Source organism: Corapipo altera, unplaced genomic scaffold (assembly GCF_003945725.1).
Source record: "Corapipo altera isolate COAL_440 unplaced genomic scaffold, ASM394572v1 1, whole genome shotgun sequence".
Taxonomy (NCBI): Eukaryota; Metazoa; Chordata; class Aves; order Passeriformes; family Pipridae; genus Corapipo; species Corapipo altera.
The window spans coordinates 18,198,161-18,337,804 of record NW_020884873.1 but is presented as its reverse complement, the minus strand read 5'-3'; the positions used below and the strand labels follow the sequence as shown (position 1 = coordinate 18,337,804).

General features: G+C 45.5%; 6 protein-coding genes, 1 non-coding gene and 1 pseudogene across 18 annotated transcripts in view; 4 read left to right on the top strand and 4 right to left on the bottom strand.

The window, feature by feature from the left end:
- Positions 1-9,905, top strand: part of LOC113957374 (putative RNA-binding protein Luc7-like 2) — a 32,634-nt gene extending 22,729 nt beyond the window's left edge. For 2 of the 3 annotated variants that reach the window (XM_027664811.1, XM_027664829.1), the window contains 5 exons: positions 534-710; positions 2,805-2,896; positions 3,790-3,819; positions 4,728-4,922; positions 8,985-9,905. In XM_027664811.1, coding sequence (XP_027520612.1) covers positions 534-710; positions 2,805-2,896; positions 3,790-3,819; positions 4,728-4,922; positions 8,985-9,177 — 687 coding nt within the window. In that variant the 3' untranslated portion in view covers positions 9,178-9,905. Of the gene's footprint in view, positions 1-533; positions 711-2,804; positions 2,897-3,789; positions 3,820-4,727; positions 4,927-8,984 lie in introns of those variants that run through there. The other variant, XM_027664821.1, reaches the window with a different exon arrangement.
- Positions 9,906-18,731: 8,826 nt separating this feature from the next.
- LOC113957266 (cytoglobin-1-like) lies at positions 18,732-50,494 on the bottom strand. 4 transcript variants are annotated; one of them, XM_027664583.1, is made up of 7 exons: positions 50,274-50,453; positions 48,347-48,401; positions 47,106-47,208; positions 23,691-23,895; positions 20,570-20,801; positions 19,912-19,983; positions 18,732-19,189 (listed from the first exon to the last, which is right to left on the bottom strand). In XM_027664583.1, the coding sequence occupies exons 4-7, from the start codon at positions 23,783-23,785 to the stop codon at positions 19,184-19,186; spliced, it is 405 nt and encodes a 134-aa protein (XP_027520384.1). In that variant the 5' UTR covers positions 23,786-23,895; positions 47,106-47,208; positions 48,347-48,401; positions 50,274-50,453; the 3' UTR covers positions 18,732-19,183. The 4 variants fall into 4 exon arrangements, with proteins under 4 accessions (XP_027520384.1, XP_027520375.1, XP_027520366.1 ...); XM_027664574.1 differs by lacking the exon at positions 18,732-19,189 and having other exon boundaries at positions 19,773-19,983; positions 50,403-50,494; XM_027664565.1 differs by lacking the exon at positions 18,732-19,189 and having other exon boundaries at positions 19,773-19,983.
- On the bottom strand, positions 28,816-34,369 carry LOC113957223 (annotated as a pseudogene).
- LOC113959870 lies at positions 50,142-50,290 on the bottom strand. Its single transcript, XR_003531936.1, has one exon. It is a non-coding gene; the product is annotated as a U12 minor spliceosomal RNA (small nuclear RNA).
- A 47-nt stretch (positions 50,495-50,541) lies between the features above and the next one.
- Positions 50,542-65,869, top strand: POLDIP3 (DNA polymerase delta interacting protein 3). 2 transcript variants are annotated; one of them, XM_027664500.1, is made up of 9 exons: positions 50,542-50,712; positions 53,998-54,385; positions 56,695-56,769; positions 58,560-58,655; positions 60,461-60,643; positions 61,578-61,655; positions 62,238-62,367; positions 63,229-63,295; positions 63,618-65,869. In XM_027664500.1, exons 1-9 carry the CDS (start codon positions 50,654-50,656, stop codon positions 63,790-63,792), a joined length of 1,251 nt encoding a protein of 416 aa, XP_027520301.1. In that variant the 5' UTR covers positions 50,542-50,653; the 3' UTR covers positions 63,793-65,869. The 2 variants fall into 2 exon arrangements, with proteins under 2 accessions (XP_027520301.1, XP_027520293.1); XM_027664492.1 differs by having other exon boundaries at positions 50,544-50,712; positions 56,692-56,769.
- A 1,331-nt stretch (positions 65,870-67,200) lies between these two features.
- On the top strand, positions 67,201-70,769 carry RRP7A (ribosomal RNA processing 7 homolog A). The gene is made up of 7 exons (XM_027664539.1): positions 67,201-67,297; positions 67,466-67,608; positions 67,839-67,964; positions 68,235-68,358; positions 68,979-69,076; positions 69,494-69,692; positions 70,203-70,769. The coding sequence occupies exons 1-7, from the start codon at positions 67,246-67,248 to the stop codon at positions 70,286-70,288; spliced, it is 828 nt and encodes a 275-aa protein (XP_027520340.1). The 5' UTR covers positions 67,201-67,245; the 3' UTR covers positions 70,289-70,769.
- Positions 70,770-71,321: 552 nt separating this feature from the next.
- Positions 71,322-80,713, bottom strand: SERHL2 (serine hydrolase like 2). Of its 3 annotated transcripts, none has more exons than XM_027664511.1 (12): positions 80,647-80,713; positions 79,017-79,237; positions 78,832-78,945; positions 77,705-77,746; positions 76,935-76,954; positions 76,659-76,733; positions 75,812-75,921; positions 75,460-75,539; positions 75,087-75,121; positions 74,255-74,331; positions 72,712-72,805; positions 71,323-72,399 (listed from the first exon to the last, which is right to left on the bottom strand). In XM_027664511.1, exons 2-12 carry the CDS (start codon positions 79,162-79,164, stop codon positions 72,283-72,285), a joined length of 912 nt encoding a protein of 303 aa, XP_027520312.1. In that variant the 5' UTR covers positions 79,165-79,237; positions 80,647-80,713; the 3' UTR covers positions 71,323-72,282. The 3 variants fall into 3 exon arrangements, with proteins under 3 accessions (XP_027520329.1, XP_027520312.1, XP_027520321.1); XM_027664520.1 differs by lacking the exon at positions 80,647-80,713 and adding an exon at positions 79,614-80,383 and having other exon boundaries at positions 72,283-72,399; XM_027664528.1 differs by lacking the exon at positions 77,705-77,746 and having other exon boundaries at positions 71,322-72,399.
- Positions 80,714-80,735: 22 nt separating this feature from the next.
- NFAM1 (NFAT activating protein with ITAM motif 1) lies at positions 80,736-135,246 on the top strand. Of its 4 annotated transcripts, none has more exons than XM_027664429.1 (7): positions 80,736-83,275; positions 100,931-101,055; positions 104,311-104,914; positions 123,334-123,443; positions 125,985-126,083; positions 130,660-130,746; positions 133,307-135,246. In XM_027664429.1, the coding sequence occupies exons 3-7, from the start codon at positions 104,377-104,379 to the stop codon at positions 133,364-133,366; spliced, it is 894 nt and encodes a 297-aa protein (XP_027520230.1). In that variant the 5' UTR covers positions 80,736-83,275; positions 100,931-101,055; positions 104,311-104,376; the 3' UTR covers positions 133,367-135,246. The 4 variants fall into 4 exon arrangements, with proteins under 4 accessions (XP_027520230.1, XP_027520247.1, XP_027520256.1 ...); XM_027664446.1 differs by lacking the exons at positions 80,736-83,275; positions 100,931-101,055; positions 104,311-104,914 and adding exons at positions 112,061-112,069; positions 118,032-119,855; positions 121,951-122,289; XM_027664438.1 differs by lacking the exons at positions 80,736-83,275; positions 100,931-101,055; positions 104,311-104,914 and adding exons at positions 116,274-116,324; positions 117,887-119,855; positions 121,951-122,289.
- Positions 135,247-139,644: the final 4,398 nt, after the last annotated feature.

Genomic DNA, 139,644 nt, shown 5'->3' with positions numbered 1-139,644 from the left:
TGGTTTTAATAGTACCAGAAGGGTTGCTGGCAGTCTTGCTGGTCTGTCATCTGAGTGTCTGTAGATAAATTTTGTTCAGATAGTGTGTTTAATTAGTGTCTAAAATGCAGATGGGTTTCTCAGGAAACTAACACTGTTTTAAATTGCGCTCAGAATTAAAACTGGTGTAATATTTTCATAATATGTCAACATAGTAATTGTAGTGTTAATGTGTATTCATTGTTGGATATGAAAATATTGTCCAGCTTTCTGTGCAATATAGTCTTACATAAAGGTAATAATTACCCCACTTTTTTTAATTCACAAATCCACAAAACCATTTGCTAATGTCCTGCTTTTAAATATGTTCAATTTTCAAAATAAGGAAATATGGCTTGTATCTTAATGAAACAGTTGATTTATGAATAGTGTGAATTAACTGAAGGGTGTGCTGGTGTACACTGAATTTGGTTATTAAGTTGTAACATATGCTTGGTAAAGTGTTATCCTTGTATTTATGTGCACTGAGAAGTAACAGCAAATTTTTTTTCTAGGAAGTGTACAGGAATTCTATGCCTGCCTCCAGCTTTCAGCAGCAGAAGCTACGGGTTTGTGAAGTGTGCTCAGCTTACCTTGGTCTTCATGACAATGACCGACGACTTGCTGATCATTTTGGAGGAAAACTACATTTGGGATTTATTGAAATAAGAGAGAAGCTTGAGGAACTCAGGGTAAATCATTCCTATATTTTGTGTGTGTGGTCCTACTTAATTATTTGACAGGCAGCCTTAATTGGATATTTCCTTCTGGATGTGTGGGATTTTTTCATGTCACTTTAAAATTTGAGATTTCATTAGCCTAAAAACCACTAAAGATTTTAATTTAACATCTCAATTACCCAGATAGTTTACTACGATGACCTCTTTTGTACTGAGGTATATTAAAACACACATGCAGAGTAATGCATCTTGGGAACAAAGAGTGTGATTCTACTTGTAAATTGATTAACTGTATTTTGAACGAACAGCAGCAATGTTAAAATATATTTAGCAGTCATAGGAGATAGCCAGATGAACTTTGCTTTTAGCCAGATGATTGACTAAAAATAGTAATGAGACTTAAAAATACAAGAGCATGGATTAAGGAGGATGATAACACTTGGAAAAGTTTTCAGAAAAATGTAAAGAAATGCTTGGAGCTCAGACAGCCTGCTGTATGGTGAATGACTAAAACTCACTTTGTTTATTTTATCTGGACAAAGATTAGGAGGTGACTTTAAATTTTCTTCTAAGTAATTTTTCAAGGCTTTTAAGCTTAAGTGACAATAGATGAAATAAACAGCTTCCAACAACTCAAGGCTGTAGCTATGCAAAGTGGAAATACAGAATGATGGATATCCTGCAGTCAGGCTAGCTGTTAAAATAATTGTTATGGGGAGGTTGCCTGTTCTTTATAGCTTGAAAATTTGAAATCCAGTTGGAATATTATCCTAAACAACCCTATCTTGACCAGAAATCATGTGCTGGAAGAAAGACTTACTGGAATTGTATTCTGGTCTTCTGGTATTCTAGAGAATGGATTTGGACACTGATGCCATTTATGACCTTAATATAGAAATTATGGAGTTCCCAGCTTAATTAAGCATTTTAGCTGTAGAAATCACTGAAGACAATAGCTAAAGGACTTGAAGCCCTAACAGCAGAAAATGCTGCTAGTGGGTTTGAGTAAATTGACTTGTATTATGTTTCATAATATTCCAGCTGTCTTGCATGGATAATGACTTACTCTTTGGAGAGCCCAACTCTTTCTGTTGACTGTATAGGCAATTTAGGCTCCTAATATAGCTGGTGTAACTTAGATGCCTAGAATAGATCACGTGTGCTTCCTCTCATCCCTCCATGAAATTATGCACAGAGTCACTTGAATGAGAAGCCTAGCTTGTAGATAAATTAGTGATGTTGTACAAGGAAGTATAGATATAATTTGATACAGGGGTTGAATTGACTGATTATTTACACCATTCGGAAAAAAACTATGCATGGATAACTTATTTCACATTCCCAAAGCATCAAAAAATAATCTTTTGAAGTGCTTCGTTAACAAAAGAAGAAAACAATAACTATCCCCTCCTTCCTCAGAGCTCTCCTCAGAGATCTAATCAAGATGCTGCTGGGGCAATTCCACCTCTCAGAAGAAGGTCTTTACAAAGAGTTGAATTTCTTGCATCATGTCCAGAAGGTGGCAAGACTTGGGTTTGGCCAGATCTCCAGTTGTGAGTTCCACATCTGAGGGCCCTCTACTGAGCGTGCCTTGTCCCCAGTAGTAGTGAGTTCAACCTGGGGGCTAACAGCTGAAGCATCTGCTCTAATTATGTCTCATGGTCACAATACAGAAACAAGTAGCCTCAAAACCTAGGTATCAGCCCAACCAAGTCCTTTAAGAAACAATTAACTCTCCCGGTTCTGTATTCTTTCTACCTTTTCCCAGTGGCCAAAATATGATAGGATTGGCATGGAAACTCTCACATTAAAGGCATGACTTGCTGCTCTGAATTCCCCTTTATTAAAAACTTAATGTTTAACTCTGCATATTTCAGGTCTTCGTGTAACACCCATCTATTTGCTGCAGCTCTTCTGCAATAACTTCTGTTTCTTGAAGAAAAAAAATACATATATACTGAGGAAGAGAGAGGGAATAATATACACAAGAGAAAGGGAATATACCTGAGAAAAAGAACTGAATGTTAATGTCTAGATCATTTTTATAGCACTTTCATCTGAGAAATTCTGAAGTATAACTTAATGAATATGTTCATTTGCTTTTAGAGGATTGTGGCTGATAAACAGGAGAAACGAAATCAGGAACGTCTGAAACGTAGAGAGGAGAGAGAAAGAGAAGAAAGGGAGAAACTAAGGAGGTAGGGAGCTATTTTAATTGCATGTACATAATGACCTATTTAAGTTTAATGAGAAACCTATGATGTAGTTCATAAACATTTCTAAATCTGCAGAATTACAATACTTTGCATTCTTTGAAAACTTACAAGGATTGAGATGGAATTTCATGTCTAACTGTTAAAACTTGGAATTGTTTCCATAAAAAGCCTTTTTAAAAACTACTGATAGTAGTACATCTACATATTGGAACAAATGGCCTTTAAATGAGATAATTTTCAGGTGTGTACCTTGTTTTGAGACCTGATAAATGTGAGCTTATACACATGTGATTTTCTAACATCTGATAGCTATTTTCTTCATATATGTTAGAAAATTTCCTTATTGGAAGTATTTGAATGTATGACTAAGGAAAGTAATTCCCTGTTCTTCTGTGAAATAGTAGCTCCCAGGCCTTGTGGGGCTAGAGAGGAATGGAATCTGAACTGCAGTTCTCTCAACATGTTAGCTTCAGAGGCTAACAGTGTAAACTTTTGAAATCTGTTGCAGTCTGATAATACTTGCCTGTCAGGAAATAAGGGAATACTGGCTTGAACTGTAAGCTTTTTCTATAGGAGGGATGGGAGTTAAAAAGCAAAGTTGACATTCTTTTGGGTTTCTAGTATGGTAATCTCAAAACTGAATTAAGGGGGGGGGGGGAAAAAAAACCAAAACCCACAAGCACAAACCAGGGATATGTTTCCTGGTAAACATGTAGCAGTAAAGATGTTAATATTAAATAAAAGGCCTTTAAACAATTGCTACTAAAACAAGAAATACAATTACAGGTCAACTAGTCTAGTTTATTATTACTAAATTGCACCTTATATAATAATAAGATTCTATAAGAAAAATTACTGTTTTCCTTTTATTTCAGGTCCAGATCCCACAGCAAGCATGCCAAAAGGTATATAAATCTGCAGACAAGGAATACTAGCGGTGAAGCCAGCCTTTCACAAGCTGGAACATTATACGTTTGTGTAGCACTATTAGTTTAAGATGTCCATTTTTATGAACAAAGCTTTCTGTTACATAGTCATCTCTCTGTGATTTTATACCATGCTACTGAGTTTATACAGGTACATTTATTTTATGGGTCCTGCAATGCAGCCTTGTGTCCCAAATAACACTTAAAACACAGATAACTGCTTTTTCTTTACAAAAGTTTGTGGTCAATACCTTTTTGTGAACCCCCATGTTTTTAAAATCCTAAGCACCAGGTTAACACTTAATAGATCATCCATCAATAGTATGAGTGTTCTTCCAAACCTACACTGTTTGGAAGTGAGGTATGACTGCAAAGTGATTTAAAAAAAAAAAAAAAAAGAAGGAAAGAATAGACTGAATTTTTATGGTGTTTAGAACCTTGCAGGCTAGTTTTGTTATTGTAGCTATGGGGAACAGTATAGTCCAGTTTCTTCAGAACATCATAATACAAAGATTCTGGCAGATAACCCGTATCACTGCATCAGGGAGTTCTACAACTTTACCTAATAAAGACAAGATTTTAAAATTTTAAAAAGTAGATTTTTTTTCCATATTTTTAATTGCTTTCAGAGGCTTGAACTGGCTATGCTGTAGCCAAACAGTCATGAGTTGATTTTAAAACTGTCTGCATTGGTCACAAAGCAGTTTGTAGCCTTTCTATTGTTGCTTTCCCCTGTTTGCCTGTGATCAGACAATGCAGTAGCTCTGAACGCTGCAGACCATTCTGTGTGCAGATTTGCTTATGCACAGAGTGCATGATATTCACAGTACACTGGTAAGAGTACCTGGGTGAATGCAGTGTCTGGTTTAAGTGCTTTCTGTTCCTAGATCTAGGTCCCGAGATCGCCGCAGACACCGCTCTCGCTCAGCCTCACGGGAACGAAAGAGAAGAACTCGATCCAAATCCCGTGAGAAACGCCATCGTCACAGGTCTCGCTCCACCAGCCGCAGCCGGAGTCGCAGCCATCATAGAAGCAGGCATAGTTCCAGGGACAGAAGCCGAGAACGCAGCTCCAAAAAGAGGTAAGTGTTGCCCTAGAAATAAATGGCTTTTCCTAGAGGCGTGATGAGAATTCTCACACTAAATTAAGTTTACAGCTACCGCTTGGCAATTTAAACACGTTTTGACTCTGTCTCAGGTTTCAGTTACAACTTTAGCGTAATTATGGTTTGACATACCAGAGTGACTTTTTTCTATTTATTTTTTATAAAAATAATAGCGTTACATTATTTCAGTTTTGGATGAGTGCTACAGAGTACTGGCGTCAAGTTGATAATACAGGCTTCCTGCAGCGTAGAAAAACAGCTCATTTTCATTTGACCCCAGGGATATCAGCAGTCATCTTACTGTCATACATTTGTTTTTTCCCTCGGGCTCTTGTTCTCAGCACCAGAGCCCATCTGTTGTGTACTGCACCATATACAAACAAGTTTAGGTATGCCTGAAAATAAACTTGTTGCACTACATCTGAACGTGTTGCTCTGCAAGGAAAGTCACTGAACCCCTCATTAAAGGGTAACTGCAGAGGGCAAGATGGGGCTATTGCTTTTGAATGATTCGATTGCTGTCTGCCCCCGAGGATTTGCTGGCTTCTTTTAGATGAGTTAAGCATAACTTAGAATGGGATTGCACAACGAGGCATTTGACAGGGAGGCCTGCTCATAAAAAGGATTCTTTTCTTTTATAGGTCAACCACCATGGTGTACATTTGAGTGCAGTACAGTGTCAGGGTGCTCAGTCTTAAAGCCCTGACAGACTGTTGACTTGTAAGAAGGTAAAAGGTCTGGTTTTGAAGTGGCCACACGTGCAGGGTTTATCATTCAATTATTTTAGGAGTTAAATCACCGAGGATGGAGAAATACATTGAACATGTTCTAGGATCTCATGGGCTCTTTGCTCAAAAAGTGAGCTTTTTTCTTCATAGAGTAGGTAGGTGACTGTAATCCCATTGTGCTCTGTAAGAGAGCATAGAAGACAGGGTTAGTCCAAGTCTTTTCTTTCTTTTTGTTGCAGATGGATAAAAGTTATAAGTGCAGCACTCTACTTGATATCAGCAGTAGTGTCTGGTATTTAAAATACTTCAGTTTTCTAAAGTCATTGTTTCAGACAGCAGTTTCCATCTCCGAAGAGCGTGCCCCTTCATGGCATTCACAGCAGCAGATTAGCAAATCTTCAAACCTGTAGTTTTTAGCTTTATAACAGGCTTTTCCTTTGGATCGATGTATTTGTTAATTTGGATAAACCAATTTGTAGAGTATGTGCTCAGACTGCCTTTACTACTTCAACTTCTCCATCTTTGCAAGACTTGATTTCCATCCTTCAAAGAAAACTGTTCTGGCTGATCGTACTTGTTCAGACTCTCCAGTATGATTAGCACAGTGCTAATGATGCAGAGAGATATGTAAGAACAGGGAAATGGTATAGACCCCTGGTACTATCCATGTAACAGTAAGCATGTTAAAAGTAAAAAAATGTAATGTACCTCAGGGAGCAAATTTCAACCTTATGATATTCAGTACTGGAGATATTTCTCCTGATGTCAGTTTCTGCCCTGAAGGAATATTAATAGTGCCAGCCAAGAACTGTGCACCTGACTACAGATAGTACAAACATTTAGTGCAGAGTATTCCTGCTTTCAGCGAACCACACAGTTCCTTCTGGTTTATCCTGTCCACCCTTTATAAGAAAGTATTTTCTGAAGAGCCTCTCACATTTAAATGAAAAAGTGTCACCTCTCAGGTACTTCTTAATTCTGAAAGCAAAGGGATGTTTTATTGTGTGCTATAGCTGAGGAAATGCTACAAACACATACATTTGTCTGACAGATACATTTTTTTTATTCCGTATCACTACCATTCACCTATGAAACTGGTGGATAGATTTAAATCTATTAATGTCTGGGATCTCATTTCAGATTTATCAGTATAAGGACCAGATCTCCACACTCTATGTATGTTCAACTGAACATACACAAAGTGTCAGGCAATAGTAGCAGTGTGTCTTAGATAATGAGAACCTATCTGGTAATAGTAGCAACCTGCCTAAGGTAATAGGAATTCTAGGTCTACTCAGGCTTGGATTACTGGCTTACTAAGAACAGATCTAAATGAAGTCCTACTTTTTCTTGCTGTTAGTCATAAGTTTCAAATAAATAAAATTGTCTTTCGTTTAATTAGAAACAAACTATGTAGTTGGTGCATTTTGCTTTCCAACGAGAAAGTGAGTGTTTGCAGTTAGATGTTAAGATGCATACTCAGTAAGGTCAATCATGACACAGACCTAAACATGGGTACACTGAGAGAAGGTTTTGTTAGTGTGCTTGAGCCCACTTACAAGAATTCATGTGACAAGGGATGATTGCTCCCATACAGACATTGTATGGATGAATACCTGAAGTCATAAGATGGGGCTTCATTTCACCTGGCTTTAGATGACTAGGTGAGATGTAAGTCTCATGAGTCTCATTACAGACTCATGTGACATAATTTTTTGTCTATTTTGAGATGAGACAAATTGTGCCTTAAAGTATCTCTTTCTTCTGACTGTTAAGGATCAGTTAGGTAGTAATGCTTTCTAGCATTCTAGATAAGGTAAGTCAAGGGCAGTACCTTGCCCTTGAGAAAGACAGTAGTGATATTTCTAAGTCTTTTGGTAGTGATACTGCTTGCTAAGGCAGTTGTATAAATTTTCACATCGCTGTGCTGTGATTCATTAAACCCAGTCCTTCTTGTCTGCTGATTAGAGACTCACTTGTAGAGAGAGGGGACAGCTGAATGAATGCATCTTAATATTCCTCCAAAAATGCATTGATTAAAAAGCCAAAGCTGTGAATGGCATCATATCCTATCTGTCTGTCTGTTTTAGGATTAATTGCTAGAGTTAGCCTGAGTCAACCAGTTTGGAAGCATTGTTACTTCTGCAGGGGACTTGCAGCACAAGATACTTGCTCAACAGCTGTACTAACTCTGGGATTAACCTCTTACTTGGCATGTAGCTTCTCTTCTGTGACATGTGATTTGTGGAATAGGAATAATACCTCTGGATCTTAGCATTTGCAAATGCTAAGTCTTGCAAAATTGTAGGGAAAGTAATCTTTTCAGCTGAGGAACTAAGATGAAAGGTCACTTCTTTGTAAGCTTGTAAAAGGAAATTAGTTCCAGGAGCATTTTGCAGACCTTAGTTTTGAAGCTTTGAGGTGAAGTGACAGTAACTTTCTGTAAGGGGAGAGAGTACAGTCTCTGGCCAGTACACCAAATTTTTTGACAAGGAAACGAGTGGCTAGCTTTGTAGCGTGCTGTTTTTTCTGTAAAAGTTTGTATTAAGCTGTTTTATGATTGCAGTACCTGGTAAAATGAAAATGCAATGTTTTTCAACAACAGACTTAAATGCATGTATAAGGGAATATAGAGAAGGATATCTAATCCGTTTTTTTCCCCGTTTTTTTCATTCAATTTAAAACAATATGTATTGTTTAACAGAACATCCCTTTTCTGGCTCTATCATTTAAAAAATGCGTATTATCTGAGTAAAATATCTAAAAATAATACCACCCCAACCTTGCAAAATCACACAAGGGCTAATTCTTATAACAAAATATAATTGTAGCACAGTTTGGTTTAGTTTGTATTTGTCATGTAATAGTCTTGCTCCAGAATAACACGAGTTAATTTCCCCCTGCTTTTAATCAAACTCCCATTTTTAAACATTTATGTTTGTAATTTATATGTCTGAGAAAGGCTAGACATTCTTAAGCTAGAAACTGCAGATGAAAAATTTCCATTAAACTTCAGTTAATACAAACTTGAGGGTGGAGGTTGAAAATAAGAGATTTAGTGAAGCACATTGCCCTTAATCTGGGCTCTGTAGTAGATGTAGATTAAATCCTGCCTCAAAGTATTTGTCTTTTGAAATCGGAAGTAGGAAAGGGAGAAGAGTAGAATGATTTCTGATGTCTTCTCATACACTTCTATTTATATAAGTCTGAATTTGGGTTGGAAAAAGAAGAAAAATACAAAATCCAAGTGCTGTTTGATAGCTAAAAGTTTGTGACTGACTCAAATTCTCAAATGTACTGCACTTTTCAGATCCTCTAAAGAAAGATCTTCCAGAGACAAAGAACGTTCAAGAGACCGCGATAGAACATCCCGTGATAAAGATAGAAGCTCAAGAGAGAGGTCACCACGAGATTTCAAAGACAAGAAATGTTCTTATGAAAGTGCTAATGGCAGATCAGAAGACCCAAGGAGCTCAGAGGAGCGTGAAGCAGGGGAGATATAACTGGCTGTATATTCACCTGATCTCTAGCTTCCTATGGAGTTGCATACTTTGGTTTAGTTTACAGTTGTTCAAAGGGACACCAGTGAGCAGTTTGAGACACTGATCCAACTAGGGTAGATGTACAGTATATAAAAGTGGTTATAACAAAGTCAGAATTAAACCCCATCAATTAATGATGCCTAAAGCTGGGTCCTGGACTTCCACTAAGTTGTAAAACTTTTCTGAAAGATTTCTCTTTATTCAGGACAACAGTTTTATGTACCAAGATGCAGATCTCAATGTTTTTAATCTCCTTTCCAATACAAGTTAGTGAACAAATTATATTGTACTACTTGCCTTGGGTGCTTTTGAACCTTTATAAATTCTCCAATTCTGCTCCAGTCAAAACAGCAGCATTGAAAGGTTGTATTTGGGGGGATTTTTTTTTTGTTTGCTTTTTTGTAACAAGGGGGGTGGATGGATATTAACTTTTACTCTAAAGTTATGTTCCCAGTGTTGGGTTTTATTTTTGTTTGGGATCCTAGGAGTTGATTACAGTGGGAGCATTTAGACAGGAATGTGTGCTGGAGAAAGCAAAATGTCTTTTTACAGTGCCTATTTAGACTTGGAAATTGAACAGCTGTTGCATTACATCTTTTTTATTTCTACTTAAATTTTGAAATCAAAGCCAGTCCCATATCTGTACCATTTGATTGGTATGTGTTCAATATATTTGTTTTTTTCCATAAGGACTCTTTCTGCTTTTTCTTGTGGGATGCATCCTTAATTGTATTAAAACAAACAAAAAAAACCAGCAACAACAAGCGAAAATTAAGAACAAAAGAAATAAAAAATAAAAAAGAAACCATATTGTCCAATAACTTAACAAGGATATACTGGTCTCTTTAAGGTGTTAATTAGCAGTTCAGTCTTTTAAAAACTAACATCTGGGTTTTAACATACAGATGTGCTCTAGGAGAAGCAATCATTCTGATCACAGTCCTGATTGAAGCCCTAAAATCTTCAAAAGCAGAAACCTGTGGAGTCAGAACTATAGAATGGTTTGGGTTGGAAGGGACCTTAAAGATCATTTAGTTCCAACCCCGCTGCTGTGGACAGGGACACCTTCCACTAGACCAGGTTGTTTAAGGCCCTGTTCAGCTTGGCCTTGAACACCTCCTTGGATGGGGGATCCAGAACTTCTCTGAGCATCCTGTTCCAACACCTCACCACCCTCACAGTAAAGAATTTCTACCTAATATCCATTTTAAAGCCATTTCCCTGTGTCCTGTCATTACATGTCCTTGTAAAAAGTCCCCCTCCAGCTCTCTTGTAGCCCCTTTAAGTACTGGAAGGTGCTGTAAGGTCTCTCTGGACCCTTCTCTTCTTCAGGCTGAACAACCTGACCTCTCTCAGCCTGTCCTTACAGGAGAGGTGCTCCATCCCTCTGATCAACTTGGTGACCCTCTGCTGGGCCCACTCGAACAGGCTCATGTCCTTCCTCTGCTGGGGATGCCTGAGCTGGATGCAGCACTGCAGGTGGGTTCTCACCCAAGTGGAGTAGAGGGGTGGAATCCCCTCCCTCGACCTGCTGCCCAGGCTGCTTGTGATGCAGCCAGGATACACTTGGCTTTCTGGCCTGCCAAATGCACATTGCCGGGTCAGGTTTAGTCACTCATCCACCAGCATCCCCAAGTCCTTTCCTGCAGGGTTGCTCTCCATTTGTTCATCCCCCAGCCTGGATTTGTGCTTGGCATTGCACTGACCCAGGTGCAGCACCTTGCACTTGGCCTTGTTGAACTTCTTGAGGTTCACATGGACCCACCTCTCAAGCCTGTCAGCGTCCCTCTGGATGGCATCCCTTCCCTCCAGCATGTTGACTGCACCACACAGCTCAGTGTCATCAGCCAACTTGCTGAGGGTGCACTCGATCCCAGTCCCTGTCACCGACAAAACATAAAGGGGGTGCTGTCCATTCTGTTGGATTGAAAGTGCTTTGGGATATTTATTCAGATGTGCTCTGCTCCCACACAGAAGAATTTAAACATAGGTAAATTTTTTTGTCCTTGAGTTCTCGCCACTGAGTTACCTAACATTGAAGCTTAAGAGCAGTATTTGTCATGATTTACTGGCATTTTCAGTGGGTTGTGCAGTGTCTCTGTAGGCCTGCTAATCATCAGTGTGTAATACCATTCCCTGTGCATTTTCTCTCAGTGTCTTTTCTGTAGCATCTTCAGTATGGTCAGAACACTTGGGTGATAATTCTAATGCGTAAGATAACTTAGCAGTATTTTGGCTGGCAGTGAAAGCTGGAACAGGACCTTTACACCTCTGCAAGGACTTGGATTCACCATTGTACATTCTACTTTGAATTGATTCCATTTTAATGATGACTACTTAACACTTTTTATTATTTACCCATTTGAATTGAGTATGAGTTTCCTTCCTGGGAATGTTTTATGACTTCCTGAGTGGCCCAAGTGCTTGATGAATGAAAGTTACCACTGTTTGTCCCTCTAGTACTGACCATACTGTCAGTGGTTGATAACATCCATTGTCACAGTTTTAAGTGAAATTCTAGTGGTGTGACAAAAGGTGAACAGTCATTTCTAGATACATCTTGCATAGCACAAGTGCCAGTGATTCCTCTGGAATTCCGGTCTGGAATAACAATGTTCCGGAAATACTGAGGGCCTGTCTCCCCCTGCAGCCAGCAACTAGAAATTTTGTGTTGTAAAAGGGGGGACTGGTGGTGAAATTTGCAGACTGTGACATAACACTGCTTAGACTCCTTACTAGCAGATTTTGCATAATACGTCATTTATTTTACAAATAACTTTTAATTACAAAACAGTGATTGGGTTTGGGCCTTCCCTTATTTAGAGGTTTTCACAGGGTGGTGAGCCTCATAGTATCCAAGTACCACAGAAGGAAGGTGAGGCTTACCTTTGATTTCCTGATAAAATAATCTGAATTATATGTGGAAGTACAGGACTGAAGTGCAGTTAGGAAGAAAACTGAATTAAAGTGACTGATGAAACACACTTAGGATGCAAGAGGTCTGGAACATCTGCCAGAAAGGGAGACAGTTTTATTAGTTGTGCCTAAGTATGGATCTTCTACCCTCTCATCAGAACCCAACTACCTTAATTTCCAGGAATGCAAAACGGAGATATTCATCACTTCTAAATTTCCTGCTGGACAACTGAAGAGTGGTATTGACTGACGTTAGTCTTCATGGTCAAAAAGATTATGAAGTGGAGCTTCTGAAGGAACCTAGGGGTGTTTCAGCTAAGCATCAGCTCTTGAGATCTTTGAAATTTTGCTGATGCAGTTGTAGCTCCATAGCCACTTTTACCAGGCTGCAAGAGTGCAAACTGAGCAAAAAGAGTAATTATTTCACTGTATTTAAAGTGTTGAAAATGCAGTGAACCTGCAAGCATTATTACCAGAATCACTCTGGGTTAGTCAGGGGAGCATAAAACAGAAGAAGGTTGAAGATGGTAAGCAGCTAGAGGATGGCACATTACCAGAAATGAGATCCCCTCCTGAATATAGTATAGAATTGGTTACCTTGAAGAAGGCCCTCAAGATCATCAAGTCTAACTGCAAACCCAGCATTGCCCAGTCCACCACTAAACGGTGTCCTTAAGTGCCACATCTACACACCTCTTAAATACCTCCAGGGATGGCGACTCAGCAGCTTCCATCCACAGTCTGATCCAGTGCTGGATGACATATGTGAGTTGCTTTTCCCAGTGGAACAGGAAAAACCACACAGTAGAACAGTGACATTTCCAAGCAAAGGGGTGCTTGGCCTAGTGCCACCATATTCCGTTACCCGCCCTCAGACTTGCCAATGAAGCTGGCAGAGGAGTCTGTTCATCTCTGTCCTCTTGCCTTCCATCAGGTATTGAAGCTGGGAGTCACCATCCTGTTGCTACAATGCAAACCCTGCCCTGGAGCTCATTTGTCTGTCCAGCCTAGTTGCACCATCCATCCTGCCCCAGGGGCAGTGGGAGAAAATAGGTGAACCAACTCCCTAAACTGATGGAAGTGGATGATTGTGCAAATGTTAAATAGCCTCCGAGCAGGGATTGTCTATTTAGCTGAAGAGAGAATGGTATCAATTCATCTTGAGACCCCTGGGGCCAGTGCAGGATTGCTAAGGACATGGGTGAGTACATCTGAATGGGTGGGTTTAGCTGTAGGAACACAGTATCTCAACAAGACACTCCTGTGGTGCAGAAAACGATTCAGTGAGACGTGTGCTGTCCCCGCCAGGACTGTTACAGATTCAAGCAGTTTGGGATTGCAGTCATCATTAAATTAGGTATAAATGCACCAGAGGTGATGTCAATGTGCAGTGTGAGGGCCTGCAGCACTCGGTTACCCCCCCACTTTACTGTTCTCCATCCTGTATTTCACATGCCACCTTCATCACTATAGTTGTCCTTTGTTCAACAGACAGTAAAGGTTAGTTTCTCCTGATGCAGTGGCTTATAAAAAATGTTTAATGCACTCTTCATTCAGTCCTGCACGATGGTTTTTTTGTTGTTTGTTTTGGAGAGGCGGAGGGTTGGGGAGGTTTTTTGACTTTTTGCTTTGATCATTTTCTTCCACTTGATTCTTAATAAATTCTTGCACTGTTACTATTGATGTAATTCTTTAATTCTTCTTTTCAGTAAGACCTGAAATCCAGCTTTCACTGCAGCCTGCAAAACTGGGAAGCAGCAGACTGCTGGGCAGTTGTATCAGCAGCTGGAAATACAAGGAAAGAAGAAGAAATGTTTGTTTCTAGCCCTGGCTCTCCTCTTTATCCCTGCTTTCCCATCTGTGGGCATATAATGGAGTCAGAAGGCAATTAGAAAATTCTCTCATGACTTCTCTCTCCTGGCTCTGGCTTTTCACCTCTTGTTGCTGGGGAAACCGCAGTCCCAGATCCCCTTCCCAGGCTCAGTGGTGCTGCCAGGGCACTGCAGGCAAGCAGAGTCCTAGAGGTGCACCATCGGGGAGGCAGGATTAGCTACCAACAGAGCAGAGCTGGACACAGGCAAGGTCAGAAAGGGCACGATAGACAGCAGAAGCTGCTGTGGCTGTACAGCCCTTTCCCAGGCTGAAATGATCTGACAAATGCTGACTGTAGTAAAGTATTGATGGTGATGCTCAGTTAAGAGCACAAGGGTTAGAAATCGTTCCAGGTGCTGGCTCAGAGAGGCTGCCAAGGAGGCAAGTTCACAGCACTGGGTGTCAGGCACCATCAGGCCGGCTCAGGGCTCTCTGTCTCCATCACTGGAAGGTGGTAAGTGGGTGGGGACTTTGCATGGAACTACTGTAACTTTTCAAGTTGCTGCCCTCTTCCTAAACTTATACTGGTTTGCAGCAGAACAATGGGAGTAAAGAACTGCCACCAGGCTGGGGCAGCCACTGCCCTGATGAAAGGTGAGACCATATTGCAGATGTCAGCTCCAATGTTCTTCCTTGTCCTAAAATTTTATTTCTGCTTGTAAGCCCATGCAAATCTCTGCTGATGGTCTGTGCTAATGGGACACTTAAGCATGATGTTGGGATCTCCACCTACTCTGCTTGGTGGCTGTGGTCAGTGGCTGCCAGGTGTCCTTGCTGGACAGCCTGTGGAGGCTGTATGGAGATCAGCAGCACCACCATAACCAGCAGCAGGTCCCTAATTTGTCCACTTTTGTGGTTGTGCAGAGGGGAGGTGAAGCATCGTGTTGCTGCCAGCAAGAGACACACCACAGTGCATCCTCCTGAGCAAGCACATCTGAGAACTTCAGAGGCAGAATCCTGGGCTCTCCAAGGCAAGCAGACGAAATATTCTGACAGTACAGCAGGACTGACATTTCTTTTGCCCACTGAGTAAGCAAATGATTCAGTCTGGGATGCTGTTGGCTCACACCAGGAAAAAGTCAGTCCTCTGTGTCTTAGGCTTGTTTAATGCTGCCCATGTGCAATCTGACCAGTATAATTGTGCCTTGAATTGGCTCAAACCCACCTCACTGCATAAGACGGAAGTGCTCTGGTATGACCCAAAAGGTTAACTGAGACTCAGTGCTATTCTAATTGCACATGTCCATTATCTCAATATTAGCTTTAGCAAAGGTAAAGAAAAAAGGAATCTGCTTTCTCATCCCCTTTTCCCTAAACCCAGATGTTGTCACAAAAGAAAAAAAATATATATTTTGCAATATTGAAAACTGAGAAGGTTAAAATAAGTTGGGGGGCTTTTTTGGTTTGGTTTGCAGCATGTCATACCTCTGCTTTTATGAGACATCTGAGTGCCACACTGGATGTACAGACATTTGAATTCAGTGGCTGTTCTGTTCTTCCAGGGACCATTGGCTCCTAGTGCTGATTCAGACATCACAATTCACTTCTCATATCTCAGTATGATCTTTTGTAGGCAGCAATCCTTCCTTGTCACACGTTGTGCCATCTCAAGCCTTGTGGTGCCTTTTATTTAGCCAGGAAAGTGAACTGAAGGTCTAACAGGGCTCCCTTGCCCCTCTCCAGTTCTAACAGAAGCGATGACCCTGGTACCAAGCATGGGGTAGAAACATTGCTGCTCCCAGCATGTTCCTGTCTGGGCTATACCCTCACTGCCTTCTACCCATCATTGGGTGTTTGTAATGCTGGGGCCTGAAGAACAGGCCCTGAGCCAAGGTTGACCTATAGACTGATTTTCCAACCTAATATTATATTCAGCCTAGTATTGTATTTAGCCATATATCTTCTTATTAACCAAGATGCTGCATAATCCTTAGTAATGCTTTAAAAGTACATATTTATGCTTGTTAGCACAGCATATTATTAATAATTAGTAAGGCTTGTATGTGTTATAAATGTGCCTTTCTTTTCAGCCAAGGCTGGGAGAGCAGTAGCCTCACATGGTCGCAGCTGGTTCATATTTGAGATATAAATGTAGCCGTAGCTCTGTATTTAGAGACTAGTCGAGGCCATGGGGGTATCTGACAGTAGTTAGTCTGAACTGACTCCCTGATTTTGCACTGAGCCCTGGCCAGGCTGCAGGGGAAAACCAAGAAGAGAAGAAAGCCAGATTGTTTTCCACACCGTTTGAGTGATGTAAGCTGGTTTGTTTAATACTATATAAGCTGGACCCTCTAGACCCTCTCACAGCAAAGATGGAGGCTTCACCCATCTAGTGGACGGACTGCATAGGATTTCCCAATTACCGGGAAGAGGTTCTCCAGTCCTTCACCGTGATCGGGGCCTCCCCAGCTGCAGTGTGGTCTGGGTGATGGTAAAGTGTTATAGGGTAACTGGTGATGTATTTCTCTCTCCTAATCACTGTAGACACTTTTGTAGTAAAGGTTAGATGCATTGCTAAGTGTATCCTTTCATAAGCCACTGTTTCTTTTGTAATTCTTTACTGTTTTGCACTATAGTAAACTTAAACACTTATTCTTTAAAGTTGGTGCCTGTGTTCCTTAATCCTCATTCCTGGGGAAAAACAGATTGCAAAACAGTGTTTTAAATGGTATCTTGAAGAAGCCCCTACTTTCAGTGTAAAGCAACACCTCTGAGGGACATATCTGTACCTACAGCCACAGCTCTATGGCAAAAGAGCTCAAACAGCCCTTCACTTCAATCACCAACAATACCAATGGCCTTCATGCAAGAAGGGTGGACACATTGGAGGGTTTCCCTCTGGATCCAGCTAGGAGGATTTCCTAGAAGCTTCTCCAGATTCTCCAGGGTCTCCAGTCCCCCATCTGGGCAGCCACAGGGTTATCTGAGATGACCTCCCCACCTTGCTCACCTCACTGAGCCTCTCTGCTGCCTGTCATAAAGGCAGGGACAGGAAGGCAGCTTGGCTCAGACTCTAGCAAGAAAATTATTGGACTCAAATGCCTTGACAGCTAGGTTAGCTTCTTCTTTGCTGTCTTCCCTGTCACAAATTGCCATAGTATGTTCGTAGCCCTTGTCTCAGAGTGATTTGGTGATGCTGCCACTCTTGGATTTTATTCCAGCACTGATTTGTATTTGCACAGGATTATGCCTTGCAATACACCTTCCTCTGGGTAAGTTTTTGCTCTGTCACCAGGGTGACTGTAGTTTTTCAAGTTAAATTCAAGTACATATGTATTTTAACAGTGTTTAAATAATATTTTGAATCAGGAAAGTGAGTCTCTACAAGGTCAAGGTTTTTTTGTGGGAATGCTTTTTTTTTCTCCAGCAACATGACCAGCAAAGCACTTTGATTTAATTAGCTGAGTGGATAAACTTCCTGCATGAGCTTCTGCTCACTCCTCTTCCCCTTTCTCAGTATTTTCCATGTGTTTTCACTGTTCTAGTTTAGGTCAGACACAAAGATAACTCCAGGCATTTAGCTGATTTAACATGTCACAGCCACTTGTCACACTACCCATGCTACATCACAGACTGGTTATCTCACAGACCTTTCTGATGTCCCACAGGTTGTAAGAAACCCGTGAAGCTTGGTGTGAGGGCTTTGGTCCCACTCAGCAGTGGTGCTCCACAGGAAATCTTTTCCTACTACCCTTAGGTATGACATTTCCCTTCTGTTTCTCTTCACAGAATCAGTTTTCCGGAAGAATGCATACAGTATGCACAGCACTGCATAGTTACCAGTTCAATAAGTAAGGAGTATGTTTGTTTTGCCTCCCAAGTACATGAATGTTGCTGTTTTGCAGAGGCACAGTGAGGTGCAAGGAAAGCTGGACAGGACTGAAGAGTGAGACTACTGGAAAACCAGAAACTCAGCTCAGTTATTCTCCATCTCAAGATGTTGTCTAATCTATGCTCTTTTGGAAAAGCTTTCTGCCATCCTTTGAAATCTCAGATAAAAAAAAGGGGGGCCATGTACTCCTAAACCACACACATCACACAAACTTTTAAAATGTAACGTATACCCCTTTTCTAAATGGATTTACAAAATAACCCGCTTTTTACTGCAGCCAGAATTAGGTTTGTTTCACATGCTTTGCTTTTGCAACACCTTTCTGCATCACAGGAGCAGGGAACACAAGAGCCTTAAATCATCGGCCAGTGTTGCAGGCCCCTGTCAGCCCAGGGTGCCTGTGACAATGAAGAGCAGGTCATTACAGCCAACCACCCTTATGGTAAATGGTGCTCTTAACATGCATTAAGGCAAGTCAATAAAAAGGGGAAATTATTTTGAGCTTTTCAGAGCTTTAACTACTTGTACTTCCTCACAGGGATTTGAGTCTATAAATATTTTTTACACGTCTTGTTCTTTTTTTACAATCTCTGACAATGCTGTGCAATATGCTTTCCCTTCTCCCTGAGCCAAATAGAATAGCGAAGCAAATAAAGCAGCCTGCCCCATCCTCCCTCTCTGGCAAGAGTTCATCTTCTGGACTTTGGGATTTAGCATCCTTTGCCAAACAAATGGAGTGGGTGAGGAAAACTACACGTTGAGTGAAGGAGAACTTTGCATTTTTAGCTGTTTACAAAACTGTTGCTTCATGGTCAAGTGAAAGGCTTCCCTTCACATCACCTGAGAAGCCTGACTGCTGTGAGCGTGATGGGTGCCCAGGTGGGAATCTGAGCTGGTTTTGGTAAAACCTGCAGTACTACCAGTAACTGTGCACTGTAACCAGCTACCACTTGCACATCGCCTTCTCTGTGCTACAAACAAGAGGACGCATCTGCTTTCTCTGTGTTTATTGTGTTACACTGAAGCAAACCAGCATGTGATTATTTGCAGCATGTGGTTATTTGCTGATTGTTTCACCACGTCTAAGGAATATGAAGAAAAGCAATTAAATAGTTCAGGACTCAGTTACGACTGAAGGGAGGCCAAGGCTGTGCAACTGGACAGGATGAGTCCCATGCTGGGCTGAGCCCACCATGCCACCCATTCAGCGAGGCAGCAGCTTCCCTCAGCTGGGTGCACTCTTGAGTAGCACAAGAGCCAGTGAGCTCGGTGCTATTGCCTTTGCCAGGGAACACAGCAGAGTAATTTGCTGGGAGTTACACTGTGAAATGCACGCCCTGGAGATGTTCATGCCTGCCCAGAGAGACCCAGTGGTGATCACACTCATTGCTGTAACCCTTGTGCTGAAAACTGCCCTGAGAAACCAAGACTAGAAAACTCTGCTGGCTCATGCAAGAAGGGACTTTCCCCATGTCTTTCCCAGTTGTTAGTCTTTCCCATACACCACTTCCCCTTTGTTTAACGTCAAACACAAAACAACACTCATGCCTCTTAAACAATGACCTCTACCAAGTTCCTAGAGATGCTTCAAAATGGCCTCCTTGTCATTCATGAGGATGGAGAGGTGGTAGATGAGTTAAAGAGCTGCTGGTGCTGCTGGAAGGAGCAAGTCTTTCTTTTAGGAATAGCAAGCTTAAAGTCAGCAAGCTTAAAGTCATCATCTTAACATGTAATCTTAAAGGACAGTGGCCAGAGGAACCCACCTGGAGCATTGAAACTGTGAAGCACATCAGGATTTGTTGGTTGACTTTGATGTATCTGTGGGTTTTGTTTAGCTGTAGAAACTCATTTTGCTAAGGAAATTATTGACATTGATATCTATATTGTATAAGCCTTTTTTCTTGCCTTTTTTTTTTAATTTTATTTTTATGTTTTCATTCTTCCAGCTGGGGCTGGGGGCCCAAAAGCAGCAAATCAGTGCCATCAAGATGTTTGAAGAGCATGGAGGGTGCACATCCTCACCAACCCTCCTCTTTGTAGACATTATTCAGGTGAGTGCAGATTTCATTGGTTACCTTCTCAAAGGAAGCTTTGCAGTCTCCACCAAATTTCTCCTCCATCAGTTGTAAGATAATGTCACAGATAATCTAAACAAGGACAAGGGAAGAAACAACCAGTGTGAACTTTCCTCCACATTAGATGCATAAGAGTAAAGCATGTATCTTTAGTTGAGATTCTTGGAAGGCAGAAAGGGGTACAGGAGCTATTTGCAGCATATTGCATGCAGAGCTTGTAACAGGGCATGGAAAATATGGTGCATTATAGAATTCACAAAAAAATGCGGTCACTGCTGCTGGTTTTTTTAACTGTCCTATGTATCTAGTTATTGTTGACTGCACATATCACTTAAAGATGGCTTTACAGGACTGATTCACTTGGTCCATCCATTGCAATCTTTCTCCTATCAGTGGACGGTCCCAAATGTTTAGAGGCCATGAGGAGCCCCATGTTGGACACTTATGGAATACATGGCTTGAGGGGCTAAGTTTCTTCCTGATCTTTCCTGCTCATTAACTATCTAGCCCTCTTTAGCAATGAAGGTTCATTTGTCCTTACAGTCACTAGGTAGGCGGTACACTTTGAAATGCCTGTTTTTCCTCAGTTCTACTCCTCAAAGGGGAAAACATCCTCCCCTCACAATTACACCCCTTGGGAAGAAGGCTACTGGCTCACCCTAAAGTTTTTGGGGTCAATCTTCAGCTGAGTGGCATGTTTCTTGCCGAGTGGGTTCACTATCCCAAGAAAAGCCTCAGAATTGTCCAGGTGTTGCACCATGTCGTTGATGGCAGTGAAAACCTTCTTGCCATGGCCCCTGACTTGGTCTGACTGTTTCATCTCTTCAGCAGAGTCCATGCCTTTGAAATGTGTGAAGTAGGACTTGGTGTCTGGGTGCTCAGTAAACATCCTGTTGAGAAATGAGAGACATCCTAACTCGTGAACCCAGGCATCAATGCAGATATGGCTAAACATTCCAGGCCTCATCTTATGCATTTATTGCCCTTTTTCCTTCTCTTTATGAGAAGAGACACCTCTGTCCCCTGCATTTCTTGTTTCTGCTTTGCCTTTTGCCTCTGTCCACAGTGCCCCATGCCCATGGCAGCCTGTCCCCTCCCTCACCTTTTCTTCAGTGTTAACTCTGTGTTAGGTTACTTCCACAGGGAAGTGGGAGCATGTTCACATGAGGTAAGTGTGACAGCATAATATTCTCAAAGATGTTCTGGACAGCAGATATGACCACTGTGATTCTGATGGGTGTTTTCATGGAGAAAATATATTATTGGTTTTGTTAATTAACCCCTTCCTAGAGTCCATCCCAAAGCTTTCTTCCTACCTGTGATGGATTGCTGTCTGACTATGGGTTTGACTATAGTTTGAGTACTGCTCATTTCATTTATTCAAAAGTAACACAATTCAATATGTTTAGAATTGCCTTTAATCAATTACAGTCATCTTCATCAAGCTCTTAAAAAAGCAGTTTACTCTGTTAGGTAAACCATTTATCCCCCTGAAGTATCAATAGCAAATTCCAGATTGCATTTCATGGAATGGTTGGGCTTGAAGGAACATCTGGAGGTCATCTGGTTCAACCCCACTGGTCAAGCCGGTTGCCCAGGACCATGTCCAGATAGCTTTTGAGTATATCCATGGATGGAGACTCTACAACCTCTCTGGGGAACCTGCACCAGTGCTCAGCAGTCCTCACAGTAAAAAAGTGTTTCCTGATATTCAGAGAGAACCTCCTGTGTTACAGTTTGTGCCCATTGACTCTGGTCCTGTTTCTTGGCACCACTGAGAAGAGACAGATTCTGCCTTTGTTGTACTCTTCCTTCAGATTTTTATATACTCATTGATAATCTCCTCCTGAGCCTTCTCTTCTCCAGGCTGAACAGTCACAACTCTCTCAGCCTTTCCTCATAGGAGAGATACTCCAATGCCCTAATTATCTTCCTGGCCCTTCACTTGACTCTTTCTGGTCTCCCCATGTCTCTCTTGTACTGGGAGCCTTGAATATCTCTATAGACAGGTCTGAGGCTATAGGACTCTAAAGCAAAATCTTCTAGAGTAAATAACCCCAGGGAGCCAAGCTACTGGATGCTATTAGCCTTTTATGGCTGCATTCCTGACCCTAACTGGCCTTCAGGTTGTGTAGTCTGCAGAAGGAAAGAGCAGTGTGTAACACTTTTTGAGAGTAATGCAGGCATAAGATGTGATATGCAAGAAAGCCAGAGGGAGGGGTAGAGGTCTGATAACCTGAAATAGTATGTAGACTGATCAATGCTTATGGAGGTGATACAAGTCCCAGATGAGTGAGGGGTATGTGAAAGGTGAACAGAAGAGAAGAGAGGAAAACAGGATGAAAACAGAGGGGGAAGCCCATAGGAAAGTGTGGGGTGATGGATAGATTTAAACCTAGAGGGTATTCGGAATTTTAGGGTAAAAAGCAGCTGCAGCTCCCTGGATGGACTGAGGTCGACTCAGTACAACTCCTCAGTACACTGCTCAGAGAAACAAAACGGAGTGTGGAACGAAGTGGAGCCTACATGGTCCCCCTCCATTCTAATCCCAGCAGTATGGAAGAACACTGTGGTACTGAGACCGTACAGTCCCTGTCTGATAAGGGAGAATCAGGATGTTCTGCTGCTGAAGCCAAGAACCATGTTGAACCCCCTCCTCAGGTGCCAAACCATGACCACTGCCCTCCTCCCATTAAATGCACCAATCAGAAATAAAAAGTATTTATGACTAGAGCCACTCAAACTCCACCCAAACATAAAGAAAATAGTACAAAAGTAAGTTGAGGATAGGGAGAAAGTGGGAGAAAACCTGCACCGAAACTGCTGGGATCAGTCGACAGGCTGAGTCCATATTCTCCCACCCCAGAGGGATGCCTTGGGTGAGAAATATACTCCATGTGCATTAAATGCTGCTCTTAGGACTAGAGCTTTTGCTTATACTAATATGCTTATCTAATAGCATATTAGATTGCTTCGTATGAAAACTTGTGCTTGCTTAATATATGTATCAGTAGATTGCTTTAAAACATTTTTGCAGTAGACACTATCACCGACAATCTTCGAACCTTATTAATCTGTCACAAATTGTATTAATAAAAAGTGTTATTTGTAAACTGTTAAAGTGAGTCCTTGCAGTCGCCAGCAGCGGATAACACTTTGGCAGGACCTGCTGAGGGGTCTTGGCTCTGGTGAGTTCCCCCTAACAAGGGAGGTCGAGGTACCCTCCAATCTTGTGAATCTGTTGGTGAAGGGTCTCATTACAAGATGCTGACTGACTGTTGGGCGCCAGGGTCTCGACTCTCCTGGGGATACCAACAGAAAAAAATCTAAACTCCCATTTTTAATGTGACAGAAGGGGGCAATAAAATGGAACAGATGGACTGGAAAGGCCAAAGGAGAATCAGAAGTGAAATACTGAGAAGTTAACAAAAATCATTAAAGGAGTTTAGAGGTAAAGAGAAGAGGGAAATAAGGCCCATGTTTTGTTCCCATTCTCTTTCATACCACACTTTCTTTTCTTTACCTTAAATGGGTAAAGAAATTGTTCTTATCTCTTCTTCTTTTCCCACCCCTTCCTCATTTCCTTTTATTTTTCCTTGTGTGGATTGCTCCTCTTCCCTTTTTCCTCCCTGAGATGGGATAAATCACAGCAGATCAAAATATTACCAACACGGGCTGCATGAACAACATCAAGACGTGCTCCTAGGCCTTAACTCCATCCTTCTTGCTGTTCCTCCTTCAACCCTCTGGCATAGCAATTGGATGGGCTCTTTCCTTACCTGACCAGCACAGCTGTCCCGTTGTCCTCAGCATCCACATACATCTTCTCCCAGGCACCTCGGGCACTTTGCACTTCTGCTTCAGAGAACGACATGGTGGAGGAGATGCTGGCAACGAAGGATGCAGCAGGAGGAAGAAGGACAGGGAGGTCCTGGCAGGGTCTTTCTGCTCCAGTTCTCTCCTCAGGGCTCTCTAAATACTGTCCTGGGGATTTAAGATATCTTGAAGGGACTCTTTGTCTCCGTTCCCCTCGGTCACATTTCTACAGGCTTTAGGGCTACCTAATCACTTTTAATCAGGAAAGAAACTAACCACATGAGGAGGGGGGACAAGCCCTCTCACTGTGGGTCAGGTGCCACAGCAAAGGTCTCACTGTCTGAGAAGAAAAAGGGAAAAAAGGGCAGTTCTCAGAGGCGAAGAAAAAAATCAATTCTCCTCCCCTCTCACCCTTGCCAAAGCCAGTGCTTGGCTCCTGTTTCCTGAGGGATATCCTTGCCCAAGCACTAATTTTCCTGGTTTTCTCCCAAGAGTGCTGCTATGCTGTGGGCACTGTGGTGCCCTAATGTCCCCTCTTCCCAGCACCCTTTAGTCCTTCAGTCCAAAGATCCTGTTTCCAGCTCCAGCAGCTATCTCCAGTCCTGCTTTCCTGCAGTCGTCACTGCTTTCCCCATAGCCCTCTGGTGTAGCAGGGGCTCACTCCGCAGCTGCTCTTGGCTTTGGTCTCATGTGGGTGGGAGGCTTTGCCAGCTCAAAATGACAGCATTGCAAGGACAGTGATGGCAGCATGGCACAGCATCCACGCCCACAGTGCCCTAGAAAGCCGCCTCATTGTAACACAGGAGATAAATGGTTCAGCACAGCCAAGCCAGGAACACAGGCATTTCACTGCCCTAATCCTCTTGGCTTGCAGCTGGGATCTCTGTCCCATCTCTAAGGCCTGCCTGCCTCGGAGAGAGATAAGAAGCAGGAGAAGGGCCAGTGTGGAGCTGAAAATAGTATCTATGAGCCTGTTATCATCATGGTCACTTGGATCTGGAGGCAAAAAAATTTCTTGGATTATCCATGCCTGGGCTTAACCTATGGCAGGAATGTTCTGGTTAAGTCCAGCACACGCACACAAAATAAGGGCTAAGGGGCTTGAGAAACTGCTTCTGGGTGCCGAGAGCAGACAAAACCTCATATTGTTTGGGTTGGGTTAGAGGAGGGAAGAAACAGATGTGAGGGGGAAATATGCAGCATGGCAAGCAAAACCAGCCTGATACCCCAGGGCAGAAGGAGACTGCTGGCTCCAAACTCACAGGGATTAATTGGACTTGCTAGGGTTGTATCCCACCATTGCTGAGGGATGCCTCAAATGACTTCACCGAAGCTTGCCCCTGCACCTTCCCTCACAGCAAACAAAGTGTAGTCTAAAAAAAGCTGCACAACCATCTCCTTTCTCATCCCCAAATCCTCAGAAAAATTCCCAAGATCTCAGGAGATCCCAGGGTGGGGGGGATATGTTTATGGTGCTGCTTGGATCTCTACCTCTTTGAAGGCAGACATAGCCAGTGTAGCACTGGTTGCCCAAGCCCAGTCACCAGCACACAAACGCAGGGGAAGGAGCAAGGACAGTACCACAGCAGTTGGCAGTTCTCAGGTCTTGGGAGCCAAAACTGCTTGGCAGAAGCTCAGTGGGGAAAGCACCAAGTTTTTGGCTGAGAGCAGGAAGTTCATCAGGTGCTTTTCATAGGTGGCCTGGGAGAGAGTGAACTCCTGAAGAAAGAGCAGCACCAACTGTAGCCAAAGGTAAAAGGGCTCAAGCAGACCTGAAACATGGAGGTAGAGCTGTTTTCCCTTTGGAATGTTATGTAAAATTACTTGCTTGCAAATTTTCTTCTTCTCTGTAGTTGTCATGTTCTCCTTGCAGGCCTGGTGCACCCTGATTTGCTATGAACATCTCAGTAGGAGAAGTTGGAGCATGGCTGTGAGCCCAGCCCTCTGGCCTGAGCTGTGGTAGCAATGCACATTGTTTAAGGATGTCTTCCCTCTTAGCTTTCTTAGTCTTTCCCTTTTCACCTCCCTTGTTCACCCTTCATTTCCCTCCTTTCTGTTTTTGTTTGTGGAAGTTCACAAGCCGAGGTGATCTTATAGAATCTTCCAGTACCTAAAGAGGCTACAAGAGAGCTGGAGGTGGACTGTTTCACTGGAGATGGTATATAGTGATAAGACAAAGGGTAATGGCTTTAAACTAAAAAGGTGGGTTTAGATTAGATATTAGGAAGAAATTCTTTACTACAAGGGTGGTGAGGCACAGGAACAGGTTACCCAGAGCAGTTGTGGATGCTCCATCCCTGGAAGAGTTCAAGGCCAGGTTAGATGGAACTTTGAGCAACCTGGTCTAGTGGGAAGTATATCTACCCATGGTGGAGGAGTTGGAACAAGATGATCTTTAAGGTCCCTTCCAATCCAAAACATTCTCTGATTCCCTAGGGGATTTGGAAAATTATCTTCTATTTTCCCCTTGCATGATTTGCTGAGTCCTTGTAAGATGAACACAATAATACCTCATAAAGTTTTGACATTTCTAACAGGGCTATACACATTTATGCTACACCTCAGCAGTCTCTAGAGATTGAAACAAAAAAGCTCCAGAAACCTTTTTTTTTTTGGCCTGGAAATGGCCTAGCTCTGAAAAATGGGCTGTTTAATCATAAAGTCATCACATTATTGCTGACACATCCCCACCCTGGGGCAAGAGGATGCATGCTTGGTTTATTTCTTTTTCCTCTCCCAAGGTTTGTTTTGTTTATTACTGCAAGGGAGATGAATGCTCTTAAGTGTATTTTTGTTGCATGAGGAGACATATTTTCTAACAGGGGTGATGCTCCTCAGCACGTTATCCCTAAGGCAGGGCCCTTTCACCCAGTGTGCAAGAGCCAATTAGCACACTGAATTGAGATATATGATTTCATTACAAATCTGCAGAACAGGGTGCCAGGCATCTAGCACAGCTGGTACACTTTTTGGGAAACAAGCAGAGTCCTTTTTACAAAAAGGTAACAAATAAGAATCATGCAGAAACAGGAGATTGGTTGCTCATGCTTGTATAACAAAATTTTTAATGTACATGTGCTGATCTTGGTCCAGTTCATTATACTATGATTTCCACATACAAATTCCCCTGAGAGTGTGTTTTTTAACATTATAATGATCTAAGGTAACTTGAGGTTGTATTTTCATCCTATCAGCTGTTGCTAAGCTATTGTTTAACCTCTGTTGCAGTTTCTGCTTGAATCCATTTGAACAGTTAGTTGCCAATGACATAAGGATTTACAGCATTCTGTTCTTGGGGACTCTTCACAGCTCCAGTGCTCCGGCACCCTGCTGCCACAGATTCAAGACTAATTTATAGTTACTGTGAACTTTTTGTGAATTTTTAAATTCAGCTGACATAAAGCAGTCAGGGTAAGGCCAGGGAGGCAGACAGCACTGGGAAATCCAGAGCAGGGAGTACACCCACTGTGTTTGGGCCTTGGCCAAACTTTTCCTAGCTCTGTCCCCAGCCAGGGAAGCAGAGGATGGGTGTGTCACTAGTGCAAAGTAGTGTTTGCTTCCTCTCTGTTTCCAACAAATCACGTGCTTTAGGCAGAAGGCAACTGCCACAGAAACCGATGGCACCTTCTACCCACCCAGCCATTTAGGATCCAGCAGCGATGACACCTGAAGAGCTCTGTCAGTGTCCCAGTTACAGGCACTGCAAACCTCCCTATCTTTTCTTATCCTTGAAAGTTTGTTATTTTTAATGTAAAACCACCCTATTTTTTATGTAACTGGGGTTAATTCCCATATTGCCCATGTCACCATATTGCCAGGTTTCAGAGATGCTTAGCTCCAGATGCTGACACTCAGTGCTGCTTTTAGAGAAATGACAAACACTTCTGCTCCATGCTCAGTATCTGAGGCTATCAACATAATCAGCTCATCAAAAAAAGCAAAATTAGGAGCTGCAGTCATGACTGTTGGTGTCAGTGTCTGTATCCCAAAGGCCACATGTGGGAAAGACCTGGGGCAGGTGCACGCAGCTTTCCCAGCTGCCACCTTCCCAGATCGCACTTCTCTTTCTCATTCCAGAGCATTAGTGGGCTCAGGTGGAGTTGTGTTGCACTTTGGACTGGTGAAAGTACCAAATGCAATGTGCAGGAAAAAAGGAGGAGTGCTCAGCTTCTTGGGGCCTGGCCACCCAGAATGGCCCTTACAAAGCATGCAGAGCAGTACCACCTGACATGGTAGAAATGCACACAGGTTTCTGTTGTGAATACTTTTATTGTGTGCTTAAAATTTTAAATGTGAAAACAAAGGTAAAGATTTCAAAATAGCCCCACTTTTATACATCATAGGGCATAGCATATATGCAAATTAGTCCTCTTAATGCTGCTCTCACAACTGATGACATTAAGTACATGGCTAGCAGTGACTCTAACATGACCATTAAGCTAATAAAGATGCCAATGCTGAGTTTTCCTGCACTGTATCCAGGTAACCAAAAATTTGCATTGGGACAGGCTGATGTTCAGCAGGGAAACTTTACATCTTTAGTGAAGGGGGAAAAAAAAGCTCAAAAACCTCACCCTGCCTCTCCCCAGATCATCAGTGTGCTAACACGACCATTTTTGGTCACAAATCACACACCAGCATAAGGGGTCACTATGAAGGAAGTTAACTCCACCCCTGCCCGACCCAGCACACTGCAGGATTGCATCCTTTTCTTAGACAAATTTAGGCTCATGCAGGCCACGCTGCGCTGAACCTCTGCATAGGTGCTGTAGGTAGGAGGCAAAGAAATTAGATTTTATGGATATGGAAAATACGAAGCCCAAGTCAGAGATGCAGAGAGTACCTAGATCCAGACAGAGGGGCTCAGGCAGCAGCATAAGTACTATTCATACCTGTAAGGTTACAATCTGGTGTTCATATCTGCCCAATTAATGAGATCAAACCACCCAATAATTTAACAGAAACAATACTGCCACAGGTTTTGGACTCAAGCCCCCAGACTGCTTCACAGAGTGCTCCTGTTCAGGATACAAACACTTTAATTACAAACAATTTATATAAGTGGTGTCCTGAAGAAAACAGAAATCCATCAAATGTCACCCTCAGCAGAGTTAAATCTAGACTCCAGGTAAAGAGAACTGGCATCAGAGGAAAAGAGGATGCGGCTAAAAGAACCTGCCAGGCTAAAATAAACAGCTGTGGGATGGTTTATGTGGAAGTTAGACACTATCCAGAGTCTTTGCATCAAATACAGGTAGAATACAGATGATTATATTAGTGGTATGGACTACTGTGTTCAGAGATGCAAGCTAAAACAGCATGAGATAAAGCAGCAGATAAACCTGCTGTCAGATACAATGGAAAGTGCTGTATTGGATTGAAAGGGTGGTTGGTGAGCAACGGAAGGAACCAGGGAATCAGACTAGCAGTTTACCTCTGTAAACAGAAAGGTATATGATGGACTTATTGGTACAGATGCCTCCTCTATTGTAGGATTCATTGAATCATTAGAATCATTAAGGCTGGAGAAGGCCTCCAAAGTTATCAAGTCCAACCTTTGACCATACTGCCTCCCTCTAAAGCCATTTTCTCCCTAAACTTATTGTCTCTTCTGCTCAATATACTGAGTATTTATACAGTTAAAAAATCTATTATAACTGTCCGACTTTCTTTGGAAGTAAGATCACTACATGTAGCTTTAAATTCAGTGAGCCCAAACTTGATCTCCATCTTCAGCTGGTGTTGTGTCCCCAGATACGTGTCTGGCATTGGCACTGTACAGAACCCAAGCTGTTCAATCCCTTCCTCATCTACATACTGAGCATCCTGTTTTTCTGTGCAATAGAAAACAAAGTATGCATTTTTTTGATCTGGTTCTGTTGGAGAGAAATCATAGTGGGCAACTTCATTTATGTTCACTGACTCCCCAAATCCCACCATTTTCTGGAAGAGATCTGTGCAATAAACATAGCCACCAGCTTTTGAGACCTTCTGTTTACAGGCATCATGGATGGCATCATCGAATATCTGACTTACTTTTAAACCATATGTCTTGGCACTGATTCTTGAGGTAACAAGGTATGGATTGACTCCAAATAAAACAGCCCCTTTTGCAATGGCTGCTTGGGCCTCCACTGGACAAAGGATATGATACTTCTTGCTAAAGGCCTGACTGATCACATCTCTCAAGATGATACTAGACGCAAAGCCCCCCACAAGCAAAATGTATTGGACCTTGGCCATCCCAGGTTTGTCAAGAATTTCCCTCAAAGTACAAATTATATTTTTGCTACTGTAGTCAAACAGGCTCTTCATTTTCTCCTATGTAATCATGATCATCCCATCACACCACAAAGCTCCTTCTGCTTTTTCGAAGAACTGGGAGATGTTCTTCTTGCACTCTGCCACTCTGGTCAGGTTGTAGTAGCAATGTATGTAGACTGCCTCTCTGCTAGCAGAGCATTTCTGTAGACTGAAGTTGTACATCATATGTTGTAATTCAGTAGGGTGGCTCTTTACATATTCATCCCATACACCATCACTGAATATTTCCCTGAGGAAATTAGTGAAGTTTTCATCCACTCTGTTGCCTCCCCATCCACCTCCAGTTGCCTTGTGTAATTCCTTCAGGTAATGGTTTTCTTGGATCTCATCTACTGTGATGTCTATTGTGCCACCTACACACACACACAAACAGAAATGAATTTAGCTGTTTTCTTTAAGTACATGAGGTCTGTAGCTTCCACTGAATATAATCTTACCTTCCTAACTCCTGGTTTGCAAATGTGATTTTCTGCTGCTTTCTTTTCTCATTCTCACTCCTCTGCTATTTCTTATACTTCTCTAAATTTCTTAAATTTATGCACCTTTGTTTACAAGCCTGGTCTCTCAAGGCTCCTACAGTCATTTCCAATAAGAGCTGGATGCTCTGACTTGCTCCCTGAACAAGCCAGTCTCTTTCCTGGTCACAGAAGGACACTGGCCTCCTCACACAGATAGTTGACTCCTGCCTTTTAATATGCAAGCTCTGAGTAAAGATGAACAGTGGTGATAAGACTCTCAGGAACTTGTGGTCCTCTTGATGCCTTTTCAGTATTTGTTCATGATCACCAGACTGCTCTTAGCAGAAAAATCACATCACACCAAAAAATCTCACTCAGGAAACTAGAGAAATTACTAAGTGCTTCATCAAATAGTTTAAATTGTTTACTTCACAGTGCCTGCTAGCTAATCTCTTTGGTCAGTTCACTGGGCACTAACTACACTTGCTGCTATGGAGGAGGCTGTGAGCTCAGGCTATAGAACAGCACGTGGGTGTGTGCCAGCAGCTGGTGCTGGGATGTGGTGCAGGCTGATCTGGAGTGATGGCAGGAGCTCTTCTTATAACTGTCTGACCTGAAGTGCACTATAGTGTGAAACACAATCCTGTTATTTCCTCCTATTTTTCTGCCTGCCCATGGGATCTCATTAAGTGAGAAATAAAAATAAAAACCCCATGACAAGCAAAAGCAGTGGAGCCCAAGCTCTGGGACTGCACTGCAGACCTTTGGGGACACTGTGAAAGAGCCATGCTCCATGCCCAGAAAAGATGGTACTGGTTAATCAGGGAAAATTTTACCTCCACAGTCAACAACAATATACTGGATCCCAGGGGAGTCTTCAAACTTCTTCTTGTCACTGCTGTCTGCCATAAACCCTTCCTGTGGAAGCTGTTTGCACCACAGAGATGCAGCCTCTGGCTCTAAGGCAATGATCAGATTTTTAGAGAGCATGTCAGAGATCATTCCTGCCTAAAATCACAGAAGAGAGGAGTCAGTTCAAGGAAAGGTGCTGAGATTACTGCTGCATGAACACCACCTGCTAGAGAGACTGTTCTCACATGGAGCCCATGCAGGGGTGGTGGTTCTTGCACCGCTGATCTCTGTAGGGCTCATTTCTACATGGCAGTGGGGGAAAAGACCAGAGCTGTTGTTAATGCCAATTTGGGACATCCTCTCTCCTACCACCCTCAGTGTGGACTGAAATTTGAAATACAGGTTGTTTACCTGTTGAGGAGTTCCTTTTCCTCAATGAGCAAAGAAACCTCCAAAGATAATTTGAGGCAGCGAGATAACCCCTGCTTTTACCTCTTTTGCTGCCAAACGCATGAACTGCTTGGCAGCAGATCTCCATATGGCTGGGACAGTAATGACCCAGGTGATCTCCTCCTGGTCATAGATGATTTGGAAGGAGGCCTCTTCAATGGTGTTCAGGGCATGTTGCTTCAGGTAGCGCAGGCTTTCAGAAAAGACTGTCAGGGCAGGAAGCATCTTTCCATTGGTGGCTTTCAGCTCCATGCCAGTTGTGACATTCAACAGAAAAAGTCTCAGGGTCACACACTGCAATCTCTGTACAAGACCTGTCCCCTTCACACTGAGCACTGCACAGCATTTGGCACAGAAGGAGGTCATACCCAAACCTGAGTAAACTCCAAGCACTGGCTTCAGTACTGTGGCTAACTGCAGCTTAATTGACGCAGATCAGCTACCAAACACACCAGTGATTCAGTAGGCAAAATATCAATTTTGGTGATAATTTAGCTGTTTCTCCTAGGCTCAAGTTTGTAAAGATACTGTAGATCCCTCTGAAGAGCCAGTGGGGAGTGATTCTGTAATGAAATTTCCCTTAACCATTTGCTCCTCGGATGCAGAGAAATGGTTTTGAACTAAAACCTCTCTTCAGCCCCCCTCTGGAAGTGAGTGAGAACCTACCACTCCAGAGGTGACATTGTGACAACCACATCATTCCTAGCTTCCTGGGGAGGAAAGTCTTCAAGGAGTCCTCACACCCACCGTGGCATCCAGTTCAGCACTCATTGCTTAGCACTGGTGAATGTCAAAGATAGGACATAAGACTTTATCGGGGACTGGCCCTGTGCTCTGGTTTATTCTACACTTTGAGAGGCCCTGTGGGACTCTGGAGCACAGACAGGGAGGCCTGAGGTAGCCTGATGTTTGGCTGAACAAGCAAACTCAGATAAAGCTGTGAAATATTCCGAACTAGCACAGAGCCTTCAGAGAAAAATGACAGCCACTACATGCTTGAAAGACAGCTGTCCATCCTTAAACTGGTTTCAACATAACATTTCAGGGGAGGGAGAGACAAGCTAGTGGGAGGTATACAACATGGGATGAGCTCTTAAGGCTGTCCACCTCCTTTGAATTACAGGAAACTTCACTTGTTCCATATTTCTCCCTGAGGACTGAGGCAGGGAGCCCCAGAGGGAGGATAGTTTCTCTGTCAAGCTCTGGAACAGGGCAGCTTTTTGTTAGGAATATGTTCCCTCTTGGTGGAACCTCCAGGATTGCAGGTGGATGTCTGAAGGAGGGTGTTACCCTGTGAGATGACTGTGATGGAGCAGGTTTGCTGGCAGGACTTGTGGCCTCACAGGAGACCCACGCTGGAGCAGTTCATGAAGAACGCAACCTGTGGGAAGGCCCATGCTGGGTGCCAAAAAGGACTCTTATGGTTTCACCCCAGGTGGCAACCAAGCCTCACACAGCCACTTGTTCATTCTCCCACCAGCAGGACTGGGGAGAGAATTGGAAGGAGAAAAGCCAGAAAACCCATGGGTTGAGATAAAGACAGTTTAACAGGGGAAGAAAAAGCCACATACGCAAGCAAAGGAAAACAAAGAATTTATTCACTTCTTCCCACAAGCAGGCAGATGTTCAGCCATCTCCAGGAGAGTAAGGCCCCATCACACATAACAGTGACTTGGGAAGACAAACACCATCACTCCCAACATCCCCCCTTTCCTCCTTCTTCCCCCCACTTTATATACTGAGCATGATGTCATATGGTCTGGAATATCCGTTCGGTCAGTTTGGGTCACCTGTCCTGGCTGTATCTCCCCCCAGCCTCCCATGCACCCCCGACTTCCTCACCAAGGTGGCAGTACAAAAAGCAGAAAAGGCCTTGGCTCTGTATAAGCCCTGCTCAGCAATAACCAAAACATCTCTATATTATCAACCCTGTGTTCAGCACAAATCCAAAACACAGACCCATGCTAGCCACTGTGAAGAAAGTTAACTCTACTCCAGCCAAAATCAGCACACTTGTATTTGGCTTCACCCAGATACACAGTCAGGTTTGATTGTCTTTAAACAATTAAAAACCATCATAAAGGAAGGGTCCATGAAGCTTTTGGCTAATTACAAAAATAAATAATTTCTTCTTCAGTTCATAAAAATACTCCTTGATTTATGTTCATTCATTCTCATCAGCCAGATTTACTCAGCCGTCTTCATCAGTTCTCTAACCCCCACGCCACAAATAAATGAATAGCTCTGACTCCTATAGCAGTAACCGTTTCACCTACTGTGTTGTACAGCTTCATCTTGAAGTTCTGGAAGAAGTACCAGCTCTCAGCTTTGCTGGAGGGCAGGCTCTTTTACTTCATCACAGCATTATAGCCAAAACTCTTGAACTCCTGCTGCTGGTTGAACAAGATGCACGTGGATGTCTTTGGGCTCTTGAACCCATGCTCTGTTCCCCATTACACCTGGCAGATTTGGTCTGTACCTGAAGCAAGAGAAAAACAGTATCTGCTGTAGGATGTGCCAAAGTCCATAGCAACAACAAAGACTGACTTGCTGGCCATGGCCAACTGCAGTGCAGAGGTGTGCAGCTCTGGGAGCTAGAGAGGAGTGAACAGGTGGTAGTGGGATGAAACTGTAATGACTGATGCTCCAGGGTGAAGATCCACCTCCACTGATTTTATTGGCTGGAGAGAGGTGTGGCACTCGACCTATGCCTTTTCCTGTAAAGAGGGCTTCTGTTTTTTACAGCAGCAAAGACCCTTTGTCAGGTCTCAGTAGCTTCCTGCACTCCTGACAACACAGAGCATCCCTGGTGCTGCCCACTCCTTTCAACAAACATCTGCTGCTGCTATAAAGGCATGGCTACACATGACTCTTCTGTCTACAGCAGAACAGAGGTGTTGGAAGGACAGCGTGAGGATGCTGATCCCAGAATGATGACTAAACAAGGCAGTGGGTATGTTACACAGGAGATGTCTCTGGATAAACTTACCAAGTTTAACCTTAGTAGGCCTGAATATTTCTACAAAATTCCTTGGGGGGTTGCAATGCAAGACTGCAAACATTTCCTGACTGTGAAATATTTCAGTAAAAGCTCTGTTTTCTTCTTCCTGATCTTCCCATCCATCACAGGGATGGTTACTTTCCTCAAGTTCAGTTTAAGTTCAGCTCCAGAAGGTGAGGCAGATCTTAAATCAGTGTAAGAGGTAGACAAATTGGAAAGATCAGTATAAACAGCATAACGAGATCCAGGACTTTGGGACTCAGACTCTGAGCTCATCAATTTTGCAGGGAAAGGCTGACTAAAATGCAAATTTTGTACTGGATTGTTGAGCTTAAAGAACAAAAAAAGTGTCTTTACTGAAAGACTGGAAATAAAGTGATTTAACTGGAAAGGAATCCATTCAAGTACACAAACCCAAAATGTGCTTCAATAGCAGAGGGGGAGATGCTGAGAAAGAGGGGCAGGACAGTCCCTTGCATCAACTGTGCAGACTCATGTTGGCATAAACCAATGGTAGAGCCTTATGCTTAGGCTTTCTCTGACATCTGGTTGCAGGGAGGAGCTTGCTCTCTTCTCCATCTGCCTCCAAGCTACAGGAGCACTTTAATCTGGGACTGTCTCTGCAATAATAGTTGATATTTGGGATCCTCATTAGGAAACAAGACACAGAGCAGTTGTTGGGAAAAAAATTACCTTGAGAACACAGAGCTTTGTACTCCTCTATTAAAAAAAACCCCACACTCGTGCATTGCGAATTTGGGGTTAGTCACCTGAGTTTGCTGTTCCCCACACACTGCAGTTTTGGGTTGAGTTCATTTTTCAGGAGCTCTCCCTGTATCTTGCCCACTTCATCCAGACCTAATGATTACTCAAACCCTCCTATTTTTGGCAAACCCTGGTCTGTGGATTCCTCTGAGCTGTATCAGCCATTATCTGCAAGAGTGCTAGCTCACTTGTGCCAAATCTGCATCAGTGTGCCCTGGAGCCTTTGTCCAGTCTCTGATCCGTTTGATAGCTTGGATGTAGTCATGAAACCTCTGCTCACAGGACTGTCTATTATAAGGTACTTGTTTCACTTATGTGTCCTTTTCCCCCTTCATTTTAGAATTCCCTTTTCTTTTTTTCCTCAGACATATATTTGACAACTCATGGCAGCCACCAGCCCACGGAGAGCAGACTGCAACCCTGGAGGCCTTCTATTATAGTCTGGAAAAAAGGATAACAAATGTGGAAAATGTTATGGAGTGAGTCCAGTGACCAGAAATGACTGTATTTAGCATGGCCCCTCATGGTCAACTGCAGCTGGTGCACACTAGGGCAGGTTGGACAGAAGATTACAAATAAGCCAGACACAAGGGTTCTGAGTTAGCAACAAATTTCATCCAGTCTATACTGGAAACGCAGAGCCAATTTACAGAAGCTGTTTGATCTGCACTATATTATATGCAGATCTTACACTTTGGGAATATTTTATTTGTACTATTGCTGTTGACTCACAGAATCACAAACCACCCATCTGTCAAAGAATAGTCTTGAGAAGTTTTCATCTCTGGATTTTTTTTCCCTATGGGCTGATCAGAAATTGGAAGGAGGAAGTTTAGCTTGTGCATTTTGTAAGACTTTAATACATACTTGCCTACTGACTGCAAGGTGGTTTATTATTTCTTTCTTCCCCTGATAGATGGATGGACAAGGAGAACAGAGTTTGGTCTCATTCTGTTAATACTCAACTACGACATCTGGAGAGTTGCAACAGGTAATGCTATTCTTTATATTAAAAATTTATATACAAGGGGAGAATCATAATGATCCTCACAACCACACCTCCATTTCTTCTGATGTAAATAGCTTCCCCCTTGATTTGAGCATAAATCCTGTGTGGAGGCTTTCAGGGGAGGTTGTTGAGCTACCCTGGAGTTTTTCCTGGATGCTCTGTGCTTTCCCACTCCCCAGCTTTCTTTCTGGAACTCAGACTATTCAGTAGGGGTGAGTCCTCTGTTGTGCCAGTGTCCAAGTACAAATAAAATATTTCACAATAGAAATCTGTTTCAGAGCATTTCCTGGAAAGGCTGTCAGAAAAGACCTTCAAGAGAAAGAGGAAAATGAGAACTGAAAGGGCAGATCAAAAAGCTAGAGGCGAGGTAAGGTATTTATTCATATTTTGAAAGTACTGTGTGTTTCTACACTGAAAACCCACATACTTCGTGCTTCCTCCGGTCCTTAGGGATTCTGTTTCTGACCAGACAGCCCAGACAGCTTCTCCTCAGACTTTCAATCTGCCAGCATCTCTTTGTAACTGACTTCTGGAAGATGGAAGGAAGGAGACATCCCCAGTTTGAACATATTAATTAAATAAACCAGTCTACAATGACATAGTCAAGATGGCATCCTGATCAGATTCCACTGTGATCATGCAAAACTCAGCTGAGGAAGCACTATCTCCCATATGAAAGCTGTTTGCCAGCTACAAAATGTAGTTGAGAAGCACATGGGATTCATGAAATAAACTCATAATGCAAAATAGTTACACCTATTCGTTGTTTCATCCTGTCTTAGCTAAGTGTTTTTAATATCCTTTTTGCTCTAGAAATGCAGAGCTCTTGTCTAAAGCAATGGCCATGCACAAGCACTCTGAGGACATGAATGACCCTTCACGTTTGTCTGCTGTGCTGCAGAGGTACGAGATGCTCCGGCTACGTGAGTGGGAAAGAATCAGGATCTCCACATCCCACCGTTGGACGTATGAACAAGGCAGTCACATAATTAAGGTTTGTTCTTGTCCATTTTTTCAATCTGATTCTAATCAAATCAATATGGTGTAGCCAGTATAACAGCCTTTGAGTATTAGTATTTCTGTATCAGACAGGGTTGGGGCCCTAGTTTGGATCTCTGATTTTCCAGCCCAGCAGGGCCTATGGAACGCTGTGGAGAGCAAATTGACAGTGATCTGCTTCCTCCTGCTTTTCAGAAGGGCACATTCAAACCACACCCATGTTAAGCCCAAGTGGGAAAACAGTCCAGTTTTCTTATGGTTAATGCTTGAACTACTAGCTGAAAGACTTCACTTTGATGTCTGACTCACTGCTCTGATGCTGGGAGGAATCTGATGGAAAATACCAAAAGGATACACCTTAAAGGACAAGACTGAGATTAGGCCATCATTAGCATTGATGGTGATGATAAGGCCCCACAAGTGCTGAAGAATGGGCTTCAGTACGCAAGTAGCTCAATGAAACAGTTTGTTTTACAGGTATTGAAGACACATTTCAATGAATTAGTGGCCCTACAATTTACTCTAACGCAGATGCATTTTCAGCACATGCTTTCCACACTACGCCTCTTGTTTCACTGTGATTGCCACTGTAATCAGCTGTTGGTTTTGCACTGCAGAGGCTGTTTGATGCTTGTGAAGAAGATTTACAGCAGAGAACAGCTGACATATTTAAAGTTCTTGGCATTCCACCTTCAAATGACACTATGACCAACATCAAACAGGTATTTCATGTTTCTTTGTAACTGGACCTAGGCAGTGGGGTAGAAGGGCCATCTGCAGCTGCCCTTCATTTAGAACTTTGCTTCTGCTAAAGACACTGCTCAAAATCTATTGGCAATGGCACTGGGGATAACTTAGGACTTGAGAGGGATGGGGATGTAAAAAGCTACGCTCCAGCAACCCTAAGTATGAGAGCAGCAGTGAATAAAACAGGTCTTTCTCTCTAAGAGGTGAGTTATTCCTATTACAAGCAGGGAGTTGGACTTGATGATCCTTGTGGGACCATTCCAGCTTGCGATATTATACGATTCTGTGTCCCATGATACACAGCTGGCTGAGGCACTGAGTGCCCTATGTTGCTTGTATGGGACCTTCCTCCAAAGCTTGAAATGAGTGACTTCTCCACTGCTGACTGACACAACCTGAGAAACAAAAATTCCCAGTTTTTGTCATAATACATGAAAACAGGCTGCTTTGTGCTGTGCTTGTTTTGTAGGGGATCATGCGAGAAATAAGGAATCTCTTTGGGCAATCATGTTACCAAAACCACTCAGAGGTTTACAGTGAAATTGTTAAGGTGAGTAAAGATACAGCCCAGGAACAGAGGCAGTGGTTCAATTTTCTGGGCAGCTTGTTATTTAAAAAAAAAAAAGGAGGTCTCCCTTCTGCTTGAGGTTGTTTTCCACTTATGGCAAGGCCCTTCCAGCCCATATACTCCCAAAATATTCTACAGGTATGGATAAATGTACATGTAACCTTGTAAGGAAGGTCCTTACCAACAAAGGCACAGTCCTACTGGACCCCGCAAGGTGCAAAGAGCAGGGCCGGTGGTGGTGATCAGGGATACAGACCAGTGATCACCAGTGATCAGGCAGGTCAAGACTGAACTGTGGAATTGGTCTGTGGGTCAGGCAGGGTCAGCAAGGTTGGGCACAGGTATCCCAACATCACAGCTCAGGCAAGCACCTAGCCACCACTGAGCTCTTGGGCTAAGTGGTGATAGGTCTGTGGGTGAAGATGAGGCTTCTCATAACTCCTCACACCACCCTTTCTGCCACTTTGCCTGTTTGTGCAGGAGTTGAATCCAAGATTATATGGCCATGCTATAGCAGAGCTGACCCTGAACACAAGCAGTCAAAGCCCTGGGGAAGCAGGAGAAAGCTTGCAGCCACTGCTGATGTGCACAAAGCCCTGATACTTACTATCCAAATGGACTATTGTCTTAGCAGGTTTTTTTTTATGGAAGATATATGACATATATATCACATATATATGAAACTTCCAAAGACGAGCTTCGTCCTTTTGCAGCTTGCTGGGCCTTTCAAAAAGCTTGGCCTCATCAAGTTCCTTGCAGATCTTTCTATGAGGAAACAGAGACAGTTGCAGGATGCTGGAATAATCCAGAAGCCAGGACTTAGTAAATAAAAGAACCTTTAGAGTACCCTGGGCCCCCTGAATGTCCCACTCAAATAGTACCGTCAGCTTTGATAAGTGAAGTTCTTGACTGCTTAGCTCATGTGGAGCAGCTGCACAGAAGGAGAGTAGGGAGGCAATGTAACATTTTAACATCATAACATTACAAAGCTTTGAAAACTCTCCTCATTTCGTTTTCAGAAAGCTGGTGTTGACGCAGAAACTGTCATCCAAAGCCAGTTCATGCTGCAGTGCTGCAGGATTTATTGTTTGCTGCTTCTTCAGGACCCTCCAGTTAAAGCTGAGTGGAATGCAGAGGGAAAATTGACAGAGGATTTAGAGCACGTGGACAAGAAAGATGTGATGTACTGGAAAAAAAACCAGTATTTCTGTGGCCTATAATGAAATGTGGGGAACAAACCATTGTGAAAGGTGTAGTCTGGGATGAAAAGTAGCATGACTTCAGAGTCAGGCTACTCATGTATATGGCTATAAGAAGATGAAACAGCTGCTGTGCAATATGATACTTTTCTTTCTCCAATACACTACCTGCTTTTCAGAGCTAGTAAGTTAGACAACCCCAGCCTGGGACCCCTGGGATAAATAATTATTAGCAAACGTGTTAAAAATTGAAGATATTTCCCTCAATGGCATGCATACATTTTATGTAACATTTGTTCCTTGCTGTTTTCAAACAGTATTTGTGTGGAAAGAGTATTGTTTTTCCAGCCTACCTTACCTGCTCTTCACTAATGTTTATGACATTAGTGGCACTTTCAACCACCCTATGGAGGCACTTGCACGTAGTAGGACCAACACTTTGCATGACCCACAACAGCAGTGCTATCCCTGACCTCCCATGTGGCTACAGCAGGTGCAAAAACTGCAGGCTCACGTTTCCTGCTAGCAAATAAGCAGCGAGGATGAAGATGGCCTGTTGGGAAACAGGCATCCTTCTTGGGTAAAAGTATACTTAGCTGAGAAAGAGATAAGATGCTAAAAGACAAGGGTCACAAAGGCTACAATGGACTTTCAGAAGACAGCAGTGCATTGGCCTGTGTATCCAGACACAGAGGCTCACTCTTATATGCTAAAAGGTCACTTTTCTCCTCACAAATGCCACCTGCCTGTTAGTTCTCAGCTGCTTTCCCACATCTGTACAATTTACCACTCCCACAGCCGTTCAGCCACAAACCTGCCACAACTCTTGACCAAAGAGTTCTAAAGATTGTATTTCATGGCATAAGGGTGATGTTACGAGGCAAATGCACATTTATTTGATTTTGTGTGAGAGAATATTCTGTGAGCAACTTGAGAATTACCAAATAAAAAAGACTTAAAATCCCGCTGTGTGCCTGCCGAGTCCTTTTCTCCAGTTCTTCTTTCAAGTCCAGCAGTTTCCTTCGCTGCACTCCCTGGGATTTTCTCAACAGGCCCCCAGAAAGAAAGACAAATTTCTGTGCAGCTCCCAGCAAGCAAATTGCTCTGTTTCTCTCAGGAATTCAATATTAGTAAGCATGTTGCAGTTTACTGACAACATGAGCTGGGATGCAGGTGTATGCAAGAAAACTGGCTTTTAGAAAACCACAGTATGCTGAGAAACTGACTGTAAAAGACCTTTATTGGAAATATTTATTATGGAATAGAGCAGGTGAATTAAAATTAGATATGCACCATACTTCCTACAACTTTCACAAAAAAAAAGAACCACCATAGTTATTTTTTCATACCTTACAAGGTGTTGCAGACTCAGATGAGCAGTGCATTAGTATTTCATCTTTTCCAGGCTTTAGAAGGTAAATGACAGGGAAATTGCCCAGTACCAGCAAGCAGAAGTTTCAACATGACCCTGAGCCAAATGCCATGTGATTATACAGGTATAATACTGCACATATGGCAAGCTGCCATGCTCTATTTGTTATGTGCATAGAAATTTTTTGGTCTAATTTTTAAGACCCTGTGGTTCTCCCAGTCTGGTCCTATGCTCTACATCAGTTTTATCTCATCGCTTCTGCATCTCCTTATGTATGGTCCTTTCCTTTGATTTTTCTCTCCTTAACAGCATTTTTGATAGGCTAAAATATTCAAGTTGCAAAGCTTTATATTTCAAAGATTGATTTAAAAGTCTTCAGAAAGCTACAAGCATTGCTGCAACCTTTCTAACAGGCTTTACATACACTTCCCAGTATCTCCTAACATCAGAAGCAGACTTTTTGCTCTCTCTCTGTCACTGAGAACATTGGGAAAAATAAAACTCTTTAACACTGTAATGTACAAGACAGCAGCCTTACATAAGGTAATTCCTATTGCTTTCCTGCTTTGAAAAACTTCAGCAAGTGTAAAACTCAAAAACCACTACACATAAGTAAGTCTGTCTCAGTTATGACACTGGGAGCAAGATAGGGAGTTTTTCCTGGAATGCTGACCTGTTATTAGGTACCTCAATAAAAACTCTTAAAAAAAAAATATTTGAACTGGTATATTTTAAATTTGCAAAATAAGGACAAGAGGTATACAAGACAGAATAAATAAATGTAAATAAACACAGCAATTGTCCACCAAAGGGATTATTTATTTTTACAATAAATGTGAGGGCCTTTATATGCTACACTGCATAAGCCTAAAGAGTTTGAGCTGTTCCCTAGAAGGACTAAACAGATAAAAGAACATGAGATAGGTGGAAAAACAGAGGCACAAAGCCATATCTAAGCAGAGGAGGTGGCAGAACTGAAAAAAAAACCTCCACATCCTTCTACTTCCAAACTATCTCCTCACCTTTAAGACCTTGTTTTCTGCAGATAGCACCAGCTCTAACCAAAGAAAAATGCTAAAAAAAATAGAAAATAGCTTAAATCAACCTTGTATTACGTAAAGAACCTGCCAGCTGAAAGAGTAGACAGCAAAGAGATGAAAAATGGAAGATGTAGCAGAGATGCAGATGTAAATTCTTCTGAGTGCTGAAATATGTTATTAAATTACTGCTGAAGAATATATTTTGAAAGTAACAACATTTGAACTGTGTTGTGCCCACATACAGTCTCTCTTTTAATGCTGAAGTATTAGAAAGCCTCTGGATGTACAATTGTTCTGACTCTTGTAGTAATTCCCAAAAGAGAATAATTATCACAGCTGAATGAAAAATTCAGTTTATTTTGTATCTGTTAAAAAAGGCAATAGGAACTCTTTGTACTCCAGAGATGTTATTAATTACTCTTACTGTAAGGTTCCAGTGATTTGGCCATTAGGTGGATAGCATGTTCTTTGTGTGTGACATATTTTAGCAATGTATTAAACATGGTCAGTGACCACAGGATATTTTCCAAAAGCACAGTGGAATAAAGTACATTAGACAAGATGTTGAAGTGCAGAACAAAAGAATCTTTATAATAAAGGCAAAGTAAGTTGCAAACATCACAGTACAGAGACTGTGCAGTTTCCATACCGTAATGTCTAATAATGCTGAGTAAAATTTTGATTTGTCACAGCCTCTGGGTTAAGTTTTTCTGCAGCGGAGGTTCTGTATTAGTGTTTTTAAGTTGCTCTGAGGTTTTGCAGGTGGCACTTACCCGTGTCCCTCCACAGAGCAGCCTGGACGATTGTTTCCTTGACAAAACAAGTCTCGTTTTCTGCAAAGTCACAAAAATTCTCCAGTTCTTGTGTTTCTTGTATATTCACCTTGCCTTTCTGACACGTGCATGGGGGATGGCTCCTCCTAACGTGCACTCCCAGCTATCCAACATAATAGTTTACATCTATGTAACTCATACTTATTAAATACATTTCCCCAAACTCATAAATATATGTTAAAAATTCCTGTAAACTCTTTTACATATTTAAATAACTTCTCAGAACTTATTTACATTACAGTAGGGCTCTCTTGAGGGTCTCTGGTGGTTTTTGGGGAACATCCCATTCCTCAAATTATCCTTTTATAGTCATGAGCCTCCTAAAACCAGTTTCTTCTCCTTGAATGCATTCCAGCTTTGTGGTCTGGCCAAGCTATACCTTTTTATCATCATTGCTCAGGCCCAGTCTTTATTCTCAAGGCTAAGATATCCACTTGCACACACTAATCAGGTGAATACAGGACGACACACTGTCTGTTAAAGGAATTCACAAGACTGAGTACTATTTGTTACAGTTAAAGATTTTCTCAACAAATGTACAACACCCAGCAGAATCCAGCAGACCTGGGCTCTTAGGCTAAAACACCTTCTCCCTGTCACATATGCTCAGCTGATCTCAAAGGAGCAACAATTTCCCCCTCCCTGTAAAAAGTGTCATTTGGCCTAGAGTGCAGTAGCCCCAAAACAGCCAACAGTTAGAGGATTTTTAACCTCTCAGAGTAGACCAGGTACTACATCCATTAGCAACAAAAGTCCACTGATTGCCACAAAGTATCTCTGTGTGTGAAATTTCTCTATTGCCAGACTATCCCATTTTCTGGCACAAAGGACATCTAGCCCGTGATCCAACACAATGTTTCTTCCCCAGTTTTTGGTGTTTGACTGTGAGATTTCACCCAGGACAAACATCCAGTGCACCTGTGCAGTGAGTTAAGCCAGGCGTTTGGTGTGGGTTGTACTTCTTAAACCACTCCTACCAGTAAAACAAGATGCAGGATTTGAGTATCAAAGGTCACAGCTAAGTCTAAGCACTTTGGAGTAATCAATATAACACCATTGTTCTAGAAAGGTCACTGGGAGCAGGGATAATGGTTGTGGCTGCTGCTCTGTCCTGAGATAGCCTGAAGCCTCTGACAAGAATGTCCCTGAAGAACAGGTGAATCACAGAATATGTCACAGAGAATCACAGAGATATGTCCTGCCTTTCCTCATGTTGTACCAGATGCAATCATGAAATAACCCAGAATTGTCTTCCCTTCCTTCTTTGGCCCTATATCCTACCCAGATTTGTCTTCTGTTCTCCCCACAGTGCAGAGAGGGAGAAAGAGGCTGTTCCTAGCGGAATTTAAAATTATCACTTCTATCCTGGTAGCAACACTGACTGAAAGATCAGCAGCACACTCAATGCTCCACCTGTGTCACCCAACATCACATTTGTCTAGGAAAACAGTTTTTCTGGTGTCCTCACTGAAGTGAGAGAGGTTAAGGTTAGACCACATCACTGAGACACAGTACTGAAGAATAGCAGAAAGAGTGCAGCAGGCTGTGGCCTCCCCCAGCTTTTGGGGTGCTCCTGAGAGCTCTCTCTCCAGGCCACAATATGGAATGCTAGTAAACTGCAAGGCCAGTTGGGATGGGTAAACGGGAAGTACCCTGTGTTTGGCTTCTCCTGCCTTTCCTGCACAGGTCTGTCACAATTCTGAGTAGCAGAATCTCTGATCCTGCTCCTTGCCTCCTATGCTCTGCAGCAGCAACATCCCATAATTTAACTGATTCTCTGCTTCTGGTGAACTAATCCTACACTGCGTTAGCTAAGTATTTTAGAAAACACACAGACAATATCTCAGGTCTCAACCTGGTGCATAGCTGGCCTCTATTGCTCCATAACTCAAAGAGCCCCAATTTCTGGAGGATAGGATATCTTCCATCAGAGGATAAGTATGCCAGCAGTCATAATCCAAGATATCTCCTTAGCTGCTAGCTATGCTTTGACCTTTTCTCTCTCTGTGATGTACTTTCATTTATTTCACACAAGCAGGAAGCTTTGGTTACAGAATGGATAGGCCAGTGAGCCAGTGCATTTGTCTCTCATTATTCAGTCTCTTTCTAACAGCTGCAAAGGGTTCAAGGGTTCAGATACCTAGAGAGAGAAAATGTAAACAGATGCTTTGGCTCAGAGCAAGTCTCCTGCCCATTGCAAGAAAGCCATGGGACCAGCATGCAGGAGGCTCAGCTCTTAGAAAAAGGAGCAAGACAGCCTTGTGATTATCCAGTGGACCCCCTTTAGATCACTAGAAGTACCTGGTCAGTACTGTTAATAGTGCCCTTAGAGTTTCAGATGTGCATGTGTGTGTGTAAAAAGGCAATTTGATGATAATGAAACCTTCAGGTCCTGCAAGACAAATGACCTCCCTTAGTTATCCCAGAGCAAATATTTCACAGACACAGCAAAAGCTCTGATCCCACCACTGTGCCTTCCTCTAGGAGGGACAAAGCCTGACCCCAGACACAGCATCCCTGTATTTTCCCAGATCTTGCAACAACACATAACTCATACTTGCATTATAACACTAACTTCTCTTTTGAAAGTTTTTCACTTTTTAAAGTGCCTGGACTCTGGTTAAATGCATGGAGATATATCTCATGCTCATTTTCCAGAAGGGCACCTGGGAAGGTAAATAGCAGCTATTTTACAAAAAAAAGTTTCCTTAGAAATTCGTTATTCCTCACAATAGACTCCTATGAGAATTAAGATCACTCAAATACCCACGTGGGTAATTTTGAAGGAAGAACTGGGCAATTGACCTAAGGAGCAATGCTGAGTTCTTTCATGGTTGAAGCCGGCATGTTTCAAGCAGTTTCATTTTCTACACATGCTTGTCTTGGGTTACTGAAACCAAATTCTCATGAAACAGGATAACAGACTGGGAGACTGTTCACTCATGAGCAAGAGAAGTTAATAGATTCACATTTCTTCTCTTCTCCCCTTTGCCTTCCCCACCCAAATGCACGTAAATCACAAGATAAAAATTTTTCACCCACAAATTGGGTGGAAAAAAATGTATAGTTCATCAGCTCTCACTCTCTTCTCTTTTGAAGGACTAAGAAAGCAAAAACATCAACAACATCATGTTGATGAACATATGCTATTTTATATTAGGGTTAACTGTGCTTCAGAGCAAATATCTGGTATGAATTATTTGACAAATTTAACTGGCATTTGATAATGCACGTTTACCAATTTATCTAGCTAGAATTCGACAGTGCAGGAAATACACTAAATATGTATACAAAACAGTGGTGCAATTCAAATTCCACAAGCATGGAAACCACTACACCAGAAGCTTTTATTCCTGAGGCATTCTTTGATTTAGGATGCCCCTGGCACACACAGGCAAAGCAGAGGCAACGGTAGTTTAGGAACTGAAGAGGACTAAAACTACTCTTTTCAGACTGGTTTGGATTACATTCTTGACCATATACTCTGAGGACAGCTATGTGGGGCAGGGACCAATTTTTCTTAACATTTCTAACACCCTAAACAACTTATTGTTTAATTCTTACTGTTTGCTTTCACTTCAGTTGTGAATCAAGGCTGGGCTTTCAAGTCTGGAATATAAGCCCATGATGGTCATGGAGTCTAACATTAATAAAAAATAGACTCCAAGTGTTCAAATATCAACCAAAAGAATAGAAAGGTTTCTGGTTGGCAAGAGAACTCATACTCATCTAGAGGCAGGCAGTGTGTATGGTTAGTGTACCTGAGCACGTCTCTGTTCAGGGAATCCATAGTGAAATACTTCCCGCTTGGTGAGCAGCTGCTGCTGCAGGCATTGCTTGGCAGGTCCTGGTACCTGGAGACAACTAAGAGGGCACAAAAACTGTTTAGTGAAAGAGCCACATGATTATGGCCAGGGAACTACTAGATTGTAGAATAAATATTCACAAAAAAAAATTTATAATGAACTGCCATAGCTTAAATGACACACAGGCAATAAGCACCATGTTACAAAGAACAAATATGGTCTTTTCCCAGCTTCTGAAAAATTATGCAGCTGGTAGGTATCTGTGTGATGGGAGGTATCTCCATGCAGAAATTACTCTTCTCGGACAAACCAGTACAATGGAGATTCAGAATATAGCCTTTTACAACTGTACTAACTGAGGAGCACTTTAACTTCTCACATGGTTCTTCAATTTGCCAAGCTTGTTTGGGAACCAGTTTCCTAACATGTCTGCAGCCCAACCACAAAGGATTCAAAATCTGGGCTAAAAGGAAAATTGTATTCAGCTCAAGAAGAGCAAAGTCTGAACATTACTAAAGAAATCAAAAGGGTTGCTTGTTACAGAAATGTCAAATGAAACAAAGTAAAATAACAGCACTAAAAAGCAAAACAAACTTTCCTTTGAATGGGTATGTCGAGTAACTCACCACATCATTTTGAACAATATAAGTAGTAAGAAACTTTAAAACACTTACTGAGAGGCTCATGCTGGCAGTGCCAGTGTTTGATGCCAGCACAAAAGCATTACCTCAACTGGCTGCCAGACGTGGGCGAGCTTAGGAGGAAGCGAGCACTTGTCTCCTCTGCCTAGGCAGGACAAAGCCCCCGCAGCCAGGCTGTGAGAATCGGCCTTTCCTGCTGCAGCACCCACATCTAACCTGGACAAAAAGCAGCAACAACAACCCAACAAACAGGTCCTGTTCTGTTCTGGGTTACGCAAATAAGCGAAAAAACTCCGGCAAAGGAAATAGAAAAAAAGAGGCCGGTCCTGTGTATTTTGCTAATAGTTTAAAGTTTTACCATAATAGGAATATCCCATTATATCTGAAAATGTTTTATTCCAATCTAAATCCCAGTTGTGGTACTTTTTTGTCTTCTATTCTTTTTAAAAATTATTTATTTCCTATAAAGAAGGATGTTTCAATAAATAATTAGCAGAGTAAGCCAAAACTCACTTTATTAACATAAACAAGAACTACAACTCAAACAGAACTCACATTAACTGACATTCCTGGTATAACCTTCAAAAATGTTCAGGTCTCTGTGTCTTCCCTACGGAAAAAAAAAGTCAAGAGATTGTTATTGTAATTATTAATATTCTACTTCATTGTACAAAACCTGACAGAGAAATTACCCTTACAGCAGCTTATTCCCCCTTGGGTTCAATAACATAATTGTTTAATAATTTTCATATAAAATATTTCTGTGTCAAGGTAATGATTATGGTGATGGTATTAATGCAGCCCAAGAGGAGTGTGCTGCCTACATACTAAAGTTTTGACAGCTTTGTAATAATTAATAGAGAAGAATTAAGTTTTCAGTAACAGCTTAGATGGTTAGGATCTCTTCTAATTGATATCAGCTAGAAAAGTTATTTGGCTTCTGACACACCAAGCACACAGATTTCTGTCCTTTGAAGAGCAAGGACACACATTTAAACCTGTAGTCAGTCATTGGGACCAAAGGACTTTATCTGGACTGAGTAATGATGTGATCTTGCTCCATGGCAACTTATCTGACATTCTCTCTGGCCACATCATTCTGCTTTTAGCTGCTTCATGTGCCTCTATACAATGCAACAAACGTAATATTTAAAATCAGACGCTGTGCGATATACTATCCCAGGGTTAATATGAAGTCCTTTGCATAATTCCCTAATTAATATTTTAAAAAAGATATTGGTTAGAGATGGGGAAATGGTCTCCTCTGTTCTGACTTCCACGTTGTGGGGTGGGGTCTCAGCTGACAAGGGACGTGCTCAAGGAACCCATCTCTGGAAAAGCAAAGGGCAGGCCTGAAAGTTTCTCATCACGTTTGTGCAAGAAGCCCTTTGTAGGGATCCCTGCACTCAGGGAGATCTCTTTGCTGCTGCTTGCACCTTCCTCCCTCTCCCAGCCTCCGGGAGGGAAGCAGAGGTCTAGGCCTGTTCCTGAGCAAATATTTGACTTCTCATTCACAGCTCTGGAGGAACCTGTGAAACATGAGCTGCAGCTTGTTGTGTCTCACAGTGAGAGTAAAATAGTCAGAAATCCAGGCAGTGGGAGATCCTGAGGTTTAAAGTCTTCCTTCCCACAACGGCAAGGCTCATGCCCCCTAACCAGCCTCCCACAGAGACTTTAGCATGGAAAGGGGGTGCTGAAGAGGGAAAGAAGCTTCACTGAAGGAATGTCTGAGCAGGCCTGGATTCTTCATCTGGACAGAAGATGACTTCAGGGATCACAGGTGGAAGAGAGAGTGTACTCTCCACCTTCAGTTGAAAGGACCAGGCAGATGGAAGCAAAATGAATAGGAGGATGTGGTTCATCATGCAGCAGAGTGGAGGTATTGCCAAAGGGCATTGTGGCTGCACAAAGAGCACTGAGGTTGAAAGGGTGTCTGGTGGTCCTTGCAGGTTGGAAACAGGATACTGGCTAGATGGAGCTCTGTAGCACTAAACCTGCATTATATGGGAAAACTGTGGTTTAAACAGGTTTTAAAATGGCTTTTACGTTTTTGCAGAGTCATTGCCCCTTCTTCCCAATACCCCCCACAGTAATGTTATCTCAGGAATGTCCTGGGAAGGTGTCCTGAGGTGTTTCCCATTGGCAGCAGGAGGAGGGAGACACTGGTTAAGCTATTTTTGAACTGTTAAGTAATTCGAATTCCCGGTAGCCACGTGCTAGAGCACTGAGGAGGCGGTGTCCGGCCGCGTCGCAGTGGGCGGATGACGCTACGAGCGGGCCAGCTCTGCCCCAAGCACTGCAGCTGAACACAGAGAAGGGCTCTGTCGTTGGCACGCGCGGCACAGAGGGTCGGGCAGATCACGGCACCCGGGCATCCCGCGAAGTAGGCGGGGCACCCGGGGGCGACCTGTACCCGCGCAAAAATTCCTCTCACATTGGCAGTGAGGACCCGGGCGTCACCCCGGGTCGTTATTTTCCTTACTCATAAGTTTAAGGCATAACTACATTTTGTCAGCTCCGCCGGAACACCTCTGCGCGCTAGCTCTATAGGTCAGGGCGAGCGGCTCCCCAGTTATCTCATCACGGATAAGTTCAATGACAGTTCCCTTACGTTTCTGTCCGGTCCCTGTCCCTTCTGCGCCACGGAGCCGCTGCCGCGAGCAGAACCGCACCGGGACGTTCGGAATCGTATGCAAATGAGCGGCCCGGGAGCCGCGGGGGGTTGTGGGCGCTCCCCGCCGCACGGGGCGGGGCCGAGGGCGGGGCCCGTCGAGCTTCTGGGGGTGGGGCGATGGCCGGAAGTCCTACGGCGTCACCTCCGGGGCTTCCTTGCTGCGTCTCGTCGTTGGGCCCCGCCACAAGATGGCGGACCTGTCTCTGGATGAGCTCATACGGAAACGCGGCGTGACGGTGAAGGGGAGGTGAGCGGTCGGAGGGCGGCGCAGCGCCCCGGGCCCGGCGGCCCCCGGCCGTTCTTCGCGTCTCCTTTCCGGCGGCCCCGGTCCGTGTCCTGCGGGCCGCAGTTGCCTCGGCGCGGCCCGGCCGTGCTCCCGCCCTCGAGCTCCCGTTGGTCCGGCTGTTGGGCTGCGGGGCCGCGCCGCGATGTGATTGGTGGCGGCGGCCGTCGGTCAGGGCCGGGCGGGGGCGGCCCCCCCACCTCGCCCCCAGCCCGGCGCTGCCCCAGCGGGGCAGGGGCACCCACTGCCATATCCCTTCTCCTTTCCCTCGGGAGTCTCGGCACCAACCCTACGCTGACCCTGCCCCCTCCTGCTCCTCCCCGCCGACTAACCCAGCGCTGCTCCCCGTACTGGGGTCGGCACCCCTCGGCCCCCTCGGTATCCGGGCCGCAGGTGTTGTCCGGGCACTGCCTGGAGGTGCCCGGTCCCCCCGCCTTCCTTCCCCGGAGCGGCTCGGTGCCTTGTGGGAGAGCCGCGGGAGGGTGGAGGTGCTCAGGGAGCCGTAACCGAGCGGGGCCGACGGGCGAGACTGCCGGGGCTTCGCCTGCATCGCTGCCCGACCCTCGGAGGCTGTAGTCCCTGTAGCGTAGCTAATGGTGCTCCGACAGATTGTTTGAAATGCTTGTGTGGATGTGGAGCATGTTGCAGATCAGCTCCAGGATCAGCTTGATTCTTTGTACAGCAGCTGTCGCCGGTGTAGGCTGGGCCGTTTACTCCAGTGCAGCAGCTGGCAGTTCTTACCTGGCATCTCCTTTGGTAGCTTTTCGTTTTCCCTTTTGCCGTACTCTCTTGATGATTCTGAAGACTTTGTCCATGGATTTTCCCCCACCTGTGTTAGCTCAGCATGCTTTTGCTTTGTTGGTTTTTTTTGTTGTTGCTCTTTTTATTTATTACTCTTAGATTTTTAACTCTGAATGTATATACACTTACATGTCTCGAGTAATATTTTGAAATTTATCTACTAACATACTAGCAAAACATATTCAAACATATTTAAATCCTAGTCTAGACAAGGCCTTGGCTTTGCACTTTCATTCGTGTTATCCTGCATATTTGGAACAGTCCTAGGTTGCTTACTATGCCCCAAGTACCTACTTTATCCTTTTTCAAATCCCTCCTTAACTCTCATTTCTTCCAGGAGTTCTTCCTGCTTTTATTTGCTGAACAATAATCCCACTGTAAGAATTTTTGTGCCTTACACTTCTCTTGTTTGTCATGTTTAGCTCACTGTATAGATTCCTGAGGTAGCAAAACTTGACTTTGTGAAGGCTGGATAAACTGAGTAAACTGAAATCCTTATATCCATGCTGTTCAGTGCTCTAGATGAAATAGTAGAAAAATCTTAACCAATGAAATGTACTAACCCACAAAATATTCAAGTGAGAACTTGGAATTCTGGAAAGTGAATTAGATGTTTGAGATCCCTTTTTATTTCAAGTGCTGTGGCACAAAGTACCTAAGTAGTTAATGCTGTTGTAGGGTAAGCAGTTATCTCCAGAGGGGAATTGTTTACTAGGATAAACACAAGTCTTCAGAAAATAGTGTAATCCTCAGTACAGAGTTTCCTAACCAATTTCATTGGTGTCATTAACAGTTTTAACTAATGCTGGCTTAAATGCTGATACATATATTTCTTGATTTATTTTGACCTCTTTCATGCTCAATTAGAAAGAACCACTCATCAAGCCCTGTGTGGCACTCTAAAGAAATGCTTTCAACATAGCTAAATCAATGCTTTTAAAAATTGTGAGGGAAGTCTTGCTCTGTGGCTGTTACTTTATGGGTATTTTTAGTCTTCTGTGTTATTCTGTATATATTTTAATAAATGGTCTTAATAGTACTCCTGTTTCTTCTACCTGTTGTGCTTTGGATGTATGAGAGAGCAGCTATAGGATTCTTAGCTAGGTAACAAAATGGGACCCCAGTCCCACCTCTCCAGATGTTGGGACACAAGAATGAAAGATACAGAGGCAGAGGTTCAGTCTTTCCTCTCCTTGTTTTATTTTAGGAATCTCTCCACCGAATAGACGACTGTAAATGTATATATATATATATGATGTTAAGATTGTGGGGTTGGATCAGGAAGTACTGATATAAAGCTGTATGAAGAGTTGAAATAACATCATCATTTGATTTTGTGATGTTAACCTTTTGAGTGTGACAACAAATTCTAGATACCTACTTTTAGACTTTATAGTACTGGACGACACATTTCAGGAAGCAGATGAACACTGTAGCCCTCTAGCTTATTTTGAGTTTTAAAAAGTCAACAATAATAATATTTTTTTAGTAGCTTAACTTTAAAATTTCTCTTAGTACTTTGTCATCCTTTTTTTTAAAAAAAAGAAACCCAATGGAGAAGAAGGAAACCTTAAAAATACTTACAAGAGGAAGTGGATTAAAAAAATCAGATAAGCTATTTTGGTTTTTAGGGCAGATTTTGAAAAAAGTGTATCAGACCTGTAACAAGAAGCTAGTTTTACCTTTCACTCCATATTGTGCTGCTTCTTTGGAATACTTGTGTGCAAGTGCAAATGTGGTCCTTTCTGTGGGCTGTTATCTTTCTGTGCTCAGTATTGTGATAATGATGTGTTTAAAAAATAAAGGCCATCGAGTGCAGTAGTTCTGTTAGTAAATTAAAGAAGAGGCAGTCGTGTTAAAAAGTAATTTGACTGGTAACTATTCTTGCTGGAAGCTAATCAACCTTGAAACTGGTGGCTTTGAACTGAGGCTGTTGCTGGTGCTTGTCCATCCTAAAATCCAAGTTGCTATACTCCCCCAAATCTGAACTTGCAACCCAGAATTCTTGAAATTGTGTAGTTCCATGTTTCCTTTGTACTGGGCTATATTACTGTATTACAAAAGATGCTTTAGCAGACCTGTTCAGTCCTAGGGCTAGAAAGTCTGCTTCTGTTCCTCTTTGTCTTTAAAGGTTTCTCCAAAGTACCTGAGTTGTTGAATTTTGGTTAAATGTAGTATGTACTTAGCCCAGCTGAAGTCAGACCCTGTCGTTTGTAAATGTGATCTTAAGGATGGATTTTGGAAATCAGTTCGTTAGCTGTTTATGTAGAAAGTAAAATCCAGCATAAAACAGCTTAGGAACTCTGCTTTTGTATTTAGACATCCAATCTGAGTGGATTTCTGTGCGGTCATAATAAGCTTTTATTTGCAGCAACACAAATACTTTTACTGACACTGTATCACATAATGTCTGAAACTCTCTTTTTTTTTTTTTTTCCCCCTCCCCAGACTTAACACAAGGCCAGTGTTTGGAGGTGTAAGATCTCGCCCTGGGATCCAGCAGAATCTTCTAAATAGATCATCGTCAGCTGTCAGCTTCCAGCGGACATTTGATGCCCGACAGAAGATTGGACTCACCGATGCCCGACACAAACTGGGGGTTAAAGATGCCCGTGAAAAACTGGTTCAAAAGGACGCTCGGTTCAAAATCAAAGGGAAGGTGCAGGATGCTCGAGAGATGTTGAATTCCCGTAAGCAGCAAAGTGTTGCTGCCGAAAAGGTGACCAAAGTGGTGGATGCCAGAGAGAAGATCAGCTTAAAAAGGAGCGTTCCAGCTGCTATAAGCCCAGCTATGGGGACAGTAAATCTAGCCATGAAAATCACCAAAACAATCCAAGTAGGTGAAGCAAGTCACCTCTGAGCCCCTCAGTTATTCTATGGCAGTGCAGTAGACATGATAATACATTAATATGTTCGTATGTTTACAGTAGAACTGATGATGATACAGTTTGTTCCAGCCTGTGGGGCAGGAGTCTGATCTTTTTCTGTGTCCTTGCAGCTGCTTGGAGCTTTTCATATAATCACACCTTTCATTTACACTTTCATTTTAATTTTGGGCCCAAAAAGACTAAAGCAGTGCTCCTGTCAGCTTTAAAGCAGATGCCTTGAATGGTTAAGTAGTCTCTTTCCCACCTAAATGCAAAGAAAATGATGCAGGCTTTTTCATCATTCTTATACCTTTCATCTTTGCAAGTCTGATGTGGTCCTGTCTAGGTAACTGGTTTATCCTAGTGGTGAGATAACAGTTTAGAATATACAGCTGTGTTTGTATCTGAGAAGATCTAAAATTCAATGAGCTCTTCGACAATTTTCTCTTTTTATGGTTTTCAGGAAAGCCCTGATTTCCAGGGATTTGCCTGATTATGTGATGCATTCCTTCTGAGGCTCAAGATTTATTTCATTTCTGTTATACTCAGTTGGTCAGCCTGACCTGCTGATTTCCTTGGCCAATTTTCTAATTGCACTTTGCTGTGTGTGCAGCAACTTGATTCTTAGCCAGCTTCCTGGAGAAACAATTGGTGTTGAACTCTGTTAGGTACTGTGGGCAGACTCAGAAGTTTCCAGACTGTCAGGGTTGTTGTTTGAGGAGTGGTTTTACTCCTCACTTCTACAAGCATGGAACTGAAGTTCCTAGCCTCTCTCTTTCATTTCTGTCCTCCTCAAAATCAGCAGTGTGCTTACACATAGTCAGAAAACTTCATCAGTTTGAAAGCCTTGATGAGTCTGCTTTCTTTTCAGCTGTGAGTTTTGCTCAGGAGTATCAAACATGTTTCTTCTGTAAATTAGCCTAGGAAGTTTCGCAGTGCTCTGCATGAGAAAGGGCTCTTGTGGCTGTAAGAAGGGCTAATCGCAGAGCAATAGAGCAGTCTGTTCAGTAGTCATTAATTAGTATGGTAATTAGTACTCTTGCTGTCCTAAGCCAAATCACCACCATCAATCCTTAGGAGTTGAACATTTTCTATAAAGTTCCTAGGAGTTAAAGTAGTTTCCAGAGACTTGGTGCAGTGGCTGCTGCTTCTGACCGTTGGGGTTTTTTTTTTTTGTGACTTGGTTTGACCAATGGTATTTTCTGTTTGTTAGACAACACAGTGCAAGGAAAAATACTATAATCGTGATTGAGACTGTAGACAGAACCTTGCACATGAGCAATTATCTAATGATTTTTAAAAATACTTACACTAAAATTCTAAATTGCCCATGACCCTCTTATCTTCCCAATATTGAGCAGTCAAACTAGAGTATCTTGGTCCAAGGTGTAGCACACAGCTCTAGATGTCTTGTCCTGGGGTCTTGTTTCTCATAAAGCAAGGAGAAGTCTTTGAAACCCAAAGAATTTCTGTAGATCTGCTGCTGTTTCTGTAGGGTGGGTATCCTTGTTTCTGAATTGTTTAGCAAATTGAAACATGAGGGTGTTATGGTGTAAGTTACAGTCTAGAGAAAATGCAAATCTGAAGATTTTAGTGCCTGTGTGGAGTATTTTTGTAAGAAAATCCATTTTTTTTCTGTAATGGAGAGCTTCCAGCTTTTCCAAAAAACAAAATGGTGTTTTTGAGGGCACTGTTGCATGATTTCAGTTATTGAACAGCTATATTCCCTGACTGCTTCTGTTTTGGCATCCCTGTTTCACATTGTAACAGGTTCAGAAGGAGCAGCTACACTATCCTGTGTATGATTTTATTCCACTACAGTTTATTTCAGCTGTACTGTTACGGGGCAGTATATGCTTCTCCTTTAAAATGGAACTGAATATGTCGTGTCCCAGCTTGTTGAGTTTGATAGAGATATTCATGTTTCGATGCTTATAGCATGAAAGAAGAGATGCTTACTTTCTGATTTAGCCCATTCATGGGTTTGTATTGGCAGAAATGTAGCCTGGCAGGACTATCCCTTCCCAATTATCTTGGACTAAAACCTCAGTAATTTGAATCAGTTTCTTTGTGTGGCCTTAGGTTTTAATTTCTTCAATTTAAGTGAGTCTCTCTCATACTGAACATATTACAGGAAGCACAGATGTAATCTAAGAGCATAGTGTTGTAATATACTTTAAAGCAAGAGGGTATCAACTAACAGCTCTGATCTTCTGAAATGGGGACTTGATGGACTGTAATATTTAATGTTTTGATTATTTTTCTCTAACTGTAGCAGAAGGCACCAGTTCCTGGACACTCTCATCCAGCAGGAATGAGGATCAATGTGGTGAACAACCATACACACAAACAGGTGTGTACCTGCTCTGTGCTCTGTTTGTTACCTTTGGCAGGGAAGGAAATCTGTCCATAAACATTGGCAGGTGCAAAGAAAACTTGAAGTAGGAAAGGAAAGTGTTTGGAAATTCTCCATCAGCTTGGTTTCCTATTCTTGTGTGATTAATACACTTTCATGGTAATTGAGATTCCTTGTGTGTTGTGTGAATGAGAAGTAGATATGCCTGTATGTGCTGATGTGTTTTGTTCTCTAGAGACCGTGACCTTTAGCTCTGTCTTTCTGAGAATTTCTCAGTGACACCACATCAGATCAGGTTGTTGGTTGTATTGATTCACCATGCTGCCAGCACTTCAAAGAGTCAATATGACTGTACATGGTCAAATGTGCTTCAGTGAGGTGGGAGAAGTTATAACCTTACTGTGAAAAAATCCCAGCTCTGGGTACCTGCTGAAAACTCGATAGTGAATGATGTTAACTAGTATTCTGATGTACTTTCAAAGTTGCCTTATCCCTTATCAAGCAGATTTTGAGAAAGACCCTAGAATTTGTGCCATCTCTTCTGGTACTTTGCCACAGCCCCCAGCCATTCAACCACCTTACTACCTTGGGTGTTTTCAGAGAGGAATCACATGTTTCTGTTACTTGTGTTATTTTGTGTGTATACACATAAAGTATTACATGAAGTATTGGAAAACTGACATTCACAATATCGTGTCCTTTTTTGATTGGATTTTTTTTTTGACCTTGATTATGATAACTTTAGCTATTTGTGTATGTTACCTTTATGCTGGCCTGCTACCCTCACCTGTCCCAGATGCTGTCACTTAAGGAAGTGTCTTCATTATTCTGACCTTATCTCTGTACGCCTAGAATCCATTTTATTTGTCTCAAACTCAAGTCCATTATCCTGATGGCTAGTGTTTTTCCCAGCTCTTTTATTTTCTGCACAATTCTCCTCTGTTATCTCATCCCTTTTGGTTTTTTTCCTTCATAGCATTTCTGTGACTGGAACAACTTCCCTGTTTGTAAATCAGAATCTTGCTGACTATGACAACCCACTGATTTTGCAAGCTCTCATTGCTAATCCCACTGTTTTTCTCTACCTTTCTGCTGAGTTAATGGAAAGCTGCTTGGAATTGTGACTTCTTATGTTCTGGGCAGTGCCATTTGTGTCTAGACTTTTTCTTAACATTATTTAGAGTCTATGAAAAAAAATACTTGTGTAGGAGTTCGCCTCAGTATTTTAAGGCAGGGCTATGAGCATTAAGTTAAATTGGGAAATTAATTATTCAGTAAACCTTCTAGTGCGGTGTTTTGTAGTGCCAGATGGATATGTGCAGTGCTGAGGAAAGCAGGCTATTCCAAAGGAATGTTCAATTTAGGTGTGTTTAGCAGGCGTCTGCTTAATTAAAAAAAACAAAACCCAATTTAAAAATCACATGCACAGGCTTCAACTTTAAAGGTAGCAGGGTGCTAAAAATTAAGACGCTGAGGCTTTATTCCAGTAATTTGGTTTCAGCAGTCCTAATGAGGTCTAGCGATTAGAGGAATCTGTATGTGATTTCAGTACACTTAGGGAAACAGCTTTACTGTGGAATTTCAGGAGAAGACTGATAGATTTTACACTGATGCTTTGAAATGGACTTTTGTACCTTCTGTGTCCACCAGCTGCAATGACAGGAGTAAAGTCCAATGCAGTCATGTTCATTACCTGAACATGGTTGAAGACAAGGGAAAACTACTTATTTTGGAAATGTCTAGATTAAATCTGTCTGCTTGTAAACTATAACCTTGCTTCTCTGCAGGGTCTGTATGACATGGAAGATGATGATGAGAGTGTCTCTCCCCTTCCTAGCAAACAGATGAAAATCACCACCACAAACAGTTTCCTGAACAATTCGGTAAGGAATTATCTGAGCAGTCCCACCATGCCATGCTCACATTACATGGACACGCAAGCTTTGGCTTTACAGGGCTTATGTTCTTCTAAAGTATGTAGGTGATGCTTTCTCCTCAAATATTTGCTCTTCACCCCACCCTTCGTTTGTACCAATGCTTCTGCTGTTATTTTTGGAACAGAGTTCTTTTAGGCTAGCTGGTTTTATGGGCTCTTTGCAGCTAAAATGTGTGCTTTCTGCCTTGTTGGCAGATTGCTACATCTTGGCTCTTTACGTCCTTCTTGTTGAGGAAGTGTATTTAACTTATCTCGTTATTGTTTGAGCAAACCAGCAAGGGAAGCTTTCTGCTACTTCTAGAGACTGGGCATCGAAGCAGGAAATCCCTTGCCAGATGAAATCTTAGTTGGCATCTTGTTGGGGAGGACTCTTGCTCTGGAAAAGGTGGAATTTCAGTAGGGACAAATGTGAGGTCCTGCTTTTGGCAGGGGATAACCCTCTGCAACTTAAGCTGAGAACTGACGGGCTAGAAAGCAGCTTTGTAGGAAAGAGCCTGGGGGTCCTACTGTGTGATCTACTAAGAATGAGTTAGTAGTGCATCCTTCCAGCAACAAAGGCCAACTGTAGATGTAGTAAGATCGTAGCCAGGAAGTCAAGGAGGGTACTGGTTCCTGTTTGGCATTTTGAGAATGCACCTGGAATTCTGTGCCTATTCTGGGGCACTGCGCTACAAGGACACTGACTGGAACCATTACAACAGGGTGGTCAGAGAGCTGCAGCGTATTATGTGTGAGGAGAGGGTGAGAGAGCAGTGTCTCAAGGCTGAGAAGGCTGTAGTGAAATCTGTCCACTCTCACTGTTTGCTGTGTGGTCATGGAAAAGGCAAAACCTCGGGTTATTTTCAGGAGTGACCCTGTAGAAAATGAACCAACAAATGTGCTACAGCAAAAAAATTCTAGTTGGCGAAATTCTCACGGTATTGGTCAGCAGCTGGCGCAGCCATTCTTGGATATTCAGCAGTTAACAGATAAGGCCCTGAGCCAATCTGATGTGTCTTTGAAGTTAGCCCTGGTTTGGACATGGGGATTAGACATAGGTTTGTCCTGAGTTATTCTGTGGTCCTGAAGAAGCAAATTCATGTGGTTTTACCATCATACAGGCAGTGTAGTGCAGTGATTATCCCCTAGGTTTATTTCTTGGGTATTCAGAATAAAGCTTCTGACCATTTGTGTTTTTTAAATAATCTTACAAGTTATTTTGGGTTTTTTTCCAGGAGTAAATTTGTTCTCTCCGGTGTTCACAGCAGCTACCAAGCAGAGTTTTTAGTCTAGCTTTAAACTCAGGTAGTTCCAACTGCAGAGGTTATGCTCCATGCCGTTGTGTGCCCCAGCTTGGTGTTTCTGAAGAATTATTGCTGTTTGTACCAGGGCCGCTCAATCTTATTGTTAATGAGCAATCTTTGTGAACACTTTGTAAAGTACTTGAAAATCTTTGGGTGAAAGGAGCTTTTCAAATTCAGATCACATTGTTAAAGTTCATTTAAGAAGAATATGAAAACAAAAAGGGCTTATGAAGGAAGTACTCTTTTGGGATAAACATATCTTTTTATGTTTACACCCAGAAGCGTTTGCCGGTTGGTTTTTTTTTTTCTCCAGAGCTGAAACTCTCCATCACTGTAGTGCTTTTGACACTGGGAAGGACATGCAGTTCTTAGTGCATGCTGGTAATACTCTGCTGGTGGTGCTTGAAAAAGAGTGATGACTTTTGTAGGCTGCAGCTCTCAGAGGTACTTTATTTTTTTCTTCCTGTAGACTGGTGTGAGCGGCAATAAATTCTCTCTGTCCAAGACTGTTCCCCTGACTAAAGTGGTCCAAAATGATACATACACCGCTCCACCTGCACCTCCCTCTCCTATGCGGACGAAGGCCTTGACAAACATGTCTCGGACCTTAGTGACAAAGGAAGAGCCTCCAAAAGAGCCGGCACCTGTTGAGGTGAGCTCCGGGAAGGGGAAGATGCTCTTTACAGGAGTCTCTAAAACATCTGAAACTTGCTATTCATCGGTCATGTGAGCAGCTCATTTCTGCCTGCCTTTCACCATTATTTCTGGGACACCATCAAGGTTATTCTGATAACTGCAATCCATGTCCCAAGAATTTGAAACTAGTCTAAACATCCTTTTCCTCAGAGTTTGAGAGACTGAGAGTTCTCAGATAGTGCATCTTGATTCTCTCAGCCTTTCTCTCTGACATAAGAGCACATGGTCCTGGAGGAATCCATATTACAGGGAGGTGGCAGTTACTGTTTTGAAACTCTTTGGTGGCTTTCATGTCCCTAAGAGTAGTGTTTCAACACTCTTTCATATGTTGTCTTCTGTCCACTTCAGTTAGCAAGGAGAAAAAAGGATTCTTCTAAATACAGCTTCTTGCTGTACACATGAGACCTCTCAGGCAATTTGTAGACAACCTGCCTGGAATTGGTTTGCCAAATTGGCCTGATGGTGGGTACAGGTAACCCACCAGGTATTCCCTGGCATGTTGAGTTCAGCAACCTCTTGAAGGGCTAGAGCTGTATTTTGGGGTTTGCTGGCTGGTGTAGAGTGCAACAGAGAAATGCTATTAGAAGTGTGGGCATGACGAGACTACTGCGTATGTATGCAGATTAAATTACTGTTATACTTGTCAACAGGAGCAAAAAGTTAACTTCAAAGAGAAATTAGCATGGAAAAGGAGCTGGTTTTTGCCATTGGATGAGCTGGGTTTTTGTAAGCATGGATACTTCCCATTACGAGCTGTAGCTCTCTCCTGTGCGTGTGTAGAGACATTGCCGGACATCCCCTTACCTATTTCTTAATGCTTTCTCTGCTGTGCTGTCTTGTGCGCTGTATTTCTGACCTTTTTTATGTGATGCATTTGTTTGTGTTGGCAGCTGGCGTTCAGTCCTTTGGAAGGCACAAAGATGACCGTAAATAATCTGCATCCTCGAGTCACAGAGGAAGACATTGTTGTGAGTGTTGCTTACTACCAGACTGTGGATGAATGACACTTCCTTTCCTTATCCTACCTTTTTTGATAAATCAGTTGATCTGTGGTGAATGCAATGAAGAGGGGTATGATGTGGTTTAATTTCCTTGCAAAAAACTTTGGGGGTTCCTGATTGTTTTATGTTTTGTTCACGTTTTTTAAAAAAGTGCGTGCTTAAGAAGATAGGAGAAAATCGCATTTCTAGGGTGTACTGAGATACCTGACATCAATTAAAAGAAGAGTTCATGCCAAACGATGTTCAGGGTGTTCTCCCTGAACTTGTACCTCCATCCAGATTATCTAGGGGCTTCCATTCTCATGAGGCTGAGAATGAATCTGCTCTTCCTATGTGGAAAACATTACAGAGTACTGGCCTTGAACTTTTCTGCCTGTGTAAGCTCTATTACTAGTGCCAAGTAATCATACCATAACAAGCACAATAAGACAAGTGTCCAGGTTCTGTCGGGTCATTCTGAGTAGGATGGGTAGTGCGATTAAGAAACTAAGCCATTCTCACTTGGTGCCTTTGATGTGACCATGGTCACAACTAACTCTCTGCCCTCAGGAGTTATTCTGCGTGTGTGGCGCTCTGAAGAGAGCCCGGCTGGTGCACCCTGGAGTGGCTGAGGTAGTATTTGTGAAGAAAGAAGATGCTATCGCAGCATATAAGAAGTACAACAACAGGTGCTTAGATGGTAAGTTTGATGCCAGAGTTGCAGTTAGGGTAAATAAATCAATAATTACTTTTCCACCTCAGTGGAAGGTTTAAAAGCATCTCAGATGCTCCTGTGCTACTAAGACAGGAGGAATGCTAGAAAATCAGTTCAAGAGCTAGATAATATAATACATTCCTGTGTAACTAGCTGAATATATGCACAGTTTATTTAGGTGAAATAAAAAAACCCCACCTGCATTTTTGTAGAAAAAGAATACTCAGAGCTGGAGGCAGGGTCCTGGCTAGTCTGCTGATCTAACTTCCAGATGAAATTTATTTTGTTTCTAATCTGGTACTAAGAGCTAGATAGTCCTTAGCAAGGCTTTACTTGCTTACAGAAAAGCTGTTTGCAAAGTACAAGTAAAACTAATTGCAATAGTCTCAGGGTGTCGTCAGAGACATTTTGAATTGGAGTTTTAAAACAGTATTGGCTTCTGCATAAACATTTAACAATGTGATTTTTAACCTGGATCTACCTGCAATGTTGTGTTAGATGGAAATTAGCTGTTAATTTTTAGCTGGAAATAGATGCTTTTTCATTGACTAGATGAGTGACATGTTATGAGTGTCAGATGAGGAGCAGACAGCTAAGAACAGGAAATCCTCTTGTGTCTCTGTTAAGGGCTTTGTACCTCTGTGTAATTTCTTAATTAGTGTGATCCTTCATATTGTACTGAGCGTTTTGGTGGCTTTTCTGTTGCTCTGATTTTGCAACAAAAGATTTATCAGCTGTTCTTTCTCATATTTCCCCTGTATGTGGAATTCTATTGCCTGCACTGTTGTGTGGTATTTCAAGGATCTGGCCTTACCCCAATTCTGATAGAATGACTTTTTTATTTAGGTCAACCAATGAAATGCAATCTTCATATGAATGGGAATGTTATCACCTCAGACCAGTCTATATTGCTGTAAGTGTCCTTCGGGTGGGGAAAAGAACCAAACACTTCTGCAAATTCTGTTTTGAGAATTGTTGTCCCATGAATATTTTCCTTCTCTTCCTTTCTGTGGCACAGTATCTTGAGCTGAGTGCAATATAGGTTGACCACATACTGCTCTCAGCTCTGAAGTTCAAAAATAGTCTGAGATGATGCTTTCTTGTGAGGAAAGCGTATTTAAAACCTTTATCTCTAGTATTGGTAAGGGTCAACACTGATAACAGTAAATGCAGACACAGTGTTAAATTTTATTCCATAATGAGAGGTTAAATACTGCTTGTTTCTTATCCTCCAGCCGATTGAGCGATACCCCTTCAGTGAAGAAGGAAGGGGAACCACGCCGGTCAAGTGCAAGCACCTCCTCAAATCCCCCAGCTGAAGTGGACCCTGACACTATCTTGAAGGCACTCTTCAAATCCTCAGGGGTCTCTGCCTCTGTGCAGCCCACAGAATTTAAAATTAAACTCTGAGAAGCAGGAGCAAGCAGTGGACTGGAAAACTCATATAAGTTGGGGGGTGGGGAAAGTGCAGGAGTGCAGATGTTATTTGCATTTGCCTGCCTTGAGATTTTTTGTTTTCTATGATCGCTACTTTACTGTACGATAGTGTTTCCTCTTGTGTGTGTACTTTCTGTTTTCATAGTTGGAGTTTTCTTCCATATTTTTTTTTCCCAAAAGAATAACCTCCCCCTTCTGCCAGTAATGTATTACCAAGCATATACCATGTAACTCCATCCTTTACTCCAAAGCCCCCAGTGGCCATTAAAAGTGCACATAGACTTTGAGGGAAGGAGTGGTGATCTCCTCCTCTTTTCTTCTGACTGACTTTTAACTAAAAGGTGCATCCCCTTGATTGTCCACAGGCAAGAACACCACGTTGTTTCTGAAGTTGCTGCGCTGGGTACAAAGTCAGGTTGGGCTCCCTACAGGAAGCACTATCTTGCATCTTTGACTTGTATGCATTTGATGGCATACCACTTCATTCTGGCTGTTGGACATGCTCCTGCTCAGCAGCTGAGACATTGAGAAGAAGTGTGAAAAACTGAGCTTCCTGTTGTGTATGCCAGCCAACAGAGGCCTCAGGCAGAAAGGACATATGCACAAGTGCACCAGCCATTGTGCTGTGGGAAGGGAGGTTTCAACTCTGGTAATGCTGTGGGGTTGTTCTGGCATTTTTTCAATGAATATATTTGCTCTGTAAGGTCAGGCTATGTTACTCTCCTCTTTCTGGACTGAAAAATTAAGAACCAGTTGTGTTCAGAGCTAGAAGAAATGCAGATATTTCTCTCCCATTAGACTGTATTCCAGCCTCCTGCTGATGCAGGGACATTAATTTTGTTTTTACCTTCTAACTCACCCAGTCTCCTATAAAAAGGGAGGACATGGGACCCTTTGCCCCTGAAGCAGTCTTATTTTGTGTCTGAGAACTCACTTCTTTGAGAGATGCCACTTGGGCAGTGTTTGGCTGCTGTGTGGGCGTGCTGTTGACATACCTGGATTTGAAGGATGATTGCTGCAGTTACAGCTTCAGAGAGAGGTTTTGGAGCAGAGAGCAGTTAGCACTCTTAAGGAACGCAGGAGAGGAGTGTCAAGTCGTGTGCAGAACCATGAGGATGTGCTATGGGCCAGTAAGTGTCTGTGACAGGCCACCAGGTGGCACTTCCAGTGCTTCTCATTCTTTGTACGGCATTGTCGCCTTGGATGTTGAAAGTACCAATAGCTCCATTCATTTATGTTTGTTCAGATTGTATTAAAAGAGAGGAAAGCTGAGAGCAATTTCCAGAATCTGGTTGGCATTTGAACTTGATCCTGCTAGCTAGGAGACTAACCTAATCCATTCTGTTCAGCTCTGCTGAGTACCTCTCGTAGGTCCTGGTTCCTTTTCTTGGTCAACCCTATGTTTCTTTTGCTTTCTTGTTCTGTATGAACTCTTGCTCTGTCTGGTTCGTGCAAACCATTCCTCTGTCTCACCCTTTTAGCCATGGAAATAACTGAGGATTTGGCAGGACTTGTTTTTATGGAATATTCTCTTTGTTTAGAAAGCCAATGACACCATTACTGGTAGGGTGCTCCATGTGAACAGCAGATGTTTGTAGGGGAGGAGACCCAAGACAGCTATTGTTCTCCTTTTTTGATTGCCCACCAAATATGTGTTTTAATAAAAAAAAGGGGGGGGGAAGGGGAGAAAACATTAGGGGTTGGGGAAGATAATGTATTACCTGTTTCTGAATAAACGTTTGTTATAAAGAGGGTGAATTCTAAGCCTTTTTAGATACTGTGAAGCAACTAAAGATAAGTGGAGTTGTTCCAACAGTGAGCTAAGGATGTTTTTCAGATGAACAGAAATTTTAAAGCTGATAATGCGATGAAGAGCAAGAGGAGCATATGGGTGAGAGAACTGATACTCATCCGCCTTTTAATCTGGATCATAGAAATTAGCAGTTGACTCTTACTACTAAGTGGGGGCTGTTTGTGTCCATCTAATTCCAATTCTCTTGTCACAATAAAAAAGAGCATTTGTTATTGACAGTAATTTAAAAAGTAATTTTGTAAAATAACAGCTGTGAAACAGGGTACCTGTTCTAGATAAGGTAGGGTGCTTTCACTATCAACCAGACAGAAAGCTGTGGAAATGTGAAGACGTGTATTGTGAGTGCATCTCTTGTCCCTTCTGAGAGAATGGGGAGATTCAAGCATTTCTTAAAATTAAGAGATTCATGTCCATTTAAAAAGCCAAACAGCAAGATGCACTTGAACTTCCTGTTAAATTGTGCGTTGTGTTTAGGTTACCTGTGAGAGTTTATGATGACATTAAGATACTTCCTTGGAAGAACCAGTGCTCCTTTCTCTAGCTCTGTGATATATGACAGTATATTTTTATTTTTTTATAAATTGGTGATGTCAGTGATTCTCTAAACACCACTCCATGATTTGTCTTACAGCAATGTCTTGGTATAGATTGCTCTTCTGTTCTTGGTCAGCTCTTTAAAGTTAATCTTAGTCTTCTAGTACACCACAGTATGGCTTCTTTGGTTGGGCACTGAAAGAAGAGTAATCAGTTCTCCCTACTCCTTTTCAGGTAGTTCATCTTGCAGCTCTCCAATTTCTTCTGGTTGTCCTACAATTGTCATGCTAATCTTATTTGCTTACATAGCACTGACCTCACATCCTCCACATTTGCGCTCATGCATCATGGTTATATTTTTGGTTGTTTTTTTCTTTTTGTTTTGGTTTGTTTTGGTTTTCATTGTTTTTTCTTCCCCTGGGCTGATAGAGATTATAAACTTGCATATGAAATACTGACTGCCTGCACTAAATTAATGTGCATTAATTTAGTAATTAAATTAAACAACTGGCCAGGACAGGTGGGTCGGTAACTTGTAATGGTGTTTCTTTTCCTTTTTCAAAAATGTGATGACTTCTGAAGTGATACCACAATGTACAAGTTTGGTATCTTTTCATGGCTTCTGCATGTACCGTTCCTTCTGATAATGTTCATTAACTTGGATATTTGGTTGGGTCAGCTCTCCGCATCATCTTCATGTTTTGTCACTGCGTGCATTGGTCTTGCTTCAGTATCTTATTTTTGGAGTAGTCCTCTCTTCCATTCAGTCATAAATACAAGTTCCTCAGTAAACAGTGATTTTTTTAAAATTTTCCTGAGTAACAAGAGTCTTTAAAAAACAATTGTCTTTGAATGTTTTTACATATCTTTAAGATCTATTTGCCTCTCTAGGCTTAAGTGCCTGCGTTTTACACTGTTTTTACGGAAAGGTGAACTCGACCCTCGGGAATGCGGCGAGTCCCTGCGCTCGGCAGGTGTTGCCCGGCCCGAGGGTCACGCAGCCGCCATTAGCAGTGCGGCGCCGCGGCTGAAGACTACATGTCCCGGCGGCCCCCGCGCCCGCCGCTCGCGGAGAGAAGATGGCGGCCGCCACGGAGCGCGTGGCGGGAGCGGCGCCGGCGGGTTACACGGGTGAGGGGCACAGGCGGGCACCGGGAGTGGGGCCGGCGGGACACACGCGTGAGAGAGCTCGGGGCAGCGGCGGGCACCGGGAGCGGGGCCGGTGGGGTACACGGATGAGGGGCCACCGGAGCGGGGCCGCGGCGACAGCGGCGTCTGTAACCGGTGCGTCCCTCGCAGCTCTGGCGGTGAAGTTCGGGGCGCGGCAGCGCTCGCCCCATTGCTTGTTGGTGAAGGAGCACCAGGTGCGGGAAGGGGCCGACACGGCGCACCCGCCTCGCCGCACGCTCTTCGTCCTCAACGTGCCCCCGTACTGCGGCGCGGTGAGTGGGGCTGGGGGTCGCACCGAGCGAGGGGGCGGCTGGAGGCCGAGGACCTCGCCGCGGGAGCCGGCGCGTCTCGAGGGTAGCTGCGGGCACAGGAGGCGGCGTGAGGCGGGGTATCTGCGGTCAGAGCCGCCCGAAGTGTGCTGCAGTCTGTGCGTGAGAGGGCGGGGAGGGGCGTCGCTCCTGCTTTGCTGTACCGCGTGTTCTCTCTTTCTCTCCGTGTCAAGGATTCTCTGTCTAGGCTGTTCTCCCGCTGCGGGCCTGTGCAGTCTGTGGACATCTGTGACAAGCCAGGGCCGGGAGAGAAAAAAGAAAAGCCGACGTCCAAATTCTTCAACCGCAAAACTATAACGGTAAAGCTCGGGGGGCAGAGGAATACTGGTGCTTTAGGGGGAAAAGATGGCAAGCACTGAGTGGTTCTGTTTGGAACATGAGATAAAGGCAGCCATTTCAGGGCATCGGGTGACATGATTACATATTTAAGTTTATGTTATCTTTTTTTCCTATCCCACTGCAATTTGTGGTTTGATTTTTATTTTGCTTTTTAATGTTATTTATACTGCAGCTCCATGCTGCATCACCAGTTTCCCCAATGTATCTGACTGGATGTCTTTTTCTTTTAGGGATTTCAAGTAGCATATGTGGTGTTCAGGAAACCATCAGGTGTCCAGGCAGCCAAGGCTCTGTCACAGGAAGGTCCCTTGCTAATATCAACAGAGACTCACCCTGTGAAAACCGGCATTAGCAGTACGTCAGCCCTAGCTATCTTTCTACTAGCTAACATTAGGAAAAAACTATGCTCATTACTTGCTGAATCCTACCCTGCATGTCCCATTTTGTACTAAGCTGGGAGATGTTCAGTGTTTTGTTGTCCTGCTTCTGTTATTGTACACAGGGTACAAATATGATTGTACTGGGTGTTGTAGTCTAGTCCAGTGACTGTATGGTAGAATGGGGTCACTTGGAAGAGGGCGTTTTCCTGACGTCTTTTCAGTATCATATAGATTCAGAGATACTGTCTGCATCTTGCCCTCAAAATGAAATCCAGACTTACTAACAGGTACCAGGTGTTTGTCAAGATGACAGCACTTCAGATACAACCCCTTGACAGGAACCCAGCCCTGAGTGTTGTACTCCTTGGGGTAGGGCTAGTTCACTTCTGCCAGGGAAAGTTGCAAACCTTGCCCATTGCTTATTGGCTGTGCCCTTGGCCACAAGTCGGTTGATCTGTGGCAGTGGGGAAGCTGAACAGAAATGGGAACAGAGTCCTTACCCTGTAGCAGTTCACTCTAGAGCTGCCCAAAGGCATCTCACTGGGGCCTGCTTCTAACGGCGGCTACTGCTGACCTGTGCCCTCTCTGTCCCAGAGTGGATCGCCAGCTATGAGGCTTCTGTCGTGGATCCGAAGGAGCTTAAGGCTGAGGTGGATGCCTACATGCAAGACTATGACAAAAAGATGGCAGAGGTGAGGCCAGGCTGGGGAGGGAACCCAGCTAAGTGGTGTCTTTGGGGGAGAGGAAAGGAAGAGAGATTTCTCAGTGCCCCAGTCACAGTGGAAAAGGCAGAGGGTCCCAGTGTTTGGCAGAGGTCTTTTACTCTCAGTACCTGGTGGGCAGTCAGGCCCTGGTTTGGTTTGCAACACCTGACTCTTCCACCCAGGCCTTACAACTGGTATCCACAAATAAAGTCCTGGCTGGCATGCAGTGTTATGACTGCAAGTTGAATACCTACACCCCTGGTGCCACACCTTCCTTTAAATCTTGTGTGGAAGCAGGAGCTCTAGCTTTGCATGTGTTTAAGCTAGGGCTGAGGGACCTGTGCATCAGGCTGGCTGGCAGCCCATCTGCATACACTGAGCTGTCTTACCCTCCTGTGTTTACAGGAAGAAGCCAAAGCAGCCAAGGAGGAGGGTGTTCCAGATGAGGAGGGCTGGGTGAAGGTAACGCGAAAGGGTCGGAAGCCTGGCCTGCCCCGGACAGAGGCTGCCAATCTGCGGGTGCTGGAGAAGGAGAAACAGAAAAGGGCCCGCAAAGAGCTGCTCAACTTCTATGCCTGGCAGCATCGCGAGACCAAGAGAGAGCGTGAGTGTCCAAGTCTCCTACCCCTGCCCATGTCTCTTGTCTCACACTGTGGCTCAAAGAACATCCTTCTTCCTTCCGCTGAAGGAAGCCTTCTGCTGAAGGGGAGGCTACATCCAGCTGCTGCTGAACAGCTGGCTGGATGGGTGCGATTGGCCTCACTAGCTCTTGAGAGGCCTCTTACCACCACCTGTCCTAGAAAGGGCTGCTGGAATATTTTGTGGGAGAGCGTGCAGGTCGTGATATTCCAAGATGTTTATTTAGTCTGCACGAAGGCAGTGACTGAAGGGAGAAAATATCCAGTTTCCTCCCCAAGAGGGAGCTGCAGCACTGCCGGAGGTGAAGGGCCAGAGCCCCGGCTTGGCACTCAGCCCAAGTGTAAAAGGACCTGCTCTGGGAAGTGTGTGTTTGCAGCTGTTGGAACTGAGCCCCTCCTGGTTTGTGGAAGTGAAGCTCCCAGGAGAGGGAGATCTGCTGCTCTCGTGTGACCTGTTCTCTTTTTCCATGTTTTAGACATTGCCCAGTTGAGGAAGAAATTCGAGGAGGACAAGCAGAGGATTGCATTGATGCGAGCCCAGCGCAAGTTTCGACCGTACTAAGTTATGCTGAGCTGTTCCTCAGGTGCCTGTGCTGGAGAGGATGGGAGAGATGCCTACTGACTCCATTTGCCAAAGGATTTCAAGGACTTGAGGCAGCTTTGGGTTGTCTCTGCCCTTGGATCTGAAACGGAGATCCCAGCAACTGCTTCTGGAGAGGAGTTCTTTTTACTTGCACCAGTATCCTCCTGCTCTCCTGGCTGTTATTTGGCCCTGTGGCACCACTTCCCAGGGTGCCCAGGTCAGGGGGGCTGAGGCACATTCTGTGACAACCTGTATCTCCCTGCCACCTCAGGCTCTCCTAAAGCTTGGTGAGAACTGGGATTGACCTAGCACAGCCTAGGGGGCAGAGAATGGCTGAAGAACTGTAAATAAACTGCTGCTATGTTCTCAAAACATGGGAATGCTTCTCTCTCCCACCCCAGTCTGCTGTGGGGAACAGCTTCTTGTGTGCTGGGCTGGCAGTAAAACTCATGGCTTGTAAGCTGGTGCTCCTTTGCACATTTTATCTGGGGATAAGGAGAGGAGGGAAGTGACTTCGGGAAAAGCCCAGCTGGAGAGATCCTTGTGACCTGTTGTCACAAGGAAAGATCAGTGGTTTGGTAAGTGCCCTACCACTTCCCTCAGTGATTCACTCCCTGGCAGTTCCCTCTCAGCCAGGTGTTGAGTTGCCCAGTCATCCACCTGTGCGTGGAGCTCTGCAGCCATATCTGGGCCATGGGAAATATCTGTTGTCCGGCACTGTTGCAAGAACAAGTGCCACTTCAAGCAGCCTGGCCTTGGAATGAGAAACCAGACTCTCCAAGGCCTGTATCCACTTAACTTGTCACTAGCCCACAGAAGGCAGGGAAAGGTGGCAGCAGGCACATCTAGGTGTGGATCGGTGCTTTTGTACTGCACATATAACATCTGTGCAGCTTTGGACTTGGTGACAGGTCACCCCAGCACACTCTATGATCGAAGTAACCTGCCCAGCCCCAGGCTTTAACATATTTATTTTACTGCCTGCAGCCTCAATGCAGGTGTGACTGTGAATGTAAGGTGGAAGTGCTGGTAAATTCCACAGAGCTGATTTAAAATGGATTTACCTTTTCCTGGAAAGCCCACTGCAAATACAGTTTGCAGTGCTTGTGTTGCTGCTTCAGTTGGCTTTTTGCATTAATTTAGCTGGGAGGCAGATTCTTAATATGCCCTATCTAAGGTGGACTGTATGTAAAAAGTGCTGCCTCCTAAGATATGTTTTAGCTGCTTGGGTGAGCATCCCAAAAGAGAAGGGAGGTTCGCTCTCCTATTGAATCAAGAAGATGGACTTAACATTAGGAGATTAATCTTTATTTAGGACAGAAATCATCTCTGCCAATTTTTCCATAATTAGTAGCTCTAGCTGCTTCGGCTAGAGGATTAGTGACATTCATTAAAATGGGCTTCTGTGCCCAGGTGAGCTCTTATTTAAGCTGACTTCTAAAAAAACACCAGCTCTCACAGTAGAACAAAGACACTGAGGCCCTCTGAGCTCAGGCCCCTATGGAAGTAAGTGGAGAAGCAGAAAACTTCACTTGTTTTTCATCAGGTTTAATCCTGGGAGCAGCCTGGCCACACCATCCTCAGGGAGGAGGCAAGATGAGTCACCTCTCTTGCAGTGTCAAAGCTGGTGCTGCTGCTGTCACAGAGGATGCCTCTGCCTGTATTCCTGCACTGTTTCAGGGTGCAAGTTTGGAACAAGCCAAACAAGCAAGGGGAAGGCCACTTTGGGCCGCCATCCCTGTACTCACAGAGCTGGGAGTAGGGATTCCTCTTCCCTTTGACAACTGAGATATTTTGCTCAGCTCTCCTTCAGAGGACCCCTGGCAGACATGCTTCCACTCTGCAGTGAGCTAAGCGCAGGAAAGAGTATCATGATGTGAGGAGTTGGATGTGAGGTAGGAATGGTGACAATTCTGCTGGAGCCTGCTTTTTAGCTCCCAGTTCTCCTGGACTGCTGCAGCCACTGGGGTTTCTTAGAGTCTAGCTCTAGTGTTCTGCGCTGTCAGGAAGTTGCTGATGATCCCAGACACCACCTCAGGCTCGTTCAGGTGCACAAAATGACTCCCAGGCACCTCGACTAGCTGGATGTGCTGGACAGAAGGGACACAAGAAGATGTAGACTGGGAAAGTGTTCCCTCAGGCAAACACTGCTTGCTGTGACACTCATGGGAAGGGGCAGGGGCAAGGGAGGCAGAACAGGGATGGGAGGACCAGGGAAGATCTAGGTCCAGAGGGCAGTACTAACTTGGGACTTCGGCAGGAGGGGCAAGAAGCGTGAGAGCTGTGCCCTTCAGGACAAGTCACCTACTGGGGGGTGTCCACCAAGGTGAGCTACTTCCCAGCTGCTGCTCCCAGGTCAGTGGCACACAGAGTAGAGATGCAAGGATGGTGTTTGCTCTCACCTCTTTGAGGGTAGACTCAAATGCCTCCCACAGGGCTTTCACAAAGTGATTTCTGCAGTGTAACTTGTGTGGTACCAAAAGTCCATCTTGTGATCTGAAAAGCAACAGCAAGGCTCAGTACAGCAGTGTGCCCCCATTTGACTTTGCTGAAACCCTGGGCAGAAGCAGTGTCCCCAAGACAGTGGCGGGGGGGAGGGTGGGTGTGACAGACCCAACTGTTCTTTCCAGGCTGCTTGTAAGCAGCCAGGTGACAGTGTCATACGTGGTAGTCAGAGCACAGCTTGGCTAAGCAGTTATTTTTTATCACACTATGTGTGTAAAACCTTGGGTGACTGCCTAGTCGTATCAGAGTGGAGACTGGTTAAATATTGTCCTCCCAGGGCTGTCTCCGTAACTGCTCTGAGAACATCATTCCCTGCCCCTGTTCTGTCTTCCTCCCTTAACTCTTTCCTTCCTTACAGTTTCCACATCTCTCCACTGTCCTTTTTGCCCCTCCATACTGCTGATTTAAACAGGGTGTGCCCTGCTTGGAGGGGGAGGTATGAAGACAGTTTCCCAGGAGAAGCCAGCAATAGACCTCCTGCAGAGCAAAGATCATGCTGTCTCCTACTGTGCTGCAGATGATGGGACAAGGTGACATCCCAGGTTCAAAGGCATGTACTCTCTGTGGCTTTGAGGACTTGGCCTTACCATGATGTTACATTTCTGGACAAGAAGGAATATCCTTAAGCTCTTATGATACTATAACAGGTCAGGGAAGCCAAAACTGCACCTCATTTCTTAACTGCTACCACTTCCTCTTGTTTTCTAGACAATCTTTTAATAGCACCACACAGGCCAAGGTAGCCAGAGCCTGCACACCTTGCCCTCCAAGGAGATGGGGAAAATGCAGAGGAGGACTCGCAGAACAAGCTCTGCCCAGGGACAGTTTAACAGCTTGTAGGGCTCTGCGCAAGCCACTGGCCATGTCCCCAGGGCTTCTTGCCCTGGGTACCACAGGGGAGAGCCCGAAGGAGCTCGGTCAGTCCAGGGGCTCCAGGACCAGCTGGAGGAGGTGGAGGCTACTGTAGTTTCACCTGTTTGCTCAGGCGAGAGGTTCTGGGGTCCGGAGAAGGGGGCAGGCTGGGTTGCTGTCCCTGAGGTAGAGTCAGCTCAGGAGGACAGTACGTTGGAGTGATGCTGTGGAGGGTCACATATTTGCCAGGATGGCCCCTTGCTGTAGGGTCAATGGGATCATGAAGCCAGGAGTGTGGGGAAGATGGGACAGGACTAGCATTTCCTCCCAGCTTTGCACCAGGGAGACCCAGTGCCAGGCTGGAAGGATGTTCCAGTTTCTCCTGCCTGTTCCAGGAGCCTGCCTAACACAGGGCAGTGGTGGGAAACTGGAAAATACTTCTCATATGTGAGGTTGTACTGTTGTGCTAACTGGCCAAAGATCTGGGTGACTGCTGTAGAGGAACGGGTAGTGGAGGACTCCTTCCTAGCCTTCATTTCTTCCACCAAGGGAGGCAGCAAGAGCTGGTTTGGCTTATGCCTCACTCACACAATGATGAGAACACGGTCCTGGATCTTCTGCAGGAGCTTCACGCACTGATCCACTGTGAGGGACTCTCGACTCTGCTGCAGGTGCAAAGAGAGGGACAGTGGCAGAGGTCAGGGACAGCAGCTGAGGGCAGAGGGTATCCCTAAGCCCTCCTGCTCTAGAGGCTCTGAAGGTAGAAGTAGCAGTGGCCCCAAAGCTTCCATGCTGGGACATGATAAGTGTCCAGAGCTGTGCACAGAAGTAGTTGGCTCTGCAAAGGCTCCTTCTGTCCAGCTGCATTCCAGGGCTGCCAACAACACTGCCTGCTGGGATGCAGCACATATGGGAATGATCTCATAGCAGAGAAAAGCTTTAAAAATCCTTTTACTAAAAAGGAGACAGTACACTACCCTGGCTTCCATATCTGGCAGTAGCACAGGTAGAAGAGGCCCTGTTTGCTCAAAAGTAGCACAAAACTATCAAAATATCAAATGTAAAGACTTTGCTCAACTCTCTTCCCCTTCTTATACGGGTCACCTGACAAAGAAGCTGACAGAAAGCATCCATCCATCTGCTGCCTGAAGAGTCATAATAGCAGGAAAATGTGGCCAGAGGCCCTGGGGCAGAGGAACTTCTAAAAAAAAAAATCAGTAACATTTTCCAGTGACTCTAAGTTGAGTCAATGATCAAGTGCAGGCTCTTTTAACAGCAGCATTTAAAGGAGACGTGGGAATTAGGGAAGCAGAAAGTAAATGGCTGGGTGAAGGCAGAGCCTGGGCTCACTGAGCAGGCCTCCACTATCTCTGAGTTTTCTGTAAGCTCAGGGCTCAGAAGTTAGAAGAGCAATGCTCACCATACGGGCTCTCATGTCTCTGTTATATACCAGCCCTGGAAAGAAAAACAACAGAAGGTTTTCATGTCTCACAGGAGCAAGAGTTGTTCTGGTTTTCCTCGCTTGTGGGGTCTGTCCAAGACTTTTTGAGATAGGGAAACAGTGTTAATTCAGATTTCTCCTTTTTTTTTGATTTATTTTCTTTAGCTGTTCCAGGACTCGAGCACCAATCCCAGTTGCTAGGAATGGAGAGGTCTGCCTCCAGACTTAATTGATCCCATTCAGGCTGTGTAAACTTGTAGCTAGGGCATCCTGTACTCTGCAGAAGACAATGGCTACTGGCACTAGTCCCTTCCCACACCCAACGCTGGCCCAGCACCACGCAGCCCCTCACCAGCGGGTGTCTCAGTTGCTCCTCGCTGCAGCAGGATTGCTCCACCCTCTGCTGTCAGATGGCTGTTCGCTTCTAAGAGCCTGGGGGAGACACGGCAGAGAGATAGTGCTGCCGGAAAAGGGAGGAAGCAAAACAAAAATGACATGACAAGGTGACAGCAAGCTCTCAGGCTGCTTCAGAAAGGAGCGGGATGAAGCGGCAGCTTCTGGCAGCAGAAGCAAAAGGTCTTCCTGAGATTCCACAGGAGGACTTGAAAGAGGAAGTGCAGGGACAGTTTCCCTTTCTCATTCTTGGAGCTTTAACTGTCAAGGTGAGGGCAGGCAGCAAATGAAGAGGAAAGATGGGGACCCACCTCTGCAATGCTGCTTCAGGGCTCCGTGCTTTGGGAGTTTGCTCCTTTGCCTCTAGACTCAGTAATCTGTCAATCACCCTCCGTTTAGATTTCAGCCATGCCTCAGTGTCCTGAAACACAGAGAGGGAGAGGAGTAACCCCTCTCTTCTGAATCATTTTACCCCCTATCAGCTGGTAGAAGAGGGAATTTCACCCTTCAACATCCCCCAGAACTGGTACCAGTTATGGATATCCTATTAAAAAATGCCCATTTCTGGAAAAAAGGGAACATCAGTACTGCTGTAATGAACTTACTTACTTTTTACCCTTACAACCTTTTCTAACTCTTCCTACCTCACTTCTGAGTTGAGGACAACTGTCCAAAATTTGGTATCTCTGACCCAGGGCTTCTGTCCCACTTCTGCCAACCAAAGCTCCAGCATCTGGTAGCAATGATGGCAAGTTGGGAATGTAGCTTTATGTCCTGCCAGGAACAGAAAAAGAAATCCACCAGTCTTGCACCTAGGTCACCCAACAAGCCACTGGCAAAAAGAAAACCTCAGCTGGCGGCTGCCTGGACAGAGGTTCCACTTCCCTTTGTACACGGGCACGGCACAGACAATTTTGGTGCTAAGGGACTGCATGATATGGAGCACTGCCAAGGGTCCTTCAAGGGCCACCCTAAGTAGGGACCTCAGTCCGTGCAACAAGGAGCAGATCAGTGCCTGCCAAAAGGAAGAGCCTGGGACTTGTGTGACCTGCCAGGAACTGGTCACATCAGTGCTTTCTCTGAACAAATGAAGCAAAGAAAAAAAACATCTATTTTTGTATTTAAAAAAAGTGAAGGGAAGGACACATGAAATCTAACCTCTGGAGCTAGCAGAAAGCCAAGACTTTCCAGCAGGATCAGCTTGTCCACCATCTCAGGATAAAGGAAGCAGAACTGAAGAGAGATGAAACAATAGGAGAAAGAAAAGCTGAGCACTGAGTGATGTCTTTATCCTGCTAAATGGAAGAGGGGGTCTGGGAAGGGTCTCTCCTCCCAAGATCCAGGTCCCACACTGTCTGTCTCTTCATTCCTCTCCCATTTGTTGTTGCAGCTGCAGAAATCACAAACCCCATGAAGAAATGATGCTTTACTCACCATTCCTGCCACAGCTCCTCCTGCGAAGGAGAGAAGGGTGCTCAGTTATGCCCAGAACAGCCCCCAGTAACAGAAATTTCCCTTCCCCACAGCAGGAGCAGCCTGAGAAGTAAAAATGCACATTGTACCACAGGACAAAGCCAAAGTACAGGGTAGAGCTCTCCCAGCAGGCAGGCTGCAGGCACAGAACAGGGCTGTTGGCTTGCTGTATTCCCCATCCTGTGCCATCCCCACCTCCCTCTCAGGCAGCAAAGGCCAAGGAGGAGTTACTAGTTAAAAGGGTATGGTGGGCAGGTCCTGTGAGCTGTGGCCAGAGCAGCCTTGGGGAGCAAACCCCATATCGTGGCAAAACCAAATCATGTTCCAAGCACAAAGGGGTGGAGCCTGGAGTCCAGTTCCCCTCAGCAAGCTTTATAGCCCACCAAGATGGGAATTCTGTTCCCAGGCTTTGTGGGGACCAGGGAGGAAGGCTGTGAATTCTCCTTCATAGACCACCCCTCTTTGCCCATCACTGTTCCTTCCCGAGGGTGGGGAAACGCCCACAGCAAGAGTTACCACTGTTTGTACCACAGGGTCTTGAAAGCAGAGGCATTTCAGACAAGGGCACGGATTTTTGAATCTTTTGAATTTTTTCCTTTTCAAGCAGGAACCTGGTACTTGACACAATATAATAAATATTCTAACCCAGCTCCTAGCAGCATGTCTTGTAAGTTAATTATCTACTCCTATTTCCATGAATCTCACAGCTTACAAGGACAAGAGCCACTTACCCATACTGTGACCCATCAGGGTGAACCGTCTCCACTGCAAGGCTAAGTGGCAACAGACAAAAACAGATAGTGCTGCATTAGAAACCAGAGCAGCAGCATCTTGCTGCTTCTCCACCAACATGGGCCCCTTCTCCCAGGAGGGCTTTTGCACTGGTTAATTGCTTCTTAATCCATAAACTAGGTGGCTAAGTAGCCCAATTTTAAAGAAAAAATGCATTCACCACTTCATTTTGTTGGTAGTTAAGCCGTGCAGCTCTCAAGCTCTCTGTATGTCAAACAAACTCCAGCAAATTCCTGTTCACTGCCAGACATGGGACTGGCAAGAAGCAGAGGAGCCTAACCAGGCAGCATCTGCTGGGAGACCTTGACAGAGCATCCTGCTGCAGGGCGTTCTGCAAGACAACTGAGGACACAGAACCAGGTCTGCTGCTTTGAGGAAAGTACAATTATTCCATGTGAAAATTCTCTACACCATTTAGCACATCAGGCTCTTCAGTCCATTTTTAGGGCACTCTGAGAGGCTTATAGGAAAATACAGCTTTTTCAGTTCTCCCCATCTGAAATATACCTCACTGAAAGATGAGTTTTACTCTCTGGAACATCAGAGAACTTCTAGAGGCTCTTTGTGTACAGAATAAGGGATGCAAAACTGCACGTGCCACAACCTCCTGTGAGATCAGCATACAGACAGTTACATCAGGAGTTATTAGGAGCACAAGACACTCTGGCTTTCAGATTTCTTTGTATGATACTAAAGCAAGCAGCAAGCTGCCATCAGAGAGAACCAGAAGAGTCTCCAGCTTACACCTAACACTGGTTAGAGGTCACTGGCTGCTTACAAAAAGTAAGTCTGGCAACACTATTTAGTTGCATCCACCACTTCACCACTACTGCTCTTTTTAATATAGAAACACTTGCTCCTCAGGGCTTACTGCCTCTTCCTCTAGCAAAACAGTGAGAAAGCAGGACGCTTATTCAGTCACAAAGCACTGGCTAACATCAAACAGGATAAGTAGGGGGAATTGATTCCTTCCTAGCAGTAAATGCTGCCTGCTTGTTGTAAGGAGCAGGAGCAATATAGCTCCCTCTGCACGAGCATCCCCTGAAGGGTCCCTTCAAATACCCACCGTCTGCCACACGGCGCACATCAGTCACATAATCCAGGAAATGGTAGGGGCAGCCAGCAGGTCGGTGGGATGAAAAACCATGGCCAGAAAAATCCATTGCCACATAATAGCAGCCTGAAAGGGAGAGAGTATAAGATGTGCAGCCCTGACACACAATAAGAGCCATCCTGATGAGCCAGACCTACCTCTGGGAAGCAATGGAATGAGCTTGTCAAAGGTGTTGGCATTGTCTAGCCAGCCATGCAAACACAGCACAGGATGTCCCTCCAAGGGTCCCCAGGCCTTGGCTGCCACGTGGCCCCAGGGTACAGGGAACTTCAGCTCTGAGAACATGCCCAAAATAGGGTCACCGGAGAGCCACGTGCTTAGGAGTAGGTCCCAGGGGTCTTGTTAATGGTCCAAAGCTCTGAGAAGAATAAAACAAGTCTTTAGTAACTCACCAGCCTCCTGTGGTCTTAATTAGCAGCTTGCTGATTTATAGCTCCCCATTCAACATCCCAAGCTGCCATTCCTGACTGCCTGTTTGGGGAATCCTCCTCCCAGCACGTACTAGCAATGTTCCTAGGAAGAAATAAGCTTTCCCTATGCAGGAGAAGAAAGCCTCCTCTCTGTCTCTGCAGCAGCTGCAACCCGACCAGAAGGCACAGGAGATCTGGCAAGAGGGAATCATGCAGAATTCCCCGAGTTAGCTGCAGTCAGCCAGGCACCTGTCCTGGACCAGAAAGACGGTTTGGGCAATGCTGCCTCCAATAGTAGACTGTTATCACCTTGTTCACTTTTACCTTGGTGTTTCTCATTCGCACCACCAGTCGGCACCTTCGAGAGAGCAGATGGCTCCGTGCCCCACAGCTGCTACCTGCCCGTGCACCCCTCAGGGCCAGGGACTGTGCATGGAACACAGGTCCACAACCGGCCAGGTGAACCTGCTCAACCTCAGACTTGTCTCATTACTGCTGATCTGCCAGGTAATCATGGAGATACAACTGACCTTTGCTCAACCCCCGGCTGTTGAGTGAACCCCCCAGCACTACCCAGCCTCTGGAGACCCTCCAATAGTGGTTTGAACACTTCTCCTTTACCCACAAGCCCTGGGGCCCCTTACAGACAACCTGACTATTCCCATCCCCAAGTGTCTCATGCCATATCCCCTATCTTGTGTCTCTACTCCCTTAAATAGCCCCCTGAGACTGCACTGCAATTAAATCACTCTACAGCAAGTCCTTCCTGAGCCCATATCTCTCTAACGCATGAGGACAGAGGGGTTAGGCTGAGAGGGGAGGCTGCTGTCAGGGCCCCGATGGTCCCAATCAGCCAAACCTGGGGCTCTCCATGACCCTGTTTAAGCTCAGCCCAGGACCAGCCCCAGCAGTGCTGCAGGAGTGCCAGTCTCCACCAACAGCACCCTCCCTCAGGAACCGTGGCCCTGCCTGCTGATCACGGGGCTGTATCTGATTCCAGCTGCCCTCGCCGGGCCAGATCCTGACAACCAACCGCGGGCTGACTTCCCGGTGTGACCGCGGACCTGCCCCTTCCTGATGATCTGGGCTCCCGGCAGAGCCTGATCGCCCTCCTCGGGCAGCCCTGCCAGGGCCCGCGGGGCTCCGGCCCTGGGGTCCCCCCGGGCCCGGGCTGGGGCCTCCCCAGGAGGGCAGGAGGCGCCGCTACACCCGGACTTTCGCCTCAGGGCGCCCTGGAGGGCGCGGTCCCGACCCCGGGGAAGGGCTGCCCGGGGACCGACACCTGCCCGGCGCCCAGACCGACCCCGCAACGCTGCGGCCGCCCCTGCCCCGCTCCCGGCCCCCGGCCCCCTCCTACCGCTCCGTGAGGCTGAGCTGAGGCGGCGGCAGGAGGGCTCGGCCCGGCGGCAGGGCAGGGCGGGCCGGCCCGGCTGCACCGCCCCGCTCCCCTCCCCGCGGCAACCCGGCCTCTGCCCCCGCCTGTGTTTGGATCAGGCTCAGTGAGAGTAACCAGAAGTTAACGAAGTCTGTGGGGTCTGAAGCTGAAAACAACCTCCTGGGCATGATAGGGACGAATCAAAATCAGGGAGGTACGGCTGCATCCCTGACTACCTTCAGAAGACACATTACTGACAATAGAAACTGCCTGTACTGTGGTGACACAGTGTGAGATGTTTTAACTCACCCAGGACTTCATAATGACATCAAACAGGCTCAGTGCTTGACACCGACACTGAACTTCTGTCGCTCTCTGATAGAGAGACTCTTCTGAACTCCTAACACTTGCTGGAATCATGTTGCTCCAGGGACAAGAGTCACCTTCCCATACTGTGACCCATTGCAGTGAACTGACTCTACTGCAGGGCCAAGCTGCCACAGATACACAGTGGACAGCACTGCCTTAGCCGCTCTGTTCCTCTTCTGCAAAAACAGACCCCTCTCAGATGGAGAGGTTTCTATATAGTTTTCCTCCTTGGTTGCCCAGAAAGGTGATGGCTGCACGGACCGAGTTTCAAGAAAGTCAACACCCAAGTATGGCTGTTTGCATTCCCTCCAACAGTCAGTCTGCTAGGCCTAATGCAGACCACAACCATTTCTCTTCAGTCAAGGTCTCTGAAGTCAAAGGAAGCAAAGTCAAATTGCGTTGTGAGCAGTGGCACACCTTGCTGAAACAGTTGGAGAGAGCATAATGAATGTCTGTTCGTAGGGACTCATTTTTATACTGATAATTGAAAGCCCTCTGCTCAGTTCAGCAAATCAGTCTCCTAAATTACACAATACATTTTCAGAACAGCCTAAAAAGCTTGAAAGAAACCAGTGTAGAAGCTTACAGCCCTGTTTCTCCTGCCTAGCTCAAACTCATCCTGGCAAAATAGGCTCTGCACCACAGCAGTTGAAAGGTAACCTTGGGGACCCATTACTGAGAAGAAATAAGAGTGCTATGCAGCTCACAGCCTCCCCTCCAGGTGAGCCATTAGAAAGGAAATCAGAACATGACTTTTTACAGGTTTGGAAAGTCCAGCGTATTGCTTTTTCTTAAGCCTCTATAGTGGAGGAGTGGGAAAGCAGACTACAGGTGCTGGGGAGACTACAAGAGGGAGAGAGGCCACAGTACCTTCTATAGTTTCTTTCCTGCAACTGTCAGACGTGGGTGGCTGATTACAAAAGGTGAAAAGTGAGAAACAGTTTGGCAGAACAGATTTGTGGAATGAATTCAAGAATCAATCACTGTGGCTGTTAGCAGAGGGCATGGCCCTCCTGTGCATTGTAGGAATTTCTTCGAAAGAAGCCATCAGAAGGCAGCATAATTGTTAGGCAGTGGCTGCTGCTAGGCTTGTGTTTCTTCAGTCTGTGGCATGACTCTTGAGGAACAGGACCCTGTGTCATGAGCAGGAGTTATGCAGACTCTTTGCACAAACCTCAGAGGTTGATGGAAAAACAGGCCATGGCCAGGAAAATCCATTGCCACTCATGAGCCAGATCTGCTTCTGGGGAGCAGTGAAATGAGCCTGTTGAAGGTGGTGGCATTGTCCAGCCAGCCATGCAAGCACAACGCAGGTTATCCCCAGGCCTCAGCTGCCACCTGTGTTTGGGGCATTGGGAACTTCACCTCTGAGAACTTGTATCCACAAGCAACATCCTCTGAGTGTTAAATGCTGGAGCTGGTCCCAGGGAGCTTGTTAACAGCCAAGAGTTCTGGACAGAACTTGTAGGTAGGTGGTAGTTACCTGTCAGTCCTGACCTCTACCTAATACCAGTTTTTGGACACAAGCCTTGTTTGGGATAATCCTGGTGTAAATGTTTGACCTGGTGGTATATGCATCACCACCCATAGGTCTTGGACTCTCTCCTCCACCACGCTGGGCTCTCTCTCCGACTCCAGCAGCCAGTAGGATCTGGTCTCTCATTGCTTTGGGTCACAGAGATGACTCTGGGGCTCAGGTGGGAATAATGCATTCTCTAGTGAATGCATTCTCTAAGACTCCTGTGACCTGCATCCTAAATCACTTCCGGTAGGAGGCTCCATCATCAGTCACCTCAGGGAAAAGGAAAAATTCCTCACAGAAATTATCAGGAATAAGTGATTTCTGAGAGAGCTCCAAGTGGAGGAAGTTGCACTGGGATGTTCCCTGGACCTTCCCCTCAGTGGCAGGACTGTCATCCTATTAGCCAAAGCCAGATTGTGGAGTTGTCCTCCAGGTCCCTCATGCCTTCTCTAGCAATGTTACTCACCCCTCTGACAGAGCAGCTCAGCATCTCACAAGAGTGTGCATCTGCCCCTGCACAGCCTGGAAAACCAAGCCCCAAGGGAAGGGCCCTATGCAGGATGCACGGCAGAATTTGGATGGCTCACAGAATTCATTCTGCTGCATCTACTTCTATGAAGTGCTGCAGGCTACTGCAGTGGAACTGTTGCCTGTGGAGGACCAAATTAGACTCCATCTGGAAAGGTGCTGAGGCGTTGGCTGGGCTGCACTGGGCTGGTGGTAAGAAAGGCTGGTTTTGCATAAAGAACTGGGAGTTAGTTTGAGATATCCCATGTGCTTAGCAAAGGATAATTTAACCTCTATATCCTTGCAAAGGAGCAGGAGACCTGCAAGGATGAACTCTGGGGCACGCAAAGCTGTTATGCTCCACTGACTTGCAATAGCATTGATCAGTTTGTGCTTGCTGCAGATCTGGTGAGGAAACTTTAAGTACAGCAGATTGATTGCTACCAGGGGACAAATTCCCCATAGCTGGTTGGATTTAAACACTGAAGTACTGACATATTGATCTATTTATGTTGATTTATTAGTAATAGTCCTGTACCCCAAATCCTCTTGTGCAAGTAAAAAAACCCCACACTATTGGTAGCTTAACTGATTTCTTTCAGAGGATATATATGGGACACACCTCTATATAAAGCCCCACGTTGTGAGCATATGCTGCAATCTATAGTGGGCAGGATAATCAAAGTGATCACAGGGCAGCATGTTATCATGCAACCAGCTCCAACATGCTGGCTCACATCCACAAATCTTGCTTGCCTTGGAGATGGTCCCAAGAAATCTTAAGGGTTTAAATGGGCTGCCCATGTGGGAAGAGCCGAGGTAGGATATGAACATTCCGCCACCCCTGGGCTCTGTTGGACAGCAGCAGATCCATCCAGGTACTTCGCGTGGTGTATTTTTTTCTTCGGTTTTCCCTAATTTCTTGTTGAATTTCATTTATGTGAATTTCTGATGACTGAAAAAGCCACTGACATATTAAGAGCAAAAAAAGTTGTGATGGTTTCAGCTGGTTTCTCTTCCCTTGCTCCAGTCCTGTTGCGCTCCTTGTTCCAGAGCTCTCCAGCTGTGCAGAAAGTGGGAGAGACATATAGATGCTGGCTCCCACCCACCACAGTCTGAGGCCAATATGATAGTTTAAATGGAAATCTTTGTTTTAAGCCAAGCTATGAGTGGTTGAAAAAGTGGAGTACCTCTACTCCAGGGATTAACCTGCAGCATAATTTGGATAGTGGGGCTGCTGGAGTGTTAAATCATCCACACATGAACCACCACCATTCAGCTGGAAGCAGCCCTAGGCACACACCATGCATCAGGTCCAAGTGGTGTACATTTGCATCACTTCATTTGCAACTAATGAAATAGCTAGAAACATTTATTGCATATAAATTATATATGAGCTTTTATCATACAAATAAACTCTTTCCAGTTTCAGCTTTCCATTTCCTCATTAATCACAAAGTCTATTACATTTGGGACAGATTCAGGAGTGTCTGCTGGTTCCCATCCCCTGGGCCTGTTTTGGTTAACTCAAGAGGTGAGCTACTCTCCAGATCTCTACAAAGCCCATACACACCTTTAGAGTATGCACCTATTCTAATGTATGAAGTGGTAGGGGAAGCAGAGAAGTTTCTCTCCAGCTCTTGTCTAGAATTAAACTTCTTTCACTTGGAAAATCTGACAGATTCTCCATAGGCTGAGATGAAATAACAGCAAAAACCATAAGTAATCTGACACTTGTAATTACAGGCCTACCAGCTCCTTATTGACCTCAGAATAAGGAAATAGCACATACTAGGAACATTTAAAAACAAGGGAAGAGTTCTAGTTAACAGTAAGTCTCATGTGTTTATGGAAAAGAATTCATAAAACTGCTTGGGAACTTTTTGAGATGTAAGTTATAGGTTTGGGTTATGGATTTGACTGACAAATGTAAAAGCTGTTGAAGTAACAGGGCTCCAGCAAGGAAAGTGACACAGTCTTACACCGTATTTTGATTTTTAGAAAACGGGAATGATACAAAATCAACACATTTTGTAGTAATAATTGATTAGATAGTGAGTGTCAAAATGCTAAAGTTGATACAAGCGTGTAACAGGTGTTTTTGAAACAGCCCAATGGTGAGTTGCTCCACCCAGCCCACACTTTTGGTCTGGCAGCTCTGTTTGTGGAAGTGACTCTGGCAAAGGATTGACTCACGATGTAGGAGCAGCTGAGTGTGAGCTCCCAGTGCAGTCAGAAAGGCTAATTCCATTCCAGATGTATAAGCAGGGAATGCAGAACAGGTGTAATGAGATTATATTGCAGGAGATTATATTGTGTCTGCTAATTCCATGGATGTGATTAGTGGTGTGAAAGAATTCCCAGTTTTGACATCTATGATTCAATGAGGAAGGTAACAAGTTGGAGAGGCTTCCTGCAAGAACTCTAAGCCCTGTTAAGGAGTTGGAAGACATCTTATGGGGGATAAACATTTAGGACCGTTATGATCAAAGCATAAGTATACCTATGTAGTGTTACATTTTTGCTCCTCCAATTGCCACACTGCCTAACAATGGTACAAGAAAAAAACAGTCTAGAGATGAGGCATGCGTTTTATAATGGAGAAAAGAGTTAAATACTTGAGCAGTTTACTTAGGGTGCTGGCAGCTTCCCAAACACTGGCAGTTTTTTAATGAAGATGGGATGTTTAACAAAACAACAATGATTAATGTGACAGAGTCCTTTGTCCTGTGATCATCTGGAAAGCAGAATGGTTTGGAAATTCGTCTGGTGCAACAGACACTGCTATCAGATGGTACTAGCCTGCAGTGCTTCTACTACAACCGCTCCCAAAATTATAGCCCTTACATTTTATGTAGTTTTATTTTATTTAGGGGCTCAATTTCCTCAGCTGAGGAAGCCCCTGCTTCTAGGTCCAGCAATGACTTAGGAACCTTCTGCTGTGGGGTCTGTATCTTGGATTGCTCTCTGTGCTCCTCTGGGGTGGCCTCTCATGGCTGTTTTTGTCTGCTCTGGAGAAATGCCTGAAGTGAGTGAACTCAGTGCCTGTGTCCTGTGAGTGGGGTTCAGCATCACCACTCATCTCAGTCTGAGGGGACAAATCTGGGGAAGCATGGGCAGGACTGAGGCTACGTGATCCAAGTGAAGGATTCCGAATGGAAGGATTTGGGCAAGGTCCACCAATTTTGGACAACTCTCCACGAACACATCCTGAAAATGTGGGATAACAAGGAGAGGCAATAGGCCTCAATGACACAGTGAAATCCTTAACTGAACTTCTACCTCCATGTCTGGTGGGCAGCAGTGTTAGGAGGAGTTAACCTTAGTCCGTCATGGATTTATGGGGCCACAAAGCCTCAGGGAGCTCACACCTGAGTCCCTTGGTGCAGCGAGCTGGTTCCTCATTTCCTCTGTCCTGGCTCATCCTATTACTGCTCTAGTGTATTTGACATACAGGGCAGATTCAGAGATGAGGGAGCAGTTTGCCATGCAGTTATAAAAGACTGTTTTCTCTGCAGCTGCTTAAATCTGACCTAAATACCTTCCAGATTATGCAGCCTGGTGCTTTGTTTCAAAACCTAGAAGGTCACTGTCTGCTGGGTCTTCCTCCCTCAAGTGAACCGGGGGCATGTACTGGCAACGAGTGAGAACTCGTGTTCTGCCGCGGCTATGGGGGAAAGCCAGAACAGCAGAGGGTGTTGCGGTCTGGAACGAAGGCGCATCGGCAGTGGTGTGCGGGGTGCCCACCCTCCAGCCCTCTGCGACGCAGCGTCGCTGGGCAGGGGAGCGCTGCAGCCCCGAGCCGGAGCTGGCAGCCTGCAAGCAGCGGCACACGGCTCCCCGCAGCCGCGCTGGGTCACTTCGCTCTGGGCAGCCCCTGCATCTTCGCTTTCCTGGAAAGCAGCTTCTCTTCGTTACTGAGAAGAGCCCTGCTCTGGCAGGGGAAGGAGGGGCCTGGCCACCGCTTCACGCAAAGGGGCCACTACTTGTGCTAATTTTTCTCATAACAGTGGAACTAATACAGCATCTGTTCGCTGGAAACCACAGAAAGCTGTTTTTGTTTGTTGGGGGGGTTTTGTGTGAGTTTGTTTGGTTTTTTTTTCCTGGAGGGAGCAGAGGGAGGGGGTTGGGGGATTTTCCTGTGTTGGTTTTGTCCTCCTGGCTTTCTCTTTTTCTGTTGTTGCCTGGTTGGTTCTTTTTTTTCTTCTTAGTGCTTTGCTGTTATCACCTCCTAAAAGGAGGCTTTTAGCAAGTTAAGAGAGGGACCACCTAGAAAGGGAAGGAAGGGTCAAAAGGGAAAACCAAACAAAGAATGAATGCTTTTACATTTTGTACTGTTTGCAGGATGGATTTGCAGCACATCAGGAGATGATGGCAGTCATTTCCTACCCACTCCCCAAGCATCTTTCCATCCTCCTCTCTGTACAAAATCTCATGCATTGCCTGCATCACCTCTCATGCCAGGGTACCTAGGCCTGCACTGTGCTTTCTTCTCTCTCTTTCCTTTCCTACTTGGCGGGAACCCCCCAGGTTATGTCTGAGCCACTTGGTCAGCTCCATCCTCACGGCAGCTTCACTTCCCACTCACATCCCAGCCAGAAAGCCAATGTCCACACCAGCGCACAACACCACGTTTGGGTCTGGCTGGAGGCCCAGTAAGGCACCGAGATCCTAAGTAATTGGTCACCTGTCATCTGGAAATGATGCTCCAGCCCCAGCTGAGCTTCCATTCACAGGTTTGCTGGCTGAAGGGCAAGGCAGTACTGACATATGTAACACATTACCCATCTCTCCTCTCCTGTGCCCTCCATGTTCTCCTTTTTTTTTTTTCTATATCGCTTTTCCTTTCTTCTGCAGATTTTCAGTGCTTCATTATTTCCACCCTAGTTCTTTCACCTCTCCCCTCCTCTGGGCCAATGTTTGACTTTCGCTTTCCCAGAAAACCATCTCTGTTCAGTAGTTTGCAGTGACCTGCTCCAAAATACCTTTCTTCTTCCCACACACCCCAAACTGACAGGAGTAAATAGGCAGATTGTGGCTCTTTCTACCTTATGCAGGCTGTAAGGAATCTGCACGCTGAGAAGGAGCAAAGCTGTCAGGGTGTTACTGGCTCTTGGGCTGTTGGATATCAACATCTTAAAACTTACCGAAGACTTGGGGCTCACTGAAGAACAAGCAGAGAAATGTTACAAAGTAGAACTATGATCCAAAGGAAGAATGAACTCAGACCTACTGCCCTCGGCAGTGGGACTTCAAACATAACTCTGGAAATGGTTCATTTTGTCAGCAACTGTACCAATTAATGCTTTCATGTTTCTCAAAGTTTTAGTATTGGGGACAGGAAAAAAAGAGGGGTAGGATAAAACTTGTAAATCCCAAGAACAAATCCTGGTGCCTTCTTGGGAGCTATTCCTCATCATGCTGTCATCAGCATCCTGGGCACATCAGAAACCCTGTCTTTAGGATGGATCCAGCTTTCTCCAGCCAGGTACTATAGGGCAGTGTTCAAAGTGAGTTGCTCATGGCAGGACCATTAGCCTGCCTGTATCCTCATGGTCATTACACAAAGCCTTTCAGGCTAGTATCCATGCCCTGAAAGCAGTTGGGGAAAAAATAATCAATCTAGTGGTGTGACCATGGGTAGTCTCTTGGTTATAAGGAATTTACTTGTATTACTTTAGCTCACTAAAAGACAGGATTTGTTTTTCCCCTTAAACACATCCAAGCTTGGTTTCAGGCTTGCAGGAAGAAATGCAGCGCTAGAAAGTCTGTACTTGTGCATGATTTTGTTGCCATCTCCTCTGCTGTGTCACAGGACAAAAAGATACTTTAGCACCCTTGTGTTTTCCAGCTGTAATGAAGCCGCTTCAGAGGTACGTTGATCCTGAACACATTTGGAACCCTGTGAGCCAAGTCTGAGTTTTGGAAAATTGTGGTCAATGGTGCCATCGTGACACGTCTCACCAGCTTTTATTGCTGAAGAGGATTGCTGCAATACGCTTCCGCTGTAACTGCTGCAAGGTCACGGTTTCAAGTGGATGAGAGAAATATGAGCGAGACCCACAGACAGTCTCAGAGCAGTGAGGCTGGATGTTAACTTTTCATAGAAAAGATGATGAGGAAGAATAAAAGGCAGAATTAGACCGGTTTAGGCAAGGTGGCTGGTAGAGTCTATGAAGTCACCCAATAAATGCTATAAATATCCACAGAGGGAAATGGACTCCCTGCTAGGCAACCGTAAAGCAAACCACAGGATATTTTTGAAGCTGCCATCCAAAAATACAAAGAAAAGTGTGACAAGTCTATTTAAAAACCAAAAATGGAACAGATGAGCACTTCATCCCTGCCGTGATTTAGAGCTCCAGTGGCAGGTCCTCCCACTGAAGCCTCTGTGAAAAAGAATGAAGTGCTTTGCCCAGATTCTTATGGAAGTTCAGAAATTCTTCTGTGGTCAGCAACATCTTCATGCTTGGTTGAAAGAAAAAACAAGGACTGATGTCTCAACGCTCAGTGGAACTTCTGGCAAGGCTGAGGATGAGATTCAGTGGTGTGTTTCTGACTGCTTTGTGCTCCCTATCAATGCCAAGCAGTTGTAAAGCTTTGTCTGCTGCTCAAGCTGGAGTTACAGCTGCTTTGCATCACTAAGCTGGTACAGAGCAGCCAGAGCATGTCTGGTTTGGGGTTTGCATAGAGCCTTTTCAACAGGGCAATTCACCTGGCGTGTACACACCAGGGAATGCGTGCAGCAGGCTCGGCGGCATCTAGAGCAAGTATTTTGGTGAGTGAGAGCTCCTGTGGTGCAATCAAGTCTCAGCCTCATTGCAGGCTAGGCCTTTAACTGTGGGGTTTATACTGAATTCCAAAGGTTTATCTTTTCTCCTATTACATCTACTCTCTCTGAGCAGCAATATGCTTATGGTATGCAGCATGTGGTGCACTATTTATGTTTTACATCGTAATATTTTGGTGTAGTTGCCCATTTTTCCGTAATTTCCAGTATTTTCATTTGACCCACCAAAGCAATAGCGGCTGTTGTAGGCATGCTCCTCAAGCGTGTGCTCCACCGCTACACAGGCTGTGCTGCCAGGGTGCTCGGTGCTCTTCTGGAAGCTCCTGCATGCCGGAGAGGAGCTGAGAGAACGCTGGCAGGGAGGGCCGGGACAGGCTCCCCGTTTTCCGCTGGTGTAAAGAGCCTTAGTTTGATGGCTCTGCCCGCCCCGGGCCTGTGCGTCACCCCTCGGCCCTGGAAACAGCCCCTTCCCCGGAGCTTTTGAGCTCCGATGCCCCAGCCCCGTGCTGGAGGGCAGCTGATGGTGACTGGGAGGAGGGGCAGAGCCGCGGTCCCCGCCGCCGCCTCCCCGGGCGACACGTGGCTCCAGCGGGTCCCGGGGCTGGTGGATGCTGCGGTGCTGTCCCGGTGGGGCTCCTCTCAGTCTGCAGCTGGGAGGCTTTCACAGAATCTTTCTTTTTCTTTTCTCTCTCTCCCCTCAACGCTCCAACTTTTCTTTTAAAAAAAAGCCAAACAAACCCCAACTTTTTTCTTCTTTACTTTTTTTTTTTTTTTTCGCCTTGCAAGAGCCACGCCGTGGAAACACGGGGTGGTGGAGGAGGGAGAAACCCCTCCCCTTCCCCTCCCCCGTGGCTCCTTCCTCGGAAAAGAAACATTTGGGGGGTTTCCTCCCCTCCTTTCCCCTCCCCTCCCCTCCGCGCCGCTCCGCTCCTCGGAGCCGAAGCCGCCGACGCGGCTCCCGCCCGCCCCGCAGCCGCGGAGGGCCCGGCGGGGCAGTCGCGCCGCCCCCGGTAAGGCGCGCACCGGCCCCTTTGTGAGCCGAGGGGTCGGGGGGGGGGGATGCGGAGCGCGGCGGAGCCGGGCGGTGGGGAGCGGGGCCGCCTCCGTTTCTCTGCGGGGCGGGAGAGCGGCGGGGGCCGGGCCGGGCAGCGCCGCTGCCGCCCCGGCACTGAGCGCTCGCTCGCACCGGCGGCAGCGCCGCCCGCCCGTGGCCCCGGAGGTGCCGAGAGTAAGTTGTGCGGCGTTAACTGGAAAGGGCCTTTTGGGGGGCGGGCTGCGAGGGACATGTCTGTCTGTCTGCTCCGGTCCCCCCTTGGCTTCTTGCAGAGGGGTGCAGCCCCCGCTGGTTTGGCTCTTGGCGATGTTTGGGCTGTTGTTGGCTGGGGAAGATGGAGCGTGTTGGGGCTTGGGGTGCCTTCCCCAAGGGGGTCAGACGGAGATTTGAGGTGCTCGCAGCTCATTGCTGGCCCCGAAGGGAGCTATGTGCCCTTCTGGGGTGGCGGTGGGGTGCCGGGAGCAGCCTCAGAGGCTCTGTGGGGATTGTCCTGCCGTCAAAGTGTTCTCCACAGCATCAGGGCAGGGAGATGCTTCTTTTAAAGTGAAACCTGCAAATTATGTAATGTCTCAGATGGGTCTGTAGGGAAGCAGCCGCATGGGTCCGGATAACTCGGTCTTAACACCACTTCTTTCACATAAACCACTGGAGAAGCAGTGTGCAGGGTGTTACACTTAGTCTTAGCTGGAAAAGCGAGCTGCCTGCCAGAACTCAAGGTGTTACAGGGAGGTGGGGTAATTGTGAAGCAGGGGTACATGCCCGTTGGGGTTGCCTTGAAAAGCAGAGGAACTCGCCATCCTCCAGACCTGGCACAGTCAGAACGCAGCCTCACACCTGCCTTTTCTCAGAAGATCAGTGCTGTGCACCCATGGAAAGCTTTGCCGGCAAAGGTTATCACTAAAACTCCTTTATGCAATCTGAGTCATGGTGCTCACAGTCATGCAGGATCCACTACTCACTTTTTCCCACTAACACACACACTCTTACTGAGAATTTTGGAATGGTTACCATGTAAAACCTCAGCTCACGCTACTCTTAGGATCTTCTTTTTTCCGTTTTTAAAAATTTAGTTTAAGTGTGTATTCCTTCCTGCTTAGTAGAAGTTTGGAAAGATCCAGATGTACTGCAGAGGTAACTGAGAGCAACTCAAGAATGGTAAACTAATGTCCCTGGCTTTTTTCTTCTCCTGTATGGTGAAGGAGAGGGATGTGGCTTGACCATTGTTCTGGAAAGTTGAGGGATAAGAGTATCGTTAGCAAGCTGCTATTTAGGACTGTGTGGTCTAGACAGTGCCATTTGCTAGTTCTAGTCCTTGCAGCTCTAAGAGAACTTAAATGAAAAGCCCAGTCACATGTTGACCACACTCAACTCTGTAAAATGGGGTGGAATCAGAAATAACTAGTTTCCTGATGTTTCGTTCTCTATTGACTGTGCCCTTAAGAGGGAATGCAGGCATATCTTCTTTCTCCAAACTGCAACTGCAGTTCAGATGCTTTGTGAATGTCAAATGGCCCATTCAGTCACAGCAGGGCAATGTCATGTGCTTAAAAATTATGCACATGCACAGAAGTTTGTGAGACTGAGGCTCTAGTATCATATAATGTTGCTCTTGGTTGAATCACGTTATGAAGAGATGTGGCCAATTGCTGCAGATAAAGCCAAGCTTTGTTTCTGTGTTCATGAATGATTCTGCTGGGTATGTGATTTAAAACGTAGTTGTTGAAGTATGGATTCTTGTTTCCTCTAGAGTGGAAGGCTCTTGGGCACAAACCTGTAGTAGGATTACTGGGATGCCACCCTCCCACACAGGTTCCCATCTTTTCCTGAGCTAGACTGGAATCTGGGCCTTTGTTATTTCTGTGTTCCTTGTTATTATTCAGTACGTTGTACATCCCTCATTAACCTGGCTTGCTTATCACTTACTTAAATGTGGTGGGGTTGAGAGGGAACACAAAGGGTTTCTGTAAGTTTGTGATGGAAGGCACAGGTAAATTCTGCTGGGGTCCTGAAAAACAGGCACAGAGGAGCACTGGGGAAAGGCTGAGCTTCTTCAAATCCTCCCAGCTCTGCTTGCTCAGAGAGGGCCAAATTCAATTTCCATATGACAGCTTCATGCAGCCAGAGCCTCTTACCCTCCTCAGTCCAGCTGGGATTTCTATGAAGTTGGTGGTCAGTTTGCACAAGGATGGAGATGGGGTTGGGTGGTGTAGATTCTTAGTTGCTGTTGCTAATACTGTGGTTGCATTGCTAAGAAACAAAGGAGAAAATGTGCCTTTGGAGCTGTGTTTCTTCCCTTGTTCATCTTTCTCTCTGTCCCCACTGGGGATGTTTCACTCTTTTCTCCAAGTCTTTCACTGCAGCTCTTTGCCACCCCCTTCCTCCCTTGCCACCCACAGACTTCTCTGTCCTGCTTTCTCCAACCTTTGTTTGGTCAGCAATAAACAGATAGTACCAGTACTTAAATATTACATCATTTGAGTCGGGTTGATGCTGTGGGTAGATTAATAAAAGCTATGGGGAGGTGGTGTGTTCTTGAGCCGTTATTCCGGGCCACTGTAGACCTCGGCTAGTGGTGCTCGCCAAAAGCTCACAAGCTGGGAGAAGTGGGCACTTGCATCTCTTTCTGTAAGTGAAAATGCGGGTGGTGAAAGAGCTGAGTATGCCATACAGAGATGATATCTTTTTACAGAGTAAAGGCATGTGTGTCATTAGGAGGCATAATATATTTATTTAAAATAATGCAACTAAAGGCTACATTAATTAGATCCTTGATTATGTGTAAGTAGAGGCAGAAGGCAGGCATATCAACTTACTCCCTTCTGTCAGTCTACTTCATTACTATCTGCTCTTCTGGTTTCATTTGTGCATATCCTGCAGCCTTCTGCCTCAGTAAGGTATTTATTAGATCACCATTTTGCTGAAATCGGGCTCAACTCTTTAAAAAAAGGTACTGTGGTGCAGGATTTGGTGACTGTGTTAGTGAGTGGTCAAAATGACTCAAGTAAAATTCTTACCCCCTTTCCCCGCCTCTGACCAAGTGCAAGGTTTCAAGTTAAGATTTAGAAGCTTGAGGTGTAGAAAGTCCTACTTTTGAAACTTCTGGGAAGTTTCTGTTCGATAGGCATTCAATAGTATTAAAATGTAAGCTCAGTTTTAATAAAATGGCTAAATGCTGGTTTTGTGTTGTCTTTAGAGACTTTAGAGCTGCCTCCTTATTTTTGTCCTCTTCAGTGGAGAAATGAAAAGGCCTGTGTGCACTTCACAGGAAATGAGTGTCTGATACAGGCTTGCAGGCTGCACATTTCCAAGAACCGCTCTCAAGGTATTTTGATAATGCACATTCTCTCTGCCTTCTCCCTTCCTGCTCCCCCTGTGCTTTGTGTGCTTCTGCTTGTTTGCAAACACATGCAGAGTAGGAGGGCAAGAATTGAATGGTGCCACTATTAAATTTGCAGATAGGATGCTTTAGCTTTACATTAGAGCTGTGGCTGGCAAAATTAAGCCAGCTGGCAGCATTCAGTTGCCTTTGTTGCAGAGGGGTTTTATCCTTCCCCTCACTCCCTGCAAAAGCTGAAGAAAAATTTTGACTTCAGATTAAGACTCGTGCAACAAGGGAGTTTTTTGTGTATTTGTGATTCTGCAGTTCAGAAACAGTTTGAATCTACTTTCATACTTCCTTGGTAGCAAAGTTTATTTGGAAACTTAGGCTAAAGCTTAGGCTAAAAATTTCTGCAGTCTGAACTGCATAGCTGGGCTGCTGCGCATCCTGCTGAAGGTGCCTTACTGAATCTAAGGGGGTTTGGCATAAGTTTGCCTGAGTTGGCATGCTACTGGTGATGAGCACAGGTGCTCTCAGGAATGGTTTGATTATGCTTTTTGACAGACCAGCAGTGTTGTTCTTCATGCATATTTTAGTTCTTCCTTGTTTTCTAGTGAGATTTTGGGATGTGGAAGGAGGGAAGTTTGAGCTGGAGAGACGTTCTCCAATCCCCCCTGCTAGAAGTTATGTTCATCCTCCAAGGCCCAGTTAAGTGACACAGTGGACCAAGAGTCCCACTCAAGGGAATGCTGAGACAGAAGGAATGTTTCTTTCTAACATCATCGCAACAGCCGTTTCTGATTCTGAGCTGCTTTAGCAGTAAACACTCAAATCTGCCATTTGTTAGGATGCACACTGATATTCAAGTCAGCACATATAAGGTAGAGGTGCTGTTCTTTTTAGTCATTAAAGAATGAGGAAAAAATGGGCAGAGCTACTTTAGCTACTCTGCAGCAGGTCCATAATTGATTTCTCATAGTGACTTTATATACCTTTGTTTATTACTTTAGTTTTGCACAACTAAAGGACATTTATGCCTTGAGCTGAGCTCCCCTTAGTCTTATGTCAGGTTTGAATGCTTAAGAGGTGTCTTAAAAAGGCATTGCTAAAAAACCCAGCCCTTTGCTGCTGGATTCCTCTGCCTAAGGTCTGCTAAAGCATAATGTGGTAGGTACTGCACAGAAACAAAGCAGAGGCATTTGAGAAAGAAGAGAAATGAGACTCCTCAGATCAGCTCTCTCACTTTCCCCAGAAGCAGCATTTAATGTCTATATGATTGGAGTTTTTCCTTTTATGAGTTTTAAAATTAGTTACTTTTCAATCTCGGTCACCTTTGAACTTCCTCTCATCTAGTTTTATAAAAGAACACAAAAAGAACGTCTTGATTGTACTGTATCTTCCTCTGGAATCCCCTTGTATCTATCTGCTCTCTAAATTGAGCTTGAAGTTTCACCCCTGTCTCTCTGTACACTTACGTTTGACTTCTTATCACCCATCTTTGGGCCCATCATCTTTGTTTCAGCTCTATCTGTTTTTATTTAAGGTGACTGGAACTGACTGCATTATCTCAGGTGGTGACATTACTGTTACGTTCCCACCCATCCATTTTGCAACCTTACTCTCCTGTTTGCATCTTGGTTTTTTAATGACTGCTTTTGCATTCAGAGCTGGAGCTTTCCTTAACAAACCCTCAGCGCTGTTACTTGGCTCATTGGTCAGCTGCGCCACTTAATTTATCACTCTCGAAAATATAGACCCGGTTGGTTTTCCTACAAGCCTGCATGTGTTTGCATTTGTCAGGACAGAGTCTTGCCCGATGTCCTGGTGCTTTCCAGCCTGATGAATTTTGAGTGATCTTGGACTTCTCTTACCTGTAGAGAGTGATTTTGTTACTGTTTGCCCTGGGAAGGTGCTCGAGGGGGCTCACTGCATTTGAGCTGATGTACTTAAGTAACATGAGGCTGTAAGCTGCCTGCTGCGGGGCAAGGTTGGACCTGAGGGGGTTGAGGTGTTGTGGGTAATGGCAGCTTGAAGACAGGGAGAGACAGTTCTAGAAGGGGACCTGGGTCAACATGTGAGTTTGCATGGACAGAGGGAAAGGACTGCTTGCATCAGAGCTGGGAGAGGCTTTGGGCTGCCTGTACCCACCAACCTGTTGAGGAGTGGGTAGGGATGCTCTACAAAGTGGGCTGAGTTGATCCAGGGGGAAGGTGCAGTGGCTGGGAGGATGGCAGAGAGGTGACCAGATGTGCAGGGGCTGAAATGCCTTGGTTTCCTCCAGACACCTCTTTTACACCTCTTATTCACCCTGTGGCATGACTACTCTGTGTCTTCTATCCATCTGCTTTACAGGTCCTGGGATGGCTCTTTAGCTCATGTACCATATCTCACTTTTTGAGTTGTTTCTGGAATGGAGGCTTTGGGGAAGCACAAAGTGTTTCCTGTCATCTGTTGCTTCTTCAGATACCATCTGCCTGATGGGGAACTCTGTCTGGGGATTGCCTCTCCTCCACATCATGTAACCTCGTGCTGCTCCTGTCTTAGCAGTACATGTCAAAAAAAGTTCCTTCCAATACTTGCAGCCCTCTGGCAATTGGTAGTGCAGCTGATTTGATTGAGCACTTCACTTTGCATCTCAACCATCCATTTCCAATTCAAAATCCCTGGGTATAGTCCATGGTGCCCAGCTGGCTTTCTACTCTAATATCACTTTTCCTCATCAATTCTGATAGACCACTCCCTTTTTTCCCTTCACATTAAACAACATTAAATACTGGGAAATCTCCTCAACATCCTGTCCAAGAAAAAAGATAATGCCCACTTGCTTGTGTAGCTTTTCTGCAGTATCCCGTCCCCACTTGCTCGTATCCCAGTTGACTAAATGATTCCCCCAGAGGTTTTCTGTTTTCGATAAACTGAAAACGCCATATGTTTTCTGGGTTTTGTTTTGTTTATCTTGGCCACCTACTATCCCAGTTTCATGACAGCCATCCTCACATAAATTTGTTCCCTATTGTCAGTAATTTATATTCCTTTATATTGGCTCCTCCAGGATTATCTTTTCATCTTCTGAAGGATTATAGAGAAGGTTGTAGGAAGATTTGGAACAGGGACTGGGGTTTTTTAGTGTCTGTGTTTGATGTGTCTGACCCATGGTGGATGCCTTTGCAAGCTGCTGCACCTACAGCTAGTACCTGCAGTGTGACCTACTGTTGTCCCCCGAGCCTGTGCTCTTAGCCAGGCAGCGTCTCTGTGTCATCCTTTGTGGGAAGTCTGCATGCTCTGCTGCTTTAAGATTTCCTAAATAACCCCTCGTGACTTTTTTTTTTTATTCTTTTCACTTTTAACTCTCAGGACTAGTTTCTTTGTTTTGTGTGTTGGAAATCTCCCGTTATAAAACCTAGTGTTGTGATGCGTTTGTGCTTTCTGACCCTCGCCCCTTCCTCTGAAGGCACAGTAGCTGGTGCTGCACAGTCCCCCTCGTATCTTCTGAAGCTGGTCCTTCTGAAGAGCCAAGGCAGGATCTCTCCCCTGTCTCCCTGTGCTCTGGCTGGTGTTGGTTAAGCACCTGGGACTCTTCTCTGACATCATAGTTTTGATCAGGATATTGAGCCAGTTTTATCAGCAGGCCAGGCACTGCTCGTTTCTCAGAGTTAGCTGCTGCTTTGAATTCCTTTCCAGCTAAATGTGATTGTTTTGATAAGAAGCTGTGGCCATCGCAGGGACCACTGATGGCCTTTGCTTCTCAGGATTTACTCATTTCCTCAAACAGGGTTCTGGAACAACTGAAAAAAGTCAGTTTAACCAGGAGACTGGAACAGAGGATATGTATCTATGGTGCTGACCTGGGGGAAGGATGTAAGGCTGAGGAGCCATGATGGGTGGGTGCAGAGCTCTGCTCCAGCAGAGGGCAAGGATGCAGCCCAACCATTGCCCCCCCTTCCCGCTGATCCCCCTCTCAGCAGGAAGATGGGACAGAGCATTTCAAGTAGGGAGTCACAGGGGACTGCTGTTATCTCGGCTTCTTTATTCTTCTTCATCATGCCCTCTCCCCATCTCCTTGTTTCAGCCCCCAAACTGGGGAGAGCCCCAGCCACCTTCCCAGAGGTGTGGGTGGTGCGGAGGGAGGGAAGGCAGCAGGGAGGCTGTGTTCCCTGGCCAAGCGCAGAGCTGAGGTTTTGTGTAGCTCTGCAGCACCAACATTTGCAGGAATGGCTGCTCTGTGAAACTGCAAAGGTCAGGAGCAATGCGACTGGGCTTCCCTCACTTACCAAAAATGCTGTTGGCCAGAGGTAAGCAACAACAACTCTCTTTGCTTAAGCCGTGGCCGGATAGGCTCAGCTGCAGCTTTGGAACTTGGTAGTACCCCCTCCTGATTTCCTTTTTCTTGCCTTTTTTTTAATTCTCTTTTCCCCAGTTATGGGGGAAGGCAGAAATAATTTAGTCTCCAACAGAAGCTGTCTTTGCCAGAAGTCAGATGCTAGTTTTGGTAGTTCTTGGCAGCCTCTGAGTTCAGGGAAACTATGTGGCTTCTGTGTTATTCTGAAATGGCAGGATTACAGTTTCACATTGGGCTATTTTGACGAGGAGTAGGCTCTTTTATTTGGAAGTAGTTCTGAATGTACACAGTATTTCCAAGGTGTGAGGAGGGGACTCTGAAAATGGGTGTCTTTCTTCCAGCTCTTTCAATTATCCCAGTAAAGGCAATTAGCTTTTCCTGTAAACTGCCACCTTGTTGGGTTTTTAAAAGCATGTTATGGAGAAACCAAACATGCTTGAAGACTTCCCTGCCTTGAAGAATATTTGGCACATATCACACTGTCTTGTTGGTTTTCTTGGGCAAAGTCCCTTTAGCCCATATCAACAAAGTGCCACATTAATTCAGAAAACACACATCATAGAAAAATATGGTAAGAAATACAAAACATGAATATCAGATCCATGGGAAGTTATTTGTGGGTTTTGAAGTATGTCCTCCAGCCCCAAAATGTTGGGAAGTGTTTGATAAGACCAGTCCTCTTGCAAGGTGTCCAGCTGGTGATTTCTGGAGACTGCTCTGTGTCTCTGCTGCATCGAAGCAGGAACTGTCACAGTGTGTGTGCTGCCTCAGCTTATTTTATTTTATTAAATATTGCATTCTTGAATGTTGCTTGTGTAGGGAAATGCAGTTTTAGTTTGGGGTATGTAAGTGTGGTGTGGGTTGTTTTCTTTTTTCCATGTACTCCCTCATGTGTCAGACATAATGGCAAGCTCACATCAAATTATTTATAGCCATGGCATAAAAGATAGAGGGAACTGCAATGTCTCCGAGGCCTGCTTTGTGCTGGAGAAATTGGCTGTGATTAACATTGGTCCTCTTAGCTGAGCTGGGCCACATTCCTCCCCTAACCACAGCTCCCTCTGTGCTCTTTGGCATGTCTGTCAGTGCATCTCGTTCCCTCCCCTCTCCATGATCCCTGTCTGGATCAGCCCTGGTCACCTTGGCTGTGGTAGGGTGCTCATGACAAGGGGCATTGGTGTGACCATGCACCGTGGCAGTGATGGTGGCATGGTTCAAACCAGTGCCAATGTGTGGCAGGCGGTGGCGGCCATGGGAACCAGGCTGGCCCACCATTAAAACCCAGCGCTGCGTGCTTGGCTCTTATCAGGGAGGTTTCTTCCAGCCTTTTGCTCAAGCTTTCCTTTGAAACATCCTCCCCAGCCACAAATCAGTAGGCAGCGCATTTCTGTGGGATGCAGACGTGCAAGCAGAGATGTCTGCTCAGGCTCTGCTGCCTGGAACGGGGACACTGCTGCAAGGGCTTGCAGGGTACCTCAGGGAGAGCTTTTCCAAATTATCCCAGCCTCCGTCTAACTGCTCTGGGAACTGCAGGGTTGCTATCTGGGAGATGTCAAAGCTGAATGGATTGGTAATGGGTAGTAATGGGAATTTAAAAATGGGAATTAATAATGCGTAGTAATGGGATAGACCTGCAGTTCTGCAAGTCAACATGGCTTGTGGAGTGTGTGCCCAGTCTGGACTCTGCTGGGGAGGATGCAGAGAAGTGAGGTTATGTGTGTATAAGTGAAGCAGTGCAGCGACTGCCTCTGAAAGGCATGCAGAAAGCTGGGATTGTTTTTTCAGCTTGCTGATGGATCCAATGACAGACAAACAATTGCACATGTGGTGGTCTGCTGCTTCACCAGGTCAGTGGGTTTAGTTTTCCATCAGTGGGATGGAAAGAAAAGTATTGAGAGCAGGGCAGGTGAGTGTGGGTCAGACTGAAGTGGGTCACTTGAATGGCTAGTGGTGTCAAATAAGATACTCTAAATGTTGTGTGTTGTATTGAACACAAGCTGGAGTTTGCTGTTCTGAATCCTTAAGCTTGTTCCTGTTGCCATCATCTCTTAACATTTGGGGTTTTACGGTTCCTGCTTCCAGAAGATGATAGCACCTTTATGGTCTTTCCATTTGTCCTTAAGCCATCTGTGAGCTGCCTGGACCTAACCAGCTCATGGCTTTGTAAGTAGCAATAATAATAACAGCAGCAATAATCCACTTTCTCTGTTGCTATCCAAAGTGCTATATACATGCTTCTACGGTAATACAGATCAAAGACGTTAAGACAGACAACCTGTCCCCAGATTTGTTGTATTTTAGATCCACATTATGGCAAACTAATGGGCTTAGTCACCTGCTTGATGGACTTCTCTTTCTTTTCAAAGGACAGATCTGCTCTTAAGTAAAGCTGTGCAAAAACTGGGAAGTGCTGTATCGGAGCTTTTGAATTTGGACCACTTCCAGGCCTGACATCCAGAAACTCATCCCTATGGGCAGTAAAGACAAAGAGGTAAGCTTTTTCAAGTGTCCTGGAAAAAGAGAGCATCATAGAACGCATCATAGCTGAGTACTTGAGGCTGCTGCTGAACATGGCAGATTTGTCAAGCTCCAGGGTGCAGGGCTGGCTTGGCTGACACCAGATGCCGTGTACAGTCCCCTGGTTTACTAGAACTGTCTCCTTATATGAAATACACTGCCTTGCCTGGGTTGTGAGTGAGGAGGAAAACAGAATGCCCTGTGTTAAGAGCACTTATTTTGAAAAGCTCTTGAACTTGCAGTAAATCAGAAGCTCTGGGGAAATTTATTCAACCTTTTAATTAGCGGGACACCAGCTTTTTAGGGTACATTGCTTTGGCTTCAAGAACTGTTGTGACTTGCATTAGGGAGGTAGTAACTTGTTTGAGTGTTGGGGGGTTTTTGGGGGCTTTTTTTGGAGGGGAGAAGAGGGAAAGCAAATTGTGGTGTGGCAAAACAGAAGCAGAACTAAATATGCATGTGTGTTTCATTACACCCCACGCCCCTGGGTTCGCTTATTCCTAATCCTGAGTCTGCACATCCTCGTTGATGTGGGAGGCCATGTACATGTAGGACCTGTTGACCCATTAAAACTGAACCTTAGAGGCAGTATCAGGAAGCACTTCTAGAGCTAATATTAGTATAACTAATGCTGCACTGCAGGCCAGGCAGTTCTCTCTTGGAAATGGGTCACTGAAGCTAAACAAATTCCCCCCATCTGAGGCTCTGACCCATATGTAGATTTCAAACCGAATGAACAAATTGTCAAGATGCTATTTTTGCATTTACTTTGAATTTGAAATGATGACACAGTCTCAGTTCTTAGTCAGTGAGATTTCTAGTAGCAGTGGATTTTTCTTAAAGGACTTGGGTGAATGACTCAAGGCTGAAAACTGGGACAAGCTAGTTTGTTTTTTTTTTCCTGTCAAATAGCATCTGCAGCCTTAAACAAATTATATATTTGTTGTTACATTTAAAACTACCCTGGAAATGAAAGACAACTGCCTGCTTTTGTTTACTTGCTTGAATTAATTTTTCATCCTCGACCTGTGAAAGTGGCAAAATTTCTGTTTGGACCCAAGAGAAGTTGCTATTTAGGAAGGCTCCTTCTCAGTCCTCTCGAGGCTTCCCAGTCCTCTCGAGGCTATATCCGCAGCCCTGGAGACATCTGGCAGATGACCTTCTTTTTCTATAGGAGCTAATGTCAGTGGGCAGCTTCAGTGCCCAGACACCCAGGGGAGAGGAGAAGGAAAGGGACAGAGATAATGCAACTTCTTGTGGCACCTACTGCTGAGTTTTCAGTGGTGATAGATGGCCCTAGTTGCTGCACGTGGTGACTGTGTTTACTTGCATTCTGCTCACTAAATCACTTTCCCCTAAGATTTATTCTGACTTGCTGAACAGCTTGAGCAGCTTTTAACTGCTGCCTTTTTTTTTTTAATGGAAAAGAAAAAACCCAAGTTGATTAACTCCTTCCTACCCCTCCCACCTTTCTCTGAGTGTGGAATTTCCCTCCTCCTGGGACATGTAGCTAAAGGGCAGGATCAACAGCATTCAGAGCAGTACCAGGAACATTAGCAGCTTGTGGACTGCAAATCACAGGGCTAGAAACTGGAGAAGCTTCCCAGGCTGCTCTTGGAAAGGATGTTTATTGCTCCCATGTATGGAATGCCATGTGCCTGGCTGCTACATTATTGGTATTACTGTTAAGTATTGAGACGGATGTTAGTTGAGAAAAGATCACTGTAGGCAAGGCATTGGCAGGCACATGCTCCCTTTCCAAAACTACTGTGCCCATGCGAAGGACAGATGTTTGGCCCTGCTGCTCTGTGTCCTCTCCCCAGGTGCAAAGTGGGCTCTGCAGGGCCATCCAGTTGGTGCAAGCACCAAACAGAATGAGAGGCTTTTGAATAGCTGGCAAAGTGTGTGAGACAGCGGAATCTTACCAGGAGCTAAGCTTAACACAAAGCTCTCCCTCCAGAGCAAGCTCTCCACAAGTCCCTGCACAGTCCCTGGGGGTTGCCTGCCTGCTATGAGCCCCAGTGCTCCCTCAAGTTCTGCTGTGGGGAGGGACTGCTGGAGATGAAGTGTGTCTCTCCCTCCGCTGCAGGCTGTGTGTCAGCAGTCTGTCCTGCTCCAAGCATGGCTATGCTGTGAGCGAGTATGACTGGGTTAATGGAGTATGTCAAGGGACCGAGGGCAGGATTTGGTGGCGAACTACTGACTTGTCAGGCCTGGGGAAGTGGTATGTTACAGCTCAGCTTCTCACACAGAATGAGCCTCTGGCTTAGGGCTGTGGTTTTTATGTTTGTGCACACACACACATTCAGAATATGTACTTTTTTTATATATAATTGAAATGACTTGGATGGCTGATGGCAACACTGGGTTCAGAAATTTGCATTTCTGAAAACAGACAGTCTGGTGATAACACAAGGTGCAGGAGATGAGCAGGGTCGTGACAGTACATGAGCAGAGGACGGTGACTGGGAGAGGGCAGCGTTGTCTGTGGGCAGGGGGAGATGTCCTTCTGGAAGAAAGAGAAGTTAAGGGGCTGGAAGGGCATCAATAGTATCTGATGAGCCCAGTGTTAAGTGGGCTCATTTGTGGCAGTCCAAGCCCTGAAGTTGATGTTGTAACATTTCTTGAAGGGGTCTTGATCTGAGGCCTTTGCTTTCTCCTAAGAGAGTGAAACAGGCATATCATGGGATGAGGGAGTTAGTTCATGGGGTTTGGTGGGAAAGACTCATTCCCATCTTCTGTTTCTTCTAAGTCCTTTTACTGGAGAAAGCATTAGAGCGGTGCAGAGAAACCTTTCTACCTTTCATTGAATGACAAATGATACTGCTTTGCAAAATTTTTCCCTTCTGATTTGGAGTGTCATTTCCCTTTTCCTGTCTCAAGGCCACTGAAAAATCCCAAAGCATCCAACAGGGGAAATCTTGAAATTACAAGATCATCTAGGTTCAAACCAGCCTTCTGAAGGGGTGTGCAGGAGTTCCTGGCTGTAAATCACAGAAACCAGTGGATGCAGAGCTCTGTAAGGTGCCACCTTTTGCTGATGGGACCCAGCTGGAGCCCTTCCTGCACATATATCCTTGGTGTCCCTACAGCTGGGGATTGGTGACATACAGTAGTTCCTTGGTACCCTCTTTAGTACTCTTGATGGTCTTTCTCCCTTGTGAAGTGTCTTCACTTGCCCAGGTGGAAGAAGGTATTGGGTTTGCCTTACTCTGCTTCTGTCTCGCAGGCTGGATGCCAAGGAGGAAGAATGGTAAAGGCAGCATCTTTCCAGGATCCATGGGCTCTTTGAGAGATGATCAGAGGGAGGCCAGATGATCTGCACAACACGCACACCACTGTTTCTCATCTGCAAAGGCAGCATCGGAGCGTTCTCCCCAGCCCTGCACCCGGCTTGCCCGATCGTTTCCGGATGTTTCGCAGCTGCGAGTGGGAGGTCCTGGAGCGATCCCTCAATATCCTCCAGGCCAGTGACTTTTACTGGGGCCCCTTGTCTGTGGGGGAGGCCCACGCCAAACTCCAGAGGGAGCCTGTAGGCACCTACTTGGTGCGGGACAGCTCGCAGGGGAACTGCTTGTTCAGCCTGAGTGTGCGGATGCCAACGGGGCCTGTCAGCCTCCGAATCTCTTTCCAGGAGGGCTATTTCCGCCTGAAGAACTGGTTTTCAGACTGTGTGGTCCAGCTGCTGGAGCTGGTGGTGGCAGGGACCCGGAACAACCCCTTACACTTTGATGAGATGGGGGGAACCCCCCTGGTCTTCTCTGAGCCCCTGTGCCGGAGCCGCCGGACAGTGCCCACCCTGCGAGAACTGTGCTACCGAAGCCTCCCCGCTGGTGCCATGACAGGGGACAGAGCAGGGCTGGGGGGCTCCTTGGGGATGTGTCTGAGGGAGGAGGTGGTTTCACCCCTGCACAGAAGGGGAGGGTCAGAGGGGAGTGTTGTCCCCAGCCCTTCTCTGTCCTGGGCTGGGAGATGATGCTGTACATGTGGAAGACAAAGGGAAATGCCTGGTATGTGACTGTGCTGGTGGGATGTGTGCCACGCCAGTGGGGCTGGGCTGGCTGCTGGCAGAGGAAAGGCGAGGGCAGAGGGGAGCACGGCTTGAACCCGCTGGCTGTGACTGATGTGTCCTTGTATGTGCACAGTGTGTGACTTTTCCCAGAGATGCCTGGGGTAAAGCCAAACCTGAAGAGCAGAGATTTCCACCACGACCAAGTCCTGCTCTTGGCTCCATTTATAACTTAAAAGCTTAAGAAGATGACTTGCCTGTCCTCCCAGGTCAGCCCTGTGTTTTCTTCTACCCCAAAGTGCTTGAGCTCATTTCTGCTTCAAACCTGCCCTTGTGAAGTGGTGCAGCTGAGTCCAGTCCCACAGCAGTGCAGCTTGGACATTGGTGGGCATGACCCCTGTGCTGACTGGATCCCCACGTAGCTGGGGCAGAGCGAGAGCACGTTTCACTCCTTGCAGCACAAATGTGATGCCAGTTACTTCAGAGGCCACCATTTGCACCAGAGTGAAACCATTGCAGCCATGTATGATGCAGGCAGCTTCACTGGCTTTTGCATTGCTTTATTTAATCGGATTTTTGTGAGTGCAGATGGGTTACGCTGTACCAAGGGCATGGCGTTCCTGCGGAGGTAACCCTGATCTGGAGAGTTGTGTCTACCCTGGGAGGGTGTGAGGAGATGGGATCCAGTGCCCTTTCTTATGCTCATGTGATAGTGAGCTGCTGCCATCTATTGAGCATCAGAAGATGTTTTGGTTTTGCCTCCAAAAAGGCAAAGATTTTTTATATAAAACTTCTAAAATTTTAATAAACATGTTTTTATATTGATTTTTAAAAGTCAGTGAATGCATGGAGATATCTTCATTCCCTTGCAGTGCTGAAAAACCAGTTAGTTTAGCGCCAAGGCATGGCAGTCAGGCAGAAACTGAACAAGTGAATTTCTTATAAAGACCAAAAGCAGCACGTAAATGAATGGTCATAGCTGGGAACACTAAACTTAATTAATCTTATAGTGTAATTAATTGAAGAATTTTCGAAACAGAGAATACTTCTGAAAATCTCAGCCCTGCATTTTTAGAAAGTATTTTTAGTACCTTAAAATTTGTACTGAGTGTTTGAAAGACCGGTGAGTAATTTAAGATCCTAGAACAAGGCACAGCATCAGTGAACTTGAGCTGGCGAGGATGCGTACAAATGAGAGGAACAGAGTTGGCTTAAATAGTGTCATGGTTCATTTCAGGGATTCGGGCAGGTATGTCTTCTAAGTAAGTGACTGAAAACAGCTACATGAGAGGAGAAATTCAGATGCTGTAAAATTTGAGCCAAACTGTTTTGCATGCTGCCAAGCATCTGTAGCTGGGCAGGCAGCCTGCTGAGCTCATGCTGACTTTCCCCTTCAGACCTATATGGGAGAAAAAAGCTGAACATGGGGAGAGATTACACTGAATTTGCTCTTTTGTCTTCAGGTATCTTATCTGAGGAACTAAAGCGTGTGGTCAGCACAGAGAGAGAGAGATACAGGCTGTGATTCATCACAGCAGCCTAACTTAGACACTGAATTATTCTCTGGAGGGCTCTGTCTCTCCACTGGTGGCGAGATGCCTGGCCTCCTGTCTCAGGGCATAGACTTATGAACCAAGGTAGTTAAATAAGTGCTAGGGAAGTGGCAATCTTCTCCGTGCTGCCTGCTCCTCTCAGCCTCAGGGAGGCCAGAGGCAGCTTGGTGGCCCTGCAGCTGCTGTGTCTCTCAGCCCAGTGCAAAAGCACTGGCTGGTATCGTTCACTACTGCAGGGTTTGCATGCCCTGTGGCGGCTGAAACGCGGGCATACCGTTGATTGCTGTCAGCATCTCAGGTGGCTCTGGGCACCTCTGGGACCATTCCCTGGCTCTTGGTTGAAGCCCCTGCCTCGGCAGGGTCAGCCATAGAGCTGACCTCCCTCTCTGCCTGCTGTGGAGGAGTGGGACTGGATCTGCTGCCCCAGGCATCATGCCCATCCCCTCCATCCTTTTCTTTCTTGGGGGTTTCTTTGCTGAGGTCCCTTGGCTGCTTTCCTGCCTTCCATTCAGAAAGCAGGGAGGGGGGAAGGAGCAGGCTAATTTCTTCCATGTTTAGAACTGAGTACAGGAATGCTGCTGTTTTCTGGCCATGGTTATACCTCACTGAGGGAAGAGCTTTCCAACTGGATTGCTCTGACCTGGCTGTGAACTGTTCTCGTTTGGCCACAAATGAGCATCTTGGGTAGTATGGCTGGGGGCTGCAGAAGAGCCCTATTTGCTGCCTGGATTGCACTTTAGGAAAATCGCACCACGGGAGAAGGAAATAGTATGGATTTTAATAAAGTCTACTTTATTTTGTGCCTTTTTTTTTTTTTTTAATTGCACAGCAAGCGCTTGTCTCAGTCTTACAAGAGAGTCAATTGCATGCAGGGCTGCAGCGAATTGATTTGAGATCTGTGGATGAAAAGCAGTGAATTACTGCCAAGCATTGTTATATTGTGGAAGCTTAAGGCACATTATGTGTAAGTATCCTCATTATTCCCAAGGAGAGGTCACTTTGCAGATCAGGATTGGTGCAAGAAAGGAAATCAGTTTGGGAGGAACAGAAAAGTGAAAAGTGCATTGGCTGAGGCAAACGTTAGAGTCTTTCATTTTCTGCTTGGATGTTGGAAGAGAAACCTTTTTCTTTAAGCTCTTGAGAAAAAAAGATGTGCAAAGCAAAACTCTTAAGAATTTACTTCCACAGGGTGACTGCAAACACTATCTTGCTGCTTTCATTAATGAGTGGGAGATGTTCGCTTTAATCACTCTGCCTCTGAACTGGTCCCTCTGCCACGTAGGAGCAGCTCCTGGTGGTCTGTGTCCAAATGTTTCTTTTGGTGGCTCCTAAAGGGACTTATGAAGAAATTGTAAACTTCCTCATAACCTCCTGAGCGTCATTCGGGGAATAGAAGAAAATTGTTTGCATTTTTATAAGTTATGTTATACATTTCTCCAGCTGACTCATTTCACTTTGCTGAGGAAACTTACACAGCCTTGCAAGCTGGTTTTTTTCAACCCTTCTTCTTAACAGCAGAAGTTGAAAAGTTTAGTCGTTGTGAGAGGGGCTTCCTCTATCATGCTGCAAAGGACCTGGATTTCAGTCCCAACGTGCCACAGGCATCCAGCAGGAAACTGCTCTTTGTCTGGTCCCAACTAGCTGTCTGTTAGCTGTGCTCTGGGGCCCCAGGGGTTAATTTCCCAAAATCCTTCGCTAAAACTTGCTAATAACTTCCATATGTACCCATGTGTGTGCTCAAGAGGGGCCCCACAGCCAGCAGCTCTTGTAATAATACTTGATTACCTCTGACATAAGGGTCTGTATGTCATTAGGAATTCAGGATTCACCGAAAAACACAAGCTTGTGCAAAAGCACTTTAAAAATTTATTAGCATTTGGGTATCCTCAGTGTTTGGAAATGAGCTTTTCTTAGGTAGTCAAGCTTCAAAGTAAAGCCTGTGTACACACAGCTGGGTCTCAGTTTTGACCCTTACCCTGATGTCCCTCCGAAAATGTGTTTTTGTATCATTAGTCTTTAAGTGTGCCAAACCCCTTAATTTACAGCATACCTTGGTTAGGCAAATGTGATGTCTTTGTCTGATTGAGTTCATTTTGCACCGATTCTTTAGATGTTTGGCATCTGTACAGTTATACCAACTGCATGCAGTGGAGCTTTCTGCTTGCCCCGCGCTAGTCCCTGGTGCAAAGGCTGGGTTACTGAGGGCAGCCTTCAGAGAGAAAGCAGGTGTCAGGGGAGAGGGAGATGTGGCAGAGCTGCTCTGCAACTCTCAATGCCTCCCTGCGGAGCTGCCTAGGTCTCAGCATGCTCCTGCTGCCTTCTGATCTCAGCTGGGGCTGGCAGAGCTGGGGTTTTGATTCAGGCAAAGCAGAGTACTTCCAAACGCTTCATGTGCAAGGGCTGGCTCGATAGACTAGGACTCTTCATCCAGAAAAGAGATGGCTGAGGTCTGTGACAGAGATCTATAAAGCCTAAATGCCATGAAATAGGTGACCACGTGTGTGTGTTTTCTTAAAAACCTAAGGAGGCATTTGATGAAATACTCAGGTGCAAGACCCAAAAGGAGACATTTCTTCATGTGAAGTGTATCTTAAGCTGTGGAAGCCCCTGCCACAGGCCACTGGCAAGGCTAACCTCTGTGTGGGTACAAAAAGGGGATTAAATGGGGATTGATGGAGCATCTGTGGTGGAGGAAAAGCTGAGCTGGGAAACAGGGGAGAGGTGGGATCCAGGTGCAGCTTTGAGTTCTGTGCCTTGTTGGGCAGACCTGAGCTATGGCAGGAGTGTGGGAGCAAGCCAGCCTATGCTTAGCCAGAGGCTCAGCAGCACAGGATGCTGCCCAGGCCAACTGAGCCAGCGGCTTGGCAAGGAACAGCTGTGCTGAGCTCTGGTTGTGCTGAGTTCCTGTGCTGAGCTCTGGTTGCACATGGGACTCCTAGAACCTGCGCTGGAGCCCCTTGAGACCTGTACACCCACCATGCAGCGTGCAGTTGCGTGCTCCAGCAGTTTGGTGGCAGCCCCAAAGGGAGCAGGGCACAGAAGCCCTCGGGCGCTTCTTCCCAGCTTTCAGGAGCAGAAAAACTGGGACACCCATCTGATGCCTGGAGGCAAGTGTCAGCACAGGCTGAGGATAAAAACATCGCCAGCATCCAGAGTGAGTGAAAGAGCCTGACTTGTCAGCTGAGGACATTGGGGGAGGCCAGCATCAGCCCAAGGTGATTGGGGCAGAGCTGGGGGGTCCCAGCCTGACTAACCGCATGTCAGAAAGGAGCTGCAGAGCTTTGAAAAGCATAGCACTGGCAGCCTCCTAGATCTGCGTTTGATTCATCCAACCCACAGCAAATGAAAGGCATACACTTTTAAAGATTTTTGGCTCCTGCACTACCTGCTCTCCCAAGACACCAGCCTTGCCGTCAGAGCTCTCGACCTTTGAGCTGGTCCCAACGCCACTGAAATCAATGACCAGATTATTGTTCCCCTCTGAAGATTTTTGATTAGACCTCCCCATTTTGTCAGGCTGATGTGAGCAAATGTGGGTTTTCCACACTAAACGTAATCAAAACAAACCCTGCTCCCACTGGCTTGTGCAACAAATCATGCTGGGGGAATTGCTGGCATTCAGCATGATTAGCCCAAGCGCAGATGCCTTCCAGCTTGTAAACAATAGCCTAAAGGATTGGAGAGGATCACAAACAAAGCACTTACAGACAAGACAGCATTTTCAAAAGGGACTTGAAAGCTTATGTCCATTGGGGGTTTGTCTTTTAAAAATAAACCAGAAGTAAACAAATTGACAGAAGGGGCTCTGAAGAATCTAAGAGAACTAAAGTGAGGAGACTGGATATAATACTCCAGAAATTAAGCTGGGGAAAACTTAAGACATGGCTAATGGGTCCTTTTAAACTCTTCAACAAAATGTCCCACAGCCTTAGGATTGGGCCAACACTGGAAACTCCACCTGTCCCCGTGGATGAGGCTAGGTGGGGTGTGTAAGGGATGCAGGAGAAAACCCTGCTCCAATTCACAGGGAGAAAAAAATCCCTTAAAAATGTGTAAGAGGAACAAAAGAATCAAGCAACTTGTGCTTGTTTTATGGTGATTCAGTCTGAAAGGAACATTTCCTCCCTGCGCTGCAAGCTAGTGACAAATTGCTGTGAATTTCTAAGTGAAAACTGTTCAAGTCATGTAAACCAGAGTTTTTGCATTGTGCTTTTACTCATTTAAAAAAAAAATCTCATTTTTTATATAATATCTTTTAAGCATGGGCTGAATTATTTTCAGTGATATCTTATTTCTCCTGGCCCTGGCAGAGTGAAGTAGCAAAGTGCCCAGCTTTGCACTCAAGAGCTCCTGCAAGGGGACAACAAAGTTCTTGATGTTGATGGAGCTGGCTGCTCATTTAGACGCCACGGTGAATGGGAGCTGCGGTAAGAGCTTGCCAGCGTCACTGTAACTGAGATGGTGTTGCAAGGAATGCCAGGTCTGGAAAGGTGTGAGCATCCGTCATGCTTTCCCTGGTTCTGTGCGTGCTGGGAGCACAGTCCTGCCGCAGATCCCTTTGGTTAAAAGCTTCAAGTAGCAGCTGTTCTAACCACAGAGCATGTACATTAGCACCAAGTATGTGCCAAGTCCTTGCTGCTAGACTTTCAAGTGCATCTAGAGTTGTTACGGGACACGGGGAATCTCAAGCCTAAATTAATACAGGTGCAAATCCAAATGTTCTAGATAGTATCCAACCCCCATGTTGTTAGTACTTCAGTACTGCTGTTGTACACTCTGCAGTACTGAGTTGGGAAGGACTGATGGTTCCGTTTATCCTTGGACTTCTGTGAAGAGCTCTCCAAGGCATTGGGATGGGAGAATGGAGTGGTGGAGAGCAGGAGCTGAAGATCTTTTCCTGCTCTTACAGACTGTGCAGGGAATCAGCCAAATATGAAGGCAACTCTAATGTACATGCTGAAATACCTAAAATAAGCCATGCAAACAAATCAGTCGTATGTTATCCAGATGGGACTGTTCAAATCCAATAATAGCAGTAAAGTGCTCCTGAACTCTGCAGAGAGAGAGATTATAGAAGGATCAGGTATAATTATAGTGCCTTATTATTACCATTCTCATCATTCTTTCTAACAAAGCTTTTCAATAGAATGAAAAAACTTCTTGCAGAAGAACGTAATGTGTTTGCTGGCATTTTTTCATTCTTCCCTCCAAGGCTATTGAAGTCAGTCCTGTAAATGGTGTTAATAAATATAGTAATGATCTTGGGCTATTATCTCTCAGACAAAACCTTCTTTAGCATTTCTTTATGGCCTTGACTACAGCAAGCCATTCTCCTGAAACATCTCACTGTTGCTACCACTAGTGAGAGCACCAGCAAAAATATCCCACTGTTGCTCTGATCCTTCCCTTGATACAAGCTCTTCCAAGTAGGGTTAAGCAAACAACCTTAAAATATTAGTGGCTCCAAGTGGCATGTCTATGTACTGCTCCATGTATTCCACCTGGAATATAGGTGGAGTCATTCAGCAAATATTCTTTACTTTGGAGAAAGTCATAGAGCTGGAGGTACATCTGTGCAAGCTGTTCTCCTCTACCCAAGTCCCGTCTCCTCTGAACACCATCAGTGCTTGTGAGAAAAGCCCAGGGTTATCAGAATCAGACTGCGGGCAAAATGGGTGTGGAAAACACACATCATTGTCTGCAGGTTGGTCTTGTGGGCTGGCACCACTCAGAGAAGGAAAAAGGCCTCCTGGTATTTTTTCAGCAGCATCCCTATCCAAGTCCTGGAAGTATTGCCATTGAGGGAGCCTGTCAGTACAAGGGAGCCATGCTCCCCATGGAGACACAGCCTCACAGCCGCTCTGAAATCCAGTGCAGACTTCCCAGTGAGGGGATTTCTCATAGGAGGGAAGTCCCCGGCAGCACTTCCACTTCTGCATCTCCCGCAGCCTAGGAGCAACTTAGTCTGGGGAAAAGCTGTCAGTGAGTGTGCAGATGGTAAACATGCTACTGATGCATCTTGTTCTTAATCTGCAGCACACCCTTCATTGCCTTCCTCGTGGCCCTGATTCGGCAAATCCCTCACACTTCTCTCAGCTTGGGGAGATCCCTGTGCCTGTATCAAGTGTTGCAGTGCAGGAGAGCCTTCATGTCTCCATCCTGCTCACCTGCAAGTCCCAGGCAAACCAGGAGAAGAGGCAATGCATTTTGAACAGATGCAGCAGGCTTGGAGGGGGACGGGTTAGGTTTGTTTCTTGGGCAGGGAGGAAGGGGCAGTTTGCTGAAACAGGTCTTTCTCTTCTCCTCTCCCCATAGCAAGCACCTTGGTAGAGCCTTGCTCTCAGCTCATGAAAGTAGGGCAGACTCTAACCACATTTCAAGCTGTCTGCGTTTTTGGATTCTGGGTAACTGTGATCTCTATCTGTTCCTAGAAGAGATTTAAAGAACTTATAAACCACAGCTGGGCAGAGATAATAAAGGAAGGAATGGTGGGGTGGGGAAGGATCTCCCCAGATTGGGGAGAGAGTGGTCTGCAGGAGAAGCCATGGGCCCCGCTATGGTAAAGGGTCTCAGCATGACTACTTGGGCTGTAGGGGGACACAGAGGGGCTGCCTTAGGGAAACCTCAGCAATATTAGTAGCTAGGTATAAAATGTGAGTACATGTATATGCATGTGTATATATATCTCTCTAAAGAGCAAGTGGAGATATAATTACCCACAGAAGAAGGAGTCTGGACCCTGCTATGGTGTCCATCTAGTCTCACCTTCCTGCACTTGTTTCTGCTGAGGTTATGTCTCCATGCAGACAGGATACGCTTCCTCTTGCACCCCAGGGTTTTTTGCATTTCTTATCCTTGTTGGACCCACATCTATCATCCCGTGGTTTTCCAGGCAGAAGAGACCCTTTTCACTGGAGGGGTTGGAGTGGGTTCAGGCTCAGTGCCTAACCTCCAGGCCCATAGAGAGGTTCACAAAACCTCTCCCAGTTCTCCCCATAGCCTATGGCAGCCTTGGCTGCTCCCGGTGTGCTCAGCAGTGCTCTGTAAGGGTTTGAAAAACAAAACCCCATGGTCATCCTCTTGCATTAGGCCAAAACTACAGATCTTTGTCCTGTAGTTCTGTCAGCCGGAAATGTAAATCGCAGGTGGGAAATTGAGGGATGGGGAGGGAAGACAGAATGAAACACATTTTTATATTGGCAAAAATCCTAGTGGAGGTGCAGTTCTTCCAGCAAATACTTTTGCCAGGATTCTTTATTTAGTTTGTATAGCCAGAATAGGGCCTGGTGACAAAGAGATGTTTTTCCACCCTAGGAGGTTGTGCTGTAACAGCTGTATCAGCCTGCATATTCTCCACAGTCCACAATAAAAGAAAAGTTGAGGAATTAATAGAAAGAAAAAACTATTAATTTGCCAGCGAGGTACTTAGCTACTTAATACCTTCCCAGCTTTCCTCCCAGGAGCTGGCAGAGGCCTGGTGTGCATGAAGAAAGCTGTGACAATCTAAAGTGGGGTGTGATTGCATGCATGTGTCTGCTGCAGGGGTCCATGCTGGTTCCCAGGGTCACTGTAGCTGTGCTGCAGGTTCTACTTCTCAACATCCTGAGCTGGAAAGCTGCTGCAGGCCAAAGAAAAGGTTCCTGTTAAAAAAAATAAAAAAAAAAAAAAAGGGAAGACATAAAGCCAGAAAGAAAAGCAAGAAGAGGAGCAGAGGAGTGAATGAGGTGGTTTGGGTGCAGGGGAGTGTTGAACTCTTGGCTTCTTGAACAAGCTCAGAGGGAAGGAGCTTGGATTTGGAGGCAGTCATGGGGCAGGCCTGGGTACCTGGTGGCAGTCAGAAGTTGTTGCCTGCCAGGGCGAGAGGAGCTGGGTCTGGCACAGCTGGCTGGCTCAAAGCAGGGCTTGCTGAGGCCCAAGCAGTTTTCTTGCACAGACGAGACCAGAAGGGCCATCTGGCGAGGCCATTGCTGGCAGGGACTGGTTCTGCAGCTCCCTTGCAACTGCTGCCATCTTGTCCAACATGATCCTCCCTGTGTCTGCACAGGACCCAGCCCCTGCCAAACCTGCCTGCCTCCCACCCTTTACCCCCACAGAGAAGATGCACAGCCCTTCACTCAGGAGGATTTCAGGGCATGATGTGCACACCTCAAAGCATGCAGCTGGCGAGGAAGGAGTTTGGACTCCTGTTTTAGGAGAGCACTGCTGACAGCATGCCCTGCTCCTGCCCGGCATCCCACCCCCAGCACTTTTGCTGCTAATGTGAGAAAGTTTGGGCTGGCCTGGTCATGGCACCATGGGGCTGGTGACACGTCCTGTGCCTGTGAGAGGGCTGTGTGCCTGTGACTCTTCTGCTTGTGCTTCCATGGGGACTAGCAAGGTGGGCTGCTGGGGCTGCTCACAGCAGCTGCACACCCTTTGGTGCAGCGAGTCTGTGGCTTTTTGTGGGGGCACTGATTTGAGCCTGCCCCTGCTGAGGGTGAGCTGCACACCATTACCAGCACCTTGACTAGTGCAGCATCCCTGGTCCGTGGCATGAAATAGGTGCCTGGGCTTTGCTGGTGGTGGGAAGCACCCAGGTGTGGTGCCAGGAGGCATCTGCACTGAGAGGTGTCATTCATAATAAAACTGTGCTCCTCACTAGCGCTGGCAGGATTTTTCAGAGCGCTCTTGGTGTAGGAGGGATGGCTTTTAAGCGACTGGGACAGACAGTGCCGGGGTGGAGGCAAAGCTGGCAGCAGCTCCCTGTGCTTTGTTCCCCGGCTGGGGGCTGCTGCCCCCCAAAAGTACTCAGCAGAAGTGACTCAGCTGCCTCTGCCACAGGGGGCTGTGAGGGGAGCCTGCAGTGAAGGGGCAAGAGGTATGTGTGTGGGATGACAGGTCCGGGCTGCTGTGGGGACAGTGACCTCTGGCAGCAGCGAGGGGCGAGGAGGGCAGGAGACAGCGGGGATGGGTTACACCCACGGCAGTGAGGTTCATTTTCCTTTTCCGCACCCTGTCTTCAGCCGCTCCTGCCTGACGGGCGAACTGCAACCGCAGTATCTGCAGCTTGCTGAGTAAAAGTTGTTCCTCAAGCTGTTGATTGCGGTTAATTACCATTAAATTTGCCTTAAATGGATCCTAGTTGTACTCGTTCACTTCGGGGTGGCGGCTGCCAGGTGCGAAACACAGTGGCTGCCCCGGTGCCCTGGGACCGGGGTGGGTGGGTGCGGGAGGGAGGGAAGGAGGGGGCGGCCGGGGCGGCGGCGCCATCTTGTGGGTGAGGGCGCGGGGCGGTGTCCGCCGCCGCCACCGCTCCTCAGGCCCTGCCCGCCAGCGCGGCACGGCAGGTCTGGGGCTCGGTGTCCCCCGGCGCTCAGTGTCCCCCCGCCTCAGGGGCTCAGCTGCCCCGCCCGGTGCGGGTGGACTGCCCAGGGCAAGCTTTAACCCACTGACTCAGGCAGACCTAACACGGTCTCTCTGCCCTGGTCCTATGTGAGCCTCAGGCACGGTCAAGTGGATGTTCTCCTGGAAGGTGTCAGCCTGAGAAGACAAAGGTGTGCCTCCAGGCGAGTTTCTGCTCGCCCCAGCTTGACACGCAGGAAGCCCATGAAGGAGAACTGTAGGGAGCACCACGAGGCTGAGGCATGGCCCCCAGAGTGTGTCAGGCCTGTGGTAATTCAGCCTCTGGAGTCTTTCCAGCAGGTGAACAGAGAAAAAGCAGGAGTGGGTGCTTTCTGAGGCAGACTCGTTTTGCTGATGAAAGGGAATTAGAGAAGCGCCCCCTCCCTTCCCCACGGTAGTGTCAACACCTTTATTCTTCTGTTTTCCCATCAAGTCCCTGATTGTTCTCTTCCCTAAAGCAGTTCGATGGGTAGAAACATAGTGAGGGCATTGGCAGCTTTTGCATCGGCATCATCCAGCCCCGCTGAGAGGCACTCAGCACACAACAGTGGTAAAAATGCTGGCAGAGGTATGGCCCCACTTGCACTGGCTCTGCTATCGCTCCTGTCACCAGACAGAGGGAAACTGTACGCCTTGGAGTCTGGGGTTAGAGGAGTCAAAGAGATTGTGAATCCTCAGAGGTGTGCGTGTTGCCGTTGGCTGGCTTTCCAGCAATGGGGGATTGAGCTCGTCTCTGACAAGGCAGCAAATCCGGAGCTGCCGTGCTGGGGAATGAAATGCTCTGTGCAATCAGGCTCGTTGAGTTGCTGCAGCACTTCTCTGCGCCAAGCAGTGTTTCTCTTTTGGATGGTTGTGGTGTTAAACGCTTCAGCAATAAAGAGGCTTTGTTGTGGTCTCTGCAGCGTTGCTTTTGCCTTGGCTAGCAGCAGCCTTTTTGTTTGAATTAGTACTTTCCCTGGAGTTGGCTGTGGGGGCATGTGTGGGCACGTGTGTGTGTGTGTGTGTGCGCCTTTACTTGTGGGTGTACATTGGACACAGCTGTGAGCAGGCACTTATGGTAGGTGCAGCGCTTGCCCAAACGTGTTGCTGTTTTTGCGCGCCAGAACAATGTGCCTTTCCTCATGGTTGGGAATGCTGGCCACCATTGCAGGCTTTTAACAGTCCTTGAGTGAAATTAATAGACACTTTTCCACCTACAAGCAGAAACTGTGGCTTGAACCTAGCCCAATCCTGTATTTAGTCTCAGGAAGTGTCAGCATTCACTGCATTAAAGGGAAGACCAAGCCATACGGATCCTGGCCAGTCAGTGCTGCAGCGGGGTTATAGCTGGCCAGGCAGTTCCCTCCTCGTCATGCTGCAGGGACCGGCTCACATGCAGCAGTGTACTGTATAATGCATGAGTGAAGGTCATACAATGACCTATTGCTATGGAGCTTTGTAATTTATTTCCTTTGGCACAGGTATGCTGGTTAGTTCCACCTAAGTTTCAGGGCGATCAGTTCAGCCTCACTACAGGCTGGTAATAGAAACACACAACTCCCCGGCTTTTCCTCATCTTCCTCCCATTTGTATCTCCAGGGTTAAAACTCAGTCCAGAATCCCCAGACCAAATTGAATTAGAATTTAACATTCAAAGATTCAGGCTCCCTTTAGGCTCTAAGGAACAGAATGTCATCCTGTCTCGCAGTTAATAGCTGCTGGGTAGTCGTTTCAAAGCCATTTCTTTTCAGTGAGCTCTACCATAGCAAATCCCAGCAGTGAATGTATTTCTGGCCTGGCTGTGCCTTTAATCCCACAGCTGAGTCTTATGTGTGATCTCTTTTGAAATGCTAGATCTTTTTTTTTTTTTTTTTTAATTCCAGACAGCGATATTTCTAGGACTTGGCATTTTGAGTGGCAACAGGGTTGTTTATAGGAAAAGAAGAGAAAGGACAGAAGGACGATGTTGACCTGGCAGCTCTACAAACCTACCACACTTAATCCACTTATCACTCTGAATTCCTGAAGCAGATAAATGCTGATAACAGTTAAAACACATCACTGACAGGAGCAGCATGTTCTGTCCTCTAGAAATACATCAATGCTGAAAATTGCAAAGCTGTGTGCTACCATGGGGATGAGTGTGATATAAGAGCCGAAGAAGCCCTCACTGTTCATCCGAGTTCTTCTACAGGAGGGTAGTGAGCCTTCGCTTCCTTCTCCAACTACCTTGAGATGCTTTTCAGGCCTGAGAAATGCTGCTGAGCACTGCTGTGACCCCAGAGCCCCCCAGAGCCACAGCTGCCTGATCTGTACCTCCATATATGAAATACCAATTGGGCCCCAAGTGTCTTGTTACGACTCTTGATTGTCCTTTGCTGCTCAGCGTTAAGACCTGTGAGGAGCAATTTCCAGCTGAGACCAGCCCCGTCCAGCTCACATCAGCATGTCTTGGGGAGAGGAGTTGGTTTTGGCTAATCTGAGCTAAACCTTCCCTGGAGGACTGCAGCTACTGCACCAGCCTTGCAGAGCCACACAAAGCCACTTGCTCCTCTCCCCATCTGTCAGGGCTCTCACCAAGGTATTGGAGCCATCCCTGGAGTCAGGGGGCCACAGTGGCCACGGCTGCACACCTCCCCCTGTTACAAGACCCCTTCCTCCTGAGGACCTATCCCAGGCTGAACAGGAGGGAAAATGCTGTAAACCAAAGGTTGTTTGGAGCAGACCTCACTCCTACAAACTCTGGACGGACAAAACAAATGATAGTGCTTTTGATGACGTGCAGTTTACAGGCTCATCTGCTGCCTTAGGTCTTTTCCCCCATGGCCATCCCCCACCAGTCTCCACAGCACAGCACCCAATGGGAGCAGGCACCCTTGAAGTTGCAGCAATGTGCTTTCTTGTGGATAGTGCAAATGTCTCACAAGAAGTGCGAAAGGAGGAAGCTGCCTAGGGAGAAGTGAAGATCTCTCAGACATCGGGGGGGTTTATGAGTCAGATGCTGCTCAGCTGTTGCATTGCAGATGTCTTAGCTAAAAACAAGCTTTTGTTGAAATCAAAGACTCTTCGTGAGTATAGGCGGCAGGAGCCTCCCACAAAAAGAGAGTTTTCTTCTTCAAAGGGCTCTCCTTAGGTTTGACTACAATAGATTACTTAAAGCTTGCCTGCATTGCAAAGCTGATTCAGAGCCAGCATGGTGTGGATCTGAAGCATCCCAGCTGTTAGGGATGAATTTGCTGTCTGGTTGTTCTCACTTTGTGAATATGAGTGCCTTCCTCTGAAGGGACCTGGTGGAGGAGTTGGCTGTGGAGGGATGTTTTGTGGAGTCAGGAGTACAGTGGAGCCATTTCTCTGTACTGACTGCTGATGTGGGTACTGGTTTTCTGCCTGCACTGAAGACAAAACAGTGATCCCACACTTGAGTGTTCACATCAGTTTGGAGGGTGACAAAATTTGCTTTAAATGTGGGTGATATTTTACGGTCATCGGGAGACAAAGCTCTGTGTGTTAAAGTGCGTATGGTCTGGTGTTTGGACACCTGCTGGTAGGTGTAACACCATCGTGGTAGTACAGAAATATTAACCCCGGTACGAGGAGGAGTCTGCTGAAAAGCAGAAGAGCTTGCATCTGCCAGGAACTGCTTGCCAAAAGCAGTGTGTGTACATCCTGCCTGTCCCTTCACAAAGAGGAGGGGATCAACCAGCTGCCCAGGCATGGAAATACCTGACAAATCCCCATCTCTTTTGCCTTTTGGATCTTCCTGTCTTGTTGTTTTCTTACAGCCTTTGACACCCATCATGGCCTCTAATCTAAAAGTCATCTTCCTCTTTCTTTGGTTGCTTCAGTGTGGAGGTAAACAATTTTTTTTTTTAAATTCCTTTTGTTTACTCTCATGTTTTTTTCATATTACAGCATTTCCAGCTGCTATCTTTTGCTAATTTCTAGAGATCCCCTCTAGGAATTTGCACGCTGCTGCTATTTCTGTCTTTTAAGCATTTCAAAGCTGAGAGAGCAAATCCTCAAGAAAGGGGAAACATGGGAGAAGGGTTAGATAACCTAAATAAAATGGTTTGGCTTTTTCCTTGGCATGTTCTTCTCAAGCTCATGGCTCCTGGGATACTGCAAGAAGATAGATCTCTCCTCTGCTTTGTTACAGCAGTCCTTAGCTGTGTCTTGTACAGAAACTATATTCATGTGTGTTCTGCTGGGTAGAGATGAGGAGAAGGATAATGAATGATTTTGAAAAATATGGCCCAGAAGAAACCACTTGGGTTATCACTCCCACAGTGTCTGCAGGATTTTCTGTGATTTCTTTCCATAATACTGTTCCTAGTGTACACAGGACTGTGTGTTCACAAAGAATGAGCATGTCCCTGAGGACTGTACTATATCTTGGTTGCTTTTACGGCCAAAAACCTTTTTCTAGTGATGTAAGCTAAGCTCTTCCTTACTCTCAGGCTGTTGTCCCTGGCTATGTGATCTGTAGAGAATTTTCCTTAATGGATGTTACTTCCCAACAGTCCTTTCTGGGCAGTGGCCATGCCCTCCCTCCATTGTTGCCCCCCCCTGCCTCCTCAGTGCTCAGCATTAAGCAGCGCTAGGTCTGAGTTGCCTTTTCCAGTGCCAGATCCCGCTGTGCAGGGGTGATGCTGCTGTTGGGATGCAGTGTTAGTGCATGATGACAGGAAAGCAAGCCTGGCTGTGCTCTGGGACAGCTCTAATACCTTGTTATGAGCCTGTTCATAGATGCAGAACTCCAGGGAATCTCATCAAAAGCATGAATGAAAAGCCTGCCCATCCCCTACCTTCTCTCTCTACCCTTTTTTCCCTCTTCTGTTTTCACATCTCTGAAAGAATCCTTCATTTCATAAGAAGGCTTGTGTGTAAGTTTCTAGTTCCCTTTCTTAAACAGCCTCCTCTTAAATTGCTTTATATATGGTATCATGTCAGCTGCCAAACAAGTAGATCTAGAGACTGCCTGATGTTAAACCCAGATTTGGCTGGGAAGCCAAAGAAATCCTGTACCCCAGGCTCCTTACTAGCCTGTGGCTCACTCTAAGGTTTTTTTACTTTTTATTAAACAAAACAGGGAGTGAACTGTGGTGTGGTTCCACTTCTGTGCTTATTCATTCTCTCTTGTAACTCCTGACGTCATTGTCTACTGAATTGCAGTGATAAATCACTTTAAACTGCCCTGTATGTGTTAGGAGGAAGCACATGAAGGGTGTGATCTTCCATCTCTCTGCTTAAGATACTGTCACATATAGATACTTAAGATCTGCAGTCCTCTGCAGATAGTTCCCATATCTGGCATCAAGGCTTGTACTTTGCTGCCCTTTTACAGCAGCAAAACTTTGGAGTGATTAAACTGTGGCTTATTTCTCATGGCCCCGGTGCTGGCCCCTGTACGGAATATGCAATTTCCTTCCCCACTTATTTTTCAGAAATACACAGTGCCACTGATAACACCTGCTGATGTACAACACCTTCACTGCCACAGAGTCATCACGTGGCCACACGTAGATGCCCAGGTAGAAGCTTGTAACTCAAGAGTTCCAGGAGATGTCTAGCTAGCATTTGTCTTGGAAAATCGATTTCTACTCACCCACTATAAATACAGTCTCACACCACTGCAAAATCAGTTCACTTCCTGCTTCATTTCCTGTCTCTCTGTGTGCTGGTGTTGTACAGAGGAGCTCACAAGAGAAAAGGGGAAGCCTGTGAATGCAGCAGGCTATCAGAAATCAGACAGCAATTACCTAAGAGATGTGGCAGATCACACAGGGCACATGCTCTGAATCACTCCGTTTCTGACAAGGGCCAACACTGTGTGCTCTGGGTGTGCTTCTTGGCATATGGTTGCTTTCCATGTGATCCTGTCTTTGGGACAACCGTCTTCTGACTGAAAGCGATGTTAGGTAACTGCTAACACTTATTACCCTTACAGGGGAAAATGTTGATGTACAGCAGAAACCTCCAATCCAGGTTGCGCTGCTCAAGGAAGAAATGTCCATCCCCTGTAAAGTCATCTTTCCTTACATGCCAAAATACACCAAATTTTCAATCTGCTATTACTGGATTAATTCACTGGGCCAGAAGACATCCATCTATAATAGGTCAGAAAACTTACCCATTCCTTCTGGAGAAGAGAATAAGACTGCTGCCATATCTTACGACCGCAGAATTGTGCTGCTTGAAAAGACCTCTTCTACTGGCACATACTACTGCGAGGTCAAATGGAATGACATCCAGAAAGTGGGAAAGGGAGTGTTTGTCCTTGCTAGAGGTAAGTGAACAAGCAGAAGGAAGGGCAGGAGGTTAAAAATCAGCTGGATCTGGCTGTGAAAATATGGTCTTTGCTCTTCTTTTCATCTGCCCAAACATGCTATGAAATCAGGTGGGAATAATGATTCATGCCCAGTACTTACTGCCATTGGGGTTGAATGCGCCTTGCACAGGTGACCCGTGCTACTGTTCCCGATGGGGAACGTGAAGATGCAGTAAATTTTATCTGCCCTGCCACAGCCTCCTGGGAGTCAGGATCTATCCAGGGAGCCTTGGCACTGGGTCAGATGGTGCTTTTAAGCGCCAATGTTGAAGAGATAGTGCGGTTTGGCCTTCAGCACTATGGCAGGGGCAGCTGATAAGGTCAGTCCTTAGGGCGCTTGCTGTAATGAGATGTACAGGTTCAGTGCTCACTGCCAGGGGCTCACAAACAGGTTAGGGACTGACTAACATCCCTCCCCGTTTTCCATGTGATGCAAGGGTTTGGTTGGTCTGTTAATGGGCAGACCAGAAAGCAAGGGAAAGCTTTATGCAACATAAGAGGAATGTTAAAGAAAAGTGATAAGGACGGGCATGCTGCTGACTGGCTGGATTTGCATTTCTGAATGCTGGATATGAAGAACTTGTTAGTGTAAATGCAAGAGCTGCAATGAAATAGCTTTGCTACGCTGGTCAGAGGATGCCTACAGTACCCACCCTCCTAGTTTGTGTGGCCTATGTGCTTTCCACCATTTGTCTTTCTGCTCCTATCACAAGACCTTTGCCAGCCTCTATCTGCCACATTTCTTGGCTCTCATAGTTGTATCACCTCCATCTAATGCACTATATGACATGGAGCTGCTTATAACCTGCCTCTTCTGTGTGATTCTGCAGCTTCACCCTGCTTTCTGTTCAATTGGAGTGGGTTTTGAAGGTTGCGTGCATCTCTGCCACCATACTCTGCAGTCCTGTATTTTAGTTCTCTCAAGGCTTTTTCCAGGGCTAAAAACACAGCAGGATTGTAACTTCCATTCACACTGTGAACCTTTTTCCTTCTTTCTTACAGGTACAGGGTACATAGATACCTCTTCTGGGTGGGAAATCCTTGTTACCCTTACTGTTCTTCTTGCTGTGTTGAGCATCATCGCAACAGCTCTGCTTCTGTGGAAAAGAAAGGCAAGTTATAACCAAATAAAACCCAATACCTGATATGACCCATTCTAGGAATTAATTCCATTTGCTTCTAACTTGGCTGGATTGGAAATCCCTGTCTTGAGATTTTCCATGCTGGGTGTCTGCCTTGGTTTATTTTCTTAAGTTCAGTTTTTCTGAGAAAAAAAATATTACAGGAAAGACAAAAAGAGTCAATAATTAAAGAAATTCTGGTAATTGTTTTGACTCCAGCATGCTCTGCTTTAGAACAAGGGTTTGACACAGGGCAGCAAGTCACACTAGCAGTGTGCTGGCCCTGAGAACATTCAAGGAGATGTAGCTTTGTGATGGAATTTTGGAAAACTGCAGTTTGTGCATACTCAGTTGTGGCTCTCATCAGTTTAACAGTTCAGTTGTCTAAAACCCCTGTGAGGGGGCCTTACCTGCCAGTCAGACAGGTAATGTCCTGTGCACCCAAGCAAATCTGTTGCAACCCTGATGGCAGGAGGAGGGCATGACTTTCCCTGTTTCTAATCCTCTTTTCAAGATGGAGGTTACTCTGGTTCAGGAATTCTGCAGCTGCATTCCTGAGCTTGTGCACCGTAGAAGAAAAAAATCTGCAGTGTGGAGGGGCTGGGGACCAAAGCTTTGGGCATGAGTTTGGCAGAGAAACATTAAGAGGCAGAGAGAGAGGGAAAGGTCAGGACAAGGATCCCAAGGAAGCATGTGTGGAAATTACAACTAACTGGGGAGAAAAAGAGAGGGACAAGGGCCTGAAGAGCAACAAGCTTTAGATGACTCTGCTTTGAGCAGAGGAAGTTTAGACTAGACAATCTCCAGAGGCACCTTTCAACAGCAATGATTCTGTGAAGCTGGAAGAATGAGCCTGAGGGCGGAAACTGGGACTGGAATCTGGAGCAAAGAAGCACTGGTTCTTGGAGGAGGGTGTTAAGACTGGACTGACAGGGCCCCTTGGGTTAGCAGACCAGGCTGGGATAAGCTGGGTAAGGAAGTGGAAGCTGGGATGAGTAACTGAGGGCAAAGGGGAAACCAGGTGTGGGGAAGAAAGGATTTAGAGAGAAGGAGAAGAAAAGCCAAAAGCAGGGCAAAAGATCTGGATGAGACAGGGGCCCTGAGGAAAAGCGTCTGGAGTCATGATACTTGAATCTGTTGTTTGGAAAAAACCTTCAGCTTCTAGTACTGCCACCCTCAGGTATTCAAATTGCATCCTCTGCATTCTTCCAGAGATCTCAAGGCTGGCTTAAAAATACCTGATGTCTTTTAAAGTGGAGCTTGGGGATTGCTGTTTTCTAGGTAGAGTATGCCCCATATTTACTTCTTCAGGCTGCTCTCTGCCACCACAACAGCAGGCTCTCTGCATGCATTTTTATGTGGAGGCTGTACTGCTTGTACAGTCCTTCGACTCCAAGGAGCATCAGGCTTCAGCACACACAGTCAGAGATCATGAGGTTGAAAGCAGAATGGCAGCAGTTGGCAGACCTGCTAATCTCGTGAGACTTGCCTTGCGGGCAGCCTGATACAGGGGAAGGAATGTAAGAGGCAGAGCGAGTCGGCTGGAGACAGGCCCCCATCTCTGTTTGCCTAGACAGCGTCTCCGTGGGGATGAGGAGGGGAGGGCAGTGTCAGGACTCGCCAATTGGCATCTCTAGGTTTTGAGGTGGGCCTGCAAGTCTTAGACTCATGGGCTGTCCTTGGGGCCTGAAGAGATCGTGCAGTCATTATATTTGCCCTCCTGCAGAACACAGCCCATTTTTCTCACCACAGCTTGCTCAGACCTGCTGGTTTAAAAATGTTTATCTTTAAGAAAAGCTATTTAGCATCCTCCTTAGTTACTAATGGACTGGAAAGCGGTTCATAGTTTTCATGTGATGTGAATATAATCATCCCACTTCTTTCTGAATTAGAACAAAGCGAAGCCTTCTTCCTTTTCTGCCTCCTCCCTTGCTTGCTGAGCTTCTCTGTGTGTGAATGGAACACGTTCAAGGAGAACTCATCTGATGCAAGAAACATTTCAGAGGAAGGCACCTTCTTCCTTCAACCCCATGCTGGACTTGCACATTAGTGTATCACTGACTATATGTCATCACTAATGCTTGTCTGGTGCTCTTCTCTAGACCCTGCGTATTAGCAGAAGCTTCCCGGCCAAGTCCTGACAAAAGTCATTGCATTTTGCCTCTCTGGAATTCCCCTGTGCACTATGAAGATGGCCCTACTTTATTCCTTGTCCTACAGCATTGTTCTGTGCTGTAAAATACTTACACCCTTCGCCCAGCAAAGTTTCAGTGGTGAAAGTGCTTTATATGTACACACAGAGCCCAGTTCTCCTTTCTACTGCTCCAGTGTAAGTCACAGGACTCCTACATGTTACCTTGTGGTGAGGAAAGTGACCAGCATGTGTTGTGCAGACACTGCCAGCACTGTTTGCTGTGGAAGCATTCAGGAATTGTGCAAGCAGCTGGCTTTGATATGACATTGGTGTTCATTTCAACTTTGGGGAGATTGTGTTTTCTCCAAATGTGTCATTTGATGTCTTGTCCCGAGCAGGTGTTGTGCCCTAGAAGGAGCCAGCTAAATATCCTGAGACAGAAGGTGGAAACTCAGCTCCCTTCAGCCAGCCCACCACCACCACCTCCTGTCTATGATGTGAGTACCAGAATCACCCTTCATCCCTTCTGTCTGCATCATGGTACAACTATTCCTTTCCCTGCCATGGTAAAAACAATGCCAGTATCATGATGTGAAACGTGAGCAATACCTGCATACCAGCCTGGTATTGGTGACCTTGCCCTGCTCGGCTCCTCTCAAGACTGTGCATGTTGTGTGTCTCCATCCTGGTCCCAGTCATGGTCTCCCCAGTGCCCAAGCCTTGCCCCATGCCCTGCTGGGCAGCACCCTTTCCTCTACAGCAAGCGTGGGGCCACAGAGGGTTCCTGGTAGAAGAGGTAGAAGAGTCTCCACAAGTCAAGAAGAAAGAGGGCATTTCAGCCCCTCTTTGTACTGCAGAGTGTCTCAAGGACATGCCCTTCCCAGCTGGAGAATGATGGCTCAGGAAAGGGGCAGAGAGACATATTCCCTAAACAACCCCAGCTGTTCAGAGTTCCTGCTATGGTACCTACACTGATGCCAGGGTCACAGACCATTGCAATCCTGAGCAGGCTGACTAGCTAGCAGGGAGAATAGGGCAGGAAGAAAATAAAGGGAGTCTCTTTTTTGAAGCATTTTCCTTTTCATTGCATCCTTTTCCATTTCACAAACTGGGGAATGCCAACTGTTCCCACTCCTCGAGCTCAGTAGCTGCAGCGCCATAAGTAATAGAATTGAAGTGGCTCCCCTGAAATGCCAGGCCTAGACCTCAGCTATCTCAAGTAACCATGACTCCTAATCCCATTTACAACCCATCCAGCTCCATTTAAAATGGATTCCTTTTTTGCCTTTTACTGCCATGGGAGGGCTGCTCCACTAAGAAGCGAAGGGTTTGGTTTTTTTCCTTGTGATCTGTGGGACGAAAAAGGAGAAATAAAATGAAAGTGAGTAGAGAAGTATGTTACCTGGATATTAGGAAACCTTTTTGTCTGTGAGGTCTGTAAGGACTAGAAAAGTCTCTCCAAGGAAAACCTGTAAGCTCTTCTGCATTAATCATTTAAACTAAACAAAGTGAAGCCCTGGAGGATGTACTACAGAGAGGAGCAAAGCTCTGCCAAGGAAGCACGAGACCTGATCGGAGGCAGATACAAACAAGAGGGTAGGCCTGCCCCTTCTCCCTCTCACTTTGTGGGGGGAGGAAGGGGCACCATTTTGTGGCCTTTTAATTTTTGGAGTAGTTGTTTAAAAGAGAGCACTATGTATTGTATGTGATACGTTTGTTCTGGGCAAAAAGCAATGCTTTGGGTAAAGGAGGTTGCAGGTCATAAACCTTTTCATTTGTATCAAGTAATTTCTTTTTAATTTGGGCTTATAAAAATCCGAATGGGTAGTTTCCTGCTGAAGTGGATGATTTCTGCAAGGAGACAAAAAAAAAAAATCAAATCCATTTCTCGCTCAGTCGGCCTCGTCATGCATCCTTAGCTCCATCTTAATTACATGTTTCATCATGTTGTTCTGTTCAGGCTTCACTAGGGCTAATATAGCAAGCCAGCAGAGCCAGCCTTAGGCACAGGCAATCCCAGGAGCTGGCTGGGCCCCAGTGCTTCAGGAGCCCTATGGACCTGGCCCAGCCAGCCTTCCCCTGGGCTGTTAACCACACACCAGCTGTGCAGGGCTCCTGGCCAGCCCGGTGTGCAGGGCAGGTGGCTCTTTGGCAGGGCTGCAAGCAGCCTGGGACCATCTCCTGTGCGCTGGGGAATATGAGCCCGCCCACTTGGAGGGTCCTGTATTGTGGAGCAGCTGCTGGGGGGCGACTCGTTCAGGCACGAAGCGGCAACTCCCCGCAGCAGACACATGGTGAAAGAAGGGCTGCGAGGTGAGGAGGGGGGAGCACAGCCCTGTGAGGTGTAATGGGGTCTAGAGGGCAAGAACCCTGGGGTGGAAACCTGTGTTAGATGGGCCCTCAGGAGAGGTGAGGGAAATAGAAAGTCGACAAACCTGATTTCCTTTGAAAGATGACTCTGGTGGCCCTCTGCTAAATTTTGTGGGAACTCAGCATAGTGTAAACTCAGACCTGCAAACTGCATTTGAAACTAGGTGTGTTGTGAAAATCTGTTGGTGTTAAACTGGGTGTTCAACTCGGTTCTTAATTCATGGGGAGGGAAGAAATCTGTGGTCAGCACTGGGGTAAACTAAGGCAAGGAAAAAGGAAGGACAAGTGAGAAGTAACTCCCAGTGATAAGATAAAGAGGTCAGAGATTAGGGGACTGGACAGGAGGCCATCACGTGCCAGCTGTGCTATCTCTGGGGAAGCAACAGGTCGGAGTCTGAAAAAAAGTCAGGTCAAGGAACCACAGTGTCCTTGCAGGCCTGGAGCTGGGAGCAGAAGCAAGAGCAGGCAGCACTGGACATCAAAGTAAGGTCTCAGAACTGGCTGGTGCAGCTCATTAAGCACTCTCTGTTATCCTACGTGGCAGCAAGGCTCATCTCTGGTGTGGGAAGGGTCCTACCACGCCTTCTGCAAAGCTCTGCTGCTGAACAGCCCTGGGAGCAAATGCCTTCCCCAGGCATTTTCAGTGGCTTTTCAGGTGCCACTGTTTACTTTGTGGTCCCTGGGGGTGGGTGTATGCCCTGGTCATGAGGGGGCAGCTGGGAAACCACTTTGTTCTCTCTATACTACCAGGTGTTCCTTGACCTCTCTGTCATCCTGCAACCCCGGAGCTGCTCTACCTCAGTGCACTGCCTAGACCCAAACCTGTATATCCTCTGACTTCCAGCTTAGCTGCCTAGTTAACGAGCAGCTTGGAAATAACAATCTGAGGGCCTTGCTTCATCTGCTTTACACTTCAAACAAGCTTTTTTGAGCAGCAAACAGAACTCCTGTGGTGCAGGTGCAGTCAGATTCCAGAGCACAGGAGCTTTTCCAGGTGTGAGGAAGACAGGAGGCTGCTTGGGGATGGGAAGGAATCTGTCAGCAGGGAGGAAAGTAGCCTGTGTGCCTCCACTGTGACAGTAGCAGGTGGTCAGTGACCAAGTAAAAGTAATTAACTGCAAATGGCAGTTGGAGACACCAACTTTCCAACTGGCCAGCAAAGGACTAGCAGTGTCAACAGCCTTCATGGGAAGAACGCTTGTGGAGACAGGGAGTCTTTTTTGGAGGTTAAATACCAAAGGGATCCTTTTTGCTTGCAAGTGGCTTCAGACTGGAGCAGTGACAGAGGCTGCCTGTCCTGCCAAGGGGACACAGAGCCAGGCTGCTGGAAGTGGAGCACGCAGGACAAGATCCTCACTGTGAGCATCACAAAGAGAACTGAAAATGAGGATGGGGAAATTGGATTTTCTGTGTGCACATGGGCACATGCGAAATCTCTGTGTGGGCAAGTAGGGTTTTGGGAGTAGGAAGCAGAGAGGTGAAATAATTTGACTGTTCTGAGAGAAGGCATGGGAATGGCAGAGACGTGTGGCGCTCCATTCACTGTGGCCCCCTCACGTCTGAGTGCCTGTTTATTCCAAGGCCTCCTCCAAAATGCTGCTCCTGTATCATCTAGTCCTGTTCAAACCACTGTTCTGCTGGCCATGATCCTGAAAGATGCTGAGTGTTTGCAACTCCAGATGAAATGACGAGGGTTCAGGTGATCAGCAGCCCCTGAATCAAGCCTCCGTGTTTTGCTCATCCTCCTCTCTGTGTTTCAGGGCGCCTCGCTCCCTTTGCAGTCTCTCCACTAATACCATCTGCCCCTCTTGCAGCCGGAGCTCCTCCCATCTTCCTGTTGCCAGAGAAACAGCCACCTTGGCAACCTGCTGTCATCCTTGAAAAACACATGGAAAAGTCCTCCTGATTGTTATGTTTGATCCTTCAGGCAGATCTGGAATATCACTCAAACTGACATGCATCTCCTGTGACATGATTACCTGGGGGACAGCGAGTGCATATGCATGTAGGGCGCGTGTGTGTTTCTCTGTGTAGCTGTGTGGGACCACGGTTATGTTTGAGGGCCTGGGAGCATATGGAGTTTTTTTACTATTCTTTGCTCACTCTAAAAAGAAAGGAGAGTTCTGGCTTGGAAAAAAAAACAAACCCAGACAATAAACAGGAATTTTGTCCAATGCAGGGTTTCCCATTTTCAACAGCACCTGTGCTTCAGGACCCCCAGCCTCTCCCCTTTTCTCACCTTTGTGTGCCTAGAATAACCACGAACAAGAGCTTGTGGGTGTCAGGCACCTAAACAGTCCTGAGTGATGCAGAGCACTGCCCTTTAGCCATGTCCCCATGGTGCACATCATCATCCCGTGTGGCAGAGGGGTCTTTATTCTCCATTCTGTGACAATTTGGAGCAGAGGGAGGCAGGGGCATTGCCATTCTTCTCCACTGCCTTACACAGGGTAGGTAACATCAAAGCCTGTCTCTGTGAGCCTGAAAAAAAAAAAAAGATGATGCAGTTGCACTGTAGGGATTTCAGAGGGAAAGGATTTTCTGTTTGCCCAAGTTCAGGTCAGGAACTTCAAAATTTTGGAGATGGCAGGGGTTTCTAAAAAGTATCAGGCGTGAGATGGGGAACAGCCCAGTGAATAATTAGTAGTCTTAAACCTAAATAATTTATTTGATCCCTATTTTCTTCTTTTTTCCCCTGTGCAGAGCCTGGATGTGCGGCAAATTGATATCTATTCTGTCCTCGAGAACAATACAAAGAACCCTTCACTCAAAAAAAATCCTCAAAGGAAGGTAAGGGCTAGGGCCCTATTCTTGGAAAGTTCCCCTATGCACTGAGCACAAGGGGAAAGAAATCCCACAGAATTGCCATGACCTGGCAGGCAGTAAGTGTGTCTCCAGTCCCACCAAAAGGGGAAAACAGGATGTGGCATGCAATCGCCAGCTGGGCTGCACATGTAGCCTATCTTCCCTCTTCCAGGAGAACCCTTGCTCCTGCAGCCCGGCCAGTTTTGGCACTCACAGTTTTGAGCAGATGCTTTGCTGTATGACATATGCTGAAAGGCATTGAGGGGTTTGGCATCACTGCTCCCTCTGAACAGGATGGACATTCATGGAGAGTTGGGCAGATGCTGGTCCCCACTATTGCCCCTTCCAGATTATTTAGACAGTTGTGAAGCCCTCTGGGGTAAAGGGATCTGTGCACCAGCAGCAGACACTGGACGCAGCTTTCCTCTCACCAGCATTAGGCACCTGAGAGCCATTTCATGGTAGCAGAAGCTAAGATGGTCTGAGCAGAGGCTGGGTTGATACAATCTCTGTCAGCTCTGGGGCTCAGGAAAAGGCAGTGTGCCTATGTTTTGGGCTTGTACTAAATTCACCCATTGTGAAAATAGATGCAACTAGGAATATGCAGGTGCAAATCAGTTGTGGGGGCCACATGAAGCAGACCAGGAGTCCACACAGCCTTCTACCCTGCCTTTGGCAGGTGTCAGCTGTTTCATATGGACAAAACTTACATCAGGCACACCAGGGAACACTTCCTTCCTGTCCTCAGAATTCTGTTTTTCTTTTCTTCTCCAGACCTCTTATCTGCTTAAAAAATATATATTCACTTCTAATGTTAGAAAATGTTCCTGAAAGATGTCTCCTGCTTCCTCCCACTTCTGTCTTATTGGGAATAATTCCCCTGGTTTCACCATCCCCCTGGTTCATGAGCACGTCTCATTCCAGTGTCTGAGGCATTTTCACAACTCCCACCTTTGAGGAAAAGGTGGTCTAAAATCAAGCGGCCTCCTCTGTTTTCAGAGCCACTTGCCACGTGGTCTGGTCCCACGGCCACTGGCCGCCTGCAGTTACTGCTGTGGCACCACTGTGGTTGGTGGTAGCAAAAGCAGTGGCAGGTCCCTGATTACTGAGGAGAAAGAAGGATTGTTTTATATAGGCTTGTCTTACATGATGCCCTGGAAAAGACAGAATCCCTGGGTTTGTGTTCTTGCTGCATTTTTAATTAGTTGGATAGGGTCCCTCTTCCTGGTCCTGTTTATTCTTCTGTATACCTTTACCAGCTACCCCTTTCAAAATGATTCAGTCTGGGTGGCAAGATACAGGATGTATGAGGTTTCTCCCTACCAGGGAGCTGTCTGAGCTGTGCTGAGTTGTTTGTGTGTGGCCCACACCATTCAGCTGCTGCTTGGAGGGACAGAGGGTCTGTAAAACAGAGCAGCAGCAAAGCAACAAAGCAAGAGCAAAGGAGCATCTCTATGTGAGCAGGTCTGGCATTGGTAGTCTTGGCCAGGGGGGGTAAAGGTCAAAGCAGAGATGGGAGAAAGAGAGGAGAAGAAAGCAAGGAGAGGGGATGAGATGAGCTCTCAAACGTTACCAAGTGTCCTCAGTTCTTGTGCTGGTCTGAAGGAAGGGAAGTGTGAGTGGCAGGGCCTTATGATCTCAGCACAGGAGAATTTGACTGCACTTTCCACTATGGTTGCAAGCACCTTGATCAGCTTCCCTGAGTCATCGTGGGCTGTCACTGCCTGGGACACTCGTCCTCCAGCTGGCTTTTAGGGTATTTTCCCTAAGAGTGAGACTTGTGGGTCAGTGGGTTTGGCCTGTGAGTGGGAGCTGAGATTACTGAACAGTGTCTGACTCTGCTACAGAGGGTCCAGCCTAGCCTTTGCTGTGGGATGCTGCACATAGAGGGGGAGCTGTAAAGGGAAGCGGGGCAGAGAACCCCTGTGAAACAAGAGCATTTGCATGGACCGTTGGCCAGTTTGGGTAGCAAGGGGTTAATCCCACATGCTTTGGGGGTGCCTCCTCTCTGCACTTTTGTTGTGTTTCCCTTTAGTGGTGGCAACAGAGAAAATGCTAGTGTAGGTAGAGCTCAGTTCAGCCGGTGGCATTTCAGCTGCTTGCTGTGTAACCTTGCTTACAGCAGGCCTGTGCCACACAGCGCTTAAAATATCAGTCTGTCAGCGCCTTGTCTACACGAGGAACGGTCGTGAGGAATAGACTCAACTGTTGAAGAAACAGGATTGAGGAGGTCAGGGAATTCCTCCTTCACAGAATCCAAAGTGATTTATTTTTTTACTGAGTCCAATTTTCCCTCCCCTCCCAGTCTGACAGTTTTTTTGGGGAAGAGTGACTCGTAAAGGAGGCATCTTTATCCCTTGGGCTGGATTAGTCACGTTTGTCTCTGGCGGAGCAACATTTCTCACTATAGTGGCTTCTGTTTCAGCAGATCACTTACAGCCATTTCTAACAGAACAAACGTCAGTGCCTGCTTATTAAGAATTAATTCATCATCTTTTGAATGATTTTCCTCCATTTCTTTTTTCTCCTTTTCATCATTCTGCAGACACCTCAGAAGCAAGCAACTCTAGAAGAATCCTCTGATACACTGTATGAGAATATCTAAAAGGGAAAGATATCTGACCCGGTGTGGACCAGACATCTTTCTGTGTGGCAGAGCTACTCTTACATCCCCGATGAGATGCAGATACATGCAGAGATCTACGGTAACTTCAGAGCACAAGCACGAGGGACTTGTGAACCCCTGGCTCCTTCTAAACTGCCCTTCATTAACAACAGAATGCATCTGTTAAAATCCCTCGGGGCTCAGTCTGCACTGATGCAGCAAAGCTATTTTGCAGCAAAGCTGTTTGATGCAAAAGAAAAACTGCTTTTTTCAAGCACTTATCTTGGGAATGGGCAATATGTGAAGGTTTGTCTCACCTGCCCTGGCCGAAATACTTAACTCTCGATCCTCTGCAAATGACAGGACAATCCAGAGATCTCTCTGCTTGCTGGCTTGAAGTTCAGATCCTAACCTGCAGCAGTCCACCTGATCCTGTGCTTGTGGCTTTCCCGAGGAGGCCTTCAGGTCTACATGCATAGTTTAACCAGATCCAAGCATCTACCTGCCCATTTTTCCTTTCTCAGGAACCCCACAGTGAAACATGCTTTCTCATAATCTGCTAATCCCATCAAGTAGTCACAGATGCCTGCTGTGACCATACTCAGGCGACTCAAATCAGTGCCTCCAAGTAAATGCTTCCTCTTCAGCAATATAAGCAGTTTATGGTGAGGACTGGATGCACTGACAGAGATAAAGGTGGAGAAAAGGAAAACAGAGAAAATATCCCTGCCTGACAACATGTCTCAGTGACAGTGCCCATTCCAGAACAAGAAAGAGGAACAAGGAGGTGGGAACCTCAGGAAACTCCCTTGCTGGGGCCACATGAGCCAGGCAGGTCTGGGGCCAGGTTCCAGCCCAGAGAAGTTCAAGCCGAGTTCCTCAGTTTCCTGCTCTTCTTGGCAATCGCTTGGGATTTTGAGCCTCTGTGGGAGCAGGCATGGTACCTCTGGCCCACCAGAACCAATAGGTTTGCCTTTGTTTCAGCTGGCTGGTGTACAAGGGTATAAGGCTCCTTTACCCTGTCCCCATATGTTATTTGGCCAGGGAGACCAGTTCTGAAATAACTGGAGGGAGGAGAAGTGAGGCCTTAGAAGTGAATTTTCTATCCAAGTTCTTCTCTCCTCTGTCAGCTGGAACTTGCCTACCATTTGTGCTGATGCATATTCTAGTTCTGATAGGGAAGAGGTTACATTAAATATCCATGTAACACGATCAAACCAGCGGATCAAAAAAGCCGAGGCTGTTTTATCTCAGATTAGAAAACAACAACAAAATAACAACCAAACAAACCAACCCAAAATAAGAATATGCAGCATAACTTGAGAGGAATCGTAGAAACCTCTTTAAAGAAGAAGATCAAATTAAAATTGAGCTCCAGGGTCATAGGACCCTCTCTAGTTGAAGATAATGTTGCTATGTATCAGAGATAGAGGCTGTGGAAAATGTCTCCGGGGCCTCCAACCTTCCTATACTATGTTTAAAGAGATAATCCGCTTATTGCTTTGCTCTTTTTATTAGAAGAGATTTCAAACATGCAATTTGGACTTTCTTTAACCACAGAAAAATGCTTTTTCTCTTCCCAGTGCTGAGGAATTCATTTCAGAAAGAGCAATGAATAGACAGCATGGCTTATTAGATCTGTTTATCATTTGTTAAGAGATTGCAATAATTATAAATAAATATTTTTTAAAGAAAAAGTTTTAGATTTTACTAATCTGAACAGGAAACATTTGTGTTCACAGAAGAGTTTACAGATATAACAATTCCTTTCCTTAACAAATTTGAAGAAATGATGAAATGAATTATAAATATATTGCAATATGGCAATAAAATATTCAGCAGAAGCTGGTGGATTAGATGAAAAGTAAAAACTTTCAAAATAATGATGCTTAGGTTTTGTGTTTTGTTTTTTAAATTTTATAAATGCTAAAAATACTGTGTGCTGCTGGAAATTTCCTGGCAATGATCTTGCTTTGCAGTGAGTTGATTTGTCTTGTCTTTCTGTTACCTTTTTAAATAGCACATTTCTTACATTTATGCCTGAACAATTCTATATATTAAATAGCTGAAGCTGTTTAAAATGAAACATGAGAGAAAGAACAGTATTTGGAATGGAAAATGCTATTCTAGAACAGTCTTCCAGTGCTAAAGTACTGGAAGAATCACACCAGGTTCTGATCAATTAGGTGAAAAAGTAAAAATTTCCAAGAAACACTGGCAAGTGTGGGGATTTGGGCTGTGTGCCAAAACTTGTCAAAATCGGGAGGGGGGGGGGGGCAAGGGGGGGGGAGTCGCTGTGTTGATTTCAATGGCTTTTGGGTTGGCCCTGCAAGAAAAGGGTAGAAGGCTGCTTCATGAGAGAAAGGAAGTTTAAATCTGTGTAGCCACAATCTAAAATCACTTCTTTAGCATCGTGCGCCATGGGCAGCACAGCAGCGACAGAGCGTGTGAGAGAGGAAGGCATACAGCAGAAGGCTGTAGGAGCAGGGATGTTTCTAAATGGTATGGATTCCAAGGAGGTATGAGGAAATGCCTGCAGGCACAGGTAGGAGAGACTAGGAAACATAATTTATATAATATTGGTATAGCTACTTTGTAGCAGAGATTTGTTTAGGAACAAGGCAGTCATTTAGTCTTTTTGTCATCATTTGGTCTTTTTGTCTTACCTGGCTCTATGGCTCATGAGAATAAGTGCAGAAAATGCATATTATTAGCAAAAGGAAACACATTCCTTTTTTTTGAGTGTTGAGCAATTGGGGAAAAAAAAAAGGGGAATTAAGGATCGGCTCCCCCAGCTCCACAAAGAGGAGAAGCGGTGACTGGCTTGTTGTGTTCACCCTACACATTTTACTATAATCTGAATGCTGAGAATAGGTTTGTCTTAAAAACTGTGTCCATAAGGGTCTCAGATCCACTTGCTTCTCCCAGAACGGTGTTGTTATGCACAGAGCAGGCTCTCTTGTTATAGTGGTATAATCTTTGATTCCCAGGTGTTGAATTATCCTTTTCTACTGACAGGATTCCAGGGAAGTGGAGACTCGTTTATCAAAGTAAGCAGTGGTGCGAGGTGGAAATGCACTGCTTGCCTTCTTCTAAAGGAGGTCCCATATTAGCACTAGGATCCTTTGCCCTCTTCACCAGGCGTGAGCCTTTGGTCCCGAGAGATGCAGTCTCTCACTGTGATCATCCTCAGTGTTATCTGGCATTGCTGCAAAGGGTGTTGGTGACACTGAGGTCATCTATTCCCTTTAAATCGACTCCTTCATAATGCTTTACAGCAGATTCTAATTTGAGAAGGGGAAAACCAGGGTGCATTTGAGTGGTTCGTTGGTTTGTTGGTTTGATCCTTTTCTGCAGAGGACAAGCTCTTGCATGGGTACCGTTTTGTCATATGACACATGCGAACTATATTTTGCCTTTATCTGTAAACAAGACCTTACTGTGGTGGATAACGCCAATGAAATGTATGTCCAAGGTGTTCTCCTTCATCACGTCTGTCTTCTCTTCTTTAACCTTCTCAGGGATGTCACTATTGCAAATCAACTCTAAATACCTAGCTAGGGCTGATTCTTTGTCAAGGTAGATGCTTGACTGAACAGCACCCAAGAGAAATGGTTATTACTGCTCTGGTTTGCACTGCTGTCCCAGCCAGCGGTGCCCTAAGGGTGTGCAAGTCTGGGCCAAGGGCAGGAGTCTCTTGTTCCAGCTGGGCTGTCTCTTGGAAAGACCTGATGTTTCTTCAGCCCTTGGCCATGCGATATTATGACCCTGTGAGACAGGGATTTAGGGAAGGCAGTGAGTAAAGCCACCAGATGGTGCCCTAGGTCCTCTCTGCTCTCTTTCCTGTCCCCTGCATGCCCAACTCCCCCGCCAGCTTCCCTGGTAACCCCCAGACCACAGGCTCCCAGGGGTGCACAGCTACAGCCATGCAGAACATCCCCAGCTGTGACTGTCTTCAGCCTCTGGGGTTGGTGACTGACACTCCTCACAGCTCTGCACCATAGCTCAGGTGCCACCAGCACCTGTGAAGAGATGAGGACAGGACAGAGACCCCTCTTTTGCATCCATGAAGTCTGGAGCAATTGCCTCATCAGATATCAATGTCTGCTGTCTTGGCACAGGGCTGCCCATGCAAGGGACAGGAGAGTGGCTGCTGACACCATCATTTGGTCAGACTGGTGTCTGAAATGCAAAATTGGCCAGATGTTGGGGGCTGCTTGGAGCTGCCACCACTTTCTTTAACCGTTTGGAAATGGCATCTTATCTTGGGTTTGGAAAAATTTATGGTGTGTCCATTATGAAAAAAACCTTTGCACCATTTGCTGCTTCTCTTCTTTACTATGTCAGGAAGCTGATGAAGGCTCAGACACCACTCTTTCTGTGTTTTGGGATTCTGTGGTGGTCAAGATTTGCTATGCACAGTGAAGTTATCATTGAGAGTTTATAAATAAAAAAGAGCAGCATCAGTGATCTCCAAGGGAAGAGGAGAATGTAAATCTTCAGGATCTTCTGTTGCTTGATTTTAGGGCAAGCCAGTTTCCGTTTACTGTGAGGGATGAAATGTTTTTCTTTGTTAATGATAAAATAGAAATGCAGGTTACTATTAGTAACTAGTATGTTACTAGGTCTTTCCCTAATACTAACCAGTCCTGTAAACTGCTGGACTGTGTTATGAGCTGTGGATCTTCAAGGTTCACAGCATCAGTGCTGCAGTGATAGAACTATCTGGGGACAAAGGGTGATGGTGCTTTGACCATACCAGGCAGGTTCCCATGAAAAGTGATACAGGAGGACAAGCTGTCAGCTTTTGAGGCAAGGACTGTTTTGGCAGGACTGGGAGGGCTCCCGTTCCAGGAGGGAGGCTTCTCTTCACTAACCGATGAACCTCTCCTGGAGCTCCTCTTTTCCTTCCCCTTTTTGAAATATGTGGGTTGTGTTGTATCGGTCTGGGCCACGTGAAGATTTGGATATACAGCTGGTAGGGCCAGGCAGGTCAGCCACCCTGCCTTAAGGAGTCAGAATGTAATTATCCAAATTGGAACAGGGTGAACACGAAAAAGCTAGCATATGGGCTTCTTCAAAACGTTATGTCTTTTAATAACCTGTCAGGGCCTCTGGTTTCTATCCCATCTGAAAGATTCGTCTGCCTACAATTTTGTGCCATGATATCTGAGCACTTCCAGGGGTAATAATTGTACCCAAAATACCCGTAGCACAGTGAGCTTCCCTCCCTTGTGAGAGAATTAGCGCTGTAATGTCCGTAATGGTGCTTTTGGCACTGACACGTGCCATTAAAATCAAAGGTTGCAGAAGTTCTTACAAGGCTCAGTATGTAATTTCAGCTTCATATATGGAAAAAATGGAGACTCAGGAACTTAATGACTTTTCAAAAATTGCAGATAGTCAAAGGTGAAGTTGGGAACAGAATTCAGGTTCCTATGTTCTTATTTGCACCAGGTTGTCCAGGTAGGAGCCAGTAGCTGAGAAAGTAGGAGCTGCTGAGCTCCTTATAGTTTAGGGGAAAAAAAGTTTCTTCCTGAGTCACCAGCACCGGTTTCTGCAGCACTTTGCTTTTCACTTTTGATTTCTCATGCAGGTATCAATCAGACTCACGTCTGTCTGGCTGAGGTTTGTTTGCTGAGGTAGCAGAGCTGCTGGAGAAGTTACTCCTCTCTTTTACGGATGCATCTACCATTTTGGCACTAAGTGAAGCTCATCAGAGCCAAATTACCATAGAAAACCAAAATATGTACGCTGTACTTCCCCAAATAAATATTTAGAGAGGGAGTGTGCTGAATTGTTGCTCATTCACCCCATAAAGTCTTTCTGATTCCTGAAGAAGTTACTGAACTTGTGGAGAGGAAAGCAAATGGCTGCAGCTGAGTTGCAAAGGCTCTCTCCACTCGCAAGGAGGGGAGGCAGTGAAGTCCCTACCATTGCAAGAATTAGATCTGGAAAAGGAGGTGTGAGGAGAGGTGATAATGCTGATAATTACATGAATGGAAATGCTTACCATTCTTTTCAATGTTTAAAAGAAACCACAGTTTGAAGGTGATGTAATTTCTGCTCGGTTGGGTTGTTTATTCAAGCAGCACTGTGCTGGCACATGGGAAGAGAAAGCAAAACTTCATCTCGGCTCCTGCTCTTGGGATTTCTGAATGCTTCCAGACTCATTCAGGTCAAGGCAGGGTGTGAATCCGAAGTACAGCAGCTCTTCCAGCATGGCCCTCTGTACAGACCCGCCCTTGGCTAAGGAATGTGCAAAACGCAGATGGGTG

Coding starts and splice junctions, on each gene's coding strand:
- POLDIP3 (XM_027664492.1), top strand. CDS start 50,654: ATGGCGGACCTGTCTCTGGATGAGCTCATACGGAAACGCGGCGTGACG. Junction 50,713..53,997: donor GGCGTGACGGTGAAGGGGAG/GTGAGCGGTCGG, acceptor CCCCCTCCCCAG/ACTTAACACAAGGCCAGTGT. Junction 62,368..63,228: donor CAACAACAGGTGCTTAGATG/GTAAGTTTGATG, acceptor TTTTTTATTTAG/GTCAACCAATGAAATGCAAT.
- NFAM1 (XM_027664429.1), top strand. CDS start 104,377: ATGATCAGAGGGAGGCCAGATGATCTGCACAACACGCACACCACTGTT. Junction 104,915..123,333: donor CTACCGAAGCCTCCCCGCTG/GTGCCATGACAG, acceptor TCTTTCTTACAG/GTACAGGGTACATAGATACC. Junction 123,444..125,984: donor TGCTTCTGTGGAAAAGAAAG/GCAAGTTATAAC, acceptor TGTCCCGAGCAG/GTGTTGTGCCCTAGAAGGAG.
- SERHL2 (XM_027664511.1), bottom strand. CDS start 79,164: ATGTTCTCAGAGCTGAAGTTCCCTGTACCCTGGGGCCACGTGGCAGCC. Junction 76,734..76,934: donor GAGGAGCTGTGGCAGGAATG/GTGAGTAAAGCA, acceptor ATCTCTCTTCAG/TTCTGCTTCCTTTATCCTGA. Junction 74,332..75,086: donor GAGACATGAGAGCCCGTATG/GTGAGCATTGCT, acceptor TTGCACCTGCAG/CAGAGTCGAGAGTCCCTCAC.
- RRP7A (XM_027664539.1), top strand. CDS start 67,246: ATGGCGGCCGCCACGGAGCGCGTGGCGGGAGCGGCGCCGGCGGGTTAC. Junction 68,359..68,978: donor TGTGAAAACCGGCATTAGCA/GTACGTCAGCCC, acceptor TCTCTGTCCCAG/AGTGGATCGCCAGCTATGAG. Junction 69,077..69,493: donor ATGACAAAAAGATGGCAGAG/GTGAGGCCAGGC, acceptor CTGTGTTTACAG/GAAGAAGCCAAAGCAGCCAA.
- LOC113957266 (XM_027664574.1), bottom strand. CDS start 23,785: ATGTCGTTCTCTGAAGCAGAAGTGCAAAGTGCCCGAGGTGCCTGGGAG. Junction 20,802..23,690: donor GGGACAGCTGTGCTGGTCAG/GTAAGGAAAGAG, acceptor ATTTCTCAACAG/GATGTTTACTGAGCACCCAG. Junction 19,984..20,569: donor TTGACCCCAAAAACTTTAGG/GTGAGCCAGTAG, acceptor GTCCTTGTTTAG/ATTATCTGTGACATTATCTT.